The 113,616-nt window shown below is 42.5% G+C and overlaps 4 protein-coding genes and 1 long non-coding RNA gene across 8 annotated transcripts; 4 read left to right on the top strand and 1 right to left on the bottom strand.

The window, feature by feature from the left end:
• The first annotated feature begins 1,425 nt into the window (after positions 1–1,425).
• Positions 1,426–10,523, top strand: ywhaba (tyrosine 3-monooxygenase/tryptophan 5-monooxygenase activation protein, beta polypeptide a). Its single transcript, XM_035387243.1, has 6 exons — positions 1,426–1,625; positions 4,684–4,996; positions 5,448–5,571; positions 7,478–7,641; positions 8,041–8,136; positions 8,457–10,523. The coding sequence occupies exons 1-6, from the start codon at positions 1,441–1,443 to the stop codon at positions 8,511–8,513; spliced, it is 939 nt and encodes a 312-aa protein (XP_035243134.1). The 5' UTR covers positions 1,426–1,440; the 3' UTR covers positions 8,514–10,523.
• Positions 10,524–12,570: 2,047 nt separating this feature from the next.
• Positions 12,571–22,039, bottom strand: tomm34 (translocase of outer mitochondrial membrane 34). Of its 3 annotated transcripts, none has more exons than XM_035387246.1 (8): positions 22,017–22,039; positions 20,476–20,621; positions 20,069–20,168; positions 18,626–18,778; positions 17,607–17,764; positions 16,530–16,671; positions 16,228–16,354; positions 12,571–14,411 (listed from the first exon to the last, which is right to left on the bottom strand). In XM_035387246.1, exons 2-8 carry the CDS (start codon positions 20,603–20,605, stop codon positions 14,310–14,312), a joined length of 912 nt encoding a protein of 303 aa, XP_035243137.1. In that variant the 5' UTR covers positions 20,606–20,621; positions 22,017–22,039; the 3' UTR covers positions 12,571–14,309. The 3 variants fall into 3 exon arrangements, with proteins under 3 accessions (XP_035243137.1, XP_035243136.1, XP_035243135.1); XM_035387245.1 differs by lacking the exon at positions 22,017–22,039 and adding an exon at positions 21,775–22,000; XM_035387244.1 differs by lacking the exon at positions 22,017–22,039 and adding an exon at positions 20,776–21,376.
• A 6,501-nt stretch (positions 22,040–28,540) lies between these two features.
• LOC118210589 lies at positions 28,541–32,923 on the top strand. Its single transcript, XR_004761883.1, has 2 exons — positions 28,541–28,699; positions 32,512–32,923. It is a non-coding gene; the product is annotated as an uncharacterized LOC118210589 (long non-coding RNA).
• A 15,824-nt stretch (positions 32,924–48,747) lies between these two features.
• LOC118211460 (neural cell adhesion molecule L1-like) lies at positions 48,748–101,917 on the top strand. Of its 2 annotated transcripts, XM_035388677.1 has the most exons (29): positions 48,749–49,026; positions 65,591–66,073; positions 67,053–67,067; positions 69,076–69,178; positions 70,802–70,992; positions 72,624–72,746; positions 73,756–73,926; positions 74,174–74,288; positions 75,562–75,746; positions 77,691–77,822; positions 79,116–79,259; positions 79,803–79,914; positions 81,288–81,448; positions 83,237–83,393; positions 83,908–84,032; positions 84,430–84,534; positions 84,812–85,009; positions 85,375–85,445; positions 85,914–86,139; positions 87,347–87,477; positions 88,106–88,358; positions 91,809–91,931; positions 92,076–92,252; positions 92,706–92,819; positions 93,658–93,804; positions 94,847–94,978; positions 95,663–95,735; positions 97,308–97,319; positions 97,789–101,917. In XM_035388677.1, exons 2-29 carry the CDS (start codon positions 65,944–65,946, stop codon positions 98,060–98,062), a joined length of 3,900 nt encoding a protein of 1,299 aa, XP_035244568.1. In that variant the 5' UTR covers positions 48,749–49,026; positions 65,591–65,943; the 3' UTR covers positions 98,063–101,917. The 2 variants fall into 2 exon arrangements, with proteins under 2 accessions (XP_035244569.1, XP_035244568.1); XM_035388678.1 differs by lacking the exon at positions 97,308–97,319 and having other exon boundaries at positions 48,748–49,026.
• A 3,955-nt stretch (positions 101,918–105,872) lies between these two features.
• On the top strand, positions 105,873–109,504 carry ccnq (cyclin Q). Its single transcript, XM_035386836.1, has 5 exons — positions 105,873–106,095; positions 107,444–107,627; positions 107,984–108,116; positions 108,699–108,917; positions 109,408–109,504. Exons 1-5 carry the CDS (start codon positions 105,969–105,971, stop codon positions 109,495–109,497), a joined length of 753 nt encoding a protein of 250 aa, XP_035242727.1. The 5' UTR covers positions 105,873–105,968; the 3' UTR covers positions 109,498–109,504.
• Positions 109,505–113,616: the final 4,112 nt, after the last annotated feature.

The following is a 113,616-nucleotide window of genomic DNA, read 5'->3' as shown; positions in this document are numbered from 1 at the left end:
ACTTATTTGTGCCAAATGGCATCAGGCAAAATGTGATTCTAAAGTTACAAGGGGACAGCATTCTGAAGGTCAAACAATGGGGGATGTACTGCAAGGACAATGATGCTTCCTCTGTAGAAAGGCCCTATGCTTTCATAGGTCATGCATAATTTACAGTGAGACTTTTTTACAACAGGATTTTAAGACATTACTGGAGAATTGCAATAAATTGGGATTAAATGTGTTATTTCTTACACCCAACTGCTTACAGCAGAATAATAATTAAATTTGCGACAAATAAATAAATAAATAAATAAATAAATAAATAAATAAATAAATAAATAAATAAAAATAAATAAATCCACCAAATGTTTTTTTTTGATATTGTGAAACCCACAATGGCTGTTTCTGGATCATAAAAGACATTATTTTCATGTTCTATTTAGCATGCATCCTTAACACTTGTAACCACTCGTCATATTTGCTTTAGATGTAATGTAAGGTTGCAAAAAGAATTTGCTTTTAAATTCCAGTATTTTTTTCTTCCCTGAACTATCACACCTGTTCATTGCAATGGATACAACAGCTCACAAAATCTTAAAGACATACATCATTTCAGGTTTAGAAAAACAGTACAGCTGCAAGGCAATGCCTCTCTGCTGCAATAATATTATAATATGATCTTACATGATTTTCTGCCCGGCAATATCCTTAAGCTTTTGTGAAAAGAGTAATGTGTAACAGCCTGCCATGGCAAAACATGGAATATAATAATTTCAGGTGTCCTACTCAAATCGATACATTTATGGTACATTTATATTTATTTGCCCTATGTATGGCCAACACAATAGCAGAGTTGGATAAAATCGAATTCCACGCTACTATGAATATACCTTTAAAAGCTGTAACCCCCCAATAAATAAATAAATAAATAAATAAATAAATAAATAAATAAATAAATAAATAAAACGTACGCCAATGTGTACGAAATCTCCCATTTACCTCATACAAGCCCGCACTGCCATCTGGTGTTGGTCTAATGATACAACGTTCCAGACACAGTCCGCATTCTGATTGCGTCAGTCCCAATGCCCAATAAGCCTTACCTTTATATTCATTACATATATGCATACATACATTACATGCAAAATATACAAAGCTTAGTGCAAATAATAGAGCCACAACCATGCAGAAAAATATATTTAGTAAATACTGCTAGCAGTATTTCTATTTTGCAGCTTAGATTCACACATCATAAATGGCACAAAATACTGAAAACAAAAACGTGTTTTGGTGTACCTGTAGCCTAGTGATGGACAGCTATCATATTGTATGTTATCAAAACGAATACCTTTAGATTCGCTTCTTGCTCCTCCTAGTAACCGTTACCATAGTGATTGCTGACGTCATCCTATAGTGGTTGCCATGGTCGTAATGACGTAATTACCCCTGGAAAATGCCATGGAGACCCCGGGCAGAAGTTGCCATAGTTACTGGCGGGGGGAGGGGGTGGGGTTTGAAGGAAGCGGAAGTGTCAGTGCAAGCGGAAGTGGTACTGCCCTGAATATCCCGAGCAGCGAGACGGAGGACGGAGAGAGACTCCCATCGTCCACAGATAAAAGCAGGAATCAAAGTACATTAATAATGTGAGTTTACTCGCCCAGGGTCGGTTGTAGTGCTCTCTTGCGTGTAAGGCAGACGTTTTGGGGGTCATAAGGGCAGAATAATGAGCTCAATCACGGTTTGTGGCGGAAGGTGCTATTGTGGTTTGGGGCTGGGTGCAAGGACTTAGGCCGTAGCGTGTGATGAATAGCGCTCATAAGGGAGGACATGGAAATATTTAAAATCGGAATGACCGGCGATTTCCCACAGATACCAACTCTAGTCCGTGAAATATGGTGCTACCTGCGATGTGTGTGTGTTACCAGGGAATATGGTTGAACATCAATATTCAATCTCGGTATTTAGAACTGGCTGGTTATCGGTGTTTGTAGGGGGAAAGCACGGGCCTTTGCGGTTCCGTAACAATAAAAAATACCGTATTGATAATCTCAAACGGCAACAATCCGAGGACCCGGTGCGCTTCGGGCTCACGATCTGATGAAATGCCACCCGGGAATGCGACAGAGAGGCCAGAGGGTGTAACTACAGCATAGCTAACGTTAGCTAGCGGTATTGAAACGAGCGCTAGCTAGGCTATTTAGACACGGATTAGCATGCCGACGCTAGCTGATGTTAGCTGTCGAGCTAGTTGGTGGTCGTGCGGGGGGAAATGTTGTATAAAATATGTAATTCTTAAAAACAGATCCGTCGACATTGCAGCTAAGTAAAAAAACGCTGGGGCGCAGTGTTGGCTTTAACTGATTACTTGACGTAACATTAGCTAGCTGTGCTTCTGCAATGCTATTCAAAGGCGAAACGCCCGGAGCTATAGATTTTTATCTCTCCTGACTCCGAACAACTGATTTCTGAAATTGCGCCTGGCTCTAGGCATCTGGTGACTCAGCCACACATTTACTTATCGCCTGCACAGCCGTGTGCAAATGCATTATTTGGAGTTGCTTAAGGGGATGTTTAGTTTCTGGGCCTGGGCGTAGTCTGGTTGGTTTAAGGCACAATTACGATATTATTGGTATAAAAAAACACACCACAGGAAGGCATTCAAATTACTTTTTTATTATTATTTTGTAGCTGACATGCTAATACTGATTAATTAGCCAACACTGGGCTTCAATTGGCACGTTTGACGTGACTAAATACACGTTGGTGTCCGGGGCCATTGGGTGGAATTTGAATCTGTACTCTGCGTGGCAGAGCAAGTTAGCCAGCTTTCTTGCACAGTGCTCGTAAATGGAATTATCTGTCATATCCTGCGGACCGTAGAGCAGGCTGGCCAATTTCAGTGGTTTAAAATGCTTCTCTAATTCGCATTTAGTAAATTGTTCTATTGGTAAGCAATGTCCATCTTCCCAGTGCCAAACATCGAAATATTAAACATAAGTGTTAAATTTGGTTCAAGTAATTGAAGTGAAAGTCACCCAGTCTTACAGATGGAAATCACACCTTTAATGTTTGGATTTTGACACCGCAAAGGGTCAACTTGATTTTAGGTGGGGGTGGTTACCGTCTGTCATTCCCTTTTAATACACAGCACATTCAGTTTGAGAGGTTCTTCAATTTAGTTGCCATTTACAATAATGTTTGGTTGAATAACCCTACAATCAAGCATAATTTCTAAGTGCAAACAGAAACCAGTCAAGTTGAATGAAGTCTACCACAACTTGCTGGTTTATAAGGATATGCTCCTTTCATTGGTCTGGGCTAGTGATGATGGTTCTGGAGCCCCATTGAAGATATTCTCTTAAAGATTTTTAAAGAGACAACCGTAATCTTTTTCCAGCTTCTGTTTAGTATAGCTTGTAAAGTTTTCCCATTTCAATAGTTGTTTTTGTCTTTTACAGCAAAGGATATAGCCTATATGTGGTATTCACGTTGTTTATTTTCCATGTCACAGAATGTTGAGCAGGACCCACTGTGCTAACCTGACATTGGTTCACTCTCCAGGTCGCTCAATCTGTCTTAGCTTTGCCTTGTATATTCTGAATAAAGTTTGTAACTGCTGTCCCAGTGAAATAGCTGACCTTTCCACCTGCAACTGAGAAAAAGTTCATTCCTTTTTGTTTGGGCTGAAAAAATGTTGAAAAACTGACCTTTTTGCCCAAAGCTGATTCTTCCCGAAAGGGTTTGTTTTGCAATGGAAATGTTTTAGAATGGTATTCTATCCAGTTAAAGACTTTTCTTTTTTCCTTCAACTCCTCAATTTGAGTGCTTCTAATTTTTTTATTCCTACTTTTTCACTGTTCTCTCTTAACACCACTGTTAATACGCCGATCAGCCACAACATTAAAACCACCTGCCCTAATATTGTGTAGGTCCCCCTCGTGCTGCTCAAACAGCTCTGACCCGTTGAGGCATGAACTCCACCTCTGAAGGTGTCCTCTGGTATATTTGGATTTCTGTATATATTTGTATCTACTGTAAATGTGTATCTGATTGTGTTACTTTGTTGTCTTTGATGCTGCAGCAGTGCAAATTCCCCCCGGGGATCAAGAAAGTACACCTACTACTACTACGTATTACATTATTGGTTTTTATTACATAAAAGATTTGAAATGGATTACATTATTGGGAGTTATTACACTGTTGGTAGTTTATTACATTATTAGTTGCTACAGGGCTATATAAAGCTAAGATATTGTTAAAGGGTGAATTATTTCCACATGATTTTAAAAACTCTCGACGAGTCAGAGCTGTTTTGGTGGCACGAGGGGGACCCACACAATATTAGGCAGGTGGTTTTAATGGTGTGGTTGATCGGTGTATAATGTTGTTTATAAATTTTGATAAACCATTGAAAACTATCACTACCTTTGAAGGTTTCTGATGTGGTTTAGAAGGGCAGCGAGGGGGATACTCAATCGTGCTGCTCTCTGACCTTCAGAGGCTTTTGGAGTCGTAGGACTGTAGCTCTTTTTACTAACGTTTTTTTTGTTTGTTTTGTTTTTGTTTGTTTAAAGCCCATCTACGGGCCTTGTCATCACCTCTTCCCACGAGCGGCGTCGATTTTCTTTTTCCGCCCGATTGACGTTGTCTCTCTCTCCCCCCCTCCCCCTCCCCCTCCCGGGCGGCGTTTTCGGGGGGCAGCGCGGACATGGACAGGAGCGACCTGGTGCAGAAGGCCAAGCTGGCGGAGCAGGCCGAGCGCTACGACGACATGGCGGCGGCCATGAAGGCGGTGACGGAGCAGGAGCAGGAGCCGTCCCACGAGCTCTCCAACGAGGAGCGCAACCTGCTCTCGGTGGCCTACAAGAACGTGGTGGGGGCGCGGCGCTCCTCCTGGAGGGTCATCTCCAGCATCGAGCAGAAGACCGAGGGCAACGAGAAGAAGCAGCAGATGGCGCGCGAGTACCGCGAGAAGATCGAGGCTGAGCTGCAGGAGATCTGCAACGACGTGCTGGTGAGGCGCGGCAGGGCGGCGTCTACGGTGGGGTGTGGGGGGGGGCCACCTTGTCCGTCACTCGCCGACCGGAACCAATGCCTGCATTTCACCGGACAGAGCAAACCGGTTCAAACCAGTCGGCACCCTTGACTGGCTCCGCCCATTATTGGCTCCACCCATAACATCTGAATGTCCAGGGGATCCGGTATCTTTTTTTTAAACAGTGGTATCCTTAATTCAGCGATAAAGGAACTTCTTCAGTAATTAAAAAAAATGAACACCCATCTTGCATGTTGGGCATGTAAAGATGTTCAGAATGAAAAAGTGGAACACTAGGAAACTTTAGCCACCACCGCTAAAATTTTAGTTATGGCCCATCTGTTGTGCTTAAACTGTTTCAGCAGAACGCAGCAGTTTGTTGAGTGAAATCCAATCTTTTTTCTTTTTTTTTTGTTCTTCTCTTTTTCAGGGACTTCTGGACAAGTACCTCATTGCTAATGCGAGTCAGGCAGAAAGCAAGGTGTTCTACCTGAAAATGAAGGGAGACTATTTCAGATACCTGTCCGAAGTGGCATCTGGGGAGTCCAAGAAAAGTAAGTGCACTACGCACGACCCCTTTATTCAAATTGAGGTATTACGTTACAGGCATTTAGCAGATGCTCGTATTCAGAGAGCGATTTACACAACGTTTCGCATTTTTTACATCGGTACACGTATCGGGTAAAGTACACTGGTACAACAGCAGCGTACTACCCCGGCATCGAACCTGCAACCTTGAGGCCAGTTCCTTGCCCATTATACTACTCCACCGCATCGCCTTCATGCGATTTAAGTCAGGGAGACGTGTTTGTTCTAGCGCAGGTTTAAGCGAATGGTTGCAACCTGTTTATTGGGAAATATACCATGGCACCTTGGCCTGACTCAAGGTGGCTCACTCTTATGGTTTCCCTTATGTGCTTCTGCTCACCACATTGTAAATGTCTGCGGCTCAGTAGGGCTGTCAACATTGGCCAAAAATGACGTTCGAATATTTCTTCAAAAAACACACGTTTTAATTAATATTCATTTTAGATGTTGAATTACGCTTCAGAATTTGACCATATTTTGGAATGTGTTACATCTGCAAGACACCAAACAAATACAAGGAGAGATCTAGTTACCATATGTATGTTTTATCTGAATATAAAAAAAGGACAGCAGTTAAGTTGGGGCAATAAACAAGATGTCATTTAATATCTAAATGCGCTACACTTTTATAATCAGTGGCTGACATGGTACACAGGTCCACAAGTGAGGCGAGAAGATTAAAATGCGTGGCAATTTTGTCGTAACTAAAAATGGTAAATGGACTGCATTTATAGCGCTTTTATCCAAAGCGCTTTACAATTGATGCCTCTCATTCGCCAGAGCAGTTAGGGGTTAGGTGTCTTGCTCAAGGACACTTCGACATGCCCAGGGCAGGGTTTGAACCGGCAACCCTCCGACTGCCAGACAATCGGTCTTACCTCCTGAGCTATGTCGCCCCTATTAAAAATAGACACACCTAAAAATGGATCCAATAAAATAGTTGTGCATTTTAATGTATTTGCCGTGCATGCATAGGCTACTTGCGTATCACTTGCTATGTCAACCCCTGTTTATAATGCTTTTGTTTAAATATTGTGGCACACAATTGGAGAAATGGGACTAAAAAGACATTGTGAGCCCGCTGGATCATTTACAATTAAGTGCTATTAAAAGTGGAAAGTATACTTTCTTGGACCTTTTGGAGAAGGACCTAAGATCAGCAAAGTTTTAACGTTAGCCTCCCAAAACACTAGAACTCTCAAAACTAGCACTGAAAAAGAAATAAGGCTAAAGCTAACTTAACCGCTTAAGCTTTTTATGCCAGTGTCAGAGCCTGATGGTTGTTTGCCGAAAACACCAGGCGGTCCGCTTGCGAAGAGGCCAGTGCCAGAATCTTTTTATTTACTTTATTCAGTATACTTCCAGGGGAGGAAAGACGTGTTCCGAACGTACCAGTAATGAAACGAGTGCCTCGTCCGCCAAGTAACGGCATAGCGATGACCCATATGCCCCGGCGACTTTCGTTTTCAACTGAGGAGGCGCTAAAACATAATATTTATTTTTCAGTTTAACACAACTCTGGTTGAATGGAGGACTGCTGTAATAAGGACAAGCTGGTTCTTTTTTTTTTTTCTTTCTTTCACATTTGGATATAATTTTCACGCTCAAATGTTTCGTTTTTATTTTTACAATTCGAATAGCGTTCGAATATCAAACCGTCGTTTGAGAGCCCTACGGCTTGGTAAATTCAGAGCTTAGAAATGCACGGCACGTCTGACGCTTGACAAACTGAGTTACCGTGGCGTTATGTTGTCGTCTTGTGCATCGGGCGCGCGAGTGATATTGTCCTGTTAGCGGTCAGCGTTTGCGGAATTGGTCAATTCAGGTGAAGGAGCTCTATCTCTCTCTCTCTATCTCTCTCTCTCTCTCTAGCCACGGTGGAAAATTCACAGCTGGCCTACCAGGAGGCCTTTGAAATCAGCAAGAAGGAGATGCAGCCGACGCACCCCATCAGACTGGGCCTAGCTCTCAACTTCTCTGTCTTCTACTACGAAATCCTCAACTCCCCGGAACAGGCCTGCACCTTGGCAAAGCTGGTAGGGAGACGGTCTCTCTCGCCTGTGCCGCCGATCGGCCCGCCCCAGAAACACCTCCCACACGGACGCTTTTCAGGAAAGATGCTCATTTTCCACAAGATGGCCAGTGATTTGCTTTGTATCGCGCATTGGCGATATCTGCACTTTTGGTTCAACTGACACATTCCCCTTTGTCTAAAATGTCATTTCCATCTGAAGGACAGTCATTGATATTCCTCAGGTTTCTGTTTGTCTCACAGTTAAGTTAGTCACCTGCATAGGACCTTGGGTAATTGGATCGTGTAGCGCTACTATGTGGCTTGATGCCTTTCCATTGCTTGAGATGTCTGTGACTCGTCGAGAAGTTTGTTGGTGCGTCTGGAGCAGCTGAACGATGCCATTGGCTCTTTTTTTTCCCAGGCCTTCGATGAAGCGATCGCCGAACTCGACACCTTGAACGAGGATTCTTACAAAGACAGCACCCTGATCATGCAGCTACTAAGGGACAACCTCACCGTAAGTCCTCACCCCGTTTAGGAACCAGGCCCGCTCGACTCCGTGTCCCTCTCTGTTTGCACAAACGTGTCTGTCTGCAGCAAGAAGGGAATCCAAAAGTGCAAGCAAGAGAGAGCTCTTTATATTACTACCTCATGCATGCGGACTAAGCATTCAAAAAAACGTACTGGCGAGATACGCATTCTAATACATTTTTAATTATGCTAAGCGGCGTTAAAAGGTGTTTTAAGTTAGACTGTGTACTGCACACCTAATTTACGGTTGATTTTTGGGGTGGTAAAAATATGTAAATATTTCTTTTTTTGTACGTTTTTCTCCAGCTGTGGACATCAGAAAACCAGGGTGACGAGGGGGATGCCGGCGAAGGGGAGAACTAATGTCGCCGCCCCCCCTCCCCGTTAACCTACCCAACACTCTCTCACACTCACACAGCCCATACGTCCCCCACCCATCCAGCTTCCCTTCTGTGCGGCCCACAGCGTTCTGTACCCGACCCAACGCCAGTGCCCCCCCACAGCGCTCTGTACCCGACCCAACGCCGGTGCCCCCCCACAGCGCTCTGTACGCGACCCAACACCAGTGCCCTCACAGTGCCCCGGGAGCAGGGCAGGGGCCCCCCAGACCAGCTCGGCCTTCTGCCGGCTAACATTAGCTCGGTGCCCCAGGCCCTTGTTCCTCCTCCTGCCCTCGCAGAATCACTATGTATGTTTTTTATTCCCCAAGCACACACTCCTGTATTGCAGGGTTTTTTTCTTCTTTTATTCTTGGTCCAAGTAGTTTGCGCGTTACATTGTCCCTTTTTTTTTTTACGTGGTAGTTATTCCCTGTTTTTCTTTTTTAATATATAGAATATGTACTGGCATTTACAGGTTTTATTCCAAGGTTATGAAACTGGCAGTTTCTTTTCACCAAACACTGTGATGCTTATCTGGACCTCCATCTCCTTTCTATACACACATAAACACACACACACACAATATATATATATATATATACTATAGAAATACTATATGTATATATTCACACACACATAGACACACACTCATGAATAATATATATATAGAGAGATTGAGTTTGAATACGCAAACACAAAGGTAATTAGGGATGTAAAAACAGGATTGGGTACAGTTACGCTGTGGGCTCGTACAGAATGGTCCAGCAGGCCGTATTGTGACACTGACTAACGTGCATTTTGCTGTGTAACATTCGTCTTTTTGTTTTATATGAAAAGAACAATAAAAAAAAGGGACCCTTAGGTTTGCCATTCCACATCTGTCCAGTTTTTAAAGCATTCCTTCAGAACAATAATACTGAAAAAAGGACCTTTGAACAGACTAGCCGTCATTCTATGGTGCTGTCCCGAGTACAGCCAACACGAAGGTGCTGTTTGCCATCAGTACAGAAAACCTTATCCTTAAAACGTTTTTTTCCCCCCCCTTTTCCTTTGCGTAATAGTATCTCTTTTCAGCAAAACATAAAATTGTAAATTGTAAACATTTTTTTTAGGAGTAAATATAAATCTGTCTTAAAATGTTATTGTCGTGAACCTGCTTGCAATGAAACACCTTAAAGCCGTTACTTTTAATTTCTCTCCGTCTGTTTTTCCCAGCCTCTTAGAGGCCTTATGCTGACTGTTCGAACTGACCAATCATTAATTTCCATTTCCTTAACTTAAGACCGCGTCGATTACCCAGGTTAGCTAGCTTCAAAATGTCAACTCTGTAAAGGAAGGTTTGAGTTAAATGCGTCGGATGTCCAGAGAACGGGTTTTTGTCGTATTGTTTTTATTTCTTAATTTCTGCAGCTGAAGAATTGAATCTGTAACCAAGTTGACCGTTGTCTTGTTGGCGCTTTTAAAAGACTGGCCACGTCAAACGGTTGGGAGTAGATCAAGGACCTGGAAATATGAAGTTTTAATTCACTCAGTGTCACAATACCTTGCCATTGCCATCGCATTCCACGTAGGTGTAGAAGTCATGTCTCAGTCTGTCTCGCTGAAGACTATGTTTTCATGCACTGAAGAGAAATCTCCCCTTTAGCTGAACAAAATGGCAGTTAATCTACGCTTGATAAAAATTCAGTAGTGAATGTGGAGCCGAATCTGTCTGTATATCTGGTATATCTTCTTGCTTTGTTTTTACTGACCAGTATTCCGCCTAAGTCTGCTTCTGTGACGGTTTTATCGCCTAGCGCGCACGTGGTTGTGAAAATTTAGAATAGCTTAAAAAAAAGAAAACTAAAAAGACAAAAAAATTAATTACCTGGTTATTGACGTAATACTAGATTTGTGTATGTCTTTTAAAACGGTTCTAGTTTCACCTTACATGTAATAATCAGGAAGTGTAAAAGACAATTTAAAGTGAAATAAAAGTTTTATCAGTTCCAAATTCTCCTGTTTCTTTTTTTTGTTTCATTTATTTAGGGGTCCAGGCACCACAGGTGCAGAAACTGTATTGTTTCTTAATTCTGTTTTTTTTCACAGCAAAAACTACATAATAGAGCAACTAAATTTGGCAAGCAGGTCCCCATTCCCACCTGCTGCTCAGGTAAGAACTTCCCCAGCTTGGCCAGGTGGTGGCGCTATAGGAAGCAAAATATTTTTTCAGCTATAAATTTTAAACTGAAAATGATTTTTTCTTCAAATTCCCTGGCTCAAATTTGCCTCCAGGACCCATGAAGTCTATCATATTGGATTTATTTTGTTTTGAAAAACATCTAAAATCCATTCCCTAGATAGTTTGACCAAATTGCATGAAACTTGGTATACAACATCTAACACATTTTTTTTTAGATGTTATGTAAACAAGTTTCTACATTAAAAAATATGGCCACAGCAAGCCAATAAAAAGTTGATGTGCTAATGCTAACAACTTCTGGACACAATGATCATCACAAAACTGGATCTGTGCTTTCAGCATGTCCAACCAAGGACACAAATAAGATTGTTCTGTTTGGTCAATAGGTGGTGCTATTGCAGGGGAAAATGTGAAAATGCCCATAACTCAGTGTTGCCCAATCATGTGAATTAACAGACCTTCAACCAGGGAGGAGGGAACTAATTGGTAAAATCAGCTGATGAAGTGAGGTTTGAATGAATGCGTATTCTCTGCGCTCCATGGCACATGATTGGGCACCGCCACCATGACTCATGAACCAAAGGAACACATAACTTGAAATATTGTGTGCAGCGTCTTGGTCAAAGGCCCAGTACATGGCCCTTCAAAAAAACAGCCACCATCAACCAATCAAATTTTCGCACTCATTAGATACTCTTGACATAATCATCTTGAAATTTGGAATAAATACTAAGTACTACTTGCAAGCATGTACTAGCATGCAAAATTTTGTGAGAATGAGCCAATAGGGGGATGCAGTAATATGTCAAATAAACTAAACATCTCCAGTTTTTGCACTACTGTAATGAGCTTTATGTCCCCGTACATGCCTCTGCCTGCCTAACAAATTTTCCTCAATAAACCGTAATGTCTGCCACATTGAATTTCCGCCAATTTGAATTTTGTGCGAAAATCTCCTTGATGATTTCATGGAATTGCACAAAACATTATCTACAACATCTATGGAAGATCTTTAGAAATTATAAAAAGTTTCTATGTTAAAAAAACTAAGCCAATAAATATTGATGTGGGCATGGCTCATTTAAAAAATGCAACCTTTTGAATGCAATGCATAATTGTCACAAAACTTGATGCATACAATCAAGAAGAGTGTTAAAGAAGGTGCCAGGTGATCATAGAGAAGGTGAATAGTACCAAGTTTGGGAACCCCTGCCTTAGTATATTAAATCTGGTGATTATTGGTAACATCACACCTTTTACATACCTTATTTTTCAAAATAACTGAAAATAAAGGCAACCGCATATAAATAACATATTTGCGGATTAAACAATGGGGCTGCACATTACCACAGTTCAGTACATTAGCAAGGAATTATTTTCTAAATTTCCATTCCTCATAAAATTTAGTCAGCGGTCATCATCGACATTTCTACTTCAGGAAGTATTGAAGAAACAAGGAGTAACTCAAGCAAAGATGAGAAAAAGGGGGAAATCTGTTCCTAGTTACAGAACCTCACTTCAGTAATTAAAACCGGTCCCAGATGGACGGGCTGTACCAACTTGGTGACCAGAAAATCAGGGGAGTTGGAAAAATGTTCATCTTAAGGAACGGATGACAGCACAATTTATGGGACCGTTTTTAATTTGTAGAAGAAAGATTTGTGCTCCGACTAATTAACCAGTGAGTTGGCTAATTAGACAGGGCACTAATAAAACTAGCTACATATGGGTTTTATTGTGAATGTTACCCTCTTCGGCTTGCAGCGTCATTTTTTAACAGCTTAAATGCTGTTGTCTGGTCACCTTCTTCTGACCGGCGCCAAAATGCATGAATAAAATAGAACCAAAATGGAAAGAGCCAGGTCAAGGTAACTTTTATTCCAATGCAGAAAGGGAAGTTCATTTACACTCTCCTCATCCCGTGTGCACCACCCACTGGCAGCCAGTCCACAACTAACACAACTAAAGGGAGTGTAAGAGTGTAAGGAATTGTGCAAATATAGCTGTGAGTCAAAGATGCCTCTTATGGATACTGGATAAGCAAAGTAGGGTATCTAGACAAACACAACTTGGAAATCTTACATTTTGTCTACCAATAATAATAAAGTTGAAATTCCAATTAAGCTCTTGAAATTAAAATACTCTAGTGTGAAGAACGACCAAATTTCTTGGCTCCTCCCAAACATGAAACCGTCTTAAGCAAATGAGATGTGTCTACACCCAAAGGAGTGCACATGCTGTGAAGCAGAGCCTCCACCTGGGCCCTGGGTCTGCTGCTTCGCACTGCTACTCAGCTACTGAAGGAGTTTTATCACACAGTTGACTGACAACTTGGTTTCCTAGGCCTGAATTTGTTGTTGATTTTCAGATGAAAACAAAAACCTGCACATACTGTGGCCCTCCATGATGCATCTTTTCTATGACCTAACAGCTGGTGTTCTGAAAACTGGACATAGGCATGTGATAAAAACAAATATTTTCTTTGTGGTTTTTCATGGTACATATTCAGAACATGGATGATGGGGGGGGGGGGCGGGGGGGGCTCTTTTAATATACCCAAGCCCAACGTGACTCCTCCTTTATTACACTTAAAAGCTTAGACGATGGTTCATTTTAAAGAGCCTGGTGAACCATGTAACAGCACTGCACATTTCGGAGTACGTTCTTCCCGTCAGCCAGGTAAACGGCATACGCAGCAGTGCGGAGTATTGGTATATATTTCCGACAGCCTGGGTACAGGGGTGACGCTAAAGCTTGCACCTAGCACACTGACAGATGTGGAGTGCAGCCGTATTTACACCACCCCGTGTGAAAACAGACCCGCCCCTTCACTCGTACTGCTCGCCTAAGTTTCATCTCTCCTTTATTGATGGTACAGCATGAGCCAAATCTAAACAAAGCAAGTATGAAACGGCAATCCCTGTGTTCACTCCAAAACACACAACGTGACGCTCGTTTGCCAATGGGGCTATTCCCCGTATCTGTCCGATAAAGACTTCAATCACAACATGCAGTAGGAAACAGTCATTCGAAAATGCTGGTGGGCTGGCAGATTTACATGAACCGCATGTGAGTCTGCTGAGAAACAGCCGCTTAAAGTGATAGTTCACCCATAATAAATGTACATTTCTTTCAATATGATGCGCTATACATCCAGAGAAGGTTTTGTTCGTGCCCTGCAAATGACCAGCGATGGCTAGCATTGTTAGCATCAGTGCCTGGTAACAAAGGGACAGGAAGCATATTTGAGAACATTTTTCAATTACATTTTACAAAAAAAAAAAAAAAAAGAGATCTAAACCAAGATGTTTCACTTTCAAGTGAGCTATGTAAAGTTACTGGAAGGTCATTGTGTGCCATTTTTGCATGCAGTTTTCAGCATGCTACCTGCAGGCACACAGACTCCCATTGTCTTTGGGTGTTGATGTTAGCGATGCTAGCCGGTGGTGAATGTTCGTGTAGATGTGTAGAATGCTAAAAGCTCTTCTTTGGATGTACAGCACATAATACAGAAAGGCAAATAATTATACTTGGATGGATTTTGGGTGAACTGTCCCTCTAAAGCCTGAACACCAGGCGAGCCCTTGGCACCCGCATTCACTTCATCTTCTGCACCTCCTGCTGCAGCTTCTGGGCGGCGGTGTTCTTCGGCTCGATTTTGAGCAGGGCGTTCAGGTCTTCCACACACGCTTTGTAGTCCTGACAGGAACAAGCAAACACATTCAGTTTTTTGTTCGGTTCAATTTTTTTTTAAATGAGGCTAATAGCACAGCAATAAAATAACAACTCTAGTGCTCATGTTGAGAAAAAAAAACTCAAAAGCCAATCAAAAGCCTAGAATCAAGACTAGATACTGACAGCTCTCTGATACCTGCACTAAAGAAGCAATTGAACACATCTAATTAATCAGAAACACTTGTGACATCCTTGGCCCTCAACATTATGGTGCCATGAAATTGAGGCGAGCTATAAATAGCGCTATGAAAATTGAGGTGAGCTATAAATAGTGCTTCTACATAGCGAAACCAAAATTTATTAAAAAATACCCTCAAATAAACACTGAATATGCATTTTAACCACATGTGAATTGTTTGATTGCAAATCTAAAATTGTGGAGTACAGAGCCAAATAAAGAAAGGATAAAGAAAAGTATTTGTCACATTTTGGAGCTCACCATATATACAAAATATATTTCTGGAATGGAGACGTATTGGGGAAGAATTTAGGTTTTTACGCAGTTTCACAGGGTTTAAAATGCATGCTCCTGTTTGCAGGAAATATGAATTGTAAGGCCAACATTTGTGCATAAAGGATAATCAGTCCAAGGCAGCTATGGTTTACTCATTTTATGGCCATTGTTGTCTTACCCTCACTCCCCCACCCCAAATTCAAAAGTCACAATCTCACAAAAAAATATGCCACAAAAAGTAACAAATCCACTGAAAACCAGCCCTATATAAATAACTTGGTTCAGGGCATTTACAAAAACCAGTTCTGCTTCCAATTCCATTTCAACCCAACTGGTATCCCAGTTTCAGGTTCTCCCCCACTTGGTAAATTCCAGATTGTACTTGCATTCGATTTCAGGAAAACTAATTTGTCTACTTCAGGACAATGCAGACAATTGCATCCATTCTCACAAGAGTCTATCTGCCACTTCAGTTCATTCTGCACTCATATTCACAAACTGAATATTAAAAAATTTAGAATATGGCAAGTCATGTAAACACAGTATTCTCATAGCCACGATAAACCTTAAAAAAGTAAGTATAATGGTATACCTGGTTATGAGTAACCAGTATAAGACATGGGATATTCATCTAAAAAACAGAACACAGAGTCATGTAAACACCTTATCCAGAATATACACTACACCCTTTCTAATTGGTGGTTTCAGCTATTTCAGCCACACCCATTGCTAACAGGTGCATGCAACTCCATAGACAAACATTGGCAGTAGAATGGGTCATATTGAAGAGCTTAGTGACTTTCGACATGGCACTGTCATAGGATGCCACCTTTCCAACAAGTCAGTTCGTCAAATTTCTGCCCTGCTAAGAGCTGCCCCAGTCAACTGCAAGTGCTGTTATTGTGCAGTGGAAACGTATAGGAGCAACAACAGCTCAGATGTGAAGCGGTGGGCCACACAAGCTCACGGAATGGGACTGCCAATGCTGTAGTGTGTAAAAATAACCTGTCCTCGGTAGCAACACTCGCTACAGAGTTGCAAACTACCTCTGGAAGCAATGGCAGCACAAGAACTGTTCATCAAGCGCCTCACAAAATGGGCTTTTATGGCCGAGCAACCATGCACAAGTGTTAGCTGGAGTGGTCTAAAGCACACCGCCATTGGACTCCGGGTGCCGTGGAAACGCGTATAGTTCCGTTTGTTTCGTTGCTTATTTATTTCATTACTAATTTATTAATGTTATTTGGTCTCATTTGGTCTTCCATTCAGAAGAAGGTGTTTGTCTTGCATACAATCTATGGGTACTACAGACGGAAGGACTCTCACTTTAAGCTGCCTGTGCGCCTGAGCTCGTCTGTATAGCGCCTTCACGTTCACCGGGTCCAGCTGGAGGGCTGCCACACAGTCCTGCACAGCCTCACTGAACATCTTCAGAGACAGGTAACACAGGGCCCTGCAGGGAGGAAAGGGTCACAACACAGCAAAAGACAAGTTACACACCTCGGTCTGCAGGGCAACCACGTGAAACGAAACACAAACATCTGTGTTAGTTCCACAAAGACATAAGTACAGTTGAAAACGCAATTTTTCTAAATGTGTTATTTATTATTCTTTTCTTTTTTTCCCACCTGTTGGTGTAGGTGGTCACTTCTGTGGGGTTGAGTTTCAGGCTCTGCGTGTACTTCTCCGCTGCTTTCTTGTGATGACCCTTCTTCACCAGGGCGTTGCCTTCCTCCTTCAGAACCTGGGCCTGCTTCACGGCTGCGTCTCCTGAGGAATACAGCCGAATCAGCGGCTCGCACACGCCTCCACGCCCCGTTTGTGTGTGCACCTACAGCCGAATCAGTGGCCCTCAGCCTCAGAGTGTGCACCTACAGCCGAATCAGTGGCCCTCAGCCTTAGTGTGTGCACCTACAGCCGAATCAGCTACCCTTAACCTCAGTGTGTGCACCTACAGCTGAACCAGTGGCCCTCAGCCTCAGTGTGTGCACCTACAGCTGAATCAGTGGCCCTCAGCCTCAGTGTGTGCACCTACAGCTGAATCAGTGGCCCTCAGCCTCAGTGTGTGTATCTACAGCCGAATCAGGGGCCCTCAGCCTCGGTGTGTGTACCTACAGCGAAACCAGTGGCCCTCAGCCTGTGTGTACGTACAACCGAATCAGTGGCCCTCAGCCTCAGAGTGTGTATCTACAGCCAAACCAATGCTACTCAGCCTCAGTGTGTGTACCTACAGCTGAATCAGCTACCCTCAGCCTTAGACACCTCTGTGCCCTGTACGCATGATCTCAAAGTACTAGCAGCTCAAAACGAAACAAACGATTTTCACACACACACACACGTTTGAGCACACAAGTATGACCCTGTGCTAGAAAACCAAGTCAAATGGCTAAAGGTCTGAACCGCTCGTGAAAATGCACATTTATTGTTCTATGGTCCCTGCTTCTGGGCCTTTTGGGTATATTTTGTTGTACAATACCCCAGGGATGGGCAGTACTGTTAACGTGTATTTGGATACATGTATTTTTATGGATTTATTTAATATGCAATAGGGGTCACTTGCTTCTTTTTTTTGTATGGTTCATACTTCTGTGGCACCTGTTGAGCAATCAGCACCTCCACCATTTTGGCTCCACACACATTCAGGAGATTTGTTGTATTTTGTGACAAAAATATATTTTAGCCTATCCCTGTAACGGCCCGTTTACCTGGTCTCTCTGTTTGGCAGGTGCCATTCTGTTGTGCGGTAGGGGTGGGCGTGGCCATCTGAGCCGGTCTCTCGCGCACGGCCAATGGAACCGAGGGAATGGGCGGGAGCTTCTCCCGCCACTCAGGGCCATCCTGATCGGTCAAGGCCTTCGTCATTCTGAGTTTAAAGGTCACAGAACGTCAACCACCTTCATCTGCGCAGGTACCAATTTCAGCATTTAAAGGGGAACTACACCCAAAAATTATTATTTGGTACATTCTGGTTATCCTCAGAATAGTTGGTATGACTTGTACTTAATGTCTCAAAATGGCCTTTCATATTTGTCTGCAAATTAAGATTTGAGGTGATGATGTTATTGGGATACCGCCAACTCTTCTTATCATTAACTGAGGTGTCTTTTGAATTGGGAAATAAATGTGTAATAGTGACAGATCTATTGTTTTTTCCGTTTCTTATGTCACAATGAAAATATTTAAGACATTACTGAAATTTGGCCTCAATTTTATGTCTGTTCTAAATGTTCTTCTCTACAAAGGGGGAAAGAGGAGAATTCATATGCAACTGACATCGTTATTTGTGGGTGGGGCTCTACATTTCTATGAGCTACAGTATTATATGTGACTCATTAGAATGAAGTTGGATAAATTATTCTTTTGGTGAGGGCAAACATTAAATAATGATTTTTGACTGCAGTTCCCCTTTAACTTTAATTCTTCAAAACACCTAAACTGTTCTCAACCTATACTTCAAATCAAGGAATAAAATATCAGACTATCATTATTCAATATTCATTTAGCCATCTAAATGATTCATTTATAGAATTATTACATTAATGTATCACTAAATGTATTTAGAGCTGAACCTTTGCATAATGAGACTCAACAGACTAGTCAAGTTCTTGGAAAGCAATTTCTTAGTTGTTTGATATTGAACCGCTAAAATGCAGTTCTCCTACAGGGGGCTGGATAAAAAGGTGCCAGGCTTTAACGCACAACCCCCAGGGTGTTGGGTAGCTACCTGTTGGTCCCATCGTGGGCAGCAGGTATGCTGCAGTCTATCTGCAGCACCGTCTTGTAGTCCACGTAAGCCTGTCTGTATCTCTCCAGGGCTTCATAGGCAGCCGCGCGTCGTAGAAGCGGCTTTATGCTGAACGGAAGCAGGTCAAGCGAGCTGCGACACAAGGGTCAGAGGTCACTTTCTACAGCACATGCATGCAAGCTGTTTTACAAGCCTTAAAGAAAAGCAAGCAATACTGAACATCATGGGCAAAGCAGCAGTGTGAACAATTTACTGGGCTATTCCAATTTAACACGAGTGTCGTTAAAAAAGGGATCCTTTGCTCAAATGAAAGACTACAAGACTAATTTTGTCATAAAAACAACAATCAGCTAATGTTACCATTGTGATGCTATGCTTTTGCAATGACCACACGTTCTTCACATGAGCTTTATGAAACAGCTACTTGGGGGAAAAAGAAAAAAAACAGGTTCTGACAGCAAGTAAACTTGCTGTACAGTATGGCACTATTTTAAAAACCATGCTTGCAACCTTTTCCACGAGTGCTGGTTCTCAATTAAGAAGGCCTGACTGAGCAGTTAAATTAACATTAGTCTGGATTGGATTTCTCCACATTTAAGCTGCCAAGAATTCTTTGTGGAGAAAAATGTTCCATTGGAAATGTGTTCTCATAACAACTACAACTTAGGCCTATAATAAGTTGAGACTGGGCCAAATTGTTGGATGCCATCTACTTTTGTCCTAATCAAACTTCATCCCAGCAGAGGAGGACCAAGTACAGCACTTTCTGACTGATGTAAAATTACTGCAATAATGGATATTTCCAGAAAAGCTTAACACAATCAACGCAGGATGTTGCTGGGTAGGTATTCTCAGTTGTCTATTTTCAGAAATACCACGTTCAAAACGTTGCAAGCTTCCCGTTGTCTACAGACGCCAATCATCTCGTCTTTGGGTATCCAACTAAGAAATTGCTATCTTTAGTGTGCAAATAGTTAAGTTTGACACCTCTGGGCTAAACAGCGCATTTGAGGTAAGGGGTTATGTTTCAGTTCATCACAACCAATCATCAGAACATCGGACCAGTGTCAGGGCCAACTCGTACCTACTGAAGGTAAATCGGCATTAAGTGTCTAATTAGGAACAACTAACAGCACTTCAATTCAGATCTTGCAATTATGGCTGAAACGAAATCAATCTTGCACAGTGGGTCCCTAGGGCAGTTTGAAATCCCCTGTACAACGAACACGCACGCGCACACACCGCAACAACCCACATTTATAACAAAGAACTAAGAGCAACTCAATAAGGTCAAAATAGGACCAATTTTCAATTAAAAGCTTAATCAGACCTAATTAATTGAGATCTTCGCTGAAATAAAAACGAACATGCAAGGAGTTCCCCCAGGACATGGGCTTGGGCTACATTGCTTAAACAACTTACAGTGAACAGTCTTTTACACATCCCGTGCAATTTCCGTCCTTCAGATAACTAGCTGCTCGGTTAGAGTACAGGACACTTAGATCCTCCTGGGTTTTCTTTCCTGTAAAGTCAGTTAACGGAAATAACCATTAAAAAAATCATCATAACGTCGTGATGCAAGAACAGAAACTGAAGGTGAACTCCTTGCTACACAGATCAAATACTACCATATCGGTGATTAGATCGCAAGGAAACCGTTTAACTAAAATATTCAACTTGCAACATATTGTATAATATTTTACGATTATTATGATTATTTAATATTTAGTATTATTAGTGTAATTTATAATGCCAGCTGTCATTAAGATTCCTCACCGCAACGTGAAACACAGACAGCATTCGCCCACCGGCACAGTCGGGAACTTTACCTGACTTTTCTAGAAGTTGTATGGCTTGGGTGTAAAGACTCGCGGCCTCCCCGTATTGTCCGCTTTTAAACGACTCGTTACCGGCCTGCTTCAGCTCGGTCCATGACTGCGAACGACGCTTCTGAGGCATCTTTATCTGTAACTAGCTGTATCGTAACAAAAACGAAACGTCAGGTTTAGGAAGCAGCCGCATTATAACTGTATCCACCCTGGTAACAAAATACAGCTGTTGTGGGCCTGTAATTAGACATAAAATTAGCTGGCTACGTACAACAATGAACAAAAACTTATGCTACTTACCAAAAGTATCTCCACATAAATATTACTGTAAGATAACTTGCGCAAACTAGCGTTAATTTAGCTATTTGTACAAAGAAAACGTCTGTGGTTAGCAAATATCCTTAGCTCGCTAGTCACTCTTGCAACTGCGCCGTACTGCTGTAGCTAACTTTACCTCTTGGTTATAGTTATCAGACTACCCCGAGTATTAGCGATTAGTATTCCACCACTTTTCGGTGGCACAGTGTAAACGCTAGATGTAAATTGTTATTTTTCTCCTCAGAACCGCACGTTAGCCGGCTAGTCTCATTCGTAAGGCCGCCGAAGCCGGGTAGCAATGCGGCGGCTTGGCTGAAGACTGTGCGAAATGCTGCTAGCACTGCCTAGTGTCATCGGTAGGCTGGCCTCTTTCTTGCGCGGTGTAGGATTTCAGTTTCGCTTCTTGCTCAGTTTGGAGTTAAAGCAGCCAAACTCGGTTTCTAAATGCAGACCGACTCATGCAACAGTGAGTAACCCTACGGTAACGTGGTGGCATGGTATCTCTTTTAACTGGCTCTGCTATGACACTGCGTTTTTCCATGGGGTTCAATTATACATCACACATTACACTAGTCTAAAAATTGCATTATTTAGCAAGGGGTAACCCGTGTATTTGGTCAACTAGCGGCGCTATTTAGGTAATGCAGCTTAATACTGGCGGTGAAAAATTACATGGTTAACTAAGTAGCACAATAGCTACAGTTAACTAAACTGGCTGTATAGCCCAGAATTGTAGTCTGACGATAATATTACATTTATTTAGCAGATAATATAATAGCCTGCTGACTTGGAAACGCTGATTTAGGCTACACGTTACTTACGTTTCTTTAGCCAGTCATTGATTGATTATGTATTGCAGCTAACCAGCTAGATAGCATATTTAAATTGCTATTCAATTACTCAGATTCATAGCTGGCTAGCTAGACTAATTTGGTAGTTTCCAAAAACCCATGACCGTAATTGTTAGCTAGCGTGACTTACTTGGCTGAACAGGGTAACCTTACACAGTCTGTAACAGTTATGTATATAATTTTTTGTCGCAGTCTGTCATAACGTCAGTCGTCGCCAGGTCGATAGTAGTACGCGAGCTTGAAACTGCAATAGTCGTACACCGGTTCGTCATAGCTTATTTTGTTGTAAATCCGCTGCCCCGCAGATTTTAGGGCGCTTGTACTTTTGCAGCCATTGTAGGCCTACTTGCAGCAAACCATCTGTTCCCCAACCTGTTTTCCTTCGGTGGTCTATGGTTCCAACCTCTTGAGCTCCAAAGCTCTCAGTAGTGAGGTTCTCACTTAAATATGCGCCCCAATCAGTTATTCCAGAAATTGAGGTTTAGGGGGTAAGAGGCATCTCTTTGGGGCACATCTTAAAATCATCAACGGGCACCATAATCCGACGCTCAAGTGACATTTTCACCAGAATTTATTTTGTGATCAATTATTAGTTTATTGTGCAGGTGGAGAAAAACACTGAAACTCCATCATTATTATACCTTGACAAAGCAGTACTAATAACCATGCTATAACATAAGGCAAAAAGAAAAACATATGTCCCATCCAAAAAAAATTATAATTCACCCCACCGTGCATATGTCTTTATTATGAATATTATTCCCTCTGAAATATTTATCCCCTTCCAAGGTTAGATTGGTCAGAAGTTCTATCCACAAGGTAGATTCTCACAGAAGGACTCTTCTCTTTACCTCAACCAATTTTTTTTTTTTTTTTACCTCATACCGTTTTTTATTTTTTAGTTGAGAGCCATTTACATAGTCTTTAAATACAAGGCTTCCTCGTCAATATTTTTCAGAATTTTTTTTTTTTTTTAAATGCTCTTGAGCCACTGTGGGGAAAAACTGTAATCTCATTCCCTCACCCTTTAAAGGTGATCAACCTTTAAAAAAAGTACTTTAACTATTAACAATTCAAAAAGACCCCCGTGCCGGGTGGAAAAATTCTAAGACTGCGATACAATTAGCCATGCAGTTGCATGTAGTGATGTAGTGCTGAATTTCAAAACGCTAGAGTGAATCTTCTAGAAATTGTCATCTACACCACACTTGCTAAATCTCCTCTAACCTGCTTTGACTATTTAGAGCCCTGCCCATGTCTGAATTAAAATTAAATGGAAGGCAGAAGCCAATTTAGCAAGTGTCATTCGCTTCTGAATATACAGTCTTAATTACATTACATTACATTACAGGCATTTGGCAGCCGCTCTTATCCAGAGCGACGTACAACAAAGTGTATAACCATAACCAGGAACAAGTGTGTCGAAAATGTCACAAAGTTACAGATGACAGAATTTTTTTAAATCACTCAGGCATAATTGGATACAGTTTGTTCCCAAACTCTACACATTAAAGTAACTGCCAAAAGCTGAAGTGTTAAAGTAGTTTGTCTCCTTTTTTCTTGCGCTCGGTATTGCAGTTTTGGCCAAGTGGTGACTTTTCTCAGCCCCATTCTGACAGTGCCAGGTCATTTCGCTTTATGAACTTAAACGCATACCCCCAGTTGATATATATTTCTGAAATAATTACAGAAATACTGTTACTTAAATAATCCAATTTACAAAACCCTCACATGCATGTGCATTTTCACATGGTACAAATGCAGTTATGTCCTTGTCATTTATCAGTTGATTCAAAACGGCAGAACATAGCATGCAAAAATATGAAAAGTATTAAATGTAAATGTCCATGGATAGTCCTGAAATCCTGTCTGTCATGAACCAGTTCTACTGTAGTCATGCTTCTAGAAAGAAGAGGTAGGAGGATGAGAAGGGTATATGTGACCTTTATATTTATTAGTTTGAGAACCACCTACAATTTGCCTATATAAAATGTAAATCACCTTAAATATAGTCCTCTGAAAAAATCACCTTTATGTAAATTAATCAGAGAACTTAATAATAATAATAATATATATCACCATGGTATATGATTGGTTGCAGCAAGCAAACATCTGTCAGATGCCCATCTATCAGTGTCAGCCATTTTGGAAATCAGTCACTACAACATTTCACTAGCTGCTGGACTCCTCACCAAGCAATCCTCATTTCAGCTACCTCAACTAGTAACGCACAGAGGGTGGCAGTGTAGCATAATGGTCTGGGAACTGGGCTTGTAACTGAGTAGTTGTAGGTTGCATTCCCAAGTGGGACATCGTTGTTGTACCCTTGTGCGAGGTGCTGAACCCGAATGGCCCATTGTCAGCACAGCTGTCTGTCTGCCAGAATTTCTCAAATTCAGTTTGCTTTAATTTGTATAGTGCTTTTTGGGGAGAGGTTGTCACTAAGACACTTTAAATAAAACAAATGAGCACTACGTGACATTCATTCATTTAGCAGATGCTCTCAGCCAGAGCAACTTACACTGCGATATATATATAATACACACACACACATACTCACATACTCTAAAAAGGTATGTGGACACAGGAACATCACACCCATATGTACTTGCTGAACATCTCATTCCAAAACCATGGGCATTAATATGGAGTTGGACCCCCCTTTTCTGCTATAATAGCCTCCAGCCTTCTGGGAAGGCTTTCCACTAGATTTTTGGCCAGGTAGTGTACATATAAACCACGGCAAGCCAGCGCTCCTCCCATCCAGCCCTATAAACTGACGGGACTGAGGTAATTTCAGAGGCCACAGCTCCACTGGTCTCCAGCAGGAGCTCCTTCACAGTCTGCTGCAGGAGTCCTCCAGCAGGAGGTCCCTCACAGTCTGCTGCAGGAGCCCTCCAGCAGTAGCTCCCTCACAGTCTGCTCCAGCAGGAGCCCTCCAGCAGGAGCTCCTTCACAGTTTGCTCCAGCAGGAGCTCCCTCACAGTTTGCTCCAGCAGGAGCTCCCTCACAGTCTGCTGCAGGAGCCCTCCAGCAGTAGCTCCCTCACAGTCTGCTCCAGCAGGAGGTCCCTCACAGTCTGCTGCAGGAGCCCTCCAGCAGTAGCTCCTTCACAGTCTGCTCCAGCAGGAGCTCTCCAGCAGGAGCTCCCTCACAGTCTGCTCCAGCAGGAGCCCTCCAGCAGGAGGTCCCTCACAGTCTGCTCCAGCAGGAGCCCTCCAGCAGGAGCTCCTTCACAGTCTGCTGCAGGAGCTCTCCAGCAGGAGCTCCTTCACTGTCGCCACCTGCAACAGCAGGCCTTATGAGGGTCCTTCACTGGCTGCAACAGCAGGCCTTATGAGGGTCCTTCACTGGCTGCAACAGCAGGCCTTATGAGGGTCCTTCACTGGCTGCAACAGCAGGCCTTATGAGGGTCCTTCACTGGCTGCAACAGCAGGCCTTATGAGGGTCCTTCACTGGCTGCAGCAGCAGGCTATGTGCTGGATGCATCTGCCCGGGCCACCAATGCCAGGAAGCCTGGTGTTTGATCCCGGGGGTGGCTGGGGTGGGGGCGGGGTGGGGTGGGTCGGGGTGTATGTGATGCTAGGAAGGGAGTTGGGGTATTGTCCACAAGGGGGCAGCACCAGCCCTACTGACAGGTATGGCCACAGCTGTGGTTAATTGAGTTTCAGGCTCAGGAGAAGAGTTTATGGACTGTTTTGGACTGGCTGAGGTGGTTTTGGGTGTTTCTCCTCCTTAGGGTTTCCACAGTCAAGTCGTTTTTTTGTGTGTTTGAAGGTTTTGTGGGGTTTTATTCTGTTCTTAGGCTTCATAAAAGGTGGTAAGCCAACCTTCCTTTTTGAGTGTAAATCTTTTTAATGTTAAGTTTCTTTGTGACAGTGTCTCCGTAAAAAGTGCTAGAAATGAATAGCTAGAAACAGATATAAAAGCGAACAAAATTTGAGAAATACTAGCAGGCCGACAGCCATGCCAATGGTGGGCCGCTGGTGTTTGCGCACTCTGATGCATCAGCAGCCTGCCAGGAATGATAATGTATTGTAACAGCTCAGCAGGGAGGACTGAATTGCAACAAGGCCTTTGTGATGCTGTGAATTTTAAAGACCACCTCCAGTCAAGGATTCTTACTTATGCTGGTGGTCACCGGTTTATCCACGTTATTTCTAATAATTTTCCAGGCCTCTGGGTCTGTACTTCCCAGTCTATTCTGCTGTCTGTTCTGACTCCTCAGGGGTAGAACAAGCTTACTACCTCAGGGAGGGACATAGTTTGGGACAAATACATTTTTTTCTTGATTTGGCTCTGTACTCCACAAGTTTAGATTTGTAATCAAACAGTTCACATGTGGTTGAAGTACAGATTCTCAGCTTTTATTAAAGTGTTTTTTTTTAACATACATTTTGGTTTCACCATGTAGATACTGGAGTTATGCATCACACTGCTGATAATATCCCAGACAATATGGAGATGCAGATCTTGGTAGGAACAGTGTAAGTTGTGAACATGTGGAGAGAAATGAAAACTGACCTGACTAAGCTGCATGAGGGGTTTCCAGCAGTAAAAATCTCATAAACGCAGCTGTGTTTGGGGGGGAGTGTGTCTCATGGAAGGGTCAACAGAGCATGTAGGCCTGTGAGAGCTGGGACCGACCATCTGTTTGCAGCCGTGCGGGAGGTTCACTCAGGTTGCCCGAAATTAAGTTTGATGGAGCTTGGCTTTTTCGTGAAGAGGGTGTCCGTTTACATAATGGCACAAGTAATTATGTTTTCCTGGTAAAGCTCCAGCGAGGAACAGGAAGTGAGTTAATTAATCTTCTCCTTTTCCCTTTAATTCCTCAATTATCCATTGATAATTGCATTTCAGATTTATTTGTAAACCTCATTAATCTTTGGTTTGCCCTGCTGTGCCTCTTGAGTCATAGCCGTGCTATCAACACCCACATAGGGAGCTGTACAGCCAACCGATATGCACAACTGCCCTCAGTCAGTATTTTACACTTTATTGGCTCATCCACGTAGTACTACAGGAGAGAGCCTGCACTGAAGGGAGTAGAGGCATATGTGTGAAGCACCACCTAGTGTGTGATTTATTTTTATTCATTTTTATTTTACCTTTATTTTACATAACCACATAGGTAATCTGAGAACTCAGTTCTTGTAATCAAACAGGGACAATTTAGCAGGGACAATCTGGGGTGTCAAAATGTATTACAAATGTAAGGAGTTTGGCCAATCAGATTTCTTTGATTAGGTGTCCAGATGGAGAGAGGAGCTAGTTTTTATGTGACTTACAATGAAAGAGAAAGTAAGTCCATCTAAAGAGAAATGAGAGATGGTGCGCATGTAAGTGCATCATCAGGAAGACACAAAATGGAAGTTGTGCTAAAATAGAACCAAAATTTTAAAAATCTGATTTGTTTAGCCACTGGGTGTCTGTGTCAGAAAAAGATTGGTGATTCTGCTTCCTGTTGTCACACTGTGGGAAGCTCATTCCACCACTAGGGGGCGGCAGCACAGGCAGGCATCGTGACCGAGAGAAGAGGCCGCACGGAGTGGAGACTGAGAGAAAGGTACCCACAGATTGTGGAGTGGAGAGGTCTGGCTGGCATGTAAGGATTAAAGATTGGAGATATTGTGAAATTCTGTGCAATTTTTTTTTTACTCTAATGCTTTTCATCTTATTCTTCCATTTTTTTTGAATGCTTAATTGTACATGGAAGCAGTTGTTGCTGCAGCCTCCTGTCAATTCTAAAGAGTTCAGGCAAGCACGTGCTCTCCTCCAAATCCCACAATGCCAAGCGCTGCTTCTTAACTACCACAGTTTGCAAGTTTGGTTCACATAGATGTGAGTTTGAGGAAGACATTTCATATGCAACTTGACAGATGGACTTGCAGGTGCTTCATCAACCTGTAGGACAGTAGTAGCTGTCATCCCAGCTGAAAAAACCCTCCAATCCCTGGGTGATGCTAATGCTAGCTGTGTATTGCACTGTGGGGCTGCCAGCCACAGTCAGCACGGCCTAGCTTCAATCCCAGACAGTGGAACGCATCAATATGCTGAATGTTAACTCTTCTAAAACACTTAACAAGAACACTCTTTAACAATGCTTAATATACAAGATCAAAGAGCAAGACCCCCCTGAATGCTACACAGTTGAAGTTTTGCATGAATACAATCTCTGGGCAAAATAGGATGAAATAAAATGCTATTTAATAACATATACATTTTATGTGCTGCTCTGCTATAGCCAGCACTGACACAGCCCCGATGCAGGTACATGGGCTCAGATTTAATTCTGATAGCAGAATAGCTGATACTATTCATGCACTAGCTATTCTACTATGAGAATTAAATCAGATATCAAAATGGAAGTTAGAAACAATACATGCATTAAACTATAAACAAACACATAAAAGTGTAACAGCAAACCAAAAACATTAGCAAATATATCTGAAGCATTTTACAATATTTTTTTAATAATGATACTCAGTGGAATCTATTTATTCAAATGTAGTTTAATTAATTGGATAAAATACCATAATTTTTGATGATTACAAGTCTGTTAAAGTAGACGGTTACAAAAAACAGAAGCCTACTACTCAAAACACCAACAATGGAAATAATCTCAATATAGGGTTCACGTTTTATCAGAACAGCCCGTGCCAAAACGGATCCTGGACCAGTCAGAGATAATTTGTCTATAATCGTGTCTTAATAACATTTACAAGCTAGATGGCAGCACTGTCTTACAGTCCTTTTACACCTTGTCAGCACGAACAGCTCCACCATCACTTTTCGAATAGCCTGATATAATTTTAATTGCGTTCCTACATTGACGAGCCATAGGCAGCTTGGTGGCTTGCGGGTATTCTGACTATCCTCAAGCCATAGTCAGGTCGGCTTTACAGTAGGCTACGTCCCGTTCGTCAGTGTCAATTACTGCCCAGACACGCCCAACGTGACGACAGAGCTGCTACAGGAAGCACCTCGCGCTCTCGCGAGCTCTGTATGGTTGGTATACTGTAAGATGGCGGAAGAGAATTAGGGCGCAAATGTGGGTAAGCTGCTCTTTCTGCTTAGCTTTGGTGTTTCCTCAACAGCTCGGCCTTTCGGTTACGGAAGGGGCCGACGGAGAGTTGCCTTCACTTCGGCGTCTTTGGTTCTGTGATAGCTTCATGAAAAAGGCATTTGTTGCAGGCTATGTCCATGCAGGGTTGTATGTGAACCGCCATTTTTAATTTTCTATCTGATTGTAAATCGTTTAAAATTGGAAGAGTGCTGGAATGTGCCTAATTTACTAGCGCATGAGTGTGTAGAAACGGGCTTGCACATATAACTGGCTGACTAACTTGCATAGCTACTTGGCTACTGCTTGATGTCTACCCTAGGTATGTAATCTAGCAAAGTGTAAACTTTGCTTGTAGGTTGATCTGTAGCTGTGTTAGCTTCGCTAACTAATTCTAGAGTATAAAGGTGGACAACGATAGCTAACAAATCTTGGCAAGATGAGAGATTTACTGTAGTTGAGGGATGTTTAGGTGCTCCCGCTATTTCGATACTGGGATAGAGAGGAGAGATGGCGTGTTATTGGTAAACTAGTCGGCATATGAAGGTAACCCAGCTGGGTAAAGTTATGATAGTTGCTTGGTTTTCAGTTTTATTAGTGCCACAGAGGAAACGTATGTACATGTTCTATGGGTAATCATGTAAGTTAACTAGTTCAACCATTACTGTCCTCAACCATCAGCTGTGAATCTCCCCAGGGGTCTGTATGGGGAGGTGTATTTGGTAAAATGTATTACTTCTTGGTGGGGAATTGCGTTCATTTCAGGGGTATGTTTTTGGCCTGGAATTTATTTTTGAGCCCCCTCCCTGATTTCAAGGGCTCTGGCCTTTGATACAATGTTATGCAGGTGTCAAAATATTTTAGGCTTCATACAATGTTTTTAAATAAACATGTTCTTCATCTCTTAACAGTTTTGCCATTAACAGCTGATTAAGAAGGGTTTTCAACAAAAACCCTTTAATCCATTATCATGGTATGGAACCTCATTATTTGTGAAAGCATGTAAAAGTAATTAAGCTGCCATTTTATGCCAGTATGGTGGCAGTGGTTCCAACATGTTGCCTACGTGCTCAGTGATTCATCACTTTCTTTACTGAAAATTTGTAGGCTTTATGCAAGATTGATAAATCAGGTGTAATTGTTTTTAAATTTTGCATTGAAATGGATTGGCCTATGTTTCCAATTGGGAGATTGCTTCTCTGAATAACTCACAGTCTGTAGTTTAACTAGTGACAAAAGCAGTCATATCAAATGAACACAGTTGATTGACCTGAATCAAAAATCAAATGACAGCACCAAACTTGCATATTACCCTCTTTAGTTTCCACATAAAACCATCTGATCTTTCCCTTTTCCATCTCGAGTGATCTGAGGTATGATTAAATAATTTTCACAATTATTTTTAGGTCAGTAACCCTGGCTATGTTCGAAATCAGTTTCTCCCTGCACCTTACACCCTGCAAAGAGTGGGTCCTTTGAAGTAAGTGTCATTAAGGTTATTCAGTTCAAATGGCACTTCCTGATGCTTTTAGGGTCTGCCTGTTGCCTAATTTAGTGTAGGAGGGAGATACTGATTTTCATCTAGTGTTGCTCAACCGACATAACTGCTGAATATTCACCCTTCTACTATTCACAGAATAAATTTTGTGTAGTAGATTTCGTCATTTATTTTGTAGCTTCAGTGATGGTGCACCTAACTCCCATGTATGTAATGGTATAATGACATGGTCCCATGATAAAATCCCATATATCTAACTCCTGTTTGTCCACTGTCATAATCCCATGATCATTCATGTACCTTTTCCTATGATGGCCAAAATGGCAATGCCTGCACAACGTCAAAGAAGCATGCTTTGTTTAAATAAAAATAAGAATTAAAAAAATGACTTTTAATTCTGACTTTTGAAGTGCCCCGATGTGAGTGTGAATCGAGTGTTCTCCTCAACCTGCTGCAGTTCAGACATTGCAGGAGAACATCTGCAGACTTGATGGTGGTTGTGGCTTCTCTTTCACGGATGAGAGTCCCTTTCCTTGCAGTCTTGCTCTGTAATTTAGGCCGCTGTTTAGCCTGGCCTGTATTTAATGATATTGTATATTGTGATATTGCAGAGCATTGTGTTCAGACAGGGCAAACATTGAGCAAAATCTCAGATTTATGGGCTGGATGGGCTGTGTTGTGGAGGAATATGGTAGGGCTGACCTGAATGCTGTTCTTTTTTTAAACGTCAAAGCTGCGTTCGCTAGTTTTCAGTGAGGCACGAAAGGTTTGTGATGTCATCCATATCAACTGATTTCTATTTTTATTTGATTATTTGGCCCTCCAAAGCAATAGTTAACATTTCAAGATATCGACTCTGGTGGCAGCGGGCAGTTTTGTAGTACTATGATATAACTTGTGCTTGCTATTATCTTTTATTGATAAAAGCTCAAGTTCAGCAAATAAAACAACATTGGCCTATCAGGTGTTCACAGTACATGTAAGCCATGCCAGCTGGCAGTGAGTGAATGTTTTATGAACGGAAATGGTGTTGAGTGGAACGTCCAGAGGTTGTGGTTAGGCCTACTGCAGCTGCAGATTTGCATTTGCCCAGGGTGTGCTCCTGATTCTTGAATGCATCGGCCGCGACTTCTGGCTACACCATACGTAGCGCCCCTCGCTGCATCTGGAAGACTGTTGCGAATGTGTTGCTGAATGTGTCTGTAATGTGTTGAGAACTATTTAGGGCCCGTAGAGGTCAAGGAGAACCAGAGAAAACCGTTTGGCAACTTGGAACACGCCCCAAAACTCTAGAATGTCTTTCTGAGATTCTCTGTCGGAACAGACTGAGCCACTCCGAGAACGGGAGCGTTGTTTAAGCTTGTGCTTGGCGTAAAGACATTCCAGAAAAGACGCTGGCATTGTTTCCACATTTCACTGAACTAAAATGAGCAAAGCACGAACAGTTTTTGGTTATCGGGCCAAACGGAAACTCCAGCAGATGGTTGGCTACTTATTGTGCGTGTGTGCGTTTAATTTCGTATTTACTGTTTCACTCATTTCCGCCAGTTGTAGTTTGTGTCAGCACCTCAGCTAGGCCTATAACTCTTCTATTATTGAACTGTGTGCAGTTCTGGGCACCACACTAAAAGGAAGATATAGAAGCCTTGGGAAACATACATGGAAGAGCAATGTGCTGTTATGAGTAAAAAGTTGCAAGTAAAAAATAAAGACTGAAGTTGCTTCATCTCTTCAGGTTTTGAGTTGCAGCCTCTAACTGGAGCCTCAATTTGCATTAGAGTTTGTACCTGGAAATACTGACGGTTTTCAGCTCATGGCATTGCAGCTTTAGATTACTAATGTTGTCAGGTTTCCTGTTAAAAGCAAATAAACATTTAAGCCTTTTGCACAATACTTGGACCCTTTAAGAGTTTAAGGTGTAAGATCACAATATGTGATTAAAATGTTCTTAACTGAGCATTCTAATGCTGATGTAACAATCACTACTGGAAACAGAAAGCAGCGGAGTTCTAGAACATTCCAAAATACATATTCTTCAATTAGCCTAACTGCTAAACATGTAAAAGTGAAATATTCCAATTAGGTAGTTAGAGAATATTGGCTTTTTTCTTGGGCGCATCCCCAGCTATTTAACCCTTTAAGGTGTGAGGTCACAAATATGAGATTAGAATGTCCTTAACTGAATGTTCTAATCTCGATGCAACAACCACTACTGGTAATTTGAAAACTGACTTAAATTTTTGAAAAAACATTCTAAAAAAATCTAGTCTTCAAAGGGATAATGATGTTTTTTTCTTTGTTTTTAGGCTTGAAGATTGAGTGCAGACAGCTGTGACGGAGGGAACTTGGCTGAGGATTCGTAAAATGTTCATTGTGAAATCCCTTTGTATGGAAAAATATCCTGTTTTATTTTTGCAACTTTGTCTAGTCAATGCTCATTCTGTTTTCCACAATTCTGTGGCATAATCAACTTAAATGGATGCATCCAATAACTTAGGCTAACTGCCAGTGACTTGGCTGCTTTTGGGTTTGCATTCATGCCATCAGTGTAATACCATTGTCTTAGTGTAGAGGCCTTCTGTTTTTAGTCAGTGTTTGTATTCATTAGCTGCTGTGCTAAGCTAATAAATGTTTGATGATTTTTCAATGTAGTGATTTTTCAATGTAGTGCTTAAAATGGAGGTTAGATGCAATAAAATGATGCAACAGTGCCTTTAATCACCAAGGGAGTGAAACATCTGTTAAAAAAAGACTGCTTGTTAAAACGACAGAAGAACCCGCTCTCCAGACAGAAGAACCCGCCCTCCGGACAGAAGAACCCGCTCTCTGTACAGAAGAACCTGCTCTTCGGACAGAAGAACTCGCTCTCTGTACAGAAGAACCCGCTCTCCGGACAGAAGAACCCGCTCTCTGTACAGAAGAACCCGCTCTCTGTACAGAAGAACCCGCTCTCTGTACAGAAGAACCCGCTCTCTGTACAGAAGAACCCGCTCTCTGTACAGAAGAACCCGCTCTCTGTACAGAAGAACCCGCTCTCTGTACAGAAGAACCCGCTCTCCGGACAGAAGAACCCGCTCTCTGTACAGAAGAACCCGCTCTCTGTACAGAAGAACCCGCTCTCTGTACAGAAGAACCCGCTCTCTGGATAGAAGAACCCGCTCTCTGGACAGAAGAACCTGCTCTCTGGACAGAAGAACCCGCTCTCTGTACAGAAGAACCCGCTCTCTGGACAGAAGAATCCACTCTCCGGACAGAAGAGCCCGCTCTCCGGACAGAATGTTGCGTGCTGTGGGATGAGGTAGTAGTTTGTATAGTTTTAGGATCACACCAGATCTGGGAGATAACTATACAGCCTACTGTCTTTCCCACGGTAGCTCCTTGACAACGACAGCAACGCGGCGCCTCTGCTGTGTAGCGGATGGAGACCTGCGTGTGGCATGCTTGCAATGTAGAGAGAATGTTCCGGAGCATGCTGAGGTGTGGTGAGTGAGTTATGTTGTTGTCGGGGACTAGAATATGGCGCCCCCTACTGGAGATAAGTATACGACTTACTGCCTCCTGCTGCGTGCAACCTCATAATGTCACTTTTCGATTACAGGGGAATGATTTGTACAGTATTATCATAGAACAGCTTTGCTTTTTCAAACAAACTGCAACTCAGACTGCAGGAGTAAGAGCTCCTGTTTTTCTAAAGTACTGTTTTTATTGATTGGTAATAAATATTTTTATTCTAACTACATCTTTACCTATATTTTTATAAATTTAATTTTTTGTGTTTTACCTTCAGGATTGTACTGTCCCATATCTTTGATCTGTGCTTGTATTTTGATTGGCTGTTGTAGTATGCTTGTATAGATATACTAGCACACATACAAAAGAACCCTGTCAGAGTTTGAAATTAATACGTGAAAATAAGCTGAAATTATATTGAACTTTGCTGGTGACTGATATATTGAGCAGACAGCTGTTCCACATGATATAATGTCTATTATTTTGATAAACAGAACCAAACAAGTGTCATATACTGTAGCATTTTCCCAGAATGCATTTCAAATGAGCTCATTTCAGAGGATGCAACTAAAAACTAGCAAAACATGTAGTGCATGCTGGGATAAAAGGAAACACTTGGGTGAATGAGGTATGTGCTGGTATATGCAAACCAGAGGCTAACTTACAGGTGTGGCTCATCCAGTCATTAAGAAAATAACACCTCAGCATGCAACGGGTGATGCATACAAATGGTTGCCTGTAACTGCAGCCAGCAGGAGGTGACCTCAGTGACTTTGATAAAGAGATGACTTTGATTTGGCGGGAACCATGGCGACCAAGACGGCTCTAATCGGTGTCTCCCTAACGACAGTGTCTAAGGTGACGTCAGCACGGAACTTTGAGGGATTAAATTGATTAACAAGAGTCAGAAGAGGGTGGGAGTGGTAACGCTATGATCGTGATGTCTGTGAATTAATTCAGAATTCAGGTGTAAAGAAGACTGTGCTTTAATTCAGAATTCAGATGTAAAGGAGACCACATTCATGCAGAATTCAGATGTAAAGAAGGCTGTGCATTAATTCAGAATTCAGATGTAAAGGAGACCACATTCATTCAGAATTAAGGTGTAAAGCAAACTGCTTTGTTTACCTGCTGTTTTCATGGGGCGACATAGCTCAGGAGGTAAGACCGATTGTCTGGCAGTCGGAGGGTTGCCGGTTCAAACCCCGCCCTGGGCATGTCGAAGTGTCCTTGAGCAAGACACCTAACCCCTAATTGCTCTGGCGAATGAGAGGCATCAATTGTAAAGCGCTATATAAATGCAGTCCATTTACCATTCATACTGGGAGAGTGCAAGCAGTTTCCCAAAAATAGCCTAACAATGCCCCTTTACACTGCTGTTTATATATATATATTTTGTTTATGTTATGCATTTTATATAGGTGTATATAGTGCGCATACACACACTCAAGAACCAGAAGTTGGATTCGTACTATAGCAAGTGATGTCACATCCTGCGACTTGTAAAGCAGTTAGTTTGTCATCAGTCTTATGGGAGGAGCTAAAGAATACGCATGTTGGGGGTGGTGTGGTCAGGGCGCCATCTGCAGGCGGAGAGGGAGCGGTTTAGCTTGCATTGCAACCACAGGTGTGTGCGATTACAATTATTTGCTAATTGCATTCACCTTTGGTTGCAGTGCCAGCTAAACCGCTCCCTCTCCGCCTGCAGGCGGCGCCCTACCCACACCACCCCTCCACAATGCATTTCACTGGTTTCATGAAAGTTTGTATTTCAAAACTGAAAAGATTTTGCATATCAGGATATGTTGACAGACTACAGGGCTTCGAACGTGTCTCGGACATCGGATACATCTGGAACATTTCATGCAGCGTTAACAGGAAGTAGTGCTAACAGGAATGCTTACGCTGGCTGTTTCGCCCAGCTATTCTGCTTTCTGGCCTATAAGCACTATGTGATACAGTATCTTTCTTTCTGAAGCTCTTTTCAAGCACGGCGCTCAAAGCACTTTCCCGATAAAAGTAAAAAGCTGTAAGTGGATTAAACGGAAATAAAATCTAAGCCTAAGAAAGGAAGATGTGAAGAGTATCTAAGTGAGATTTACCATGACCAAAATGGGTAGAACTAAATGAAACAAGGCAGTAATAAAACGCTAGATGCAGATGTGAAAGGCTCTATTTTTGGTTCTTTTATTGGCAGTGAAGGAGAGGGCATCAGGTCTGTAGAGTTGGAATAATTCATTCACTGTTTAGTAGCCAGTACAGGACTGCAAGACTCTACAGATCAACCGAGGGTGAAAAATCTGGATATGATCTCAGTTTTGCCATGGCTCCTGCTGTGGCTTGAAAGTGCATAACGTGCTTTAATCAGCTGTCTACACACAAAAAAACCAAAACAAATTTCTGCTTGAGCCTTAGACTGCGTAGTGAAGTGGGTGACACCTCGATGCTTACATGCATTCAGATTAAATTGAAACCAAACCAAGTCACTTCTGAGACATTTTACACCAGATACGACGCTGAAATCAATGTTTGATTAATGTTGACGTTGATCCAGCGCTTAATATAAATTTCTGGCTTATAGAATTATGTGACCTGAATTCAACTTTCATTCAATGTGTATCTATTATGTCAAAAGCCTGCTTGTTCAACTGTCTGGTTATGCTTTCATCTTGTTTGAGTCTGTTCCCTCACCATTGTGATATATTTAGAATGTGCTTTGAATGTTATGTAAGAAAGGTAATACATACAGTTTGTGATTAATTGTGATTGTCAGGATTTTGTTGAGTTTACAGTGCCGTTTTACCACTGAGGTTCAAATACTGTATAAAATGTGTCAGAATTAAAGTGAATCTTCGACACCAGAGCAGATTGTAAGCATTAGTCTGTTACTAAATATATTGATGGGGCCTGCCAGTGTGTTCTGTCCGGGTCCTGAGATTTCTGCTGCAGCCCTTTCTGTAGATGTTGTGCAGCTGTTGTGCAGGGACACCACAGCTCTCCAGCAGCCAATGGGAGGGGCGCAGAGTGGACATGCCCCTAATGCTGCTAATGCTGCTAAGGCAAAAAGGTACAAAATCGCCTAAAAGACTCCTGAACCGATAGAGCACGTGCGGTCGAGCATCCTCGGTTATCCCGAAACCGCAAAGCTTAGAGAGCATATCAGGACATGTTGACAAACTACAGGGCTTTGAACTCGTCTCGGACATCAGATGCATCTGGAACAGCAAGCCTTAATGTTTCGGACAAATATAAATATAGGAGTGGCACTCCTAGGCTGTTGATGGAACTGTCGATCGGGTGGAGGAAAATTGTATATTGATTTTTCGCTGTGTAAGTCGCTCTGGATATGAGTGTCTGCTAAATGCGAGATGCAGATGCAGTTTCAGCAAACGCTCTTATCCACAGTGACTTACGACGCAGAACATAAGTGCATTTACTTAAGAGCAGCAGTCAGGGTCCCCTTCCCAGACCAGCGAGTGTGTGTGCGACGCCACTGAAACACTCATGCTAGTGAACTGTGTGAAAGTGAGGTTTAAAAATGTAGAAAATACTGCCTTTGTTGTGCTGAGTGAATCTTTCCCTACACACACGTGCGACTCACTTTCAAATAAAGAACAAAGTTTTTTTTTTCTTGTTTTACACAATGTATCAATGGCACTTTTGAAGGGGTTCATCTCACAACTTAAGTTTTTTTTTTTTTCCCCCGGTTCTGGTAGAATCTGTCTCATGCTTTGTAGTAAGCATTGGCATGATGAAGCGAACTGGGCGTTAAGGTGGGGGGAGCTGGGGGGGGGGGGGGGGGGAAGTCACAGGGCACATGCCGTAACAGGGCAGGGTGATGGTTTGTGTACACGCACAAGCTCCTGTAACAATGCTTTGTTGAAGGGAGGAAAATAAATAATCACACACAAGGAATGCTGATGGTTGGTCTGTCTTCGCATTTTACAGTTCAGTGTTTCAAATCTAAATTTATTTGCATGACACACAATACAAAGCATATACTGCGTTTCACTTCTGTACTTTTCATCTACATCCCCTTTTGTTCAGGATTCATCTGTAAATGAGAGCTTAACTCTCAGCATTATTTATTTACCCCCTTAAAATAAATAAAAACATCATTACACACTTAACAGTATACCCAGCCTAAATCCTCACTACATAAAAAAAAAACTCATGGACAACACACACAGGGATTCAGTTGGATTACTTAAAATTACTTTTACAATCTATTTTACTTTTATAATTGTATAAATTTTCATTCTAAATGGAAAAAAAGCTGGTAAGCATTATTTATAAAGCACCTGTCATGCATGGAAAATACAGCTTGAAGTGTTGTACGATATAGAAATGTTTAAAATAAATTAAATGGAAAAGATTATATAAGATATTAAAATAGATGTTAAAATAGATAAAATATACAGTATAATGTTCAGCACACCTGAAGGAAAAACAAAGAATATAAAATTAAAAGAATGGATGTAAATAGCTACAAACCCAACTCGGAAAAAGTTGGGACGGTATGGAAAATGCAAATAAAAAAATAAAGCAGTGATTTCTAAATTTACTTTGACTTGTATTTCATTGCAGACAGTATGAACACATACTTCATTTAATTTGTAAATATACATCCATTCCTGCCATTCAGGCCTGCAACACATTACAAAAAAAGTTGGGATGGGGGCAATTTAGGGCTAGTAGTGAGGTTAAATAATTAAATGATGATGTGATTTGAAACAGGTGATGTCAACAGTTGATTGTATCATGATTTGGTACAAAAGCAGCATCCAGGAAAGGCCTAGTCCTTTAGGACCAAAGATGGGCCGAAGCTCGCCAGTTTGCCAACAAATGCGTGAGAAAATTATTGAAATGTTTAAAAAAAAAAAATGTTCCTCAAAGAAAGATAGGAAGGGATTTTGATATTTCACCCTCTACAGTGCATAACATAACTAAAAGATTCAAGGAATCTGGAGGAATTTCAGTGCATAAGGGGCAAGGGCGCAAGCCTAAGCTGACTGACTGTGCTCTCCGATCCCTCAGACGGCACTGCATCAAGAACCGTCATTTATCTATAAGTGATATAACCACATGGGCTCAGGATTACTTTGGGAAATCTTTGTCAAGCACTACAATACGTAGTTACATCCACAAATGGCAGTTAAAACTTTACTGTGCCAAAAGGAAGCCTTATGTTAACTATGTCCAGAAGCGCCGTCGACTTCGCTGGGCTCGGAGGCATCTGGGATGGACCATCACGCAGTGGAAACGTGTATTGTGGTCAGATGAATCAGTATTTCCCAACTTTTTCTGATTTTGGGTTGTATGTTTTAACAATGAACTTTATTTTCTCTTCCTATTGTCTAAAACATTAATATACTGTCTGCATATTATCTTAGATACGAAGGTCATGTTTGCAAGTTATCTATGATATGAGTACAGAAATGTGCATTTTAATCTTTAATAAATACATAGCTTTGTTTGAGACAGGAAAAAGTGTTGGGTAAAGTAAAAAACCTTGCCATGGTCAGTGACCCCTTTTCTCTGGCTTTTACTGACTTTTGGTACAGTGTGTCCAAAAACAAACTCTTTCTCTTCCCTGCCAAGACAGATGAATGTTATGTAAGAAAGGAAATTCAGAACACACTTTATATTTATGGCTTTGGAAACATATTTCTTTCTTTACTCCAAGGTTTTCTACTTAACCCTTTTCTTTTTCCTGTCTTAAACTGAATCTTTGTTTTTATTAAAGATTCAAATGCACATTTTAAAAAAATTATTTGGCTGTTACGTTTTGTGGGGTGACATTTGTGAACTTTTTATTGGGGTCTCCCCTCTTTCCCAACGTGAGCGGGGAATTCTGCATCTTTTCCGGGAAGGGGAGGGGGCGGGGGCGGGGGCGGGGGAGGTTGGGGGAGGGAGAGGGAGGAGCACACGCCCAGAGTGTGCAACAGAGTGCGGGCGATCCAGCACCCTCGTTTATCACGAAACCGCAAAGCTTAAAGAGAGAATGCAGCGGCATCCATCGAACATGAGAATCTCCTTCACTACTGACCATTACATTACATTACATTACAGGCATTTGGAAGACGCTCTTATCCAGAGCGACGTACAACAAAGTGTATAACCATAACCAGGAACAAGTATGACGAAACCCCTAGAGAGAAGTACCGGTCCAAGTACAGGGAACAACCGCATAGTTCAACTTGGACCCTGATGGGACCCCTGACCAGCCAGCCTGATGTTTTTAATGCTGGTGGAATTTACCTGAAGCTTTGTAATGGAGATCATTCTGAGGTGGAACTTGTTATAGGGAAAAGAAGTACAAACAGTGAATGTATTGACAGAAAATTAACGGCAGACACGTAAGGGAAGCAGAAGAGATACGGTATTTCATACAATTGGCAATACAAATGGTGGTGAAACAATACTGGTAGAGCACAGTCTGCATTTTGAACACTGCAAGATGCAAGATTATATACAAGATATTTAAAAAATCTCTAAAACAGCTTTAAAACGGTAAAGTGCACACATTTAATAAAAATGAAGCACGACCGTACCATGGAGAAAAAAAAACCACACACTTTTTCAGACACTGATCAAGCAAATTTATTTATGCAGCATGGAGAGAACACGCACAGAAATAATTATGCATCTGCTCTGCCCCTGTCAGAACAGCTTTCAGACATTTATAGCCTCATACATAGTCACACCCATAACTGACATATTAAAGCAAAACATACCCTCTATGGGTATGGCTAATCCTTTAGTCTAATTCCATGATACCTCCTAGCAGCAAAGAACATTCTCACGCCATTTATAAAAAGAAATGAAATGCAGCAGGGTGCTGAACAGAGGTAGGGAATTCATTATAGGAAGTCGGTAGTAAAACATTTTTCTCAGCACACTTGATAGTTTGTGATTTGGCACGGAGGAAAAACAAAGATTCTAGACTCTTCCACAACAGTAGAGAGCTGCAGGACCAGGGACAGCGCCAGCCCCACTCACAGGAGAGCTGCAGCACCAGGGACAGCACAGGCCCCACTCACAGTAGAGCTGCAGGACCAGGGACAGCACCGCTCCACTCACAGGAGAGCTACAGGACCAGGGACAGCACCGGACCCACTCACAGGAGAGCTGCAGTACCAGGGACAGCACAGGCCCCACTCACAGGAGAGCTGCAGGACCAGGGACAGCACCGCTCCACTCACAGGAGAGCTGCAGGACCAGGGACAGCACAGGCCCCACTCACAAGAGAGCTGCAGGACCAGGGGCAGCACAGGCTCCACTCACAGGAGAGCTGCAGGACCAGGGACAGCACAGGCCCCACTCACAGGAGAGCTGCAGCACCAGGGACAGCACTGGTCCCACTCACAGTAGAGCTTCAGGACCAGGGACAGCACAGGCCCCACTCACAGGAGAGCTGCAGGACCAGGGACAGCACAGGCCCCACTCACAAGAGAGCTGCAGGACCAGGGACAGCACAGGCCCCACTCACAGGAGAGCTGCAGCACCAGGGACAGCACTGGTCCCACTCACAGTAGAGCTTCAGGACCAGGGACAGCACAGGTCCCACTCACAGGAGAGCTGCAGGACCAGGGACAGCACAGGCCCCACTCACAAGAGAGCTACAAGACCAGAGACAGCACAGGCCCCACTCACAGGAGAGCTTCAGGACCAGGGACAGCACTGCTCCACTCACATGAGAGCTGCAGGACCAGGGACAGCGCCAGCCCCACTCACAGGAGAGCTGCAGGACCAGGGAAATCACCGGCCCGACCCACAGGCTGGAAAGCAGGTGCAGCCTGTTACCTAATTGATCGGCAGCTCAGTCTTTGTCCTTAGGCCTATGGAGAGATGGTTGCAGGTATGTCTGCATGTGTGCACATATGCGTGTGTGTGTGTGTCTGTGGCTGTGTGTCTGTGTGTGTATCGTCTAGTGCTATAGACGTTACAAACTTTCTCCTGTGATGTGCATCTGATAGTTTAATGACTGCAAAGTTGAGAAAGTTGAAAACTTTATAAGGTACAGTATGAATACCCGGTAATGGGTAAATGGTCATTAACTCTGGTTAGTATTTAAACGAGCCCGAACTGACACATGAACATGAAACACCATTCAGTGTGTAACAAGTGTGCAAATGGCATAGAGGTGAACTCTGTTCAGAAAACTACAGAGAAGATTGTGCCTATACTGCAAAACTGTTTAAGTCTGAGGACTGATGATGGAGTTCAGCAAAAGTGAAAGTCAGGTGTCATAACAGAGTGAGTGGGGTGACTGAGAGTGGGGTAGCTGTGTAACCGAAAGGTCATAGGTTCGATTTCTGGGTAGGACATTGCCGTTGTACCCCTGAGCAAGGTACTTAACTTGAATTGCTTCAGTATATATCCAGCTGTATAAATGGATGTAAAATGCTATGTAACAGCTGTATAAATTGCTCTGGACAAGAGCGACTGCAAATAGCCTGTAATATAATAACAGTCACCATGTTTGTTTACACTCAACTCTTGCATTAGCAAAATTCACAAGATACTGAACATGGAGATTGCCTTTCTTGCTGACGAGCAATTTAATCTTGTGATTCTCTTTAAGTGCGGAAGCCGGTTCTGTGTGTCCCGTTCACGTGGGTAACGTGCCCCTTCCCCTCCCAGGCTGTGTGTGGACAGGTATGTGATGGCGACAGGGCAGAGGATGCTGGGAAATGTAGGATTGTGACATTTGTGAAGCGGATGAGAACAAGGGTGAACCACGCAGTGAGCAGAATCATACCTTGTTTATGTCAACATGTTTACAGCTCAACATGAATATCACAGGAGAAGCAACAGATCAGCATTTTTATAAAATTATGAGAACGCAGATGCCGTTGTTTGCAAAAATATTGCTTCAGCGAAAAGGCGACTAAGCAGTAAAATTGCTTACGGATGACTGAGGACATACCGAAATCAGGCTCTTATGGCCAGTAGTACTGCTGATTCTTCCCCTCTAATCAGGACTGATTCAGACCTGGGACACCAGGAGAGTTATATCTCTCCTGCTGAGGGATACAGAGACATTAAGCGATCAATTAACTATCAGGTAGAAAAGAAACCCAGCAGTACTACTGGCCACAAGGGCCAGATCTGAGTATTCCTGACTTTGCGTTTTCCAGTTGGTCCTCTGATATGGAAAATAGGCAGCAGTGTAGCATAGTGGGTAAGAAACTTGGCTTGTAACCAAAAGGTCAGAGGTTTGATTCCTGGGTAGGACACTGCTGTTGTACCCTTGAGCAAGGTACTTAACCTGCTTTGCTTCAGTATATATCCAGCTGTATAAATGGATGCAGTGTAAATGCTATGTATAAAGTTGTGTAAGTCGTTCTGGATAAGAGTGTCTGCTAAATGCCTGTAATGTAATGTAATGGAAAACCCCAGATTAGGTGATAATTGAAAAAGAGAAGCTGAATTTTCATCACCTATAAACTGAAAGCATTTGAAGTGAACCAGGAAATATCATTTTCAAATATTTTCCATTTACGCAGATACAATGTGTGAAAAAGAATTATCTACACCTAGCTTCACTTTTTTCTATATGTTATCAGTAGATGTACAGTGATCTATTATTCGCATTGCCTCTTTGTTTCAATTACCAAACAAAAAGAACACAATATACGCAATGCTTAATAACTTGATTGTAGATATTGTCATTGATGTATGCAGGGCTGATCTCCATGTTACGGCTATTTGAATTGCTCATAGTACCCAAGGTGTTGACTACGGTTGAATGTGTCAGGGAAAATCAGTCCCAGAGAAGCTTGAGAGTGTTACATTTGGGCCAGAGGAGAGATATGGGAAAGGAAGGATTCTAGTTATAATTCTGCATGATCATGTGACATTACAAATGAGCGTAAATACAATTAACATGTACTGCTCTGTGCTGCAATGTCAATACCAGGTAGTTATAATGTTTTTGAACTGGATTCTCAAGCTTCGTTTATTTTCGTAAGGCATTCCACAACCCATTTCCTTGGCCTGTTCCGTTTGGCCTCTCCACTGCTTTTCAGTGTTCCGTGCAGTGGACTAGGGGTGGCAGGTGATTCCCTACTAGAGAACATGGGTACAAGCAGACAAGAAGCCTGGACTTTGGCCTAAATCGAGCTCAACAGGAAGACAGCGGCCAGGAGTACAGGTGACCTTCTCTTGACCTTCTGAGCATTAATAATGAGATTAGGCTCTGAGAAATGAGTCACTTGTGACAAGGCTGGAAAATGAAAATAAAATATATATATGTATATATATATATATAACTTAAATAATTATTATCATTATTATTATTATTATTTATTTTTATTATAGCCCTTTTCATGCAATGCAAGTTTCACCTTTCAAAAGGTACTCAGACACAATTCAATTTCAGGGGAATTTACTAATAAAGATGACATAAAGATAACAAAGTGAAGTAAAATATGCAATCATAAAAAGAGACAAAATAAAAATAATATTAAATAAATTAAAAGCAAGTCTAAACTGATCTGTGCTTAAAAGAGATTGATTAAGTGTTTGTGCATTTGTAATGATCTCAGCGAAGTCTTTCATAGTTTTGAGCCTGTACAGTGAATATTTGACCTTAAAAGCTCAATTTCATCATTGAACCTTCTTTCATTTTCATTTATGTATGATTGGATTTTGCTCTCATATTTCTTATTTCTAATTTGTGCTGCTAATTTAATTGGCGGTGGTCCATCATATTTCATTGGGGTGGTACAGAAAGGTCTTTCATAGATCTCCATACCTGACTACTGATTTATGTGGGGGTGGTACAGAAAGGTCTTTTACAGAGCGCCATACCTGACTACTGCTCCTGAGCGCCCTTGCTGCACATCAAAACTCTCAATCTGGTGCCCTCCGGTTTGCCAAGGAACAAACAAGAGTCATATTCCTTCACTGGCAAAGTCACACACCCCCTGTTTATCCTCCATCTGTCTGTTTTTGACAGAAAGAGAGAGGACACACACTTCCTTATAGCAGAGCGATGTATTGTAATATGAAGTATCAGTAGCAGAATGTTTATACCACAGCATTATATTTTGTGATATACAGTTTCAGCAGTGGAATGTGTATACCGCATTGTTATATATTGTAACATAAAGTATCAGGAACAGGATCTGTTTATTACACTGTGATATATTCTGATATGCAGTATCTGCAGCAGAATGTGTATACCATATTGTTATATATTGTAATATACAGTATATGTAGCACAATAGCCATACAGCTGTTATGACACAGTGGGAGGGGTATATTGCAATATGTAGTACAGTGTCCAAAATAGAGTGTGTATTAGACATAACACTATGTGTTTTAGCTAAAGTCCTTGAAAAGTTTGTTAGTGAACAACTTAAAGAATTTTTAAACACAAACGGTATTTTATCACAACATCAGTCAGGCTTTAGAAAACAGCACGGCACAATAACCACTGCAATTAGTGGTTGAGTGGTGAATGACATTATTGAGGCACTGGACTGCAAAAAATACTGTGCAGCTCTTTTTATTGATTTGTCCAAGGCTTTTGACACAGTTGATCATGTCACCTTGATGGATAGGCTCTACAATATTGGCTTATCTGAGCATGCAGTAAGTTGGTTTTCAAATTACTTGTCAGCAAGAACACAGTGTGTCCAGTTTGCTGGGTCTTCCTCTTCTTTCCTCCCTGTTTCAAAAGGCGTGCCCCAGGGGTCCATACTAGGACCACTGCTGTTCTCTATATATGTAAATAATCTTTGTGATAATTTATCAAATGCTGCGTTCCATTTTTATGCAGATGATACAGTTATCTATTTCTCATCACCATCAGGAGTACAAACCCCTGGATTCTTGCAGTCTGCCTTTGATGTTCAGTCCCATTTAACTCAACGTAAGTTGGTATTAAATGCAGACAAATCCAAATTCATGCTATTTTCAAATGGCAAAGAGATAATATCTAATCTAACACCCCAAGATCTCAGATGCTCAAGGGGTTGAAATTGAAATGGTCACAACATATAAGTACTTAGGTATTATTATTGGTCAGAACTTGTCATTCAGGAAACACATTGAAAACCTTGTTTCCAAGCTGAAACTTAAGTTTCTTCTTTAGGAATAAATCCTGTTTCTCCCTCCAGGCAAAGAAACGCTTGATATCTGCAACTTTTTTACCTTTGTTGGACTACGGCAATCTGCTCTTTATGAATGCTCCTGACCAGTGCCTAAAGAAGTTGGATACTGTATACCACTGTGCTTTACGTTTTATTACTGGCTGTGGCAATCTTGTGCACCACTGTACTCTGTACGCTGCTACTAAGTGGCCATCTCTGTATGTCCGCAGACTTTCACATTGGTCGGCTTTTATATATAAATCTCTCCTTGGGCTGGTTCCTTCTTATCTGTGTAATTACATGTGTAAAAACCAAAATCAATATGGTCTGCATTCTCACGATATCCTGCAGATGTTGGTTCCAAGAGTTAGGACAGAATTAGGCAAAAAAGCTTTTAAATACACTGCCCCCTTTTCCTGGAATAAGGTACAGAAGGACCTGAAATTGTCAGAACTAATTACTATGGGGAAATTTAAGTCAATTTTAAAGGATCATGAAAATAGTACTCTTGGTCATTGTGATTGCTCCTAAATTTTAACTGAAATCGTTTTAGAAAATTGCACCTGTTTATGTCCTTGACCTTGTATTGCATTTTAATTGGATATTGTGTTCACTTATTTGTATTGTATGACAGTTGTATTTGTCTGTTTGTATTCTTGTGTTATTGTTGTAACAATGTTTATGCTGCTTTCTTGGCCAGGTCACTCTTGAAAAAGAGATTTTAATCTCAATGAGACTTTTACCTGGTTAAATAAAGGATATATATGTATGTATATTAGAGACCAGTGAGATGTCTTAAATAGCTCTAGAAAGGAGGGCTGTAGACACACACACTCTGATGAAAGCCTATTCAAATCTTCCAGAACTGCACACACCCTGTTCATTACTGAGGCTTCTGTGGATTCACAGACCACACCGGACAAACACTATTTAAAAAATCATTATTCCCTCTGCTGGCTGAATATTAAATAAGAGCGCGGTCATCTAGATGAGCAGTAATGAGTCTGGAGATTAACCCCAGCCGGAAACAGAACCCTCTGCAAGATGCTGCGTTTGTGTCTCCTTGCTGCTCTTCATCTCTCACAGGCCTTCGCGACTGCGAGAGCTCGGTGTCACCGTTAGACTGTGCTACAGTGCCCGCCTCACTGCGGAGAACCTGGAGGTGGTCCTGGAGGACCAGCTGGACCTCAAGGAGCACGCTGAGGCAGCTTCGTGATTCTGCAGATTCCTCCTGATGTTGATCGACCGTGCCTGGCTACATACTCCACCCAGCTAATCGTCCAGGCCACGGTAATCTGTCTGGATTACTAAATCTCCCTTCTCGCCTGCCAGCCTGTGCCAAGCCAGCTTCTACTATTCATCCAGAACGCTGCTACCTGACTTGTCTTAAACCTTCTAAAGTTCTCTCATGCCACCCCGGTTGCCGCCAGGATCAGTTTCAAAGTCCTGAGTCTGGCCTACGCTGCAGCCGACAGGACAGCCTCTTCCTACCTACAGGTCATACTTCAACCCAACAAGCCAGCACAACCACTTCCTGCAATCCAGGTGAATGGTTCTCGCTCGAGCCGACCACAGCGCTTCTCCACCCTAGCTTCCCGGTGGTGGAATAAACTCTTCATTCCTCCACAAACCGTTCAGTCAACGTATTTTCCACTGTTGAAGACACATCTCTTCAGACTCTACCTTGACTAACTCCAACCCTGCACTTTGCAGGGCTACCCCTAATCTAGTATAACTTAAATGTAGCATGTGTATCCTGATCTATCACTTTCAACTTACACTTGTATCTTCATTGTGATGTTGTAGCTGTTTATCATGTCTCTTATAACCATGCCTTACTTCTCGTTCATGACTTGCTATAACTTTACTGACTTAGCCAATGTCCACTGTGTAAACTAGACTTGATGTTCATGGCTATGGAGAACTGATACTTTACAAAACTTGTATCTTATCTGACCTGTGTTCTGTAGTTGTTCCAGCCACCTTTGGTAAGCAATTAATGTTCATCGCTTTGAACAAAGGCCTCTGCCAAATAAAATGTAAAGTAATGTTATCTATAATATGATTGTTTTTATCGACAATATAGAGACAAGTCTGATGAAGTGATAGAATATGTGTCTGCAATTATGACTTTGACAAAACTAGTAGCCTAAATGTGGACAAATTTAGAGTTGCCTTTGTTTTTTTGTGGAAAATTTAAGTGCTTGATACTAATTTTGTTTGCATATTCTCAATCCAACAGTTCAAGAAAATGTTCCACTATATGTTTAAGAAAAAATAAAGATTTCCGTTCTGTTAATTCTGTGGCAGGTGTCGCTGTATATATTGCGATATGCAGGGTAGCACTGTGTATTGTGATATACTGAGATATGCACTTTTTTCTGCGATTTATTTTCATTCATTTTAAATGTGTCAATTTGAGGCATCCTTTCCCTTTCAGGTTAACACAGTAGAGTTCACTCGGTGCATTCATAATTCATAATTTGTTAATAAATCCTGTATATTAATGATATGAGCTCAGCTGCACGGGGTAGACATGTTTGAGGAGGAGGGGGGTTCTTTTGTCTGCAGTGCTGCATTGATTGGTCTGTGGATTTCACATGACAAATCACGTCTCTCTGTTGATACTGGGAGTGTATGGCCCCTTCTGGGGTGCTTCTGACAGTGTGCGTCCAAAGAACTGAGCGTCTGGAAAGAGATGGTTTGCTGGTTCTGTTTCTGGTAAATATCAAACTGCTGGTGCTTGGTCGACAGAGCCAGGAAGCGATGCAGAGAGTGAGAGAGAAGGGACTGGGCTGAGGAGGGGCCGGGGAGGGGGAGGGGGGATTGGGGGGTGGAGGGCGGGGCAAGGAGGCACCAAGGGAATACAGAGATTGAGAGAGAGAGAGAGAGCATGTGTGTGTGTGCGTGTGAGAGAGAGAGAAAGAGAGAGAGGGAGAGGGGAAAGGAGGGGTTGCAGTCAATAATCGACAGAAACAGGGAGGTGATGTCACCTCTTCCCGCTAGCCAATCAGAGCGAGGGAAGAAGGGAGGAGACAGACTGTAAGAGGGTGTGTTTTTCTACCACACTGCAGCATCACTGAAGAAGGAACAATCTATTTATTGGAGAGATAGAAAAAAAAATCAGAGAGAGAAGGAGAGAAAGAAAAGGAGTGGAACAGGGAAGGGAAGGAACTAATCAAGGACCATCTTTTCCCCCCAGAAAAGGTAAGATAAGACTCCGCGCCTAGTACTGAGCATATAGGATGAGAGGGCTGCTGAAACAATGGCTAGCCTCCAGTCAGGGGGATGTCCCCTCCCAGGGTAGCAGGTGAGGGTAATGGAGGGAACACACCTAGTCTCGGTCGGAGAACGGGCCCAATCAGCCTGTGGGGGAAACACAGCGGGGGTAACATGAGTAACAATAATATTTACTGACCGGTATAATGGTCTTACAGCTTTTGTCTACAAATTACTGGTTTAGATGCTCACCGGTCTCGAACGGAATGAATTCAGTTTTTCAAAACAAATGCGGAAAATCAAGTCAGTAGATATGCAGTTTTTGGGTAATAAATAATATTATCTTGATAAATATAATGACCATTACTATTGTTATTTATGTTATTTTACTTATTTTATTACTGATGCTAATAGTTGTGTTATCTATAATAATATATTAATAACATTCATCTATATGAAATATGTTTTTTTCTATTAGAATAATAGTGAGTTATAATTATTACGCTATTGCTGTTTTTAGCAGCAACAACTACAACACTAATAATAATAATATTAATTATAATAATAATGAGTTATAATTATTGTTGCATTATTGCTTTTTACCAACAACAATAATGTTTGCATATATGTAAATATAGTATGTAATTATGTACAATATGTAGTATACAGGTACAATATAAGTGCTTAAGTATGTAAGCATGAAATGTATTGTGGGATGTGTATCAGTCGAGTGTGTGGAACATGCAACAGGGTGTTCTGTGTTACTATTATTTTAAATGTTTTTTTTTTGTTTTTATTTTTTGTTGTTGCATACATCCATAGTTTCTTTCATAAGGTGTACTTTTCTGCTGGTTATTAAAATGTACATATGCATATTCCGTCTCTGAAATATATCAGACGTTAACATTCATTTAAATGTGTTTTGTGGTTTTGACAGTGGGTTTATATTTGAGCTGAACTAAAATTCAGCCTCTTTATGGTTTGTCTGATACGTAGTGCGTGTCGCTGTTGGACTGTTTAGGATCACAGGATGATTTAGCACTGATGCTGAGATTAGTGCGCTGGTCATGTCTCTCAGTTCCCTTCTGCAGTTCTTATGGTCCATAGACCCACGTTACTGTGCACACCCTCACATCCGGCTTCACATCCTGCTCTCCCTTTCCAACGTTAAACTTCTCCACTCCATCCGCAGTCATTGCAGGCTCCATCCGCAGGGTCCATTTCCCATCATAATATGATATGGACGGGTGGGGGGGGGAGTAATCTTCTGAGTTTGAATGTAGATCTATGAACCAGAAAGGAATGAAGCCACAGAGGGGTAAAGAGAGAGGGGCAGGGATGGAGGGGCCAGAGGGGCATGTTCAGAGGGGCAGGGGGAGTGTTTAGAGGGGGAGGGGGCATGTTTAGAGGGGTGGGGGAAGTATTTACAGGGGCACAGACTGATTTGAGGGGTTGAGAAGGGAAACAGCCACAGCTGTGCTCATGGATACGTGGGGTGACCTAAAGCCACACCCACACACTGACCAACACCCAGTCCTATAGCCTCACCCACACACTGACCAACACCCACTCCTATAACCACGCCCACACACTTACCAACACCCACTCCTATAGCCACGCCCACACACTTACCAACACCCACTCCTATAGCCACGCCCACACACTTACCAACACCCACTCCTATAGCCACGCCCACACACTTACCAACACCCACTCCTATAGCCACGCCCACACACTTACCAACACCCACTCCTATAGCCACGCCCACACACTTACCAACACCCACTCCTATAGCCACGCCCACACACTTACCAACACCCACTCCTATAGCCACGCCCATACACTTACCAACACCCACTCCTATAGCCACGCCCACACACTTACCAACACCCACTCCTATAGCCACGCCCACACACTTACCAACACCCACTCCTATAGCCACGCCCACACACTTACCAACACCCACTCCTATAGCCACACTCACATACTTACCAACACCCACTCCTATAGCCACGCCCATACACTTACCAACACCCACTCCTATAGCCACGCCCACACACTTACCAACACCCACTCCTAAAGCCACGCCCACACACTTACCACACACACACCTAGAGCCACACCTGTACTCACACATACATACACACACACACACACACCACGCACACATCTCAAACAAATTATGTCCTTAAATATTATCTAAATATACATTCACTGAATTATTCTAATCAATGCATTATCCATAAGCAAATGATTATCTTGTATAAGCCATAAGGGCTGATGCTGCTGCTACATAATGTGTTTTGTGCACTCCCATACCTTTGAGCCATAATGGCTACATACTCATGCTTTCACTGTATAATGTGTTTTGTGCCCTCCCATAACTTTGAGCTGTAATGGCTGAGCTCTGATGCTGCCACTGTACTGTCTGTCCTGACCTTTCATTCAGGGTCTGCCCTTTCATTGTGAGTCAGCCTAAAGAGAGACCGAACAGGGATAATGTCATTGCTGTCTGGACCCACATCAACAGAATATATTGTTTTCTCATTGCATTGCGACTTGTGTTTGTTCTGGGAATAGCAGGCAGTTTAGTTATGCCAACAAAGCTTTAAGCTTAATTGACTGTACTGAAGACCTGAGGGGAGGGGTAGAGATTTAGGAGTAGTGTCCACAGTTTCAAATGCAAATTCGAATCCAAATGCCTCCCAGTAGCCTGCAGAAGGTCTGATAAATGGGCTAAGGAGGAGGCCCAGTCACAGGGCCAGAGAAACACCCACATGCTCTTATAGGATGGGAAATGTAGTCCAGTGATAGTGAGAAATATGATGCCATTATTATTGTCAAGGGCAGGTATTTGTGTGAGGCTTTCTTTGGAGAGTTTTTTTTTTCAGGATTTTTCACCCATTCACCATGTATTTGAACTTGAGTCTTAAACGTTTGCATTTGAGTTTAGAAAATCAGGCTGTTCAATAGCACTGCACACAGAATGGCTCAAAAGAAAAATCCTATGGAAGCTTTGCTTTTTGTTTTGACAGAAAAGCGCATCTCAGAGCAAAACACACAGATCTCATATGAGGGAGAGATAGATTTGGAGAGAGGAGAGCTGGAGAAGAAAGAAGATGCTGTAGGTGCAGGGTTAGCTTATGGTTAGCTTTCATTTTCCAGGTTTGTACCTCTCCTCTGTAAGCTTGGCCAATAGCACTGTATTTCATAGCCATAAACCCGTCCACTTCCAGGATGAAGCCAATAGTCCCGTAGAATCAGGAAAGGCAGGTAGAACATGGCGATTCCAGCATGCTATTTAGAAGTGGACAAACAGAGAGAGGAAGCTTGTGTCAATTCATCACACTTCCACCAATCGCCCGTCTGAGAATCTGTCCGGTGACTAAGCTGGTGTGGCTCACTGCAACAGGAAGTGCTGTTCCCAGGCAGTATGGCAAGAGAGCCATGGGATCTGAGCGGGTAACTGGCTGAAGTGAAGTGCGTGTGTACGAGCGATGCCAGGCTGGGAGGATTCAACCAAGAGAAAGAAAGAAAAGAAAAAAAGCAGAGAAAACAGAAAACAATAACACGAAACAGGCGTGACATTAATCGAGATGAAAAGAAGAAGAGACGCAGGGAAGAGGAACGGTCAGTGAGTCAGTCCTCGCCTTTCTGCTGTTTGACCCCGAACCCCCTCGCTGTCGTCTCCTTCCGTCCCTCTCCCACTCTCTCGGACAGAAAGAGGCCTTTGTCCGCGGAATCGGAAAGAATTCCCCTCTTCACCCTTCGGTTAAAGTATCTGTACTTGTCAGGCCAGCTACAGAATATACTGCTAAACTGAACTGGACAGAATTTCTTTTTTTTCAGAACACACTGCCGCTCATTGTGTTGGTGCGGGAAGCACAGCAGTGCAGTGATGTGTCAGTGTGGCTGCATTCACATGGGCATATTTTCATCATGCAATGGGCCAGAAGTCCTTGTTTTATAATGAGGTACATGGTGTACAAGTGTGTGTGTGTGTGTGTGTTGTTTATGTATCACACACAATCCAAAATGTAATCATTAAATATTTAGAAAAGTAACTGTAATTAAATTGTACATATTATTCTACAAGTACCCTGAGTATTTTTGTTACTACACTATATATGTATGTATATAAATATAAACAACGGTCCCTTTGCTCTTCCGTCTTTAATGCGTACTAAAGTGCTTTGATGCTTTTGAAAAAAATGTGAAAGGTGGCTTTCCCAGTTTGACGTGAGCCGGGAAAAGCAAACATGCATCCCAACAAGTTTTTTTTTTCCATAGCTTTTCATACGTCAGAGTCAAAGCTATGGAAAAATGCATCCGTATTCAAAGTTCACGATCTCAATCGACCTCTGGGATGTGAGCACCGCTGTCGCCTCGTTGCAAGTAGCTGACGGGTTTGAGTCCCGTGGCGAGGGCCTTTCCATGTGAAGTTTGCGCGTTCTCCCCGTGTCCCGTTGGGTTTCCTCCGGGTATTTCGGTTTCCTCCCGCAGTCCGAAGACGTGCCCGCTGGGCAAACTGGAAACCCTAAATAGCTCGGAGGAGTGATTGCGTGAGCAAAAGGCGTGTGGGCCCCTGCGGTGGATTGGTGACAGGGTGTCCATGGTGCATTCTTGCCTTTCACCCAAAGCCTGCTGGGATAGGCTCCAGACCACCCCGGGCGACCCTGGCCCACCAGGAGTAAGCAGTTTATGAAATGGACGGCTAGATGAATAAATCCACGTCTGATGGATGCAAAGTCCGCACGGCCAGCCGATAAGAGCGTGACCTTGGCGTGACTGTCGGTAGATCAGCTATCGCCCGCTGCTGCGGTAAGTGCCCTTCCAGACGGTCTGTGTTCGGGGACCGCAGGCACGAGCGTGTCACTGACATGGGCGCAGATGCTGATTGGGCCACACAGGCTTGTCTCCCGGGGGGTTTGCGGCGGGACGAAAAGAAGAGCAGCCATCGTAGCGCGTTCTCGTTAGCGCTGAGCCTCGCTGCGTGAAGTTCGCAAGTTCTCCCCGTGTGGGTATCCTCCCCACAGTCCAAAGACATGAAGGTAGACTCTAAATTCCCCCTAGGAATGAATGGTGTGTGTGCTCTGCGATTGGATTGGCAAGCTCTCCAGGGTGTATTCCTGCCTCTCACCCAATGCTTCCTGGGATAGGCTTCACCCCCCCCCCCCCCCCCCCCCCAAATGATCCTGGAATAAGTGGGTTACATAATGGATGGATTGGTGAATGTCTGCATTCTGACTCTATTCTCTCTAGCTGCCACCTCCACACTTGGGCGATGGTTTTGCTGAGAGAGGGGTGTGCAACATGGATTCCGACTTCACGTTTTATCCAGGGCTACTTACTTTATTCTTTTGAATACAATCCGTTTAAACAACCCAGATATTTTCCCTAAGCAGTTCAGTTAAGTACCTCACTTAAGGGTACAACCTGCTATGCCACACCTGGGAATTGAACCTGTAACCTTGGAGCTGTAGACCCACTTTCCTGACAATTATATTACACTATCACCCACTCTGCAGTTAAATCTGGTTTCTTGTTTCCCCAGGCCACAAACCCTCAAACTTGAATAAGGAAGGCGTTGTACGGTTGAATCATGTCCTGTAGGTAGGCGAGGGTCAGGACTTTGAACCTGACCTTGGCGGCGACTGGTAGCCAATGGAGTTACCTCAGAAGGGGAGTGACATGTGAGAACTTAGGAAGGTTGAAGACAATTCCAGCAGCAGCATTCTGAATCATCTGTAGTGACTGAATGACACAAGCTGGCAGGCTTGCATGGAAGGAGTTGCAGTGATCAAGACGGGTGGTCACCATAGCCTGGACGAGTAGCTGGGTGGAGTAAATGGTCAGGTGTGGTCGAATCCTCCTGATGTTGTACAGGAGAAATCTGCAGGACCGTGATGTTGTTGTGATGTGACTGCAGTCCAGCTGCTCATCCAGGCCCACCCCCAGGCTCTTTGCAGCGTGAGAGGCAGTCACTGTGGTTCCAAGAGAACAAATTGTTTAATCATATGCTGTTTAGAAGTAGTGTCTTGATCTTTATTTATTTATTTTTTTTTTTCCTGTTTTCCTGTTAAGGTTATGGTCCCGTACTGTAGATATTTAGATTAATCCCCTTTCTCTCAGTCATTAATATGCATGTTTTTTCTTTAACAGACTTAATGCAGAGGAAGCAGGGCTGCACATGTGTTTAATGGCAATAATCCTAATGAGGTTTTTTTTTCTGTTCTTAAACCAAATTTGCATATTGTGCACATTAAATGGCAATTTATTGCTTGACTGCCGCCATGTATTTTGCATAGTGAATTTTGCATTTAAACACAAATTAGGTTTTTTATCAGATTAGTACCGCTATTAGTAATCTTTAGAACAAGTTACAAGTCCATATGTCACACAGTTTTGGATAAGTGCAACAAAGAAACATAGTTAAAATGTGTCTAATTAATTTAGGTCGTGGTAGTCAAGTTCCTAAATGTAAACCGTGAAAATCCAAACTGCTGAATTTTTTGTTGTCTGTTACACACTGAACAAAGCACTGAACAAGATAATAAACTCCTAGCATGCACTGCAGAATACTTAGTACAGCATCTTGCAAAAGAGCATCGTGGTTTTGTTCAGTGGTTTTGCTTCAGACTTGCAAAGAGGCCAGAGTCAGATTCCTTTCCAAAAAAAGGTTTACTCCGCTGCAGACATACAGCGACGGCCAAGGAATCCTTCAGACGAGTTCAGCCATCGCACGGTCGCAGCAAACATCCACGTTCTGGCAGGGCATTTGTCATTGTCCCAGACATCCTCCATTAACTGGCATTACGGGAGACATCCGGTGATTCTGCAACCCCGGTTCTGAACCTTATCGAGTTATTTTCGGTCGTACGGTAGGGGTGGTGTCACAGCCACCCTGACCGGGCTGCCGTGCTAACAAAGACCACGGATGTGTGATGCGAACACGCTGCAGTGCACCGGGGCCAGGGGCAGATGGGGTACTCCCATGAGATTTTTACCCACAATGCCTTGCGAGTGTGGACATACGGTGCGATGTAAATCTGTGGCTCAGTTCAGTCTAAAAGAACCGGTGGCTGATGAAACAGTGGAGGATATGATGCATATCATAATATGATAAAATGCATATGATACATCTTATTGAATATTTAAGCAATATAATGCTCATTTACTATATTTATACTGTATATAATATAATTTTATTTTTTAATTAGCATTATATTGCTTAAATATTCTATGTGATGTAACATAAGCATATTTATTTATTATTGTAATTATATATTTGTGATTAAAAAGACCATATCAAAATTGTTCAATGTTTTAGCTTTACGCTTTAAAGATTGCTTTAGATTTATGTCTGAACCACATTTGACCCAACGGTACCTATCCATTTTGCACTGCAAATAGCATTTATTTCCACTATTTTTTTTATCAAGAGTTCAGCAAACAGAAAAAAATAACTGGCTAAAATGAGTTTGTGAGGGGAAAATAAAAGTGTAATGTTCGCGTTCACTTGTCAATGTTAAGGACAAATGTTGTTTGAACTCAGTCAATTTCCTCTCTGAAGCATATAGCATGCTCTCAGACACAGCTTGTCTCCCAGACTTCTGCATCGTTTATCGCTGAAAGGATGAAATGGTTCCCCTAAGAAGTAATAAACCTAGATGATGGCAGGGTCCTGATAATGAATGGCTATTGACACATTCAGACAATGTGGTTTATCTCACTACCCATGTCCAGTCTTCAGTCTGTCTTATCTCACTGGAATATGTCTCAATTACACACACAAACAGTACAGACATAGACAGTAAAATGTCCAGTGTTAATTCAACTCTAACAGTGTTAATTCAACTCTAAAAGATAAAGTTGAATTAACACTAGATATTTTACAGTGTACACATTATTGCACTGAGCTCAGTGTACACTTGCTCTCCCATGTAAAACAGAGATATATGAACCTCAATATATCGCCATTTCAAAACCAATCTCAATGCCATTTTGCTGGTGGACTACAATCGCTATTGACTCACTAACTGCTGATGTTGTTATAACTACATTAGGCCATTACTGTGTTGTGGAGACCCCCCAAAAAATTGCATAAAAAATCCAGACTTTTTGAGCAAATGCAATTCAATTTAAACCTGTTGGATCCTGATACAAGACCTCTCAGTCATTTTGAGACACATACGTGCTTTTCATGTTTCTGTGGCTGTAGTCTTGATTAAATTTGGATGCCAAAATGTCAATTGAATTAACATGGGGAGACACAATGCTAACTTACAAAATCAGGCTACCTTCTGGAAGTTTGAATGATTCTATCGTTCTGAAGTTCCAAACGACGTTAGATGTGAACGGGAGACCGTTATGTCCAGGCCCCGACGATGTGTCACAGTCACTGGCAAGACACCGCAGCGACCATTCAGTCGCATAGCAACGGCTCTGTCCAAAGTGACAAGCACTGTGATACTGCGTCAGATCCAGTAAAGGAAGGGGAAGCCACGGAGCTAGCCAGTTCTATTGCCAATACACTGTACAGAGCAATACTCTCAGAGTATGAATTAGGCTTTTTGAGAGAAGGTTTGCATTTTAAGCAATACGCCCAGTGATGAGTACATGTTGTTTGAAGTATAGTAGACATATACAGGGCTGTAGCAGTTGTCAAGATCTGTGCTGATACATCTCAATGGAGAGTGTTAGAGCTAATTCATTTCATTTCCTGTCTTTTGAGACTTTCGGCAAATGCAAACATTTCACAATCAAACAGTTTTTTGTGATAAATAAATATATAATACAGACATGAATAGATTATAGATATATAATAGATATAGATATATATGCAGATATAATCTAAACATGAATGTATTATAGACATACAGTGCAAAAATACATATTATAAATTTATAAGTAGACAAAAACATTTATAGAAACATCATACAGATAGGAATAGATTATGAACATCCAGTACAGATGTAAATTAGATATTCAGTAGACATATATTGAGAACAGGCATAGAATGCATGTCATAGAAAGGAAGGAAGGACAAAATCTTTTTTAAATAAGAAGGGCGAGTTGAGCAGCAAGCAGATGCGTCCACGACAAACTGAAGGGACGATTCAAAGAGGAAAAGAGAGCGAGGGAACGAGGGTGGAAGTGTCGGGGAACGGTGAGCAGGGGGAATCCGAGAAAAAGGTGCAGACAGAGAGGGGGAGGGGAGAACAGGGGGATAGGGGGATGGGTTAGGGAGATGTATTGCTCCATGCTGCTGGAGTCAAGGAGTTGCCATGGTAATGGGGAGACAGGGAGGAGAGAGGGAGGTAGGGAGGGAGGGAGAGAGGGAGGGGTGTTTTCACCTCACGCGCGCACAACAGGATGACATCATCGATATCTACACTGGCAAAGGCTCACCCACACACAGACACACATGCTCATATTTACGGTGTGAGCCTGCACGCACAGGTGAGACACACTAATGTGCACGGCATGTACACACACATCTGTACACAAACCACACGCATGAGATTAGTTTGTTAAAGTTGAAATGAACGTCCATCTTTTATCATTTACCCAAGCCTGGATCACACCTGAAACGATTCTGCAAAGCAGGTCATTAGTCAGCCCACTGAGTCATTGCCAGTAAGAGTTGTGTGTGTGTGTGTGTGTCCGTTTGCGTGCGTGTGTGTGAAGAGGGTGATTAATCAGCATATTGAGTTAAATTCATTCTATGTCCAACCCACAGCTGTAACAGAAAGGCGTAGTCCTTTATATTTAATCTATAGTACAAGGGAGGTTGTAATTATACCCTGGATATGGCATAAAATGTACATTGGTTAGATAATGGATGAATGATGAATAAATGAATAGGTGGCGATGATGAATGCATCTCTAAGTGTTAAAATAGCTCTGTTGAACAGTATCGCTGAGCTCAGTTTTTACTCTCTTATTTTATCTTATTGCCTGTGTTACCTGATCTTTTTTTCATCATGTGTTGCACCTGAAGTTGTTCATTTTTGTTATGTTTGCATACATCAGCAGAGATACTGGGTTTTAGATATACAATTACTTTGAAATTAATAACAACATTACTAGCAGGATTTTTGTTACCTCAGTATGCTGACTTCTTATTTTCAATCTACCAATGATTCTTTATTTTGCTACTCTATTTGCAATCAGATTGCCACATAGCACTACGGTAAACGCTAGCCCAGTAGCTTAGTTCAGGGTTCACTGTAGTTTGCCAGTTCATGTAAATGTTAGCCAGCTAACGGGTTAGCTGCTTGGGCTGCAATACTAGAACAAAATGCAAAATCCAAATTAAGTTAGCTAGCTTGGTTACTAGAACAAGTCCTTCATTGTCATTGTAGCAGATTGCTAGCTTGCCAATTTAGTTAACAGCTAGCTCGCAAATAATAATTCAGGCAGTTTAAAGATTGCATGTATTCATGGTAGCTAACTAAACAAGGAATGATGTGCACTGAATCAAATGATGTTTGCTGGCTAGACTGAGCATGGCTAATTAGCTACATTGCCTTAAGTGCATAAGGAACCTGAGATTATCTTGTGCTTTTTCCACAATTATAACTAGGATTGCTGGCAAAGATACCTCACTAGCTATTAGGCCTTGCTTAACTAAAACGAATGCAAAAAAGCGAATGAAATGAATGAAACTTTAAGGGCAAGATGGTATCCGAAGCTAAGTGCAATGCGCTCCCAGTAAGATTAGGCTAACTGCTGTCTTAGAGCTGTAGAACAGACATGTAATGGAAGATAATGGATTAGAATGCTAAATAATGGAGTAGCCTTAATAGAACTTTTACATTGACACAAAAAATGGCTGCAGCCCTCATACTATCAGGGTAATTGTGCTCTATTGCATTCTGCTGCCCATGAAACACGCTCAGATACTAAAACCTTACACATTTTGACCCACCCCATTCCCCACATGGCACTGTTTTGTGTTAGGACTAAGACAAGGGAGCCTCTCTGTAACCATTGAGTGGGTACCGTACGTAGCACCACATGCATGGTCTATTATTATGTATCATTTTATTATGGTGCATAATAAAATAATTAATCATTCTAGGTCGATACAAGTCATTTTTACATTTAGCGCTTGTTACTGATGTTGCCTTGACACCCGCTCGTTTGGAAATGTTGTTGGCCAGACATGGTAGTAATGCACTTATGTTATCTTTCATCGTAAGTTGTTTTGGACAACAGCATCTGTTAAATCAATGTAGATGCTATTATTTCATAATAATAGTTATACACTGTTCCTTTTACTTTTCATTGTATCCTTCTGTGTGTAATTCTGCGCTGTTCTGTTAAATGTGTATAACATAATGCACATTGAGTACACTTCCTTTCTCCATATGAATTTATGGAACTATGAGAGAGGAAAAGAGAGAGAGATAGCCAGTGTTTGACTGCATAGTGCAGTGCAGTAGCCAGTGTTTGACTACATAGCGCAGTGCAGTAGCCAGTGTTTGACTACATAGCGCAGTGCAGTAGCCTGTGTTTCAATACATAGCGCAGTGCAGTAGCTAGTGTTTTAATACATAGCGCAGTGCAGTAGCCAGTGTTTGAATACACAGCGCAGTGCAGTAGCCAATGTTTGACTGCACAGTGCAGTGCAATAGCCAATGTTTGACTGCATGGCACAATGCAGTAGCCTGTGTTTGACTACATAGCGCAGTGCAGTAGCTTGACTGCATAGCAAAGTACAGTGCAGTGACCAGTGTTTTGCACGTTCACTTTCTATTTCAGTTCCTACAGTGCATGCAGTGTGGGTGGATTCAGGGCTTTGCAGTCAGTGTTGCTCCTGCTCTTTCACATGCTGCTGAAATGTTTTTAGTAGCATATCCGGAGTTTCTGTAGCTGGGTTGCGTTTCTTAGGCCGATGTCCTCTGTGCTTTCGCTCAGTGTTCTGGCTTTGCATCAACATTTTCGTGAGTGGATTCAGTGTATGGGGACAGAACTCTTTAACAGTTGAGAAGTCTGTTTCACTGTTGTTTGCTCAGGTAATGTTAACTCCTAGCAAAATGATTTTTTCTGTGGGCATCTTCATCTGTGCATCTTGATTTCAGGCACTGTAGGTCATTGCATGAGGTCTTGACTGTTGACTCATAGAGCTTGGTGGTAGCTGCTGGCATGCATGTTTTCTTATTGCGTTGTAACTGATTGCATTTACAAATTTGTTATTTATGTTATTTATTTTAAATTGATCTTAAGTGGGAAATTCCACTTAAGTTTTCATTTGCTTTTCACCTTGCATCTTTCTGCTGGGTTTTTATTAGTAATTGCTGAAGAATTGGATTTGAATTTGCAACCGTGTGTTTGCCATATTGATTGGCTTTATGTAAGTGTTTGTGATGTGTATTTTGAACGTAGTCAAATATGTATGATACTACACCAATTTAAATTTGAATATTCGGTATATTGAGCGTTTGCACAATGCACTTAGATATTTGTATAGCGTTTTGAAACTAGCATTCGTTAGCAGATTGTGCTCTGCCGTGTGCTTTCACATGACCTTCCTGAGCACAAGGCCTGGAACCCGCTCTTGTCTGCGGGGCTATGCCTGCGTGCTGTCGGCTCACGCCACACACCCCCGTCTGGGCTCAGGTACGAAGCTGAGCATCGTATGGGACAGGTGAGCTAGGTGCCCTGTAGCTACGGTCTGCTCTAACCTACTCCTGACGTCCAGCAGAACAAAAGTTTAATTATTTACCCTTTTGACAAAATTCAAAAAAAATTTTGCGGTGAAAATATTTTCCAAAAATATTATTCCTTTTATTTTTATTGATCGTTTCTTATAGTGCAGGTTTCAGCATAGTAGAATATATGGTTATTGAGATTTAGACCAGAGACTTACGTCCCTTACAGAAGACAAAAATGAATTGCCCGGTCTTAGGAGGTTATACGCTGAAGGCTCAAAAAGGCCAGTAACTCACAACAGAGAGGATTACAGTGCATTGTGGGGCAAGTGTAGCAGTTTGTGGCTGTGTGTGTGGGGCAGGCCTTTGGCATTGCAGACCTCAGGCAGTGTGGCTGTGTGCGTGGGATAGGGCTGTAATGGATGACTATGCGGACATGCAGACAGGGAGAGAGAGAGAGAGGGAGGGGGTGAAAGAGAGGGATAGAGACAGAGAGAAAATGAAGGAGGGAGAGACACAGACAGGAGAAGGCAGAATTGAGGCCCCACACTCCCCAAGAGAAGAGTAAATAGTGAGTATGAATTATGAATGTTAGCGAATTTGGGGCAAATTGTACTGACGGAGACAGGACCCGCTATAAATAATTAACTCTGTGCTGAGGGTCTGAGTTAACTTACGCGCCACCCCCCTCCACACACACCATTATGTCTGGAGTAAATTAATCTCTCTTTCAATTCCTCTCTGCCCCTCTTTCTTTCAGCGTCTTCTTCCCTATCTTAGAGAAAATAGCCTGTGGGGAGGGGGAGGAGGAGGGGGAGGGGCATGTATTAGTTTATTAACCCCCCCCCCCCGCCTTGGCCTTACACATCCACACAGCTGGAGCTCTTCAATATTTAAAGAGCACGGATGACGAGACACATCAGGCGCACGCAGACACACACGCTTACTCATCATTTCATGCACACACACACACACACACACACACACACACACACACAAACACACATGTGCACATACACTTTTACGCCTTTTCAAACATGCGCACACACATTCTCTCTGTCTCTGTCTGTGTCACACACAATGTAAGTAAGCATTGTGTGGCTTGAGAGTGATTGCAAACAAAAACAGTAAGTTAGACAGTGGCTACCTCTGGGATCTGCGTTTTGTGCTGGGCCAGTTTCCACAGCCGACAGATGATGTTTTTATTGAGTGTGTGGAGCGGGGCTTCCAGACGGGGCCTGTAATGCACAACCCTCTGTCTCCCTTTCTGTGTGCGCGTGTGTGTGTGTGTGTGTATGTGTGTGAGTGTGTGTGTGTGAGTGCATCTGTGTGTGTGTGTGTGTGTGAGTGAGTGAGTGGGTGTGTGTGTGTGTGTGTGAGTGAGTGAGTGGGTGTGAGTGTGTGTATGTGTGCGTGTGAGTGAGTGTGTGTGTGTGTGTGCGTGTGGTGTGTGAGTGTGTGTGCGTGTGCGTGTGTGTGTGTGTGTGTGTGTGTGTGAGTGAGTGAGTGGGTGTGTGTGTGAGTGAGTGAGTGGGTGTGAGTGTGTGTATGTGTGCGTGTGTGTGTGTGTGTGTGAGTGCGTGAGTGGGTGTGTGTGTGTGAGTGTGTGTGAGTGAGTGAGTGGGTGTGTGTGTGTGTCTGAGTGAGTGTGTGTGTGTGCATGCGCGCGTGTGTGTGTGTGTGCGTGTGTGAGTGTGTGTGAGTGAGTGGGTGTGTGTCTGAGTGAGTGTGTGTGTGTGCATGCGCGTGTGTGTGTGTGTGTGTGTGAGTGCGTGAGTGGGTGTGTGTGAGTGTGTGAGTGGGTGTGTGTCTGAGTGAGTGGGTGTGTGTGTGCATGCGTGTGTGTGTGTGTGGTGGCGTGCTGCCAGGTGAGGCAGGCACAGATTGGTGGGAGGGGCCGAGGGGCGGGGCTACATTAACTCCGCACTTCCTCCACGGCGGGCCCGTTAAAAGGGAACCCGAGCTGGCGGTTTCGGAAAAGCTCCTCGCTGTTCGCGCCCCTCGGGACCTGCCCCGGCCCCTGGGGCAAATCTGTCAGCTGCCAGAGAGGAGGCCGCTGAGCCACACCGTCCAGCGGACAGGAACAAAAGCTGAGAGAGAGAGAGAGAGGGGGAGAGGGAGGGAGGGGGAGAGAGTGGGGGAGGTAAGAGCAAGGAGAGAGAGAGAGAGAGAGAGAGAGGTAATGAATTGCTTGGGAGATCGGATGTGTAATTAAGGTTGGGTTCTTGCTTCCACAGCTGTCACTCTCCAGCTCAACCCCCACCCTGCCCCACCCCTTATATCTCAGTTGGTTGTGTTAGCGTTATGAATTTCAGTTTCATTTTACACGCCATTTAATGTATAAACATTATTATTCAATTTGAGATTTTTATTTCCATGGATACTTCTTTGTTTGGCATTGTTCAGGAAATAAATGTAATAGGTTTGTAAATGTTTGAAAATACGTACAGGGCAAACCTTTTCAAATGTGTTTCATTGTTATCTGACCCAATTACTTGTGGTTTAAGATTGCTGACCTAACAATAAATAAATATTCACCATCACTTCCAATAGATTTTCCATTACAAGTGATGTATTTTGTCAAATCCTTGTTCTATATCCAACTGCCATTACTTCATATGGGTTTTTGCTTTTTTGTTTTTTAAAATTATTTTTCAGTCTGTGGCAAGGTAAGCTTCTTTAGCAGCACATTGGTGAAATTTCTCACGTGACATTATGTCCTTTGTTTACAGCCTGTTAAACTGCATGTTTAATTAGAAGGTTAGGATTTGGGGCACACCCTTTTCTATGTAATGTCAAATTGTGGGTGTGGCCACACGTCCCTCCTGGCCTCAATGGAGCCGTGCTCACAAAACATGCCTGGCTTGAATTATATGAACTGGGCGTGGTCATAGACCAGTTCTAGCCTGAACTGGGCATGGTCATAGACCAGTCCTAGCCTGAACTGGGTGTGGTCATAAACCAGTCCATGTGTGAACTGGGCGTGGCCATAAACCAGTCCCTGCCTGAACTGGGTGTGGCCATAAACCAGTCCATGTGTGAACTGGACGTGGTCATAGACCAGTCCCTGTGTGAACTGGGCGTGGTCATAGACCAGTCCATGTGTGAACTGGGCGTGGTCATAGACCAGTCCATGTGTGAACTGGGTGTGGCCATACACCAGTCCCGCTGATTGAAGCACACGTGGAGACCTGATCTTTTCCAGCTAGACAAAGAAAAACAACAACCGAAATATCCACTTATCATAAAGTACTCTGATTAATCTCTCATTAATGATTAATGTCATGGAGATCTCTGCTGCCTTCTTTCAAAGTATAAGACAGAGAGACACACAACACTCATAAACTCATCTACAAAGCCTTCTGGTCCAACTAGCCTCACAGAGATGTTCTTCCTAATTGGCCATTAGTAAAATGTGAAGTTTAATTATGAAGCGTGTTGCGGTTTGATTGTGCCTGGACTTGACTGTCACATCAATGAAAGCAGGACAGAGGCAGGAAACGAACTCTACTGGAGATCTGTGACCTCGCCTCCTCCGCACATTCAGCTAATTAGCTCCCTCCTGCCGTCAATCTCCCTGTGAATCTGTCCATTCTGTTTTTTTCGTATCTCCAATCTGGTGCCACAGAGTGTCCCTTCAGTGTTCGTCATCCCTTTCGATCGGTCTGTCTCTCTCTGTACATCCGGATTAATCCTGGTTGTCAGTGGCTACCTGAGGTATTCTGAAATGGTTGAATTGAAATATCTCCCTGTTTTTTTTTTTTTTCCTAACGCAACCTCTCCTGTCCTCTCCCCTGCCTCCTCCCCTCCTTTCTGACCTCCATCAATCTGTCCATCCCTGCCCCTCCCTCTCTGTTCCCTCGCCCCCCCCCCCCCCCCCTTTCGTGTTCCAGCGGAGGCAGAGGCCGGCGAGTGAGAGAAGGCAGGAGCAGAAGCACGTGTGTCCTGAGCACCAGCTGAGAGGCCTGGAGAGAGGCCCGATCCTCCAGAGGAGAGAGGGACACTGTGTGTGTGTGTGTGTGTGTGCGCACGTGCGGGCGTGTGTGCGTGACACCGGGAGTCCGCGCCGTGCGTGAGCGAGCGAGCGAGCGCACACGCGCGTGCCAGACACAGCGGATCTCCGGCGTGCGTGCGTGTGTGTGTGTGTGCGCGCGTCAGACAAAGCAGATCTCCGGCGTGCGTGCGTGTGTGTGTGCGCGTCAGACAAAGCCTGGCTCGGGCGTGTGCATGAAGGGGACAGTGAGCTATGCCTTCAACGAAGCATCAGCGGGCCGGGGGTGGGAGATCACGCGCTCCTCTCCTCCTCCTCCTGCTCTTCCTCATCTCGTCCCTCGTTCCGCAGCCGATCCAGGGGGCCATCCACGTCCCCGATAGCTGTAAGTGCCTGATTTTCTCTCTTCCTACAGTCCAGTGCCAGAGTCTCTAACGCCAGTCTGCAACACACAGATCGTGCACAATTATCTGGGGATTACCTGAGATTAGAAATCACAAGTTTTAAATCGCTTAAAAATAATTTTAAATATTTTCTATTTTATATGCAGATTTTTTTATATGCAGATTTTTTCTTTTTTATTATTATTATTATTTTAGGCTTTTTGTTTTACGCTGTTTCTTTTTATTACTGTATATTTTCTCTCTTTCTCTGTTTCTCACTCATGCACACACACATACATGCACACACGCATGCACACACACACACACACACACACACACACCAAAACCTCTGACCCTCATGGTTCAGGGGTCATAGTTCAAAAGTCACAGACAGAGGGGAGAAGAGGAGAGGTCAAAATGTCGTCTTTCAATTTGTGAGAGAGGGGGAGGAAGGAGAGGGAGACAGAAGGGAAGAGGGAGGGAGAGAACACTGGTGGGGGAGAGGGAGGGAGAAAGGGTGGCTAGATCCCTTAAAATTTTATTTAGTATATTTTACTCTCAGATTTTATGTGTTTACTGCTGACAGATTAGCAGTAATTATCATTTTTGCTCATTTTCATGATCCCAAAGAGACAGATCTAAACAGATATTTGAAAATACTGTTGCCCTAGGCTTACTCTTTGGGGGCCGGTTCTCTGTAAAGCTGCTTTGTGACAAAGCTCCTTTGTTAAAAGTGCTATACAAATAAAAATTGATTGATTGATTGAAAATAATATAAACGGCACACACACACACACACATGCATGCATGCACTCTCGCTCTCTCACACACATGCACATACTCATTATATGTGCATGTCTAACTATGCTGTGATTGTGTGTGCATGTGTGTCTGTGTGTGAGAGAGCATGTGTGTGTGTGCGTGTGTTACTAATTTTTTCCTCTGAATTCCTTCCTACTGCTGTTCACACTGGACAAACAGACAAAATAAGCAACTGTAAGTATATTTTCCAGCCCAGATCCTCTGTGTCTCTCTCATTTTACTCCGGAAAGCATCCAGCACGTTGCTGATAAGCCACACTGCTCCTCATCATTCCTGTGTTTACATTTCTTAATGTCTGAGTTGTAATACTTACTAAGTCTGTTCATGAGCGATGAAAAAAGAGAGACAGAGAAGTAATATAGCAGAGGTGCAGGAGAACTAAAGGAGAGATGATGAAGAGAGGGAGTTGTGGGAGAGGTTGAGGAGAGATGATGGAGAGAGAGAGTTGTGGGAGAGGTTGAGGAGAGATGATGGAGAGAGGGAGTTGTGGGAGAGGTAAAGGAGAGATGATGGAGAGAGGGAGTTGTGGGAGAGGTTGAGGAGAGATGATGGAGAGAGGGAGTTGTGGGAGAGGTTGAGGAGAGATTCCATTTATACCCCAATGAGCATGTGCAGGTCCAACAAGGTCTTGAAAGAGATATAGCAGAATAATGTGACTTCCATTTATTCAAACAATTATATATATTTTTTTTTCAAATATGATCTGGCAGAAGTTAAATAGTCAGACAGCATTATCATTTTCATCTGCCTGAAATGACTGTCTGATATGGCCACACTGTTAAGGCCCTGTTCCAGTGTGTGGATGGGCCCCACAGTCTGGTATCTGTTAAGTCACTGTTGGAGTGTGTGGATGGGCCCCACAGTCTGGTATCTGTTAAGTCACTGTTGGAGTGTGTGGATGGGCCTCACAGTCTGGTATCTGTTAAGTCACTGTTGGAGTGTGTGGATGGGCCCCACAGTCTAGTATCTGTTAAGTCACTGTTGGAGTGTGTGGATGGGCCCCACAGTCTGGTATCTGTTAAGCCACTGTTCCAGTGTGTGGATAGGCCCCACTGTCTGGTATCTGTTAAGTCACTGTTGGAGTGTGTGGATGGGCCCCATGGTCAGGCATCTGTTAAGGCACTGTTCTATTGTGTGGTTGGGCTGCACGGCCTGGTATTGAATCCAGATTTCACCAGTGCTGACTGGCTGGCAGCCTCACAGGGAAGCACATAATTGGCTGTAGCATCGCCAGAGAAGGATGACATTGTTTCACATCCCCCGCTGGTCAAACAGGCACCTGCCGCACATGGGGCATCTTCCACTGACTCATGTCTGTATGAGCTGAACTTGTGGACCGTGCTGTGAAAGAGACAGCAGTTTGCCAACACGTTTGTCTGGGTTCTTCTGAATTGGTAGCGGAGCTTGCTGCAATGAGCGCAGTTGGGTGAATACAGTTGGGCATTTCAAAACCTTGGTCCATCATCATCTTAAGAATAACCTATCCATCTCTTTCATATTAATAATATTCCCACAACAAAGAAAAATTATAAAGCCCCGTCCTAAATTATGATGTTACCTGTGCATAACTCCTCCCCTTTCCCCCCGCTGTGAGACTGAATGCAGAAAATTGAGTGGAGGCTGCTGTTCATTTGAAACCGAAGAAAGATTCCAAACCTTCAGATGTGTCTGAAATATTGTGACTCTGACTCAAAAGACAGCTTTCAGTCACTGAAGTGAAGTGACTGAAAGAGAAGGAGTTACATTCCAATGATGTCATCAATTCAAATGATGATTTGCAGTTGCTGACAAAATATAAAATATATGTCATACAAGTTATGAGGCCAGAACAATTGTAAGAAAATAAGAAATTATAATTTTAAGTTCCCCTTGAAGGGGCTCACACCTGTTTGGTTTGAAAAGTTACGAGACCATTACCATAAAATATCACTAAGCAGTAATGGGCAGTATTATTAATACAGAGGCCTATTTGAAATATGCATTTTCACATTTGAATTTAATATGTAATATTGGCAGTGCACATCCACCATTTTGCTTGTAGTTTATAGATTATTTATTTACGGGGAATTATTTTACACAATTGTACTGCTTTATTGGCCACCCCATGTGTTGAGTGTACATGAACATCGGTGTTCAGTCACTGTGGTCAGTCTGGACTGATGTCCTTTGTCTCTCCTTGCAGTGAAGAAGCCGCCCACGATTACCGCCCAGCCAAAGTCATACACTGCCTTTCCTGTCGATGACATCATTCTTGTCTGCGATGCTTCTGGGAATCCCCCACCCACGTTAGTGTCTAATCATCCAATACTTACTGTTTCCTCGGACTGAATGTAGCTGATTCCCACACTAACTCTCCTATCTTACCCACACGTGTCAGTGCAGTTTAGAGTTACAGTTCCACTGTCATTTGGCCTTCATCTTTTCTCCGATAGCATGACATCTCTTCTGCTGAGTCACGACTGTCATATATGAAAATTTCAAATTTTATGAATTACCTTTATGAAATAGTTAGGATAATATTTTCCTGGATTTTAACTATGAAGGTCCATGCAGCACTCCAGAACATTTTGCATAGCCTATACAAGATATTTCCAACAAAGTCTATACAAGATTGTTCTAACACAGTCTATACCAGACTATTCCTACACAGTCTATACAAGATCTTTCTAACACAGTCTATACCAGACTATTCCCGCACAGTCTATACAAGATCTTTCTAACATGGTCTATACCAGACTATTCCCACACAGTCTATACCAGATCATTCCCAGTCTTTGCCAGACTGTTCCCACACAGTCTATACAAGATCTTTCCAACACAGTCTATACCAGACTATTCACACACAGTCTATACCAGATTTTTCCAACACAGTATATACAATATCAGTCTATACCAAACTATGCCCACTGTCTATACAAGATCTTTTCAACACATTCTATACCAGACTAATCCAAGACTGTGATGTTTCTGTTTTTTTCGTCACCTTTTAGTTAACTATCTGTTTTTATCCTGCACGATCTTTGTTTCGGTTTTTGTGTGGGCGTGGTTTTTCCTCTACTCTCTCTCCCCTTAGCTGATCACTCTCACCTGTTCTGGCCGCATTCTCACACACTGGTTAATCAGTTATTTCATTCACCTGGTCCCTGTTTGCATGTTCACGCTCTGTTCATTATCTCTCATTTCACGCACCTGGTTTCCTTGGTATATATTCTCTGTTTCCCTGTTCTTCTTTGCCAGATTGTGCCTCCTGTTTACGGTGCCTTTCCAGTGTTTACGCTCTCGTTTGTTTAACTCGTGTTTACATCTGGCCTGTTTTCCCGACCACCGATTTTTGCCTGCCGTCTTTGTTTTGCTGATTTCCTGTCCGACTTTGATTTTGCCTTTCAATTTTGTACTTTTGCCGATGTGGATTTTTCTGGTTTTGATCTTTGCACAAACTGACTACGAGACTGCCTGCTGTATTGTGTACTTTCGAATTAAACATCCCCTACGATAGTTTCGCCACTCTGTTGTCCGAGTCTGCATTTGGGTCCACCTCACCTTGACCCATGACAAAGACAGTCTATACCAGATCATTCCCACTCCGTTTATACCAGACTATTCCCAGACAGTCTAAACCAGAACATTCCCATACGGTCTTTACCAGATCATTCCCACACAGCTTATACAAGATCATTCCCACACAGTCTATACCAGACCAACCCACACAGTCAATGGCAGTCACTGCAGTGATGAAAAGCCTTGAAAAGTCATTGACGGGTGTCAGTGTCTCATTCCAGGAAATGGCTCTGATTGTTTGCATGGCAGTAAATTGATTATAATACTCAGGAGACAGACAACACAAGATATGAGATTGTTATAACGTGGTAAGAGTAATAACCTCACAGCCTCTCCCGCTCGGTCGCCAGATTTCGCTGGACTAGGAACGGGACGCGCTTCGACCCCATCGCGGACCCTGGGACTTCGGTGTCGAACAATTCTGGAACGTTCACCGTGGTGGCGAATGACCCGGTGGAGCAGTACCAGGGACGATACCGCTGCTATGCCGCCAACGAGCTCGGCACCGCCGTCTCGGACGAGGCCCGGCTGATCATCGAGAGTGAGTCCGTTCTCTAACTGCCATCGGTGCTCCCACTGTTCCATTTTGCTTGAATGAAAGAAGTACCTCCTTTATAGAGCTTCATCATCCACAGGGATAAGAGTAAGTCTTCCAATCAGGCACAGCAAAAATAATGTATGTTTAACACAGCTGTGCATTCCATCTTGAGGATGTAAGCATACTAGGGCACATCAAGAGCTTTTAAATGCATAATTTAAAAAGAGAAAATGTAAATACAGGTTAAATACTTCACATGTATCGCTATTACTGTATTATTCAATATGGAATGTCTTTATTCTGTTTTATTCCTTTATGTCATCATTATTTTATTGCTTCCTTTACCATGTAAGAAAAGACACTATATATTCAAAAGTATTATAATTTTTACATTATTGTTACATCTTTTAATGTGCTATTGGTTCAAGAGACAGGAAGCACAAGACTAACCATATCATTTGTATTAGTGATTTATTGTTGAATGCAACATTCCTATACGGAATTAAAAATTTAAAAAATTGCAAGTGAAAATGCAGCAGTGTGACAAGCTTGGACTTAAAACATCTCTGGCTCTCGGGACTCTGGCTCTACTACAAGCCGTTCCATACATTGCGTGTGTGTTTGCAGACAAGCTGTGCTGTAGATAATACTGTACGAAATGTGCTGCTAATGTTTTTGGTGGCCGAGTTGAGTCACATTTGAAACTAAATATATTAAATATGCCATTGTTATTTTGCACTTTTTACAAGGTTTTGAAGAAATTGTGAATAGCTTGTGAGTTTGTGTTCGATTTTCACAGTGCAGTGTTTTTAGTTTATCATCTCATTTCTGAACAAAAATGTTTAAAAAAGTAAAAATGTCCGGAAGCCTGCCCCCCTCTACTTAGTGCCCCACTGTTGCCATGGAACCTGTTTGTGGCCCTTCTTTGTACTTAAAAATACCCTTCTAATGGGAACAGGGAGGGGTTACTATAAATGTAGTCTGGAAAAGGGCCTGAACTTATACTCTCCTTCCATTTATACTCAATACCTCTTTACTGTATAATTCCAGCTTCCTGTTTGCCCTTTTAAAAAAATACCAAATGGCTGTACATGAATAGACTTGGGATAACTATTATGGCAAAGCCTTTTCCAAACATCTAAATTTAGCTACTTCCCAATAAATATTTATGTCTGCATTGCTGTTGTCGTCATAACATTATAATCATAGATGTTCATTTTCTTTTTACACAAGGCTGCCCAATTTAAGATCGAGTTATTTACTTTAGTAGCTTCCAAACATTTTCCTACATTTTCTACACAGCTCAGGTATTGTGTCAATTTAACTGTCCTGCAACTAACATCTTTATTGAGGCCATTTATGTAAATAAAGCAGAGCACTAATCCTTTGAGGGAATCCAATTCCCAGAGCAACCTGCTCAAATGCAGTCCATCTTATTGTTGCAATTTGTATTCTATCCTGAGGGCAATTATACATCCTGTCTAAGATAACTCTTCTTGTGATTTGGTAATACATTGTATGCACTTGTTCGTGTGCTTCTCTGGGTCAGATTTTTCTGGTACTGGAGCCTGATTAACAACCACCCTACACCCCACCCACCCCCCACCCCCACCCCACCCCCACCCCTTTTTCAGATAATCCCACCCTGCCGAAAGAGAAGAAGGTGAAAATTAGTGTGGAGGAGGGGCATAGCGTGGTCCTGAACTGTAACCCACCCTTTAGCAGTGCCCCACCACAAATTCACTGGATGGACAAAGGTGAGTCAATTTGTGTGTGTTACCAGCTTCTAACTGTTCCTGTGTCTGTCTTCAGCTTCTACCTGTGCCTGTAACTGTCTTCAGCTTCTACCTGTGCCTGTATCTCTCTTCAGCTTCTACCTGTGCCTGTATCTGTCTTCAGCTTCTACCTATATCTGTATCTCTCTTCAGCTTCTACCTGTGCTTGTATCTGTCTTCGACTTCTACCTGTGTCTGTATCTCTCTTCAGCCTCTACCCTTGTCTGTATCTGTCTTCACCTTCTACCTGTGTCTGTATCTCTCTTCAGCTTCTACCTGTATCTGTATCTCTCTTCAGCTTCTACCTGTGCCTGTACCTGTCTGTAGCTCCTACCGATGTCTGGGCAGTATCAGAACCTGTGCCCCCACCCTGCACATTTTTTTTGCCATTTTCTCCCATTTTCTCCCCAATTTAGTCGTTATACCAATTCCCCATGTGTATCACAGTCCTGGTCAATGCGCTATCCTCTGTCGGTCTGGGGAGGGTGTAGACTACCACATGTCTCCTCCAATACATGTGGAGTCGCCAGCCGCTTCTTTTCACCTGAAGGTGAAGAGTTTCACTGGGAGAGTGTAACGCGCGCGGAGGTTCACGCTATCTTCCCCAGATCACTCAGCATGCTGAAGAGGCGCCCCGACCAACCAGTAGGAGTCGCTAATGCAACGATCAGGACTCATACCCTCACCGGCTTCCCACCCGCGAACACTGCCAATTATGTTCTTAGGAACGTCTGACCAAGCCGGAAGTACCGCTGCCGGGGATTGAACCCGGGTATCTGCAGTGGTAGGCCGGTGCTTATACCTCTACACTACCCAGACGGCCCAACACTGCACCTTTTTTTATTTCATTCAGTGTTAAGCCGGAAGATAGTGACTCAGCGCACTCAGCATACCCAGCTGAGTAAATTAGGCTTGGACAGGAAGAATAAGTGATTGAATTGCACAGGGTTTAAATGGCGCATGCATACTGATGTCTGCTTCCTGTCTCCAGACCTGAAGCACATCCAGCTGAGTGAGAGGGTGACCACCGGCCTGGACGGCAGCCTGTACTTCGCCAACGTGAACGCCAGCGACAGCCGCTCCGACTACAGCTGTAACCCTCACTACACCAACGCCAGGACCATCCTACCCATGGAGCCTATATCTCTCACCGTTATCCCCTGTGAGTATCACGCCACACCTGGCTTCTGTTCGTAATCTGCCTTCCTACCTGCCCTCCCTGTTCGCTGTCTCCTACCTGCTCCTATTGCCCTTCATTCAGTTTGGTATTAAGACGCAGTAAATCCTCGTTTTACATGTAAAAACCTATCAATATGAGAAGCTGCAACTGAGAGTAAATGCTAGTGTGAGTACATTTTCTCTCTCTCTCTCTCTCTCTCTCTCTCTCTCTTTCTCTCTCTCTCCCCCAGCTAACGCAGTGGTAAGCAACAGGAAGCCCAGTCTACTGAGTCCGTCTACAGGCCGCAGCTCTCATTTGGCCCTGAGAGGCAAAAGCCTGGTGCTGGAGTGCATCCCCGAAGGACAGTGAGTGTGACTGTGACCTCTCTGTGGGACTGTGACCTGTCTGTCTGTGTGACTGTGACCTGTCTGCCTGTGTGACTGTGACCTGTCTGCATGACTGTGACCTGTCTGTCTGTGTGACTGTAACCTGTCTGCCTGTGTGACTGTGACCTGTCTGCATGACTGTGACCTGTCTGTCTGTGTGACTGACCTGTCTGTCTGTGTGACTGTGACCTGTCTGCCTTTGTGACTGTGACCTGTCTGCGTGATTGTGACCTGTCTGCATGACTGTGACCTGTCTGTGTGACTGTGACCTGTCTAAATATCTGTCACCTGTCTGTGTGACTGTCACCTGTCTGCGTGGCTGTCACCTGTCTGTCTGTGTGACTGTCACCTGTCTGTCTGTATGACTGTGGCCTGTCTGCCTGTGTGACTGTGACCTGTCTGTGTGACTGTGACCTGTCTGCGTGACTGTGACCTGTCTGTCTGCGTGACTGTCACCTGTCTGTCTGTATGACTGTGGCCTGTCTGCCTGTGTGACTGTGACCTGTCTGCGTGACTGCTACCTGTTTGTGTGACTGTGGCCTGTCTGTCGGTGGGACCGTGGCCTGTCTGTCTGTGTGACTGTAACCTGTCTGTCTTTGCGATTTCACAATACTGATATGATAATTACTGATATGATAATTGTTCAGTTTCACCAGTTGCATTATCCATCTTCAGGCAAAATACAGAATCAAATCGTACCATGATGATTTTCCCTTTTAACTGAAAATAACTCTAAAAATTGAATTTCAACTATCAGAACTCAACAACCATTATTATTATTAGGAGAGGAAACACTTCAGGAGACTGCAGTTTATTTACATTTAAACAACCTCCAGCGTGGCCCTAATTGCCCCCAAAAGCTTTCCGTTGGTGTTTGTAATGGAGTGGGGGAGAGACAGACAGCGAGGGAATGGATAACATAACTGTACTCGCACAGAGAAAGTTTACCAGATCAATGAACATCGCCTGTTTCTTAAAGGCAGTAATCTAAAAGCTAGATATCTGACGTACACTTGTCGAGAACTTAACCTGAATTGTTTCAGTATATATCCAGCTGTATAAATTGCTATGTAAAAATGTAAAATGTTGTGTAAGCTGCTCTGCATCAGGGCATCTGATAAGTTACATTAAGGAGTGCTTTGGACAATATAGTTGATCAAAAGTCGGCATAGTGCTGCTAATGCTATAGCTAATCTTAATGAAGTAATGTTCATCATCAACGGCAGTAACGAGATTGTGGATCCCTCCGCAGCCCTACTCCCACGGTGCAGTGGGTGAGGAAGGACGGAACTCTCTCGGCCTCTCGCACCTCCAAGCAGAATCACGGCATGTGGCTGAGCTTCGCGGAGATCTCAGAAAACGACGACGGGGAGTACGAGTGCCTGGCCACCAACTTGATGGGCGTAGCCAAGCACTCCTTCACCGTCACCGTGGAAGGTAGGAGAGTCGCACCACGTTCGTTTCCACATGAATAACAGTTTGAACATTTGCTGTCTGAATAGTGTGATGATGGTGGTGATGATGATGGTGATGCTGAATAGTGTGATGATGGTGATGATGGTGATGATGATGATGGTGATGCTGAATAGTGTGATGATGGTGATGATGATGATGCTGAGTATTGTGATTATGGTAATGATGATGATAATGATGATGGTGATGCTGAATAGTGTGATGATGGTGATGATGATGATGGTGGCGCTGAGTAGTCTGGTGAAGATAATGATGGTGGTGCTGGATAGTGTGATGATGGTGATGATGATGATGGTGGCACTGAATAGTGTGGTGATGATGATGATGCTGAATAGTGTGATGATGGTGGTGATGCTGAATAGTGTGATGATGGTGATGATGATGATGGTGATGCTGAATAGTGTGATGATGGTGATGATGATGATGATGATGGTGATGCTAAATAGTGTGATGATGGTGATGATGGTGATGCTGAATAGTGTGGTGATGATGATGATGCTGAATAGTGTGATGATGGTGATGATGATGATGGTGGCGCTGAATAGTCTGGTGATGATGATGGTGATGATGGTGATGATGATGGTGATGATGATGATGATGGAGCTGAATAGTGTGACGATGGTGATGATGATGCTGAATAGTGTGATGATGGTGATGATGATGATGATGATGGTGCTGAATAGTGTGATGATGGTGATAATGATGATGGTGATGTTGAATAGTGTGATGATGGTGATGATGGTGATGCTGAATAGTGTGATGATGATGATGATGATGATGATGATGATGATGATGGTGATGCTGAATAGTGTGATGATGATGGTGATGCTGAATAGTGTGGTGGTGATGATGATGATGATGATGATGATGATGATGATGACGATGATGGAGATGCTGAATAGTGTGATGATGGTGATGATGATGATGCTGAATAGTGTGGTGATGATGATGATGGTGATGCTGAATAGTGTGATGATGGTGATGATGATGCTGAATAGTGTGATGATGATGATGATGATGATGATGATGATGATGGTGATGCTGAATAGTGTGGTGATGGCGATGATGATGGTGATGTTGAATAGTGTGATGATGGTGATGATGATGGTGATGCTGAATAGTTTGATGATGGTGATGATGATGATGGTGGCACTGAATAGTGTGGTGATGATGATGATGCTGAATAGTGTGATGATGATGATGGTGATGCTGAATAGTGTGATAATGGTGATGATGGTGATGCTGAATAGTGTGATGATGATGGTGATGCTGGATAGTGTGATGATGATGGTGATGCTGTATAGTGTGATGATGGTGATGATGATGATGCTGAATAGTGTGGTGATGATGATGATGATGGTGATGCTGAATAGTGTGGTGATGGTGATGATGATGGTGATGGTGATGCTGAATAGTGTGATGATGGTGATGATGATGATGATGAATAGTGTGATGATGGTGATGATGATGATGGAGATGCTGAATAGTGTGATGATGATGGAGATGCTGAATAGTGTGATAATGGTGATGATGATAATGGTGATGCTGAATAGTGTGATAATGGTGATGGTGATGGAGATGCTGAATAGTGTGATAATGGTGATGATGATGATGGTGATGCTGAATAGTGTGATGATGGTGATGATGATGATGGAGATGCTGAATAGCGTGATAATGATGATGATGGTGATGCTGAATAGTGTGATGATGGTGATGATGATGATGGAGATGCTGAATAGTGTGATAATGGTGATGATGATGGAGATGCTGAATAGTGTGATAATGTTGTTGTTGATGATGGAGATGCTGAATAGTGTGATAATGTTGATGACGATGGAGTTTCTGAATAGTGTGATGATGGTGAATACTGTGATGATGGTGATGATGATGATGGTTGTATTTTCTCAGCGGCTCCACACTGGACCAAGCAGCCTGAGAGCCAGCTCTACGCCCCTGGAGAGACCGTGCGTCTGCACTGCGAGGCCAGCGGCATCCCCACGCCCAGCATCTCCTGGAGCATGAACGGAGACCCCATTTCAGGTCACTTCACCGCACTGAGCCAGCTGCACCATCACACAATTACAAAACACTGAGCAAAACTGCAAAGCATGTAATTACACTGCACTGACTAAACTGCACAACCACACAATTACACAATACTGAGCGAACTACACAACCACACAATTCCCAACACTGAGAAAAAGCGCACAGCTACATAATGACACAGCCCTGAGGAAAACTACACAACCGCACAATTACATGACACTACACAAAACTTTATAAAACCATATACAACAGCACAATTATGCACCAGGAAACACAATTACTGAAAGATACGCAAAACTGCATAACCTCTTTGAAAAACTACAGTATTATACAAGCTGTTCAAGAATTTTATACCAAACTATGCATGTAACATATATGGATTATTTAAATTTACATAAAGTGGACAGAGTATGTAGAGTCGACACAAAGGTACAACAAGCATTGCAGGTTGTACTCTTCAGAAATATACAGAATCTTGTATACTGTCGAAACAATAATTTTACTGTTCTTTAAAAGCATACTAAGAAAGATTTTTAGCTTGAAAATATTATGAAATAACTGTGCAATGGCATATCTTTTATGCCATGGCAATCTCTGGCTTTATGCACTTTTTCAAAATTCACGTACCTGTATTTGTTATTCTAAAATGTGTTTGAAACATTTATGGACGTGCCGCTCTTTTCTGTGTGATGATGAGTGGGTGTGGCTACTGTGGTTTAGAATCAAATTTCAGAGGTGTTTGTTGCTAGCTAGGAGCGAAGCAAAAAAGACAAGCCAACCGGACGTATTCAAGAACTAGTTAACCTTGGAAATACTTTTCCTCGGCGGCGTGCGATGGGATGAAAAGCAACGTGGAGTTGGCTTGTTCTCTGTTGGGCCTGCGAGTAGCATTAGCTAGTGACAATGAGGACTTTTAAGAGGGTCTGGAATTTTCTAAATAAAATTCCCAACAATAAAACCGCTATTACATTCAACATCATGGAATGAATTAAGCTAATAATCAAATCTGCGTTCTTACTGTCGTGCTCAGTCGCTCATTTCACAATGCTAACGCCTCTAGCTATCCAACTAGCTGTGTTAGGTGGGGTACCCTGGGTTTATGGGCGGGGTTGAAGGAGGAGACTTTTTTAATTGTAAACACAGAACCACAGTAAGGCTTAAAAACTCCTGCATAGTATGCCTTTGTAATCTGTCACACGGTGAAAAGCGGGTGCAGATCTTTGCCTTCTGAACTAAACTCATGATTTTAAACTCAGCATTTGGTCTGACCGAGTTGTGTCGCTGCAGGCATTGACCAGGATTCCAGGCGCAGGGTCCATGGAGGAACGATAATACTCAAAGAAGTTAAGTTTGAAGACACGGCAGTGTATCAGTGTCAGGCATCCAACAAGCATGGCACCATCCTCGTCAACGCCTTCATTCATGTGATAAGTGAGTGATCTGCTCATCCCCCGCACAGTCTCAGACTCCTCCCCTTTCAAAGACTCCACCCATCAGTCTTCTTCCCTAATCACACACTCCTCTCCCCATCACAGTCTCCTCCCCTAATGTCAGTCTTTTACTGATAGATTCTTGTTTTGTTTCAATTACAAAGTAGTACCAAGTTAAATGGCAAATTTGGCTTTTCTCTTATAATAAAAATGTCCTGCTTTTTCATTTCAGTTTGACTAAATATACTCCCTTGCTTTCTCTCCCGCTCTTTCTCTCCCTCTCTCTCTCTCCTCTGTTTCTGTGTCCCTTTTTATCTCTCTTTCTTTCATGCTCATTCCCCTTCTGTTTCTCTGTTGTTTTTTATCACCCTTTGTCTTTTCTTCACTCCCCCATCTCTGTTTCTCTCTCCCTCTCTTTCTGTCTGTTTCTTACTCCCTCTCTGTTTCTTCCCCCTCTCTCTCTGTGTTTCTCTCTCCCTCTCTTTCTCTCTCCATCTGTTTCTCTCTTTCTCTCTCCCCCCCCCCTTCCTCCCCCGCTCTGCAGTGCTTCCTCCTCAGATCCTTACAAAGGATGAGGAGGTCTACAAAGTAACCGAGGGTCAGACAGCTGCCCTCAAATGCAACACTTTCGGATCCCCCCGTCCCAAGGTTACGTGGTAAGGGGCCGTGAAAGGGCTAATACATTATTACATGATCATTTGCACGGTGGGTAGTGGGTAGCACTGTCGCCTCACAGCAAGAAGGTTATGGGTTCGAATCTCGGCCTTTCTGTGTGGAGTTTGCATGTTCTCCGTGTGGGTTTCCTCCGGGTACTCCGGTTTCCTCCCACAGTCCAAAGACATGCAGGTAGGCTAATTGGAGACTCTAAATTTCCCATAGGTATGAGTGTGCGAGTGAATGGTATGTGTGCACCCTGCGATAGATTGGCGGCCTGTCCAGGGTGTATTCCTGCCTCTCGCCCAATGCATGCTGGGATAGGCTCCAGCACCCTCCGCAACCCTGCTCAGGATATGTGGGTATAGATAATGGATGGATGGATGAATTTTGTTCTAAGCACCTGTAAACCTGTATAGTCCCTTTCACAGGGGTTTCTTAGGAATGCCCATCCTTCTTCAGGGGGTATTTCGCTCCTTGGGTTGTTTTTTGGAACAAAATCTCAGTGGCACACATTTGCTTCAATATATACTTTACGATATACAGCAAAATTCTCAGTGTTAAATAAATTCTAACAGCATTTATATAATTCCAAATGGGGTAGTATGATTGTTTTTTTTTCCATTTTATTTATATCAGTGGTTGCCAGATGATCCACATAATGAGGGAATACTTCTTTGGGACCTTCCCCTTAATTAAAATTCAATATAAATATGAATTTAAAATGTTTTTTTTTTTTTTTAAACTAGTGCTCCAAGTTTCATGTGCACTTTAAATATAAAACTATTGCAGAGTAAAAAAATACAAACATGAACACACAAAATACGGGACTGCTGTGATTGACATTGACTACACTATGTATATTACATATTACATATACATATATTTTTTCACAGCCCCTCTCAGGAATGGGTCCTCATTCTCAGTTTGGAAACCACTGGTTTATATACTTTAGCTGCTCCTGATTGTGCTCATTCAGGGATATGGCTTTAGTTTTTTGATTGTGTTTAGAGCAAAGACAGAGGGATGGGCGGTGTGTGTTTGTGATTGTATTATGTGATTGTGTTCAGTGCACACACACACACAGAGTTCTGATTTGTGTGCATGTGTGTGTACTTGCGTGTGTGTTTGTATTATGTGATCGTGTTCAGTGCACACACAGAGAGTTCTGATTTGTGTGCATGTGTGTGTACTTGCGTGTGTGTTTGTATTATGTGATCGTGTTCAGTGCACACACAGAGAGTTCTGATTTGTGTGCATGTGTGTGTGTACTTGCGTGCGTGCATTCGTGATTGCGAATTGTCCATGCGGAGAGAGTTCTGATGATGGTGTTGTGCGGGTATCCGAATGTGTTTTTTTTCTTTTTTTGACACAGGGACAGCCCGAGTTGGGACTCGGTGCTCTCCAACCCCCGGATGTCCATTCTCACCACCGGAGTCCTGCAGGTTAACAACACCTCCATGGAGGACGCCGGCTTGTACACCTGCTCAGTGCTGAACAGCAACCTGTCGATCACTGCCCAGCTGCAGGTGTTCAGTGAGTGAAACCATCGCTCGAATCACCTCGGATTAATAAATCTGCCTTCATGTTAACGTACCTTCAGTCTCGGTTTCCTCCAAAAGATAGCCTAAATTGGCCTACGTGCGACATTAGCAGAACGCTAACCCAAGCTATCCCAGGCTAACACAGACTATATATGTGTGTGTGCCTGTGTGTGTGTGTGTGTGTATAAAGTCAAGGAAGTCATTATGAGGCTAAGAAATAATAATAAAAACAGTCAGAGACATCAAACCTTAGGCTTGCCAATATCAACTTCACAACATTAAGATAAACGCGAGCACTGGTGAGCTCAGTCATCGCAATGGGCCTGGCAGACCAGGGAAAACCGATGATTGAAGTATTCTCTACATAATGAAGAAAAACCCCAAAACACCTGTTTGACAGATCAAAAACACTCTCCAGGGGCAGGTGTGGATACGTCAGTGACTGCTGTCTGCAGAAGACTTAACATACGGCCTACAGAGGCTACTCTGCAAGATGCAAACCACTAGTTTGGCGCAAAAACAGGATGGCTACGCTATAGTGTGCTATGAAGGATTTAAAAGATCCTGCACAGTTCTGGAAAAAAGGTCTTATAAACAAATGAGACCAAGATTCACTTTTATTAGAGTGATCGCAAGGGCAAATTTTGGAAGCAAAAATAACTGCCAAAGATCTAAAGCAGCCCCCCCCCCCCCCCGCCTCATCTGTGAAACATGGTGGTGGGGGTGTTATGGTTTGGGCATGTATGGCTGCCACAGGTACTGGCTCACTTGTCTTCGTTGATAATGTAACTGCTGATAGCAGCAGCAGAATTAATTCTGAAGAGCACAAAAGAGGCTTATCTGCTCAAGCTCAAACAAATTCCTCTAAACTCATTGGACGACGCGTTATCCTACAGCAAGACAACGATCCCAAACATACTGCCAAAGCAGGTTTTTTCAAATGTGAAAAACTGGAAAATTCTTGAAATGCCAAGTCATTCACCCAATCTAAAATCAATTGCACTTGCATGTCATATGCTGAAGAGAAAACTTGAAAAAAGAAAATGGCATCCAGCCCCGGAGACAAGCAGGCACTGAAGATGGCAGTAGTGCAGGCCTGGCAGAGCATCACCAGATCAGCACCTCCGTGATGTCTATGGATCACAGACTTCAAGCAGTCATTGCCGGAAAGGATGCGTGACAAAGTACTAAACATGGCAACTTTCATTTACATAACATTAATATGCTCCAAACATTATGGTGCCCTGAAGTGGGGTGACCATTTATAAAATATGCGGTAATTTCTACATGGTGAAACCAAAATTTAGAAAAATACCTTCTAATAAACGCTAAGAATCTGCACGTTAACCCCATGCTTGATTCCAAATCTGAAATTGTGGAGGACAGTGCCAAATCCAAAAAACAAGTATCTTTGTCCCAAACATTATGGAGCTGATGGCATATAGTTACATGTGTATAGTCTGTGTTTGCTAGGCTATAGCCAGGGGATGTGTGTTGATGTAACCCATTCAGACATGTTAAACAGAAGTCATAGGACAACATGATTAGCCCTCAGCCCCCTACACTGGAATGATCCATGGTGAGATTGTCCCCATCATGAAACAATGTAATTAGGATAACACATTAATCACTGTGCTCTCATGATGTAATCTTTGTGCAATCATGTGATCTCTATCAGACATGAAGTCATGCTACTTTGATCAGGACTGGCCATCCGGTCGCCCATGTCTCCATCAGATGTGGTGATGTCATTGGAATGATGTCATTTCTCTTTTGTCAGACCGGTCAGTGATCCAGCCACTTCCTGAGTCTCAGCGAGTTCGCAGTGGACAATTGGTCACCATCACCTGCCACGCCCGCATCGACGCCCAGCTAAAAATCGTACAGAGACAGTGGAGGAAGGGGAGACAGAAACTCATGGAGTCCTCCGAAAACAAGTAAGAGCTGTCTTTAATACATATTATGAGTGTGGTTGTCGTTAGAGGTATATTATGTGTGTCTGCCTGATGTTAGAGCTGTATTCTGTGTATGTGACAAATGTTAGAGCTCAATTCTGTGTATGACTAGTTAGAGATATATTCTGCATGTGTGACTGTAAATTTAGCGGGATTCTGCATGTATTATTATAAAAATCAGAGCTTAGTGCACATATCTGGGTCAACTTAGAACCACCAATGGTAAGTATAAATGTGGAAAAAATGGGGAACTTAGTTTAAAATAAAATGATTTATCTGAAACTGATTCATTGAAATAAATCCAAATAATCCAACAACTCAAAATTCCAAGTGTATCCAAGTGAATCTGTGATGTGTTTTTTTTTCTGTCTTTTGTATTATCTTGTACTTGCATGCCGTAAAATTGAAATCTGTATGCTGATGTGACATTTGTGAGAGTTTTCAGTGCTTAACTGTCGTGGATCTGGGAGTAATTGTGTGATGTCATGCATTTCAGGTACACATTTGATGGCCCCTCCCTGATGATTTCAGACATTCAGTCTGAAGATGAGGGGAAGTACACCTGTGAAGTCATAACAAACCTGGATATGGCCGATGCCACTGTTTCCATTATTGTAATGGGTAAGATGCCCATTCATAAGCCAACACAACCATACGACTCAATGAGGTTTTCTGCCCATAGCTTCTGTTATTTCAACTAATCAGGTTTTCCTTGCATATCTCAAGTTCTCCCAGCCAATCAGGTTGTATTGTGTTCTCCTGGCCTATCAAATTTTGTCATATCACATTCCTGTAACCAATCAGATTTTTTCTCATCTTTTGTTCTTCCAGTCAATCAGGTTTTGTTTGCATATCTCAAGATCCCTCAGCCGATCCGGTTTTATCCCCATATCTTATGTTGCCCCAGCCTTTAAGGTTTTTGCCATATGTCATGCTTCCTCAGCCAATCAGATAGTCATATTGCAAAGTGTATCCTCTGTCCTCTCCGTGTGGCTCAGTCTTTTCTCCAATCTCTCAGACCGGCCCGATCCACCCAAGAACCTTCAGGTTATCGAACACCCAGACCCAGAACGCCTGACCGTCCGCTGGACCCCTGGAGACCATCACAACAGCCCCATTGAGGGTAACACGTGCCTCACACATACAACACGCAATACATGACATCACACGTGCCTCACACATACAACACACAATACATGACATCACACGTGCCTCACACATACAACACACAATCCATGACATCACACATGCCTCACACATACAACACATAAATACATGACATCAACAACAATATAACAATTATTTTCAATAAATATTGAAACGTCTCTCTCTCTCTTTCTCTCTCTCTCTCTCTCTCTTTCTCTCTCTCTCTCTCTCTCTCTCTCTCGCTCTCTGTCCAGCATTCATTGTGGAGGTTGAGGAGCAGCGGTTTGGAAAGGGGGAATGGGTGAAGGAGAAAAGGGTGAAGGGAGATGTTGCCCAGGCGGACCTCCACCTCCATCCGTTCTGCATCTACCGTGTTCAGGTCAAAGCCATCAACGGGCTGGGAGAGAGTGACCCCGCGGAGTCCCCTGAGCTCTACGAGATGCCTGCTGCCGGTGTGTTTCTGGCTCCTACATGTTTTGCAAACACGCTTTTACCATTAAATGATTTTCAAGAGAGTGAAAACCTTTTTTTCCCCGCATCATGAAGTAAGGGAGCGTTGACTGGGAGGTCAGGTTTTTTGGTTTTGCACATTTTTATATTTCTTTTGATTAGCAAATTAAATTATTTATAATTGGGGTTAATTTATAATTCTAGATTTTTTTTAAATTAGTAAATATTTTGTGCAAGGAGGAAGTGCATCTCTGTTTCCATCTCTCCTGTCTTATAGTGACCGCATATACGCTCTTCTTTTGAAAATATCTAAAGTAAATCTCTCTCTCTCTCTTTCTCTCTCTTCTCTTGCTGTCTCTCTCCCCAGCTCCTTCTGGGAGCCCAGAGAATGTGCAAAGTGAGTCCATTGATCCAGACACCTTGGTGATCACATGGAAGGTCGGTGCATAGCCAGCCAAGCCTGTGTGTAGTTTGTGTGTAGCCTGAGTGTAGTTTGCATGTAGGCTGTGTGTAGTTTCCATGTCGCCCTTGTATAGTCTGTGTGTAGCCTGTGTGTAGTTTGCGTGTAGCCCGTGTATAGTCTGTGTGTAGCCTGTGTGTAGTTTGTATGTAGCCTGTGTGTAGTTTCCATGTCGCCCTTGTATAGTCTGTGTGTAGCCTGTGTGTAGTTTGCGTGTAGCCCGTGTATAGTCTGTGTGTAGCCTGTGTATACTTTGCGTGTAGCCTGTGTATAGTCTGTATGTAGTTTGTGTGTAGCCTGTATGTATCCTGTGTAGGTTGCATGTGGCCTGTGTATAGTCTGTATGTAGTCTGTGTGTAGACTGTATTTAGTCTGTGTGTAGCCTGTATATAGTCTGCGTGTAGCCTCTGTGTGGCCTGTGGATGACTCCTCCTTTCCCTCTTTAGGAGATGGACAGGCTCAGCTTCAATGGTCCCAAATTCAAGTATAAAGTGATGTGGAAGAGGCAGGCTGATAAGGGCGCACCGTGGGAGCACGCTGAGGTCGACAAGCCCCCTTTCGTCGTCAAGGATGCAGGAACCTACACACCATTTATGGTCAAAGTGCAGGCTGTCAATGAAATAGGGGCAGGACCAGCCCCCCCTGAAGTGACAATGCATTCTGGAGAAGACAGTTAGTTCGCTGCTTCTAGCAGTTTCCTTCCTTTCTTCTATCTCTGTGTCTCTCTACCTTAATTTGAGAAGAACTTTTTTATGTCAATAATTTCGCCATTCGTTCTTTGGTGTTAGTGTCAACATATGCAGTGTTGAAGTGCAGTGTTAGTGGTAAAGTGTGCAGTGATAATACTGATAGAGTGTTAGAGTGAAAGTGAGCAGTGTTAATGGTAAAGTGTGCAGTGTTAGTTGTAAAGTTTACAGTGCTAAGTGGTAAAGTGTGCAGTTTTAGTGGTAAAGTATGCAGTGTTAGTGGTAAAGTTTACAGTGTTTGTGTGAAAGTTTACAGTGTTAGTGGTAATGTGTGCAGTGTTAGTGGTAAAGTGCACAGTGTTAGTGGTAAAGTGTGCAGTGTTAGTGGTAAAGTGTGCAGTGTTAGTGGTAAAGTTTGCAGTGTTAGTGGTAAAGTGCGCAGTGTTAGTGGTAAAGTGCACAGTGTTAGTGATAAAGTGTGCAGTGTTAGTGGTAAAGTGCACAGTGTTAGTGGTAAAGTGTGCAGTGTTAGTGGTAAAGTGTACAGTTTTAGTGTTAAAGTGTGCAGTGTTTGTGTTAAAGTGCACAGTGTTCAAGTGAAAGTTTACAGTGTTAGTGGTAAAGTGTGCAGTGTTAGAGTGAAAGTGTGCAGTGTTTGTGTTAAAGTGCACAGTGTTCAAGTGAATGTTTACAGTGTTAGTGGTAAAGTGTGCAGTGTTAGAGTGAAAGTGTGCAGTGTTTGTGTTAAAGTGCACAGTGTTCAAGTGAAAGTTTACAGTGTTCGTGGTAAAGTGTGCAGTGTTAGTGGTAAAGTGTGCAGTGTTCAAGTGAAAGTGTGCAGTGTTAGTGGTAAAGTGTGCAGTGTTAGTGGTAAAGTGTGCAGTGTTAGTGGTGAAGTGTGCAGTGTTTGTGTTAAAGTGTGCCGTGTTAGTGGAAAAGTGCACAGTGTTTGTGTTAAAGTGCACAGTGTTAGTGGTAAAGTGTGCAGTGTTAGTGGTAAAGTGTGCAGTGTTAGTGGTAAAGTGCACAGTGTTAGTGGTAAAGTGTGCAGTGTTAGTGGTAAAGTGTGCAGTGTTAGTGGTAAAGTGCACAGTGTTAGTGGTAAAGTGTGCAGTGTTAGTGGTAAAGTGTACATAGTTAGTGGTAAAGTGTGCTGTCATACAGAGACTGACTACAGTGCTGTTCCTCCACAGTTCCCACAGCTGCTCCGTCTGACATACGTGTGGAGCCGATGGTCAGTGCGGACAGACTGACCTCGCTAGTGCAAGTGAAGTGGGCCGCTGTGCATCCCGAGACAGTCCGAGGCCATCTGCTGGGGTACAAGGTACGCGCACACCCCAGGGATGGAGGGGCAAAAGGATGGAGGGATGAGAAAAATGGATAAATATGCTGAAGATATATGAAGAGATTTAGTAATGATATAGTTATCAAACACCCTGTGGCAGAGCTCGGTTTGTGGGAGAGATTCAGGACAATCAGAGGACCACACCTACTAGGGCAGACGCACCTGGAGTGCACAACCAATTAGCCCAGGTGCTTAAAGGTGTGGTCCTCTCCACCAGCCGGCACAGCCAAGACCAATCCGCTTCTGGTGGACCAAATGCCACACGTGGGTATATGTCAGACCTGGGTCAAATACATATTTATTTTGGATTCAAATACTTTTCTACGCTTTACTGATCTTGTCTGGTGTACTGGAACCAATGAAATACTCTCAAAAAGTGCAAACCCCGCCTCCTGATCATATTGGCAGGCTCAATTACACCAGGCAAGATCAATAGAGCACAGAAAAGTATTTGAATCCAAAAAAAATATTTGACCCAGGTCTGGTATATGTTAATAACCCTCATGGGTCAGTATTATTTTTATGGGTGACATCTAACCAAAGCCCCCCCCACCCAGATATATGGGATATTATATATGGAATGTAACAGAAACTGTCTTTTTTGCAGATTCATCTGCAACGGCTGGGTGTTCGGGGCAACGGCGTAGGCCATATGAAGCGGGGAAAGAGAGAGAGGAGGGAGAGGGAGAGAGAGAGGGAGCAGGAGAGCAACACAACTGTGGAGGTCGAGGGGCCCAAGGAGGAGGTGCTTTTGAAGGACCTGCGACTCTACTCCAACTATATCGTCAGCATCGCTGCCTACAACAGCAAGGGAGAAGGACCCTATTCCACGCCAGAGAGCTTCAGTACGCCCGAGGGAAGTGAGTATCCAGTGCACCCCAGGGCTATCCGTTCACACCGAGCAGAATCTGAATTTTAACATTTCTGTTTTCTGTTCCTCCTTCAACATAATATTCCTGAACCAGTAGGAATTACATTTTTAAAAATCGTAAATTTTCTCCTTTTCTCCCGCCTCACAAACATTGACACCAACCTTCGAGCCTGTCTCAAAGTTAATTGTGTAGCAGTCATTCTCCGAGATGCACATTGCTTTTGACTGTTGTATTAATCAACCCTGCCTGCATGAAGCCCCCTGCCCCATCACCACCCACCCTGGTTTACAAAAAGAAACATATTTTTTATGGATTAATGTAAAACTCAGAGGGCAGACAATATCATACTGCGTTAGCACTGAATGACTTGACACAGCTAATGTAGCACCATCACAAAATTAGCCATTAGAATTGCTTTGATATGGGGAAATGATGGGGGGGCATCCTGCCACTAGAGACGCAACTCCAAAAATCCCTCACAGCAGCCCAAACAGATAATCTGATCAACTCCAGGCATTTACAAGGTGTAGGGTAGCAACAGCTACAGCGGGCATTGAAATACAGGCTTTAGGCTACTGCATAAGCTGGCAGTAGCATTAGCAGGTGGCAGGAGTAACTCAAGAACTAAATTTAAAACAGCTGATGCGGGGTTACGTTACATTCAAACCTCTCTATTTCATCGATTTACGCCTTGCAGACCTACTTGTATGATATGGGTCCATTGTGTCCAGCAAGCCAGAAAGTTCATCACCACACCCCCCACACCCCTCCCCCCTCCCCCCTCCCCTTATCCCTAACCAACCAAACCATATCACAGGTCAAACTTTATCGATCAAGCAAATTTTGACAGTTTATTTATCATAGAAAATCAATCAATCACTTTTTTGACAGTTAGTGCATTATACAGTGGGCTCCATAATTATTGGCACCCTTAATAAAAATGAAGAAAAAAGGCTGCATATAATAAATGACACAGATAATAATCTATATGTTATGTTCAAACATATGGGAAAACTATATACTTCAATATGCCAAATGCGAAATATTGGCACCCCTAACAATTAGTAAAATCAAACAAAATGAAATTGTCAATACAATTTTACTTAATTTAGGTCATCTCAGTCTAAAGGAACTATATTGTGTCATTACATCACTTCCAGTTTCACTAGAGAATAAAAATTAGGTAACAAGCATACAAAATCCCTTTGTCATCCATCAGCATGGGAAAAGCAAAATAACTGTCAATTCAGAAGAGACCGATGGTAATTTACCGTCACAAGTCTGGTAATGGGTACAAAAAAAAGACATACACGGTTAAACATACCACTTAGCACCGTAAGGGCAATAATAAAAATGTGTAAAACATATGGAATGGTTGCAAATTTGCCAGGAAGAGGAAGCAAGTGCATGGTCTCCCCACGAACAGTGATGAAGATGGTGAGGGAGGCCATTAATAACCCAAGGATCACTGTTTAAGAATTGCAGAGATTTGTTTGTTTCTTGCGGTCAACAAGTCTAAAAAAAAAACATAAAATGGCACCTCCATACCAACTAACTTTTTGGAAGGGTGGCACGAAGACAGCCCTTACTGAGCACAATAAACAAAACCAAGAATCTGGAGCTTGCCAAACCTCTTTGGAATTATGACTAGAAGAGAGTGCTATTGTCAGACGAGACCAAAATTGAACGTTTTGGCCATACACACCATCGACATGTTTGGCAGCAAAAGAGGAATGCATACAGGAGAAGCACCTCATACCTACGGTCAAATATGGAGGTCGGTCATTGATATTTTGGAGATGTTTTGCTGGAAGTGGTCCCGGGGCACTATTTTAGATCAGTGGCACAATGAATTCAACAAAGTACCAGGACATTCTGGCAGAAAATGTGGCTGTCTCTGCTAAGAAGCTAGGACTTAGTCATAGGTAGATTGTCCAGCAGGACAATGACTCAAATCATGCATCAAAATCTAAACAGAAATGCTTAAGTGAAATCAACATCCATGTTTTCCAATGGCCATTTCAGTCTCCAGACTTAAATTCCATCAAAAACCTGTGGTCTAAACTGAAGAGGGGGGGTCCATAAGCGCAACCCCAAAGATATCAATGATTCTGAAAAGTTCTACATGGAGCAATGGTCAAAAATCCCTTAAAATGTGTTCTCTAAACTTATCACAAATTATAGGAAAAGACTGGCTGTCATCTTTGCCAGGGGTGTTTTCACAAAGCATTAAACCAGGGGTGCCAATAATTGTGGAACCTGTTTTTTGGGAAATATTTTTTTAAATTAAAAAATGTAAGACTTTGGTTGATTCGAATGAATCATTAATCAAGCACACTAGTTTACACATTTTGGAAAATAAAGCTTATGTCAATAACTGTACTATTTTTTAGTTTAGCTTTTTTTTTTAGCATTTTTTGTGCATATTTATCAAGGGTGCCAATAATTCTGGAGCCCACTGTATATTCTCAGGGATGTGGAAGCAGTGATATGGTCAGATGAGTCATCCTTCACCATATTCTTGATAAGTGGGCAAGTGCATGTGTGGCGTACACCAAGAGAACGGTACAGGCTTGAATGCTTTACTCCTACAGTGAGGGGGTCTGATGGCTCTGTTATGCTGTGGGGGGCATTTTCCCAGCAAGGTTTGGGTCCACTCACCCCCTTAGAGGGAAGGGTCACTGCAAGTCAATACAAAGTTATTCTGAGTCATTACCTTTTTCCTATGGTGAAACATTTTTATCTTCATGGGAGTGGTCTCTTTCAGGATGACAATGCCCCCATCCACAGGACATGAGGGGTCACTGGATGGTTTGATGAGCATGAAGATTATGTGAATCGTATGATATAGCCTTTGAAGTCATCAGATCTCAACCAAAAATGATCACCTATGGGAGATTTTGGACCGATGTGTTAGACAGCGCTCTCCACCACCGTCATGAAAATACCAAAAAGAAGAATTGTGTTTCATCCCTCCTGTAGAGTTCTAGAGACTTGTAGAATCCATGCCAAGGCACATTGAAGCTATTCTGGTGGCCCAGTACCTCACTAAGACACTTTATATTGGTTTTTCCTTTAATTTGTCACCCGTCTATATGTTTCACTGTATCCAAAAAGAATGTATTACATATAAGCATGCTTGCTTATTTTCAGTTGAATAAATAATTACAAAGCAAAATTAATGTTTATTATGAGCTGTAAGAGGTTATATTTTTCTATTTGGACACGGTAAGGACGAGATGCGGGTTAGTTATGTCCTTAGTTATGTTCTTTTCCACATCACTATATTAAGCAAAGTTTTTCTATATATAAATATATAGAGTGCCTGTAGTACCGTAATACATATTTAAATGTAATACAGTACTACAGTATATTTTTAGCATATGTCAGTATAGGTGTGTTGCGAGTGGGCTAATGTGTGTGCGGTTGTGTCTGCAGAGCCTGAGCCTCCTGCCTCCCTGAAATTCACCAGTCCCACTGAGACAGAGCTGACCCTCCACTGGACACCACCTGCCCAGCTCAACGGGGTGCTGCAGGGATACCTGCTCCAGTACCAAGAGAGTGAGTCTGTCTGCCTGCCTGCCTACCTGTATATTTCTGCAACAGCGTCCGCATTTAATAAAAAAAGGTTTACGTTAACCTACATCCATGTCTGCCCACCCAATCTCTCTCTCTCTCTCTCTCTCTCTCTCTCTCTCTCCTCAGTTGTTTCGAGTAACGACAGCCCCTTGCAGGTGGTCACTATTGAGGATCCCTCAGCCTCTCACTTCACTCTCCAGTCTCTGAATCCTCAAAGCTGGTACCGCTTCTATCTGCGAGGCCGAACTGTAGCTGGAGACGGGGACGCCATCACGAAGGACGCTGCCACCTTGCTGGACGGAGGTAGAACTGCATGATGATGCTTTTCTCAGTAATGAATTTAAGAAGCACATAGGGTCCTATTTTAACAGTCAAGGCACAATTGTCAAACACTAGCAGTAATGTGAGGTGCTGGTAAATTAGGGCATGTCCGATTCAGTTTTGCTAATTTTGTGACACCAGGTTTTAGTGCAACTATGGCTCAGTTTTCTGGAAAGGGCTGGTATAACCCTCTCATATGACCCATTCAGCAGATCAGTGTCTTTATTGTAGATCATCATTAGTTTGGCTGATCTTGAACTGGATCCCGTAGTGCTGGACTAGATTGAAAAGCTTGCACCCACAATTCTTGGATAAGAATGGATTGCAAGGAAAGTTTATGAAATGGAGGACAGAGTTACATGTCTAATACTGTTTTCTCCCACTCTCTCTCTCTCTCTCTCTCTCTCTCTCTCTCGGTCTCCCTCTCTCTTTCAGTCCCTCCCAGCAATATCAGCACGTCTGTCGGAGAGACATACGTCAACCTGAGCTGGGTGCCAGGAGAGAGGCACAGAAATGTGGAGTTCCACATTCAGTACCAGAGAAACAATGGTGAGAAACGAGCACAGACATAGAGAGAGAGCCCACTTACACAGAGAGAGCCCTTTCTGTCTCCACTAGGGTTACACATTGCAGGGGTGTTAGTATTAAACATAATATCGGGATATCAAGCAGCTCTATAAAGTATTAAACGGGTTATGGTTAACACACAGATTAAAGTAAGCGCATAGCAAGTATGCCAGAGTGCAGGTGGCAAGTCCTTAGATAGTTATTCTTCATTTGTTTCATTCCTTTCGTTCGATAATTGTGTTGTGTTGTCTATGTACTGGGTTGTTTGTGGCCTGTGTTGTCTAAACCTATATTGTTAGTATTGTGCTGTTTGTAGCCTGTATTTTGGGACTGCTTGTTTTTATTGTAACTATGGTGAAGCCAAAGGCAAATTTCCACAAAAGTGGACAATATAATATCTATCTATCTATCTATCTATTGTACTTAGTAATATTAGATAGTATATTTTTATATGTAATTGCAATGTAATTATAGTAGGCACTGTGTAACTTCCATGTATAATATTCTTACAATCCACCTACAATCGTGAAACCTGTTTGAAAATGTGTGTGAAGAATTAATGCAGCAACAATCCTAAAATGATAACTAGCTATATGATTTTTTTTGCCCACAATTACTATCAAAGTAAGAACTTAAAAACAAACATTTGAAGTTCAATAACATGTGTGCACGTTCTATCTACATTGTACCTATAGTGTAATTATGCAGGTAATACTAGCATGTGCTGTAAAATGAGGCCCAGAATTATTCTTAGATTGCCACTGAGAGCTGTGTGGTTCTGCCGTGCTGTAATCTCTGTGTATAACTATGTCTCTGTCAGGTGGCTCTGAGAAGATTTTCAAAACGGTGAACTCTATTGAGTCCTTCCACAAGATCGATGACCTGAAACCGGGCACCCACTACAACTTCACTATCATCTTCAGCAATAAAACGCACTGGGCCAAGGAAATCAAGACGGAAGGGCCAGGTAACATTGCGTCTAACGGGACCTGTCCTATGCCTGTTTTACACATCTGTCAGTGCAGGAGTTCCTGTGTGTACCTGTGTTATACAGACTGTATATCAGTGTGGGAGTTCCTGTGTGTAACTGTGTTATACATACTGTATATCAGTGTGGGAGTTCCTGTGTGTACCGGTGTTATACAGACTGTATATCAGTGTGGGAGTTCCTGTGTGTACCTGTGTTATACAGACTGTATATCAGTGTGGGAGTTCCTGTGTGTACCGGTGTTATAGAGACTGTATATCAGTGTGGGAGTTCCTGTGTGTAACTGTGTTATACAGACTGTATATTAGTGTGGGAGTTCCTATGTGTACCTGTGTTATACAGACTGTATATCAGTGTGGGAGTTCCTGTGTGTACCTGTGTTATACAGACTGTATATCAGTGTGGGAGTTCCTGTGTGTACCTGTGTTATACAGACTGTATATCAGTGTGGGAGTTCCTGTGTGTACCTGTGTTATACAGACTGTATATTAGTGTGGGAGTTCCTGTGTGTACCTGTGTTATACAGACTGTATATCAGTGTGGGAGTTCCTGTGTGTACCTGTGTTATACAGACTGTATATCAGTGTGGGAGTTCCTGTGTGTACCTGTGTTATACAGACTGTATATTAGTGTGGGAGTTCCTGAGTGTAGCCGTGTTAGTTTCATTATCTGTGCTGATCTCTGTCAGTGCTGATCTCATTGTTAGCGTTAATCTCATTAGTTATTAGTGCTGATCTCCTTATCAGCGTTATGCTCATTATCAGCCCTAGTTCTATTATTAGTGCTGATCGCAATCAGTGTTCTTCTCATTATCGGTGCTGATCTCATTCTCAGTCTTGATCTCATTAATAGTCGTTATCTCATTATCAGTGCTGATCTCACTTTCAATTTTGATGTAATTATTTGTTCTGATCTCATTATTTGTGCTGTCAACCCTTCTATGGCAGTTGGGTTGTTTACTCACTCTGTTTATGTGAGTCTCCTTTAGTTTGTGTTTGTAACGCCCTTCTCTCTCTCTTAGGCCTGTCTGAAGTGCAGGGGGGCTTTGCCACTCAGGGCTGGTTCATTGGCCTCATCAGCGCCATCGTGCTGCTGCTGCTGATTCTGCTCATCCTGTGCTTCATCAAGAGGAGCAAGGGCGGCAAGTATTCAGGTAAGCGCTTGGGCCACGGCGCCATCTTCCACCGCAAGACTCCGCCCTCTGCACTTTGAGCCTGGTGAACGTGCTGCAGACGGCGTGCGGAGGTTTACTCAGCGCACGTAGACCGCACAAAGCCACACTGAAACAAAGCGATAGAAATTTAAACAAAAGTAACAGTAAAACGCAGCACTCACTGTAAAAGAACAATCAAAGCTTGCATGCAGTTTACAGGAAGTTTATAAAAATACTTATAGGCATTTCCTAGAGTCTTTCACAGTCAGCATTTCCTGTAGTCTTTCACGGTCAGCATTTCCTGTAGTCTTTCACAGTCAGTATTTCCTATAGTCTTTCACAGTCAGCATTTCCTGTAGTCTTTCACAGTCAGCATTTCCTGTAGTCTTTCACAGTCAGTATTTCCTATAGTCTTTCACAGTCAGCATTTCCTGTAGTCTTTCATAGTCAGTATTTCCTATAGTCTTTCACAGTCAGCATTTCCTGTAGTCTTTCATAGTCAGTATTTCCTATAGTCTTTCACAGTCAGCATTTCCTGTAGTCTTTCATAGTCAGTATTTCCTATAGTCTTTCACAGTCAGAATTTCCTGTAGTCTTTCATAGTCAGTATTTCCTATGGTCTTTCACAGTCGCTCACAGTAGCCGACAGCAATGGTGAGGTGTCTCTGGCTCTCTGTCTTTCAGTGAAGGATAAGGAAGAGGGGCAGGTAGATTCCGAGGCTCGGCCCATGAAGGACGACACCTTTGGGGAGTACAGGTGTGTGAGTGGGAAACAACTTTCAGACCGTCCATACTCATGAATGGGCAGTATTTTAACCATGTCTGTGATATGAATTTGCATCTATGTATTCTGCATGTATTATGGCTTACAGCCCTATGTCACCTGCAAAGTAACCTACACCTCCACCATTTGATTGTACTTTATAGACACATTTAATTGGGACATATTTAGTTAAAAAAAAACCTTTTTACATGACAAAATACTTTTGCAAAGAGGTTTTATATTTTATCTTATCCCTATTAATGCTGAATTTATGTGTTATACCATATAAAATCATAGTGTGCTTATTTCTACAATATTCAAGTACAATTTACAATCATCTTTCATGTTGAGTTTTATGCAAGTTCCACATAGTAAAAGAGATTTCAATTTCAGTTATGTTTTTCCTGGTAAATTAAAGGACAAATATGTACAAATTACAGCACGTTTTATACATATTCTCCGTATTTCAGGACACCATAATGTTTGGGACAAATGGCTGGCTTCACAGGTGTTTCTAATTAAGTGTTCTGTTGCTTCCTTAGTGCAGGTATAAAAGAGCTTGCAGTATCTAGCCTTGATTCTAGGTTTTTGATTGCCTTCGGGTGTCTGGCATTATTATTTATTTTGGAGAGTTATTGGAGTTATTGGCACTTGTCAACATGAGGACCAGCTGTTTGTCAATGTGTGGATCAGAGATGGGTTAATGAAAGTCAAGGAAGCCATTATGAGGGACAAAAACAGACATAGGCCAAACCAAAATTTGGCTTACCAAAATTAGCTGTTTGGAATATCAATAAGAAAGAGAGCACTGGTGAGCTCATTAATCACAAAGGGCTTGGTAGGCCAAGGAAGACCTTACATTACCTGTCCTAAACATTATGGTGCCCTGAAATGGGGGGCTACGTATAAAAAAATGGTGAAAATAAAAGTGAATAAAAACACTCTTAAGTAAAAGCTGAGAGTGTGCACTTTAACCACACGTGTTACTGTAGATTGTTTGATTGCAAATTTAAAATTGTAAAGTGCAGAGCTAAATTAAGAAAAAATATGGAGCTCTTTTTTATGGAGCTCACTGTATATACTGTATATATTACATTACTTTAAGTTGTCAGTGTGTGGAAGAGATTGCCTAGTCAGGGGATGGAGGCAGCCATCCTTTTGGAGTGTAGGTCCAGGCTTGATGGAGTGCTCCTGGTTGAGTTCTCTTCAGCTGGAAAAATAACAAACCTTAAAGTTTCTTAATCAATGATCTGTGTGCTGTACATTTCATAAGACTCTGTTTTCTTGTATGGTCTAAAGCTGACCTGTCAAGCAGATATAACATGTGCCAAGACTACTGTGTTTTCAAATTGGGTTTCGTTGGCTTCTTGTAGAATTTTTTATAATCTTGACTCTGTCTGTATATTTAATGCCTAGTTTGTAATTGTATTTATATCAGAATGCTACATTTAACATGCCAGTATTTAAGAACAGAGTTGTTTAATTAGTGTTAAAGGAGAGGGTGTCTCTGGCTTCCCCATCCTCATGCCTGCTTTTTTCCCTGATCGCTTCCACACTGCTTCTTAGATCTCTTGAAAGGTATGTTAACTGTGTCTGTGTTTTGTCTTGCGTTTTTCTGTTGCTTTGTGTGACTGGCCAATTTTGACAGTTTCTCTTTGTGAGATTGGCTGTCTGTGTCTGTCACACTGTGTGTGATTGGGTGTGTCTTTATCTGTTTTCCTGATTAGTTGGTTGTGCATCAACTTTGGGTGATTGGCTGCTTGTGTCTGACCTTTCTGTGCGGTTAATTGTTTGCACGTAGGTCTTTGTGATTGGCTGTTCTTGTTTGTGTCTTTGTGAATGATTGGCTGCTTGTGTGTACCTCTTTGAGTGGTTTGTATCTCTTCTGCTTTGTGTGATTGGTAATCTCTTTGTATGTTCCTCTATCTTAGCATCCGCGTGTCTTTTCTTTGTCACTATCTCAATATATTAGGTTTTTATGAATGCTTAACTGCCTTGTTTATGCCTGCCTGCCTTCTCTCTCTCTCTCTCTCTCTCTCTCTCGTAGTGATAATGAGGAGAAGCGAACACCCAGCCAGCCGTCGCTGTGCGTGGAAAGCAAGCTGGGGAGTGACGATAGCCTAGCGGAGTACGGCGACAGCGTCGACATCCAGTTCAACGAGGACGGCTCCTTCATCGGCCAGTACAGCGGCCATCGGGACGGCCCGGGCCCCGGGGGCCCCGACAGCTCGGGGGCCACCTCCCCGGTCAACCCCTCCGCCATGGTCCCGCCCGGCATGGGCCACCCCAACTCCATAAACCTTATGGGCAGAGGCAATTAGACCGCCTAATGTCCCGCAGACACACCTGCACACACCGACTGACCCAACACTACACTGACCCTCAGCCCTGACCGAGAAGCTCACACTGACACACAGACCGATTTCACGTCCACACTCCTCTCTGACACACTGCCGTAGGGACGGGGAGGGGGGGGGACTCACACTCCGAACTCTGGGACCGACTCCGACGCTGTGGACTGAAAGTGACGTCTCGACTTTGACTTGGGAAAGCGCTGACATTCCTGTGAGGTTGACAGTAAACCGGTACTCGCGTCTAATTAACTGTCCTGCAAATCGTTTACAAGTCCGGCTTGGCCTTCTCCAGGTAGCTTACAGAGTGTACTTTAACGACATTTCAGAAGCCTAACACCCCTTCTCTCTCAGAACTCCATGTGTTCTGTTCACCCTCGTGTCTCTTACACACATAATACATCAGTACTTACCCTCCAGTAAGATGAGGACCTGTTTTTCTGGGAGAGAAAGGACAGAAAGAGTACAACAGACATAATAGGGTCATTACTACAGTAGCAGTACGGGACCCTGTTGTTTCGATGGTAACCGAACAGAACCCTGTTGTCACTACAGTAACCAAAAAGAACTCTGATGTTAATGCAGTAATAGAATAGACCCCCTGTTGTTACTACAGCAATGAAACAGAACCCTGTTGACACTGCAGTAGCCAAACGGAACCCTGTGGATACTGCAGTTGCCAGACAGAACCCTGTTCTCCATGCAGTAAAATAGAACAAAATGCTGTTGTTGTTAATATAGTAATACAGCCATTTTTGATAGGAGTGAGAGAGAGAGAGGGATCAAAATGATAAAAGAGAGAGGATGGGGACCATGGGGACTTTAAACATGGTAAACCTCTTGAGTGTAATATAGTTAAGTTTCATCAAACCATGATCATTTTATGGGCCCTTTCTGTATGAACTGAGCATCTTAAAATGTTTGCCATCCTCATTTCAGGGCCATAGAAACCCTGTTGCGTTTGTCCTGGTTATTATTTCTGGGGACCAAGTACCATAGAGGCATGGGGGTCTCTTGTTTTTGTCTGCTCTATTTAAGCATTTTGATTGTTAATATCCTTACTGTTGCTCTGTTGCTTTAGAAATGACAGTGATAACTCAGAAAATCTCTGCAATCGCACCACATTTTTCAAGCTTATATTAAGAAAAAAATTTGTCAGCATGTGCCTAGTAAAAAGCCTTGACTAGACTGGTTTTAATGCAAAATTGCTACAATTTTTTAACGATATTGCATAATTTTGAGTCACATTTTTTTTGCTGGTTAAACAGTGTGGTAACACCATGTTGCTATTGCACTGAGTTTCCTTTTGGTTTCTAGATGTTAAAAATAAATGGCTATAAATACTCACAAATCTCTGAGGGGAAAGGATGTGACAGCAGAAGGAGGTCTGTAGGTCAAAATGGCGGCTGCTTGAGATTTCAATAGGCAATCTGCCGGCTGTGTCATTTCTTGTCATTTATTTGGTAGTGCACTTCCAAAAACATAAACACATGACTTAGATTTATATCATGAGTCAGTTTCAGGTCCAGCTCCTCATTTAAAAATAAGAATTTTTTCACAGCTTTGTTGTTTGAGATGACCAATGACTGCCAGGACTACACTGCCTCGGTTTTTGAAAGGTCATAGCTAGACAGCTGATGCTGTGTTGCTGTAGGTCTGAATTCAGTCTCTGGTGAAGTGCCTGAGTATTTCCCAGTCAAGGCTCTTTTGTAGTTAATGATTACATTACATTACATTACATTACATTACATTAATCATTTAGGACCAAACGTTTTCTAAATGAAACTGAATGTCAGCTCAGCTCTTTGTGAACTTCCTGTCCCAAAAGGCATCTGGGTGATTATTTGAGATGATGTCCCAGGATGGATTATTATTTATTGGCTGCGGTTGCCGTAATCATTGTTTACCGGTTGTTGTTGTTGCTATAACCCTCTAGCAGAACTTTTTAATGGGTTTCATAGCAACTGCAAAGTAAAGCTTTGTGTGTAAGAGAAAAATTGAGGATTCTTATCTCCTGAAGTACTGCATATTTTCACACAATTGCAGTAAGGCATGGCAAGCTGAACACAGAATATTTAGCTTCATTTTCGTGTGTACAGTCCCACAACATTCCATCCTCTGACCTCTTCTATGGGTCAGTGGCCCTAATGCTTGGCCCCTGCCCATTATTTTGTGCAGCTATTATTATTATTATTATTATTATTATTATTATTATTATTATTGCCATTTAAGTGTCTTTGAAATCTAATTTAAAAGTGTCTTACTAGCAATTATTATTGTTTTTTCATTGTCATCAAATTTTCTTTATTATTTTTCTACTTTTTTTGTTCATACAAGGTTACTATTTTTTGATTACCAGATTTACTTTATATTTGTGTATTCAAATTCATACATTAAATGTGATTGTTATGTTCTTGAGTCATGATAAATGTTTTATATTTTGTTATGTTGTGTTCATTTTTTAATCCATTTGTTTCTCTGTCCCTTTACAAAGTGTGTATGTCTACATTTAATGTGTCTTGTGTATAACTGTTGTACCTGTATGGAAGAACTATAGCCTAATATATTTCCATTACTGCACTGGCCAAATCACAGAGATCTGTAGGCTTCAAGCTATAGAAATTGAAATATTATATCAGATGGTTAGAGGCATTCTATGATATCGCAGTTGAACCATGTGTACGGCAGTCATGTGACATGGGTTTAGAATGTGCAGTAGCATTAGCGTTAGCATCCTGCATATTCTCTGCTTCACACCGATGCTTGTCTCGATTTGCACATGCGCAGTCAGGGATCAAGCATCCTTTCCATTTCCACTGTCTTTAATCTACTTATTTTCGGTATGACTGTGATCGTTTGTTTTGTGTCCTGTACTTCATAATCCGCACTGTCTTTTGCATTTGGTCTCATCACTGGGGTTCCTTTCATCATAAGGTGTACTAAAAAATGTTCTGTTTTTAAAAGCAGAAAAGTACTGTTTTAAATATCATGACAGACATGTGTGAGTAAAGTTTCAGATATCACAAAAGTCATATCAGATTTTGTGACAATTTCAGTACGATTTCATATATTGTGACGGGCAGGACTGCTTTGCAAATTGTGAAAAGCATGTCAGTAATGTTTCAGATGTCATGACAGATTTATCAGTACTGCTTCAGATATCGCGACAGGGATATGAACATGACCCTCATAAATATTCCCCTCAAGCGCATCTTATGGTGAAAGAGCTCTCTGTGAATCTGTGTACATGTGTGTGTGTGTGTGTGTGTGTGTGTGTGTGTGTTTGTTTAGGCCTACACTTGCCCATGCTCTGTATCACCTATGTTCATTTTTACACAGAGCATTTAACATCATGCCTTATTTGTAGAACACCCCCACTACAATGGCGTTGGCCTGAGCAACGCGGGGGTGGAGGGAGGTCTGTATAACTGATGATCATCCTGAACCCGTCCCTGGTAACAGAGCTGAACCAACTGAACGAATGTCCAGTGTAGTGCCACACATTCTATGAAATATACTGTAAATTAATTGGCTAGTGCAAGCTGGCCCATATTCAAATTGGCAAGCTAGCAAAAACACAATCAATGGTAGTTTAAAGGTTATTAAAAGATGCATTGTTAGTGCTCTGATTCCATTACTTTTTCTTCTCCAGCCACCATTGTACTACCACTCCTTCATGAGTTAAGCCTTAGCCACAAAGTCAGAGACACACACACCACGTACATGCACACACCCACATGCATAGTCACACGCACACAGACACATACACGCACACATGCGTACGCACACGCATGCACATACCCACACACATACCATGTACACACAGACACATAGACATGCACGCACACACACCGACACACACATTCACACACACGCACGCGCAGACACAACACACACATTCACACATACACGCACGCACACACACACACATGCATGTGCACACACACACACACACACAGCTCCATGCAATTAAGGGTTCGCCAAAAAATGTAACACTCCATTGTGGCTTCTTACATACAACTGATATTAAACATATCAAACATAAAGCATATGGACAGAAAGAAAAGGTTTCTATACAAAATGTTCTGAATTCATATAAAACTTAGCAACTTTGGCTATGAATGCAATGAAACAGAATGGAGGTGCTGCATGGATAAGGGAATTAAGGATAGATAAGAGGGAGTAATCAGAGAGAAAAAATCAGAGTAACAGAGGATCTGAAATGATGCTTTCTGAATGTAAATAAAATTTAAAAGATTGTGTAAGTTATCAATTCATCAGGACTTTTCCCTTTCATTTCTCTGCTTGTATTATATGTTGTTTTATGTTACCAAATTTAGATTTACATGTGTTAAATTGTCTGAAAGACTATATGATATCTTTTATATTATTTTATTTTTCTGGTCCGTGTAGCCCAATAGTATCTTGGCTGCATTCCGAACACATGCTCAAAAAGTACTAACCTCTCCATCCCATTCGTGGTCGTTGCAGCTAAAAAGAGAAAACAGTCCATAACAATTATCACAAATAGAAGAAACTACAGTACCAATAAATATTAAGTTATGAATGAAATGCATTCTTATCAATGTCATTCTTATGTGAGGCAGTTGAGTGAGTGTCTATTCTTCCTGTTCCACACACATGCACACATTTATTTGAGGGTTTAAATGGCACTAGGGGTGTCCAATCTAATGTGGAAATGATAAGATTGGACACCCCTTTCTTCAACATTAAGCCATCCAGGTTGCAGTAAATACATCACATTACAGGCATTTAACAGACGCTCTTACCCAGGGCGATGCAAGCATTTGCTCATTTGCAACGCACATTTTACAGAAAAAAGAAAATCAAATCATTTTTTCGTTGTGTAATTTCTGTTGTGTACATAGCTGTGTACAAGGCTTTACCAAAACAGAGTCAAACAATGTAAGCTCACATCACTGCTGTGAACCAGGTATGACCTCTGACACCAACCATTATGACCCAAAGTGGATGGTGAACAATCTAATCGACAGTTTGTTTCATTTCAACCAGATATTTGTACGAATATCAAATTATTTATAAAAGGTATCTACAGGATCAGTTTACCACATTACCCAGGCATATCTGGATGAGGAATGCTTTTATCTGATTTTATCTGACTTGATTTAAACCAAAATATTTTAAATATCTCACACACCAACCTAAATTAATTTTGTTTTGATATTCTATCACGCAATATATCAGTTAACAGGAGCAGAAGAACAGGATAAATGTTTAGTGATGAATAAGATCTTTTTGATGCTGATTTTGAAAAATCAGATCTTGTTGGTGCTTATTTTGACGAATCAGATCTCGTACTTGCTGATCTTGATAAATCAGATCTTGTAGGTGCTGATTTTGATAAAGCAGATCTACGTGCTGATCTTGATAAATCAGATCTAGTAAGTGCAGATTTTGACAAATCAGATCAACATGCTGATTTGATAAATCAGAGCTACGTGCTGATTTTGACAACAGTCACATCTGGTAACTTGTGATGTAGAAGAATCGGGTCTTGTAAGTCCTGGTTAGGTGCTGACAGACATGCAGCCCGACAGTGCAGGAATGTAATGCCAGTGAAGGGCACTTGCTCTGCTGCCTGGGTGTTTTTAGTTGATGTCTTATCTAACTTTCTTCTGATTGCCTCATTTCTTTATTAAAAAATAAAAATAAAAAAAACAGCGAAAAGCAAATATGTGAAATAAGAAAAAACAGCTTCTATGACACAGAGGTACAATATAAGTCTAGAGTGAGGGAGGAGATTGGAGGAGGAGAGGGGGGAATGCCATGGACGCAGTGTTGGCTATAACAGGTGGGTGGGGAGGGGTGGGGCGGGGCGGGGCCAGGGGTTCTGAGTTTGTATCGTTATCGGTGAAATTTGAATAAAGGAGGGAGGGTTGGGGGGGGGGGGGGCAGGCTAGCATTTGGGGGCAAGTGACATTGTATATGCTTACTGCATCAGCCACTGTATCTGAATACACAATAAATGGATTAAGCAGCATTCTGATTAAGCAGTGTCTCTGTCCACATGTACGTGTTTGCGTATTCATCCGTTTCAATGTGCCTGCACAATCCACATATAACCAAAAATGATCCATCCGCGTTTGTTTCTAAACAGTCAAGTTAAAACTGATTAAAAGAAAGCATAAAATAAATGTGTCTTCAAAACATTTCTGGAGAAGATTCAGGAGATACATTTTCAGGAAACCTGTTTGACCAGGGAAATTAGCAGTGCTTGTAAATGACAAAATGTGTGCGTCATCGAGTCGGCGACGCATTTCAGTATCTGCTGAATCTTGCCAGTCAGAGCTTACCTCAGACATCTCTGTAACCTGTTCGTTTAATGAGGTCTCCAAATGTGTATCTTAAACACACAAAGTATTTATAGCAGTAAAACTTGACAATCCTTCTGGACAAATTAAGTTTGAAAAAGTTAATAAAGCTGAAAAACCAGTGAGTCCAATGCTCTTACATAGCTTTTATGTTTTAACAATTTCTTTTAAATCGTATATTTTTTTAATTGTAGATATATAGTGTTTCAGCTAAAACCACCCTGGACGACCTGCCTTACCATAGAAGTCAAGAAGCAGTCTTCCTGTGTTTTCCCCACACATGGCCCTCCAGGCATAACATGTCACACCACTGCTCTTACATGCTCTGTAAGTTGGTTACAAAGGTTGCTTTTGTGTTGCCAGAATATGTGTTCCGCTTGCTGTTTTATGGAGTTACAACCAAGTGTAAATTGCATAATTGGGATGGCAGGTATGGCTTGGTGGGACAGCATCCCCCATATCTATACAGCACCGAGAGTTTGGCACGTTTCAGGGTTCCTAAAGAAATAACCACAATGACCACAAACTCTCAGCCCTTAAAAACATTCATTTCTGTACCTTCTGGTAACAGACAGAACTCACAGAACTCACAAACAGCTTCACACGTCCACACAATAAAGCCCCAAACTTAGGGGATTTCACGTTTTTTCCTTCTAATTCTTCTTCCTGCCTGATTACATCATCAGAAATTGTCCAAGCCCACAAAGAATACATCTCCCCATTGGACATTTAGGTAGGTACATGAGCAAATAAAAACATCGGACACACCCACAAAATGCCATTTACACCTAGTAAGGTAGCTAAGGAGACAACAGACCGAGTCTATAATGTTAGCACAGATACTGAAGCCTCCAAAATTAAACTCCAAAATCTGCGTTGCGATTCAGTCTGTTAGACAACATTATGCCAGTCGTATAGATACTGGCGGAAGATAATGACTTCCTCACGCAAGGTATCTATTTTCTTTAAGTCAAAAACGGTTCACATTAACCACTATGCCTGTACGATAACTGCTTTTTATGTAGGCTACTGTAGCTACCCTGCAATGCCAATTCTAAATGAATGTTAGCTAGTCCTAAAGATCCTTTACCTACATACAAACAATTAGTAGGTCTGGTGTGTACAACAGTCAATTAAAAATACTTTAAGTTACTTGAAAGGATTTAGGAAACATTGGGTAGCATTGCTTTGGAATACAACTTGTTTCATTTGTCTGAGCTAAGATAGGCAATATTGTTGCATGTAACTTGGTACATTTTTTATTGACAGTATGCACATGTATGTGTATGTGTGAGTAACTTGGCATTCTTGTACGTAGAAAACGTGTTTTTCATCAGATGTATACTTACGTTCTCAATTATAAATAGCTCTTATTGTGAAATAAAAACTCCGAAAGGCAGATCGGAAGTCATAAACCGGAAGTTCCCTTTGGTCTCACACATAGAACTGTGGGTTCGCTCGAATCGCTTCACACATTTCTCGGGTGTGCTCGGTTTGTCTTTACGGATTCCAGAGTTTGTGATATGGAAGCAGTAGAGCAGCCACGCATCATGGCATCAGATAGACATGTTATTGATCAACCCACTGAATCTGACTGCAGCGCGGACATGAATACACATTTTGTTGTTTGTAGGTTCATCATGGAAACAGGCAAGTTATTCGTATTTGATGCAGCTAGTTAGCAGTAAGCTAGCTAGTATAACCGAGATATACGTAGGCACTCTAGGTGAAAAAGAAAAATTCAACTTGGTAACATGTACTCTATGTTTTGCAGTCCATGCGCTAAGTTTTACCATTCGTACCCTGGAACTAAAAAAATCCGCGCTCACAGTTTTTTAGTCCGTACGTTCAGTTTTTCAAGTGCACACGGGTTTGTAATAGTGACTAGTAATAGGAGCTTTTTGTAAAATGAAATAGCTAAACAGCTAACATAGTTTGTATGTAGCTGGTTAAAAGTTAGCTCCAAAACAGAAATGATCGTTACTTAGCAGAATGACACGCTATGCAGTCTATTAAACAGTATTGATAAAATTGTTGTCTTGTTTGGTGAATTATTAAAAGGTGTGTATAGACACCGTTTTATAAAAGCGATATGGCACTCGATCCGCTGTTATACCATGAATATAACCACTGGTCAAAGCGCAGACTCAGAACTTTTATTAAAGGGTATTCTTATACATTTTGGTTTCACCATGTAGTAATTACAGCACTTTTTATACGAAGGCCCCCATTTCAGTGTTTTAGACAAATTAACATAATGTCAAATAAAAGAGTCATGTTTTGTATTTGGTTCCATATCCTTTGCATGTCATGACTTCCTGATATCTGTGACCTATCTTATTGTCAGGTTGTCCTACAAGCGATACAATAACTCTTTGCATTTGAATGGATCTCTATGTGAATTGGTGGGTGGGACTAGATTCAGCTGTAAATTATGCTGATACAGTATTGAACACATTTGTTGGCTAAATGGCTTTAAGTCATCAAGGGTCCAAGCTATCAAATGAGCCTCAAACCACCATGCTGCTCCAGATATGCAGTAGATACTACAAGCATTGTTTCTCCTGAATATTTTTTCATTGAATTCAGCGGGAAAATTAATCATGAGAAACAATGCTTGTAGTATCTACTACATATGTTGTGGCTGATCGGTGTAGCTATGATGCTTCATGCTGGCTCTTCTGCAACGAACCCTTTATTTACCAATGGATGTAACATGGCAAACCTTGCACTCAGGACTGACATAGTCATCCTTTGGCTGCAGCATCATCAACAATTATGTCCTTAATAAGAATATTTCACCCTATGTACACTACATGGCCAAAAGTGTGTGGGCACCATGAAAAACACCCCCAGACACTTTTGGTCATATAGTGTATGTTTGTATAGTGCATTATAGCATGATTAGCTAGAAAGCTAGATGGAAAAGAGCTAAACTTACACATTTAGTAGAACTAACAAGAAATGTGTACATTTTTCTCCTGATTGATTCTTTTAGGAGTGAAACTCGGAATGCAATCAGTCCCCATAGCAACGGCATGCTCGCTGTACCATCGTTTCTTCCAGTCGGCCAGTTTACGGGTCTACGAGCCCTTCCTGGTGGCCATGTCTGCCATCTACCTGGCCGGCAAGGTGGAGGAACAGCACCTGAGAACAAGGGACATCATCAATGTCTCTCACAAGTAAGCTTTTCCCGCAAACGTGGAACGCTTGGGTCTATTTTAAAAAGGTTATGTATGTTTAAATAGGGTTTTTTACATTTCAAGAACTGTTAATAATACAAAGTTATTTTTTTAACTGGTTTTCCTTGCTCTCTGTCTCCTTTTTTCTTTTTTTCTCCTGTGTTTCTCTCTCTCCTTTCCCCTGCTCTCTCCCCACCCTCTCCCTCCCTCTTTCTCTCTCACTTCCTACTTGCCCATGTCTCTCCCTTCCCACATCCTCCCTCTCTTTCTGCTCCTCACCCCTCCCATTCTCTCCCTCTCCCCCCTCTCTCTATCTCCCATCCCCTCACCCCCCTATCTCCCTCCCTCCCTCTCAGGTACTTTGAGGTGGACAGTGAGCCCTTGGAGCTGAACAGTCAGTTTTGGGAGCTGAGGGACAGTGTGGTTCAGTGTGAGCTCCTCATTCTTCGCCAGCTCAACTTTCAGGTCTCCTTCCAACACCCCCACAAGGTGCCTGCCCGCTCGCGTATTTTCTTCTCAAGCGGACGATCGTGATAACGTTGTGCTTTTTTGTCATCTCGGGGCACATAATGAAGGGAAACGCATCATAGCCACCACCAATGCGCAGCACTTCCCCTGGTGATGTACGGTGGCCATTTTGTGCCAGAACACTGGTGGAGAGGGAGCGTAGTTACACTGGGGGATGATTAGGGCATATGTGCTGTGTCTGCAGTATTACACGTGCGCACTCATTTTTTACAGGTTCAGGTTTTTCTCTCAGGTTTGTAATCAGCAGTTTGCCTCAAGGTGCCAAAGCTACAGGAGAGAAGGTGACTGTTCTGTTTTAATCAGGAAAAACTGATTTTCAGACCCTAAAGGCCTCAAGTAGAGGCAGAGGAATTGTATATGTCATAGACACACACGCACGCACACACACACACACACACAATCTCTAGCACTTTACCAGCTGACAGCAGGAGAGAATGTTCTGGAACGAAGCCTGTAAAATGAGGAAAGATAAGGGGCCCCGTGTCGCTGGGGCCTTTATCGACGGGGCCGCTCCCTCGGCGTGTTTTTGTGGTCCCCCCGCAGTACCTCCTGCACTACCTGCTGTCTCTGAAGGCCCTGCTGAACAGGCACGCCTGGTCCCGCACGCCCATCTGCGAGACGGCCTGGGCCCTGCTCCGGGACAGCTACCACGGGCCCCTGTGCGTGGAGCACGACCCCCAGCACCTGGCCGTGGCCGTGCTGCACCTGGCGCTGCAGGCCTACGGCGTGGAGCTCCCCCAGGGGGAGGCGGAGTGGTGGCAGGTCAGTCAGTCAGGGAGGGAGGGAGGGAGGGAGGTAGTGTGTGTGTGTGTGTATGAATGAGAGAGTATATGTGTGTGTGAGAGAGAGAGAGCATGTGTGTGTGCGTCTGTGTGTGTGCACACGCGCGTGGTGTGTGAGTATATGAGTGTGTGTGTGTGTGTGTGTGTGTGTGTGTGAGAGAAAGAGTATGTGTGTGAGTTTGTCTGTGTGTGTGAGACGTGTGCATGTGTGTGTGTGCATGTGCTTGTGTGAGAGAGTATATGTCTGTGTGTGCATGTGTGTGTTTGTGTGCATGCGCGTGTATGCGTGTGTGTGCGTGCGTGCGCGCGCGTGGTGTGTGTGTGCGGTTGTGTCTGCGCGTTTATGTGTGTTCAAAGTTTTGGATTGTACCCAAAATGCTGTTTGAGTACAGCATTTCTCGTGTACATTGTTCATTTAGCAATGATGGAGACATAACTTTGCCCCCCCCCCCTCCCCCGAACACACACAGGTTTTTTGTGAAGACATCACAAAATCCACTATTGATACCATCATCTCCAAGCTCCTGGAGCTCTATGACATGGAAGCCAAGTGTACTTGATGCTCAGATGGAGGTGAGGTGAGAAGAGATGTTTAATTTTGTTGAGAGCTCCACCAGGAAATTGTTGCTGATGTGTCTAAAAGTGCATTCAGTAACCCTGTAGAGGGTTTTGAGATAAGGTGTAGGACAAGAAAAACAAAAAAATATTAACACTAATAAGGCAGTGGGCACTTGCAAGAGTACTCAAAGTTAGGGGAAATGCACTCTGTAAAAGCTTAGTTGGTTTTTAACTTTTTTGATATGGTTTTTAACTTTATTCCTAATTGTTTTATTAATTGATAAATTAATTTATGTCAATTAATTTATCATGTCACGAACAGATTTAAAAAAGGTTTTCTGCCCATTCTATATTGTGCAGATTAATTTGCATCAAATCAAATTTAACTGAACTGTAAAGACTAGACAATTAGATCTGAGATGGTCTTAGCTTGCAATCACATGATCAGCCATGTGACTCCACTGCTGTGTGCTGAGAGAGCGTGTGCAGGTATGTGGTGAAGCCTTCCTCCACGGCTTCAGTGAGATCTTCTCGATCAGCAAATGCAGAAAATATAGGATTCTGCAGACATTGCAGGCAAACCAATGACATCACAGAAGAACCACAGACATCACAGTAAAATCAGTCATCATAATAGAACCATAGACATCCCAGTAAAATCAATCATCACAGTAAAATCAATCATCATGGTAGAACCATAGACATCACTGTGGAACCACAGACATCACAGTACCGGGTACACTTCATCATAATATTGAAAAGTCAAGGCTAACGGTGCAATTACAGTCCAGTAGGTGTGTGGGGGGCAGAAGAGGGGTATTGTTTCACTTCCCGATTCTCTCATCTGGCCACCAGGCGGCGTAGCGGGCCGTGAGCTGCGGAGGCTTCCGTGTGCCGGGGAGCGTGGTGTGTGCTCACCCGCCGCCGCTTCCCCGTGGTCTTAGCGTGTGCAAACGGAGCCGGACGCTGGGCTGGCTTTGGAGGCGTTTCAGGGCTGGACTGCGGAGGAGAGGGGCTCCCCCTCTCCCTCTTTCCGGCTCAGCGCAACAGAGCACTGGGAACAAGAACACGGGGAACGCATTCCTCTATTGTACTCATTTCTGTACTAGTGTAATTCATGTCCAAATGAATATCATTGCTGCCACCTGCTGTAATCTTTTATGGTTCTGCAGCTAGTGTTTATGAATGTGTCTGTTACCCTCAGGTGTGTGTTTATTTACTCAGAATTAGTCACGTTCTCGTTTTTCCCCATTTTCATGTCATTATTAAAAATGTCTTTGTGTTCTGTACATCTGGGAGAAAAATATATACACAGGCTCAACTGCAATGCATAAACAGAAGCCAGTATGAGCACCAAAAGCTACAAACTCAGATCTACAATCAGAAATGTTCTGCTTCTTAACATCTTTGGATTTTTTTGAAGGCCCCATTTACACTTGTCTTATGCAGTGCATATTCTTGACTAATGCGAAACATGAATCATTTGACGCTTGCGATCTAAAGACGACAAATTGGATATAGATTTGTGGGAATCCCATTTTGAATGGCATGGGCGGGATCCCGCGGGGATCGAATCTGAGTGTGAACTCTCCAGCACGCCATCTCCTGCCCCCATTGTAACACTGAGATGTTTAACATCCCATAATAAGCGTGTGTTGTAGTGCTGGCTGTCAGGTTATCCAGAATGTGTGCAGAAAGAAGAACGGATGGGAACTTCATCTAAAGGCACATAATTGGCTGTGCAACATTAAAATTGAGTTCCAACGAGTGTCTGCACATCAATGTACAGATTTGATTTGTCACCTTGATGGGTCTGTGTGTCTTGAGTGTCAACAGGGCCTGAAATGCATCCAAAGACTTCAATTATGGAATAATTATCTTATCTTTGTTTTTGTTTTGTTTTTTTTTAATTGAAATTTGGCTGGAGCACACCAATTTCAGATTTTAGTTCATGGTCTACCTTAAATTCATTCTGATGACATTGTTTTTTTTTTTTTTTTTGATCCTCTGGCTCGCAAAATAAAATTGAAAAGCAGCGGCCTTAAGCATGAAATTCTACGCGGCAGTTCGGTTTTGAACTTTTTCTGAAGAACTATAAAGGATGAAAGGTGCATAGAACTCTCAGTAAGAACCATTTGCTCACAAAACGCAGTAATGGTCCACATACTGAAAGCCATAGATATAAATATTTTTATATTTGTACAGCTTTAAAAAGGTAATTGTGAGTGTAAAGTGTTTAGTACCATAAGGTGCTCTCTTCCAAGAATTTTCCGCTTTCTGTCAATGTTTGCTTTCAAAGATAGGCAACGTCCTGTTATAATGGAGAAGTGCAAGAAATGCAAATAGAAAGACATTAATTGTACCTTTGTTTAAAAAGGTTTGATATATGTGTGAGACTGATATGTAGGTTTATTCTGTCTGGTATGGGGGTTTATCTTGTCTTAATAAACAAAACAAAAAAAAAAAACATGCCAGAGTATTGTTTTTCATCTTGAGTGCCCTGCAAGAGGAAGTGTAACACCGAACACACCTACGTCAGGCTGAGAGCTTTTGTTTCCCAGAATGAGTAGCATTCATAGGTTGAGCACCGCAAAATATATACCCAGGTCTATCCTGACTGATCCACAAATTTGTGTATGGGCTACATTTATTTTTGTATCCGCTGCGTTATTTCGTGGATCAGCTACATTTGTGGATAAGTTACATTTATTTCGTTTTGACACATTAATACCCCTATAAAAACCCTCCTGCGTTAATGCAACTGCTAGGCATGAAGATGACGAAAGATGCACAATCCCCGCGATTGCTATATGGGCATTGTTAAAGAAACCAACCTATTCATAGTAAGATTTCCATGATCAAAAAGATTTTATTAAAACACCCTCACCCACCCTACTTACAGTTTTGGAGCTTGAAATGGGTTACGGTTATCCTTATCCAAAATTTTATGACCAAGGTTTAGCATTGCTGCTTCACTATACAGATCAAAAGCAATTGACTAACGGTGGAGGCCCGATTCAAACTAACACCATCAGAAACCCAAAACAAATCCCTTTGAAGGGCATCCAAAGAGCCTGAAACTGTGACAGGCACTGGTACAACAGCAGTAGCCTAAATGACTCACTAAAGGTTACTGGATGATATTCTATATTTTTGTAAGTTAGTTGAATGAGGTCTGTGTTGAGTGATCTCAGTTCTAAAACGTCCTCAATGATGATGAAAAAAATAAAGAGTGGTTCAAAAAGAGTCATTCAAAAAGCAAAAAGACTCGTTCAAAAATGATGATGAAAAAAATAAAAAGAGTGGTTCAAAAAGAGTCATTCAAAAAAAACCACCAAATCTAGCTAACAGTTAAGTCATTCAGTGTGCGGTCACATTATGAAAAATAGACACTTGACATTCCTCAAAAACATTCACAGACATTGCAATCTTTGCATATCAGACAACACAAGTACCAAAGAAATTACCATAAATTATTTAATAGAATAGTTTAAACAATATGTTTTCTGTAGTTTGGGCATATAGGCCAAGTCTGAGGTGAGGCTGAATGATATATAGAACGGATGGCACTGCCGTTTAACGTATGTTTTTAAAAATGTTTACCGAATGTCTCAAATGCAAGGGCCGTGCTTGAAGGGCCCTTTTCTATGTATGGCTAGCTATCCGCGAGAGGGGGACCGTCCTCCCAGACCGCAGGCCCCAAGTTGAGACTTAATGCCTAAAAGGTTGTTTTACAAACAAAACGATTTTGCAATGCCTAATTCTAAACAGAAGACTCGTCTGAGTGAATATTTCTGAGAAGGACAGTGAAAACCGCTTTGACTCCACAACAGAGTTCAATGAAGGACCTGATCCCGTGTTATATATTACATTACAGGCATTTAGCAGACGCTCTTATCCAGAGCGACTTACACAACTTTTTACATGGCATTTTTTACATTGTATCCATTTATACAGCTGGATATATACTGAAGCAATTTCGGTTAAGTACCTTGCTCAAGGGTACAATGGCAGTGTCCTACCCGGGAATCAAACCTGCGACCTTTCGGTTACAAGCCCAGTTCCTTACCCACTGTGCTACACTCCGTCCATATCGGCAAGCATCCAAATACATTCAAAAT

The sequence above is a fragment of the Anguilla anguilla genome, chromosome 13 (genome assembly GCF_013347855.1).
Source record: "Anguilla anguilla isolate fAngAng1 chromosome 13, fAngAng1.pri, whole genome shotgun sequence".
In the NCBI taxonomy this organism is placed as follows: domain Eukaryota; kingdom Metazoa; phylum Chordata; class Actinopteri; order Anguilliformes; family Anguillidae; genus Anguilla; species Anguilla anguilla.
This window is presented reverse-complemented; position numbering and strand designations above follow the sequence as displayed.

Excerpts from the sequence above, each read along its gene's own strand:
- tomm34 (XM_035387246.1), bottom strand. The coding sequence starts at position 20,605 with ATGCCTCAGAAGCGTCGTTCGCAGTCATGGACCGAGCTGAAGCAGGCC. Across the intron at positions 18,779-20,068 it reads TGTGTAAAAGACTGTTCACT|CTCGCTTGACCTGCTTCCGT; the intron begins GTAAGTTGTTTA and ends CTTGTGTCGCAG. Across the intron at positions 16,355-16,529 it reads GTGACCACCTACACCAACAG|GGCCCTGTGTTACCTGTCTC; the intron begins GTGGGAAAAAAA and ends TCCTCCCTGCAG.
- ccnq (XM_035386836.1), top strand. The coding sequence starts at position 105,969 with ATGGAAGCAGTAGAGCAGCCACGCATCATGGCATCAGATAGACATGTT. Across the intron at positions 106,096-107,443 it reads TAGGTTCATCATGGAAACAG|GAGTGAAACTCGGAATGCAA; the intron begins GCAAGTTATTCG and ends TGATTCTTTTAG. Across the intron at positions 108,117-108,698 it reads CCTTCCAACACCCCCACAAG|TACCTCCTGCACTACCTGCT; the intron begins GTGCCTGCCCGC and ends GTCCCCCCGCAG.
- ywhaba (XM_035387243.1), top strand. The coding sequence starts at position 1,441 with ATGGAGACCCCGGGCAGAAGTTGCCATAGTTACTGGCGGGGGGAGGGG. Across the intron at positions 1,626-4,683 it reads AATCAAAGTACATTAATAAT|CGCGGACATGGACAGGAGCG; the intron begins GTGAGTTTACTC and ends TTCGGGGGGCAG. Across the intron at positions 8,137-8,456 it reads TACTAAGGGACAACCTCACC|CTGTGGACATCAGAAAACCA; the intron begins GTAAGTCCTCAC and ends GTTTTTCTCCAG.
- LOC118211460 (XM_035388677.1), top strand. The coding sequence starts at position 65,944 with ATGCCTTCAACGAAGCATCAGCGGGCCGGGGGTGGGAGATCACGCGCT. Across the intron at positions 84,033-84,429 it reads TGTTTCCATTATTGTAATGG|ACCGGCCCGATCCACCCAAG; the intron begins GTAAGATGCCCA and ends CCAATCTCTCAG. Across the intron at positions 86,140-87,346 it reads AATGCATTCTGGAGAAGACA|TTCCCACAGCTGCTCCGTCT; the intron begins GTTAGTTCGCTG and ends GTTCCTCCACAG.